Genomic DNA, 144,179 nt, shown 5'->3' on the forward strand with positions numbered 1-144,179 from the left:
CCTACTTAGCCAAGGATAACTAATTAATATTATATATATATATATATAACTAATTAAAATAGATAGCTAGAATATGGAAATGTGTATTACATGAAAGTACAGGTATAACCTATATGGGACTAAATTCTTTGCCTTGGGGAGCAAGGGAGGGAGGGAAAAATCTGAATTTGAAAATGTCAAAAAACAATTGTCAAAAAATGTTTCTATATGTAACTGAAAAAAATTTTAAATTGAAGGGGCAACTGGGTAGCTCAGTGGATTGAGATCCAGTCCCAGAGATGGGAGATCCTGGGTTCAAATCTGGCCTCAGACACTTCCCAGCTGTGTGACCCTGGGCAAGTCACTTAACCTCCATTGCCTACCCTTACCACTCTTCTGCCGTGGAACCAATACATAGTATTGATTCCAAGATGGAAGGTAAGGGGTTTAAATTTTTTGTAATTTAAAATTGAGGAAAAAAGGAAAAAATAGATATGTAGAAGATGGTGGCTTCTGTGATGATTAATAATAACTGAGAAAACAGTTCTAAAACAAACCAAGTCCATTTTGTAACCGATTTTCTTTTTATCTCATCACTTCTTCCCCCACCTCTACCCTTATACTTCTACCACATACCCTATTCAGGTTATCTCCTCACCCTTCTAGTCCATCCTGCCCCCATCCCCTCCATAGCTACTTCCTCAGCATCATTCTCATGAAATCCCAGTGTCTCTAGACAAGGGACTGGCATCCTGGGATTTCTGTCTCCCTCCAGTGAGGTGGTGTTTCTCTTCCCCTTGCCTCTCTCTCATTTTCTCCCCTCAATTGAATTTGCCCCTGGAATGTTTGGGATGCTTGCCCTAGATGTCAGAGCTGCTAGTCCCATCTCTCCATATCTACTAAGTCATCAGTAATCTGAAATCTGGATCAATGGAAGACTCCCTGTGCTAATGAAGTCACAGGTCCCTCATGTACCTTCTTGTACACATGCTTGTGTGACTATACTATATTATCTCTGGATATGCATGTGTGTACACATGTGTGGAGAGGGCATTGGGTATATGTACATATGCACACATACACAAACACATGCACACTCACATATATATATACAAATTTATATTTAATTTTTTTCACTTTTGAGCAAATCTGCTTTACTGTGTTGAAATGCAGCCATTCTGTAAAATGAGACACAACTATGATGATTGGGCAGCATGGTGGAGAGGGAGAGGTAGGGATTGAGCAGAGCTAGACAGCCTGGTCACTAGGTCCCTTGGCCTCCCCCTGCCCCAACTTCTGGATTTCCCTTCCAAAAGCACTTTCTCCTATTTGCTACCTCATTGTTTCTCTTTGAGGTAATTGATAGTAGACTCTAAAATGATGCTAGGATCATTCTCCTCATCCTCAGGCAATTCTTTCCAGAGAGAAGGCAGCATATCATGGCCTGTGAGTTGCAGAGAAGTAGCTTGGACTATTTGGAGGCACAGAGGTAGGGAGGGAAGGAGAGAGGAAGAAGAAACAGGAAGTAGAGACTTGCCACCTGTCCCAACAGCCTGGGGGTGAGAAAATTAGGGACAGAGGGCTAGTGATGAGGTTCTTGGCCCTACTCAGACCCCAAAGAGGACTTTGACCAGCCTCTCCTGGACAGGAAGGTGGAATCAGAAGTCAAATAGTAGGTAGATAACTCAGTGGAGTCAAAAGTTGAGAACTTGTCGGGTCAGAAATGAGAAGGTAAATGTCCTCTCATCCCCAGAGTCAAAGGTTAGGTGTCCTCAGGCATTGGGGGTTCAGGAAACAGGTGCTCTTTGGACTTAGAGGCAGTGCCATCCTAAGGTTCAGGAGTCCAAAGCAGTAGGTCCCCTCGGCTCCTCTCCCAACCCAACCTCCCAAACCATCTGAATATAATTCCTGGTTTTTCTTTCTACTTCTGGAACTTTTCAGAAGACAATATGCAGAAGCAGCAACACAGTGTTGGGAAAAGCTGATAAGGTTCAGGGTGGGGAAAGTCCATGTCTGTAGGTGCTGCGTGGGACCCACCCTGGCTGTGTAGCATACATGTGTTCCAGCAGATGGAGGCTGAATGTAGAGAGCTGAGCTTGAGTTCCAGCCTTTCTGCTTGCAACTTGGGTATCCTTGGGTGTGCCTCAGTTTCTTCATCTATAAAATGAGACATTCTAACCTAATAACCTCTGAAGCTTCCTTCCAGCTTTCAATCAATGAAAGGTCCCAACTGGATAAGCCAATGTATACCCTCCCTTCTAGAGGATTCTCTGAGATTGTAGCAGTTGTTGATTCGCTTGGTATAGACAGTTTCCTCATTGAAGTTCCTCATCCCAGTATGCACATGCACAAATGCACACACACACACACACACACACACACACACACACACACACACACACAGATGTGTATCTATAACAAGGTCCTCTCAAAAGTCTTGGTGCAAGTTTAAGTTTTAATAGCTTTGAGCTGCTGGAAGACTTTGGGGCCAACCTGTAGGGCCACAGCTAACCTTTCTACATGGCACTACACTTGGTATTCATAGTACTTAGCAGTTGGCATATGACAGTATACCAAGCATTTTCCTGACAATGTTGTGGAGTGCTCTCAGTATTATCTCTATTTAAAGAGAAAACAGTCACTCAGAAAGCTTTAAGTTATTTGCTCATTCACTTCCGACTAAAATGCACTTCCTCTGTGTGTGTGCATGTGTGTGTGTGTGTGTGTGTGTGTGTGGAGGATTGCCCTGAATCAGGGATGATGCTGTATTTATTTGGCTCATCCTTTCCCCCACTGTAGGAGGCCGGATAAGGGTATATTTTAATCTGGAAGCAGGACATCAGCCGGACATATATGTGACGTTTGTGATATCCTCTCCCTGATTCTGGCTCTGTTAAGTCAGGGTCCAGAAAGTCATTCGGTTGCCACTTTTGAATCCAGGTCATAGAAGAGAGGAGGGAGGCAGAGCTGATTTGACTGTGGGAATTAGAGCCCCAGAGGGGGGATTCTTCTTGAAAAACCAAATCCTCCTAGCATTACTACTATCATAAACCCTGGACTTAAGGCAAATTCTGAGCCACCTGGCCTAAAAACAAACAAACGAGGACTGTACGTCCACCTCCAGAGAAAGAACTGATATAAAACATATAAGACATACCTATATTATAATATATACTTATAACATATATTGTACCTTCTTGTTGAATGATGCTTTCTCTAGTCCAGGGAGGGGAGGAAGGGTGGGAGATACCTGGGAATTTTCATGTAACAAACAAACAAATTGATTCATTATTTTTTAAAACAGACAATGGTACAGGAGAGCAGGAGAGTTTCCCAGCCTCACAGCTTCCCAGTTCCCCTGCCCACCTCCATCTGCCCCTACTCTGTTTGCTGTTAGTTTGCCACTACCGTTCCCTGCCCCCCCCAGGCAGCTGAAGCTCAGAGGCTACTTCCTGCTGCAATCTGTCTGGCCCTAATTTGGATCAGTGCACAGAGGGCCAGGAGCTGCTATTGCTGCTGCGGCTGCTGCTGCCGCCTTGGGGCCAGGGTTCCATCTGGCCAGTGTGGTTCAGGGTGCTTCACAGGAAGGTTCTGCAATGACCAGATTGTATCTGGTGGGCACTGAATTGCAAGCGAAGGAGAAACGAGATGCTGGGGAAAGTCAAGCACTGGGTCCTTGGGTAAGAGCCAGAAGCTTTGTAAAGGAAAGCCTGTATAGAATATCGGAGATCACTGGATTTTCAGTCCTAGGATGGAAGGAGTTAAATCAAAAGGGATGCTGATGGTCACTGAGTCCAGTCTCCAATTTTCATAAGTGAAGAAAATGAGGTCCACAGCAGGGAAGTGACTTGGCCAGTGTCATACAGGTAGTAAGTAGCAGATCTAAGATTCAAACCCAGGTTCTTTGATTACATACAAGTCCAACCCTAGACTTAGTTTCTCATGTGTAAAATGACGTCTTTTCCAGCTCAAAGTGTTATGCTTCCACATTCTTAAGAGCAGATGGATAAGTGCCCGCCCTTCAATTCTGCTGGGGTTTGCTCCAAATCTACCCAGGAAAAGAGGCCAGAATGACCTGTTATCAATTCATGAGGTATAGCATTACAACAACTCTGGAGAATTAAAGACACAGCCACGAAGGGAAAAAAAAATGAAGGGAGTTTCCAAGGTCATTTTATTCATCCTCCTGCTTCCTGATCCATTTTAAGCAGATAAAACTCTTTTAAATTTAAACATGTAATTAAAGCATTTTTAAAAAATACACAGAAGAAAACAGAAGATGCCCAATGGGCCACAAAACTATGCATACCCTTTGATCCAGCAATACCACTGTATCCCAAAGAGATTAGAGATAGGGGAAAAAAAGACCTACTTGTACAAAAATATGTTAAGAAGCTTTTTTTGTAGCAGCAAAGAATTGGAAACTGAGGGGAGGGCCATCAATTGGAGAATGGCTGGACAAGTGGTAGTATATGTCTGCAATAGAATATTACTGAACCATAAGAAATGACAAATAGGAGGAGTTCAGAAAAACCTGGAAAGTCTTATATAAACTGATGCAAAGTGAAGTCAGCAAAACCAGGAGAACAGCGTATATGGTAATCAAAATAGCATATAATGATCAACTGTGAAAAACTAAATTATTGTCAGCAAAACAAGGTCCCAAGATAACCTCCAGGGTCTCGTGATTAAAAAAAAAATGCTATCCACAGTCAAATACAGAACTTTTGAAATCTGATTGCAGATAAAAGGACAAAATCTTTCACTTTATTTCCTTTGTGAGTTTTTTACTATATGTGTAATATGTGTCTTCTGTTATGGCATAAGCAATGTAGAAGTATGTATTCCATGAAAGCACTGGTATAACCAATATCAAACTATTTGGCATTTCAGAAAGGGATTGGGGAGGGGGGAAAAGAGAAAATATGAATCACAAAATCGCAGGAAACAATTGTCAAAAATTGTTTCTACATGTAATTGAAAAAAGAAAAGGAAAAGAAAGAAAACAGAAGGAAGATAAAAAGGAAACAGACAAGCAGGACAGCTTTGAAATTTATGCATTGAATTTAAACATATTTGCAGAGAAAAGCAAAATTTCATAATAGAGATTCACACAGTTTCATATACAATCTTTTTTCTCTTCTTTTTGTGCATCTATAAATGCCCATTATATTTGGTGCTTATTAAGTTCAGAAGAAAAATTTTTAAATAAAAATAAACACATAATTAAAATAGGAAAAATTCTAAATCATTAGATGGCATCAAGCTAATACCAAAATCTATTGGGAGACAAAATATAATTATCTTATACTTCTTTTTTATGTTAATAAATTCATTCACATTGAAAAAAAAACCCTTAAATATATGGACAGGGATGGAAAGAGAGTCTATAATCTTTCTCAGTAACCTATGGTAGAGCTAGACATTCCTCACTATCCATGTTCTTTGTATTTCTGTCCCTAATCCTTCCTGCTAGAGCAGATTCTATTTTCTTCTGTTCAGGCCTCATTGGGTGAAGATGAGTAATAAATGCCCTACCTCACTCCTTTTTCTCTCACCAATCCATTAACTCTGATCACTCACTCTTTGGATCAGAAGATTTAGAATTGGATCTTAGTAAACCAACTTCTTCATTTTGTAAGTAAGGAAACTGAGGCCCAAAGTAATTTGCTGTTTTATATGAATGCACATGCAAAATCTATATCAATTTGCTTAACATCTCAGGGATGGGGAAAGAGAGGAAGAATGGCAGGAGGGGGAGAATATGGAACTTAAAAACATTTTAAATGTTAAAAATTGCTTTTATGTATAATTGTGGGGAAAAATAAATTTTTAAAAAGTGATTTGTTGATGGTTACACAGCTAATAAACTGCAGCTTATATTCCAATCCATAGTCTCAAACCCTATACTTAGCACTCTTTACTATACCATAGATGTCAACAAAGGCTTGTGGAACACCTACTATGTGTATAGGACCAGAATGGATACTGTAAGAATATATAATGATATATGACTAAGCCTCTGCCCTTCAGGGACTTTCAAATGAGTTTAAAAATTAACAATATGAAGCAGTCTATGCTAAGGGCCAAGACAATCTATGTAATTTTGCATAATATATATAATACATTACACAGAAGAGAGATGGACAGAGCCAAGGGGAGATGGGGGAAGAGAGACAGAGAAAGAGAGAGAGAGAGAGAGAGAGAGAGAGAGAGAGAGAGAGAGAGAGAGAGAGAGAGAGAGGCAGACAGAGAGATAAAGAGAGAGGAGACAGAGAGACAGGCAGACAGGCAGAGAGAGATCACTGTTGCCTAATTTTTCCTGGAAAGTCCTCAGACATTTGAATCTTTGTGTGAGAAAGATTATTCTATTTGGTTTTTCTTTTCCCCCTATTTACACATTATGTTTTCCCCACATGTGAATATACATAGATTGATATAAATGTAGTCCTTATAGAAGAGGGTTTGAGTAAAAGAAAAAGATAAAAATTTTTCTCCTTTTCCCTTTCCTTCATATTTACCTTTTCAGGTATTCCATGCTCTTTGTTTTTTGATATCGAACTTTCCGCAGAGCTCTGGCCTTTTCTTTGCAAAAACTTGGAAATCTTCTATTTTGTTGAATGCCCATACTTTTCCTTGGAAGTATATAGTCAGTTTTGATGGGTAGCTGATTCTTGGTTGAAGGCCCAGCTCTCTTGCCTTTCTGAAAATCATGTTCCATGCCTTACGATCATTCAGAGTGGCACTTGAAAGGTCTTGTGTGACCCTGATTGGCATTCCTTTATATCTAAATTGTCTTTTTCTGGCTTCTTGTAAGATTTTTTTCTTTTGCTTGAAAGCTTTGGAATTTGGCAATTACATTCCTGGGAGTTGTCTTTTGGGGATTTAGTGTAGAGGGTGTTCTGTGAACTCTTTCAGTGCCTGTATTGCCCCCTTGTTCTAGGATCTCTGGGCAATTTTCTTTGATTATATCTTGTATTATGATGTAGAGTTTGCTGTTTATTTCTGGCTTTTCTGGTAGTCCATTTATTCTTAAATTGTCTCTTCTCCCTCTATTTTCCAAGTCTATGACCTTGTCAGTGAGATATTTTATGTTCTCTTCTAATTTCTTGGTCTTTTGGCTTTGCTTTATTAATTCTTGCTCTTTTACCTGTGCGTTGTCTTCCAGTTGCCTAATTCTGACCTTTAAAGCCTGGTTTTCCTTTTCAGTTTGGTCAAACCGGTTTTGTAGATGCATGAATTTCTTTTGCATTATTTCTCATTTTTCCTCCCAGAAGGCTTCCATCTTTTTGATCATTACCGATTCAAATTTTACATGGGTTTGTGGAGTGTTTCCATTTCCTTTGGAAGGTTTAGGAATATTTGCTTGTGTTTCCTCTTCCATCTCTTCTGTATTTTGTATTTTTGCTCCATAAAATGTGTCCAAAGTCGCCCCCTTCTTCTTGTTTTTCTTGGTGTTTTAAGGCTTTTCTGTGCTGTTTTCCATCTCTATCTGAGTGGGGAGGACTAGCTTTTCTTATCTCTGTCTGGTGTTCAGAGGCTTTAGCTAGCCCTAGGCAAATTGTCTGTTCTATGCAGTTGTTGTTCTGTCTTCCCGGGGAAGCCAGGAATTGCTGGTGTTTCAGTTGCTGCCCTCCTCAGTTCCCTCCCAATGCTTCTCTGTTGCCTTACTTCCACACTCTGAGCCTGGCTTGGCACTCTCCGCAAGGTATCTCAGTGCCTCTGTGGGCCAGAAGCGGGCCAGAAGAGCCTACACTCTGAGGGGGGAGGGGCCGCGGTTTCCCTGAGCTCCGAGGGCTCCTGATAGGATTAACTTCAGCTGGGTTGGACTGAGTATGCCATGAAGCAGGGACCTTCCGTGAGACTCGGATGGAAGGATCCAGCCAGGGGGTTACAGGTCCCCCCCCCCCAGTCTCTCTCTGTTTCCCTGCTGTCTGTGTTGGGTGCCCCCGCAACTGAGTCAGGTTGTTTTCAGGAAGCAGCCTTCAGAATAGCCGGCCCTGAGGTCCTTTTGCAGGCTCTGAGGTTCCCGCTGCTACCTCGGACTCAGCGCTCTGGGTTGGGGGGGATGGGTCAGGGGACCTTCCTTCTGCCTACCTCTTAGGTCGGAATGATCTTGGGTTCTGGCTTCTGGGGGGCCATACCTTTTGATCCAGGTCCAGGAGGAGGGTTCCCGGGGTCTATTCTGTTGTTCGTTTTGAATTTCGGTGCCCTAGGAGCATATAGTTTGAGATCGGTAAGGAAGGGTTTCCGGAGATCTGAACTTCAGCTTTCTCTAAGCCACCATCTTGACCGGAAGTCCTCCTCAGACATTTGAACTGACATCTGGGGTCACAATAATTCCAGGACATCAGACTGAGTGGGGGGCATAACTAAATTGTTAAGAAGTATACACACACACACATACATAAATACATACATATTTACCTAAGGAGATTATCTTGCCTCTGAGGTCTCCACTCCTTCTGTGACCCAGTGTATCTATGGGCAAAGATCAATCAACCAAGTCTTGGAGAATGAATAGGTTTTGGAAAAGTGGAAAAGAAAAGAAGGAAATTTTAGGAGAGGAAATGTATGGAAAGGTAGGAATGAGCAAAATGTGTTAGGGAGACACCGAATTAGCCAGCTTGGCTGAGTGGAAGAATATTTTTTTCTTTCATTCCTATTGTAGAGGTATCCCTTTCACATTGTAGGACTTAGGGGCATGACTCCTCATGATCTAGAAAATCTGCATAAAATTTTTTGACCTCCCTTTATACCAGAGGAAGAATCTGATTTTTTTTCTTTCATGGGGTGATTACAATACCTTATATGCATTTACAAGGTACTAAACTTTTTAAGATATCTCTACAGTTTTAGACTTTGTGTGTCATCTGCCAGCTTTCATGTGCTTTTCCAAATTTTAACGTTTTACTTATTTTAACTTTAAAAAAGGAATTGAGTATATTTTTGGTATTAAAAGATAGAATACATGTACATTACATAATACTATACACATATCTTATGCATTTCTCAATTTCTAAACTTTTTCTGTGTCACCTTCTGGTCTTCGTGTATTGTCAGTGACTTCTGCAAAAACCCCAAAAGTCCCTATTTAATTTCTTATGCCAAACTGCAATATATCAAGACCCCAATAGGGAATGTCATGATATAGAAGAGAATACCTGTAGTTATTTATGTTTTTAATTTATGCTTTTTGTTTTTAAGAATACATTGATTTCCTATTATATTATCTTCTCTATTACCTAAGCAAGACTTCTTTTTATAATGGGTATTTTAAAAGAAGTGTGAAAAGAAGCTGTTTTGAAAAGCCAACTATCATGAATCCTATCTGACAGTAGGTGCAATATTCTCCATCCATAGTCCTTTGCCTTAGCTGTGAAGGAAGAGAGATGCATTTCTCTACTCTTCTCAGGGACTAAGTATGTTTATTACAATGACACAGAGTCAAGATTTGTTTTTATTTTCTCTCCTTTTACATTGTTGCAGCTGGTTCTGCTTTCCTGTCTCTAGATCAGTTCATATGTCATCCCACGTTTCCCTGGACTCTTCACATTCATCATGTCTTATGGGGCTATATTAGTCCATTACATTCGTGTACCACAATCATCAGGCAACATCTTTGGCTACAGTTCTTTGCCATTGAAGGAGTAACGTGAATATTTCTCTCCCTCTTTCCCTCCTTTTCTCCTTCCCTCCTTCCATCTCTCCCTCCCTCCCTCTCTCTGTCTCTGTCTCTCCCCTCCTCCCTCCCTCTATCCTTCCAATCCCCCTTCTTTCACACACACACACACACACACACACACACACACACACACACACACACACACACACGAGTCAGGTTTTCTTGACAAAGATACTTGAATAGTTTGTCATTTCCTTCTCTAGCTCATTTTCCAGACTAGGAAACTGAGGCCAACAGGGTTAAGTGATTTGTCCCAGGTTACATAGATAGTATCTGAGCCTGGAATTGAACTCAGTTCTTCCTGATTCCAGGCTCAGCACTCTATCCACTGTGCCACCTAACTGCCCATAATTACATATATACATAAATATATTGATTACATATCAATATATTTATGTGTGCATGCTTACATATTCATATGCATAAAAATATACACATACACATATATAGGGCACCCCAAAATCTTTGTGAATCTTTAAGATTTAGTAGTTAACTAAGAGCATGGGGTTACCTTGTATCCACATATTTGAAAACTCTAAGTGTATTCGAGTCAGCTGGAAGAGACTCTCAAAAGCCAATTGTTAAGTTTTTAATAGAAGCATTTACATGTTAGAAATAGGTGAATTCTACAGATCAGGGATCTACAGATCATTTTTGATGGCCTAGACTTACCTGATAGAGAAAATATTAATAATGCAGATTAAAGTTAAAGGGGTGCATACTGTTAAACATTTACTGGTAAGCCCCTGTTTGTCTTCTTGGCCTGCCTAGAAGTGGAATATATGGGCCAAAGATTATGGACATTTGAATCACGTTTTTAGCTTAACTGAAAAGTGTTTTCTAAAATAGTTGAACCCAATGCATAGTTCCCCTCACTGTGTGGCAGGGAAGGAGGGAAGGGATAGGCATTTGCCTCCCCACAGTCATAGTAGAGCACCAGTGATGTCAGGGAGTAACAACGAGGTTGGTACCACATTGGGGAAAACATTGAATGCCAGGGCTAAGAAGCTCAGGTTTTATCTCTTAGGGAATATGGAGCCATTGAAACTTTTCTGAGCAAAGAATGGAAGTATTCTGGGAAGATTCCTTTGGCAGTTGTGTGCATAATAGACTGGAGGTGGGGAGATGCCTGAGGCAGAGAAAGCAGTGATGAGGCTCCTGCAATAGTATGGTGATGAAATGATGATTATCAAAAAGAAAATCATTAGAAATATATGCTGAAACCAGATTCTTTCCAAAGTGAGGACCAAAGTGACCCTGAATCTAGGGACCATGAGAACAAAATAGTCAAACATGCAACTGTCAGCTGGTAGGCAATCTCTTCTTTTCCCTAGGAACATGATTTAGTGCAAAGCCTGAATTTATCTCCAGAAGGCCTGGATTCAGATCTTGTTTCTGCTACTTATTAACTGTTGTTTTTGTTCATCCTTCATTTTCTAAGAGGACCAATGCTATCACAAAACAGAATGATGATGTGTGTGAGTTGGATTTAGGTTAGAAATGCAGTCATCAGCCTCATTCTCTTTTCCAGTCACCCATTTCCGATGGTAAGACAAAAGTCAGGATAACTGGTGATGGTCTGGGATATAGTCGATGACCGTGGTGTCTTCAGTGTCTGACCAAACTCGAAGTAATTCCACAGTGCCTGCTTCATTTGTGGCTGTTAGAACAAATTGTTTTCATCTACCCATTCTGCCAGGGGTAGATATGCCTGAAGTAGACATCCCCCCAACTTACTGATGGGTTTGAGGTCTCTTGGTTACCCTCAATCTAGTTTAACCTATCTACTACGATGGTCTTATCAGAATGTAACCTCCATGCAAGTCACAGTTTATGGAGCCACTGGGAAAGCTGGGAAAGAATTGGACACCAAAGGGGGATGAGGATGAAATCAAAACTATCAATAAGCACATGAAAAAGTGTTCTAAATCTCTTGTAATCAAATCAAAACAACTCTGAGGTATCACCTCACACCTAGCAAACTGGCTAACATGAATGGAAAGGAAATGGAAAGTAATGAATGCTGGAGGGGATGTGGCATAGTCAGGACATTAATTCATTGCTGGGGGAATTGTGAATTGATCCAACCATTCTGGAGGGCAATTTGGAACTATGCCCAAAGGACACTAAAAGACTGTCTGCCTTTTGATCCAGCCATAGCACTGCTGGGTTTGTACCCCAAAGAGATAATAAGGAAAAAGACCTGTACAAGAATATTCATAGCTGCGCTCTTTGTGGTGGCCAAAAATTGGAAAATGAGGGGATGCCCTTCAATTGGGGAATGGCTGAACAAATTGTGGTATATGTTGGTGATGGAATATTATTGTGCTAAAAGGAATAATAAAGTGGAGGAATTCCATGGAGACTGGAACAACCTCCAGGAAGTGATGCAGAGTGAAAGGAGCAGAACCAGGAGAACATTGTACACAGAGACTCATACACTGTGGTACCATTGAATGTAATGAACTTCTCTACTAGCATCAATGCAATGATCCAGGACAATTCTGAGGGATCTATGAGAAAGAACACTATCTGCATCCAGAGAAAGAACTGTGGGAGTAGAAACACAGAAGAAAAATAACTGCTTGATCACATGTGTCAATGGGGATATGACTGGGGATGTAGACTCTAAATGATCATCCTAGTGCAAATATCAATAATATGGAAATAGGTCTTGACCAAAGACACATGTAAAACCCAGTGGAATTGTGCACTGGATATGGGAGGGCAGAGAAAGAACATGAATTTTGTAATCCTGGAAAAATTCTCTAAATTAATCAATTAAATAAAATTTTCAAAAATTTTCAAAAAAAAAACAAAAAACAAAGAGGGATGAGGAGCCCTGAAATGGGCTCAGGAAGCACTCACACCAGAGCTACTAGTTCTCCCTGCATACTCCATACATAATAACTCTATGACCCTAGGAAAGTCATCTCTGATCCCCAGACTAAAGTTTCCTCATCTGAAACATGAGTTATTATATATAAATGTTATATGCATATATATAATTTTATTATAATATATAACTATATTATAATAATAATTATAGCACATATAACTATATTATAATTATTATAACATAACTATATCATAACATAATTATTATAACAGATAGTACTATATTACAATTATTATAACCTAAAACTATATTATAACATGAATAACTATATTAGAAATATTATAACATGGAACTATATTGTAATTATAACATATAATTATATTATAGCATAAATAACTGTATTATAATTATTATAATGTAACTATATCATGACATAAGTATTATAACATTTAGAACTATATTACAATTATTATAATCTAAAATGATATTATAACCTAAATAACTATATTATAACTATTATAACATATAGAACTATATTGTAATTATAACATATAATTATATAATAACAAATAACTATAATTATTATAGCATATAACTATAACAATTATTCTAACATATATGTTACATATGTAAATAATTGCTAACACCTTTTCCAGTTCTATGCCTTATGATTTTTAGAGCAGATGAGCAATGCCTCGTTGAAACAACTCATAAGGAAAGCCCTTCTTCCCAAGAGAAAGAATGATGGTGACCAGAATAGGAGCCATGAGAAAAACCCCAAGCAAAAGATGAGATGTAGCAGCTGAGCTAGACCTAGAAATTATACAGTTTGGGTTCCAGAGTTCTGGTTAAAACCTAGAACTATTCTAGAGTAGGGTCAAGAAGGGAAACTGAGAGTCTTGTAGAGAAGAAATTGGTGGGGGAGAGCGGTGGGATTTGTCCAGCTAGATGGCTCAGACCTGGAGACAGAAGGTCCTAGATTCATATCTGGTCTCAGATACTTCCTAGTTGTGGTAAAAATTAAAATTAATCTGCATTAATTTCAAATATTATATTTTATAAAATTATTAATAATCACTAGAAGTAACAAAATAAAAAGGTAACAAAATAAAAGCACGTGCCCATGGCTAATCTACCTGTTCAAACAGCCCACTCCACCAGTGTCCTGACCCAGGAAGGAAAAAGAGGGCTAGCCACAAAGGATCACCATATTTATCCCATCTACATCAGCATGTAATGACAGGAAGTCAGTGGGCTCCTGGGAAATGTAGTTCAAAGAAATAAGATTTCTAATTACATACTGTGTGACCCTGGGAAAGTCACTTAACTCCAGTTGCCTAGCCCTTATTACTCTTCTGCCTTGGAATTAATACTTAGTATCATTTCTAAGGCAGAAGGTAAGGATTTTTAAAATGAAGAAATGGGGAGTCTCCCTACTTTGCCTGAGGTTTCTCTACTGTAGACCTTAACACTCGCACACTAACTCATCATCTCAGCTATGCCTCGATATTCCTACTCACTGCTCTCAGGTTGAGTGAAGCACAGGACCCACCAGCTTATCCTTGGTGGGATATGAATTCCAGGGTCTGAGAGAGAGAGAAGGAAGGAAATGCAGAACAGGGCCAGAGAGCCACTGCAAAGAACTGCAGGTCCATTCATCTCTGACAAGAGTAAACATAGAGAGCACTAGGGAGTTTGCTGTGAGGTGTGTGTCCCTCCCTTCCCCCCATGCCTGCCATGATTGATAGCATTTCCAGAGGGTTATTAGCTGTCCTGGACTGAGTCTCTTTGGGGCTGATCTATGATCCAGGGACTGTTTTAAAGTAACTGGCTCTCCAGCTCTGGATTAAAGGGAAAAAAAAAATGGAAGCCGTCACTCAGAGTATTGCCATGTGTCAGGTCCAGTTGTTGGTCAGTGTTTGTTGTGGTGAGGCGGAGGTGGGAGCTGAGCCAGAGTCACATCTGATTTCAAGCTGCAGGAGACATGCTTTCTTTGGTCCTTCTCATGCACCAGGACACAGAAAACTTATTAAGAGGGATGAGAACCAGGGGGTGGATGATGCCCAAGGGGCTGCAAAACTCTTCAGGTCTCCAAGACAAGGACACTCACCTGCAACCATATACTTCTAGATTTTTAAACAATAGTAAGTCCGTGGGAAGGAATGTAATATAGTGGGTAGAGCATTAACCTAGAGTCACCAAGAGTTGGATTTGAATCCTACCTCTGATCCTGTGTAATGCTGGGCATATCACTTAATCTATCTTTCCCTCAGTGCTCCACATACTGAATTATCTGACCAAACTGGCTTTCTTAACTGTTCCTCCTACATGACCTTCCATCTCCCATTGTCCAGTTACCCTCTGGCCCTGGAAGAAAACTCATAAGTATACCACTATTTCTCATTTCTCTTTCCTTGTAGTCAAGCTAATCTGGTTCCTACTTAGTCAGTGACTTGCCCATTTCCACCTCTGCCTGTGACTCTGACCATCTAATTCCTATATTCATTGAACTAGAAGGGATGGTGTAGATGGTCTAGTCCAACTCCTTACATAAGGAAATTGGCACTCGGAGAAGAGAACTCACTTGCCTAGGTTCTACATAGCCAGTGGCAACACTGAGACTAAGATCCAGGCCTTTTTACTATTGCCTTTTTTCTCTGCCTCCTTCTCCCTTGCTTGAAATATCTTCCTTGCCTCAATGCCAGGCCATATCTATTTCTTCCAAACCTGGAGTAATTTATCTGCTCCATGAAATCTTTCCTAATTAACCACATTCCACTGTGACCACTCCTTCACTCAGTATTCTCCTAGAGTATATGAATCTAATCTCTGCCCTAACATTACATTTGTTGCTAAAATGCTTTCTGAAACTTCATGCCCTCTCAGCTCCACTCCTGACTTTGCAGACTTTAAGACCATACCTCAAGCTGCTTCCTCTTCCTGGAAGTTCTCTAAGAGCCTGGAGAGATCTCTTCCTTTAATATCTTGCTACTATCTCACCCTTGAGTATCACCTTGCAAAGACAGCTTCCTTTCTCTCATTGGTGAATTCCTCACGGTGCCAACATTTTTTGGAAGGGCTCAAGCTGGTAAACCTTCATTCCCTTCCTGACTCTATTCCTGACTTAAAAAACATGCCTCATTCTGAATCCTCTCTTCTCCATCATCACCTCCAGTTCTCTGCTTTTCAACTCCCTTTTGTGTATTATTTTCCTCCACTAGAATTGTAAGCTCCTTGAGGGCAAGAACTATCTTTTTTCTTGCTTTTACATTCCTAGCATTTAGCATAGTGCCTAGCACTGTAATGCTAAGTAAGCACTTAATCAACATGTATTTCCTTCTGTTCTTTCTTACTACCCAGATCCAGTATCCTTTTGAATTCCTTCCCCCCACAACAGCTCATGAATATTCAACTTTCTACTCCTGATAAGGTAGGAGGAGGAGCAAGGGCTATTTATTTGATAATGATATTGTTCTATCAAAGTTTTCTCCATCAAGTCAAGTATATTTGAAGAGGACTGAAATTCAGTTGTATTTGCATAAAAGAACTCATCCATGAATTGTCATCCTGTGTAAATTTTGTCCATGACTTTCCATCAATCTGGAGGTCCACACAACCTACTGAGGGTATTGCTTTATATAGCTGGCATTTATATAAAATGCTATGGTTTGTAAGAACTTTACATAGATTTTCTCATTTGATCTTTACACCAACCCTATGAAGGAAGTGCTACCGTTATTTCCACTGTACTTATGAGGAAGTTTGAACTGAGGCTGAGGGAGGTTAAGCTACTGACCTAGGATCATGATAAATGTCTAAATCAGGATTTGAACTCAGATCTTCTTTGAAATTACATGGCCACTAATGGAGCACAGAGGCTCTCCGGTGGTTATCCTTCACTATCCTATAAAACCACCTCATCTTTTCTGATCATACATGTTTCTGATGACATCCTTTACACCATGTGTAGTTCTGTCTGATTGTTCATTGATAATACAATGCAGCCTATTTACATTCACTATGCTCTGCTCCACCCTATTGTCCTTTGGGTCACTTTCAACTTTAATTCTTTAGAGACTGATATTTCATGGCTCATAGCCATATAGCATCACTGTTAGAATATTGGCATAGTCTAGTTAGCACTATTCCTCTTCCCCAAGAGATAGTGTTATAGAAATGATGGAGGACCTAGATGGTTCTAGGACTAGATATATAAGAGAGCCCTGAGATTTCCAGTGGTCTTGAAGAAGCTTCCATCCAGGAATTGGGGGTGAGGTGGAAGAAAGTAGGAGTCAAGCTCTGGAAGTAATGATGTGAGCTGCCTTTTCCAGTGACTAAAAACAGCAAAGAATGTGTACAAATTTAAGGCATTGATCAGATTGGAAGAAGTGAATAGTAAAGCCAAGGAACAAATCTGATCCTGGGGTAAGTCACTGAGAGATTGGGATTCTAGACATAGTTCCTTTCCCCCCTTCATCCTCAGAGCACAAAGATGAGAAAATTTCCACCTTAAATCTCAATCCCCTTTTCTTCAAGAACTCTCTCAGACTTATATAGGGAAGAGTTGAAAAGGGAAGAGTCAACTCTGGCTGAAATCTTGTTATATAATATTTAATGTCTCTCTATTTCTATGCTATTTGATAATGCATGACCATTAACAATGTTTTTTTTCCCATAAATGTTTTACAAGATTGCACATATAAAATCTGTATCAGATTGCTTGGTCTCAGGGAAGGAGAAGGGCAAGGAAAGAAGAAAGGAGGTCAGAAGGCAGGAGAGAATTTGAAATTAAAAACTTTTTTAAATGAACTTTAAAAATTATTTTGACATGTAAAAGGGAAAATAAAATTTTTGTTGGCCTTTTGTAAATAAAAAAAAGCAAACAATGCTTTTTCCTGATCTTATTAGTGTAGGGGTTTGGGATGGAAGAAACTAGTCCATGGAGGATTGAATCAATATTTATGTGTGTGTGTGTGTGTGTGTGTGTGTGTGTGTGTGAGAGAGAGAGAGAGAGAGAGAGAGAGAGAGAGAGAGAGAGAGAGAGAAAATATTTTTCATTTTGATAATTCCTGAGTATATTTCAGAGCATACCCTCTCTAGACTGCCTTGAACCCAGAGAGAAAGGTAACAAGGAATCAAGGCAATGAAGAGTGGTGTGATTATCCCTGAATATATCTTGTGGCACTTCTTCTAGCCTAAGATCCCTGATCATCATTTTAAACATCATCTGAAGTTTTAAAAAATGTACCTTTGTTTCTGGGAGAAGTATGGGATCCATTAAAAGTAACAAGCAATTTTCCAAATGCAATCAGCTGGTCCTTCTATTCATCTCTGGGCCCATATCATTGCCCATCGGTGGTATCAATCTCAGATTCCCAGCTCAACATTAATCTGCTCATCATAATCTGTCCAACACTTATTCTCTATCATCTTGGATTTGCACTTAAAGCCAAAATACTAAGGGTTGAAATACTGTCTCTGAAACTCATTTGCCATGTGACAAGCAGGTTCAGTTTCCTCCTCTATAAAATGTATATATAATGACCAACAATACCTACCATCCAGGATTTATTCAAAGCTCCAGTGGAAAAATGTATGTAAAGCAAGTTGCAGACATTAAAGCCCTGTATAAATATCAGCTATTATGGGATTATTATATTATTTTTATCCTGTATGGATAGTTAGGCCAAACTTTTTGAGAGATTATGGATCTCATTTCCAAGGTTCCATAATGTTCCTGGGCTTGATGAAATCAGCATAATGTACTCCATTTTCCAACCTGTTTTTCACCATCCTTTCCTATGCACACCTTTGCAATGAAATCACTGGATAAAATTGAGCCTACAGGGTCTTATCAAGTCTTTTCCATTATTTCTCTGCCTCCTCATCCTCTGCAACAGACGTTGAAGCATAAGCTGCAATGATCTTCATGATAGTCTTTCAGCAAAGGCTCATCATAAGCACTGCCATACAGAATGATCCAGCCCCATGAAGAGATATCTCTTGATGCCATTGGATTCACAACAAAATCAGCACCACCATTTGCTTTATTTTTCTTTCCAAGGAGAATCTATAAGCCAATTTCCCACTTAGTTGGAATTTCCTACTCCCCTTTGTCTTCTAGATTCATTTATGGTGAAAATGTCAAAAATTGATGTGATTCCATCTTTCAAGTAATAAGATGTTAGTGACTGGCCAAGGATCTCACATTTAGAGGACCAGTAGATAAGTTTCTGTTTAGAGAGGCTGTCAGAACTATGTGATTCTGTTCTTCTTTCCTCCTCTCTGCCATCTCTGCAAAATTGAAATCGTAGAGCTTCACAGAATAAAGGACCATTTGATTGTTTTTCTTAGTAGCAATTTTCTTTATCTTGTAGATTCCTTTGACTAAATAATTCCTCACTAAGTGGCCAATCTGGGCAGCTAAATGGTACAGTGGATAGAGCACTGAGCTTGGAAACAGGAAGACTCATTTTCCTGAGTTCAAATCTGGTCTCAGACACTTGCTATGTGACTCTGAGCAAGTCACTTAAATCTTCTTTGCTTTAGTTTTCTTATCGATAAGATGAGCTAGAGATGGAAATGGTAAACCACTTCAGTATCTTTGCCAAGAAAACCCCAAATGGGGTATTGAAGAGTTGGATACAACTGAAACTATTAAAAGTGGCCATGAAGTGATGAACCTCTCTGTACTGGGATAGGCTGTTTCTCTCAAAACAGACATGTCTGTTTCTAAAAGCATACATGAAACCATTTCAGCATAGTGAAGTCTGGCAGAGCTCACATAGCCTTTAAAAGAGATGTCAAGGTTGACTGAGCCATGAAGAAGCACTAGAGAAGGATTTCTGGAAGTCTTGTGCAATACTATATTGTCTTGTATGGCATGGTATGGCATGGCATGGGATGGGATGGGATGGGATGGGATGGGATGGGATGGTACCGTATGGTACCATACTATGTTGTATGGTATTATATTGCACTATATTATATTATAGTGGGTTAGGTTGTATTACATTGTATTACATTGCATTATTTTATATTGTATTGTGCTGTGTCACATTGTGGTCATATGTTTAGAAGGCAGAAGTGGTACATTTAAATCCTTTCTAGATCTTTCAGTCTGAGACTATAATCTCCCTAGCTTTTCCCCTCCCATAGGCATACAGAGAGAACAAATGGCATGAGCACTGGACTGAGAGTTAAGAGATCCAATTTTCAGTTTTGTCACTATCATTTATTCAATGACTATGCAAGGACAGCTAGGTGGCTCAGTGGATAGACAGGAGGTCCTGGGTTCAAATCCAGTCTCGGACACTTGCTAGCTCTGTGGTCTTGGGCAAATCACTTACCCCAATTGCCTAGCACTTGCTACTCTTCTACCTTGGAAACAACTCTTAGTATTGATTCTAAAACAGAAGGTAAGGGTTTTGTTTTATTTTGTTTTTTTAAAATGAATGTGCAACATGGGAGGAATCTGCTAACCTCAATTGGCCTTGATTAGCCACAGTTTCCTCATCTGCAGAAAGGCTGCAGGGAGTTAGGTTCCCTCTAGGGCCTCTTCCAGCTGTCTTATTCTAGGATCCAGGAACAATCATGGAAAGTTAATTGAGAGATGTCTGTAAGTCTATAGATTATCATGATCACTGGAATTCATACACTATGCTATAGCTTACAAAGCACTTTACAAGCATTATTATCACACTTGATCATCAAAGCAATGATGGGAGGCAGTAGGGCTGGTATTAGTGTCCTCATTTTACAGATGAGGAAGTTGAGGTTCAGAGGAATGAGCTGATTTGCTTGATACATGTGTAATAAACAATCAAGCAAGGACTCAAAGTCAGGCTTCTGACGTCCAACCCATCCAGTCCACGTTCCCCTGCAGTACAGCTGACTGGGACTCTAGACGTCCAGCTGGTTAGAGCCTACGGCTAATGAGATCAAGGTCCCAGATTCAATCACTCCAGAATGAAGCCAGTTAGCTTTATTCTGCTCCCTGAACAGAGGGCACACGCCAACCCCTAAGCAGCTGTCTCATGTGTGTGCTGTTGGTCACAAGAAGGACCCAGAGAGACAGTGTTCTGGCACTCTCCTGAGACGGAGTGGATAGGATAGAGTGGAGAGTGCAGTAGAACACAAAGATCTGAGCTCGGGACCTGGCTCAGATCTATACTGACTGTGGGGTAAGGGCTAAGTAATGGCCTCTCCAAGCCTCAGTTTCCATCTGCAAAACAAAGAAGAAAATACTTGCACTGCCTTCCAGGGTTATTGTGAGGAATATACTTCACAGTCCTTAAGATGCTGCATACATTTTTTTATTATCATTATTATTCTTACAGCTCATCCTTCACCGCTCCTGGGAAAACATCTCAAAGTCCAAACCCTACAGTATAATGTTGTTTGTATTACTTGAAAGGATCCTACTGGCTCTGTTTACTGCCTATGTGCACATGTAGGTATGGCTAAAAAGAACCATATACAGCTAAAGAAAAGTCCCTCCAACCACAGAGAGAGAGAGAGAGAGAGAGAGAGAGAGAGAGAGAGAGAGAGAGAGAGAGAGAGAATCTATCAACTATGTCTATATATCTATGTCTATACCTATATCTATCTTTTTGTCTATAACTATATAGATCTATTTACACACTGTGTGTATGTGTGTGTGTGTGAGCTGTGGCTCAGTGGTTAACAGCACTGAGTCTGGAGTTGGGGGGACCTGAGTTCAAATTTGGACTCAGACACTTCCTAGGCTGTGTGACCCTGACAAAGGATCCAGTGGATCCACTGGAAAAGAAAATGGCAAATCACTCTAGTATCCTTGTTGAGAAAACCTCATTGTTAGCTATGGTCTGTAGGATCATGAAGAGTTGGACAAGACTAAATGGCCAAACAACAATCAACAACAAATAGCTATATCTAACTATTATTTTAGCAGTTTTTTTAATCATGTCTGGACTCTTTGTGACCTCATTTGAGGTTTTCTTAGCAAAAATTCTGGATTAGTTTGCCATTTGCTTCTCCACTCACTTGACAAGAGAGGAAATTGAGGCCAACAGTGTTAAATGACTTGGTCAGAGTCACACAGCTAAGAAGTGACTGAGGCTGAATTTGAACTCAGGTCTTCCTGATTCCAGGCTCAGTGTCCTATCTACTTCACTACCTGGCTATCCATATCTAACTATACCTATGTTAACATAGATATAGATAGATAGATAGATAGATAGATAGATAGATAGATAGATAGATAGATAGATAGATAGATGTATATATATACAAACTATAATAATATATTATCATAGATAATATATTATAATGTGTGTTTATATGGTATATCTATCTACATATATACTATGTATTTAGTATGTGTATATGTCTATATCTATATAGTGTATGATATATGTGTGTAGAGAGATCTGTATGTTTCTAAGTATAGTTAGATATAAAGAGAGGCATATAGACAGACATAGATAAGTTGCAAAAACTTACCTGCACTGATGCAAAGTGAAGTGAGTAGAACCAGAAGAACATTGGACACAGCGTTATTCTCAGCAGTGCAGTGATCCAAAACAAGCCTACAGACTCATGATCAAAAATGGCATCTTCCCTCGGAGAAAGAACTGATAGAGTCTGAATGGAGACTGAAACATGCTATATTTCATTTTCTTTCTTATTTTTTTCATTTGAGATCTCTTCCACAAAAAGATTAATATGGGAAAATGTTTTGCATGATTGCACAAGTAAAATCTATATCAGATTGCTTACTATCTCAGGGAGAGGGGATAGAAAGGGGGAAGGTCAAAAGGAAAGAAAGAATTTGGAACTCAAAACTTTTTTAAAAATGAATGTTAAAATTGTTTTTACAAGTAATAGGGGAAAGAATGTTATTTTTAAAAAGATAAGTTGTCTTGAGTGTGTGTTTATGGTGGGAGAAAATCCTTAGTATTTTGCATTTCCTCTAGGGTGAAATAAAGGATGCATTGAATAAATATTTTTAGCCTAAGGGTTTGCATAGGAGGTTGAGGGTCCTTTTATCGCTTTAGAGCGCTAGTACCATAATTTACAAGCTCCCTTTTATTTAAGACTTCCTCTTCTCATGGTCCTTCTAACTATTGGGACTTATTGAGCCTTAACTACTCCCCCATTCCTACTCCAAACAGCCCACACTGCCTTCTCAATGGCTCTGTATCCCTGGACAGCCTCTCCAGTATGAGATGTACCTTCACTATGTTCCTGCCATAGGGAGCCAGGAGGAAAAGTATGCATGCTTCTTACTCCTCAATGACACTTCCAGATTCCCCTTTCTGCCATTACTCAGCAATCTATCTTCCTTTGAAATGCATTCTGTCTAAAAATTTCACCCAATCCAGAGCCTAATAACAATTCTTCACCAGTCCTCAGGTTGTTCTTCTTCCTTTCTCATGAGTTCAGTACCTGAATCGCAGTTTTTCTCTCCACCTCAACTATAACTCTCATGATGTGCGGCACCTTCAAATGCCCTAAATTCCCAGTTCTTCAGCCATGTTCTACTCTTGACTTCAACTCAGTCTCACACAAGAATGCTTAAACCCATGTGAGTTTCACTTCTATGATTAAAAATTCTGAAATCTTTCACCCGATCATAGCCATTCGGTCTCTTCCTATATCTCTATACCATACTCTTCTCAAGTCTATTCTTCATCCCCACCATAAGTAAGTAGGTATGCACTAGGTGTGGTCAGGGTATGTCTTTCCTCTCTCTAATTCCCATTAGAATGTGAGCTCCTTAGGAGAAGTGACCCTTCTCTATTTATATCTCTAGCATTTAGCCCAACATTTTGCCCATAGTAAGCACTTAAAAATGCTTCATTAATTCATTCATTCTAACCTTCCATCTTTCCCTATCTAGCTCCTCCTTCCCTCTTGCCTACAAATATTCCCATCTCCTGGATGTTGTAAAAAAATCTTCACTAAACCACAGCCTTCATCCTCTCAACCTATCATCCTGTATCCCTTCTCCCATTCACAGTCAAACTCCTAAGGGAAAAAAAATGTCTATATTTGATCCTTCCACTTCCTCTTCTCTCACTTGATTCTAAACTGTGCAACTTGGCTTCCCACCTCATCACTCAACTAAAATTGCTCTCTCCAAAGTTACCAGCGATCTCTTAACTGCCATATAGAATAGACTTTTTCTCTGTCCTCACCTTTCTTGACCTCTCCGCAATATTTGACACTTCTGATCATCTTCTCCTCCTGGATACTAGTTGCCCCTCTAGGTTTTCTATGAAACCATTCTCTCTTAATTCTTTTCCTCCACCACCCCACCACCCCTTCCCTGTCTTCTACTGCCTCCTTCTCAGGCTTTTTTGCTAGATCTTTATCCATGGCATACCCACTAATTATGATAACCCCCACCCCCAGAGCTCTGATATGAGTCCTCTTCTTTTTTCTTTCTCTGTTATCTCACTTGGTTAGCTAATCAATTCCTATGAATTCAATTATCATCTCTAGGCAGATGATTCCAAGATCTACATATTCAATCCTAGTCAGTCTTCCAATCTCTAATCCTGCATTATCAGAGAGGAGTTGAGGACAGTATTGATGTTATGAACTTGGGTGATTAGAAGGAAGATGGTGGCTTAAAATTAAAATGGGGATGTTAAAGAGGGATGGTGTGGGGTAAAATTAATCAGTATGGTTTTGCACATGTAGAATCTAAAATACTTTCAGGACCTTTACTTTGAACTGTTCACTAGGCACTTGATAATCTTCATTTTTTATAGCATGATAATATTCCATTATAGTCTTAGACCACAACTTGTTCAGCCATTTCCCCCTAAGATTGGCAATTAATTGGATAAGTGGAGGTGAGGGATAAACCTATTTGTACAAAAATATTTATTGCAGCTCTTTTTGGGATGTCAAAGAATTGGAAACTGAGGAAATGCCCATCAGTTGGGAAATGGCTGAACAAGTTGTGGTCTAAGACTATAATGGAATATTATCATGCTATAAAAATGAAGATAAGGACAATTTCAGAAAAAACCTGGAAAGACTTCTATGAACTGAAGCAAAATGAAGTGAGCAGAACCAAGAGAATATTGTATACAGTAATGGCAATAATGCATAATGATCAACTGTGAATGGCTTAACTATTATCAACAATGGAAATATCCAAGACAGCTCCAAGGGATTCATGATAAAAAGTGTTGTCTACCTCCATAGAAGGAACTGATGGAGTCTAAATGTATACCATTTTTCACTTTATTTTCTTCATAATTTTTTTCTTTTATACATGATATGTGTCTTCTTTCACAACATGACAAATATGGAAATATGTAGTGTGTGATTATACATGTATAACCTATAACAGATTACCTGTCATTTCTAGAGAAGGAGGGAAAGAATTTGGATAGCAAAATGTCAGAAAACAAATGTTAAAATTGGTTCTACATGTAATTTTGGGAAAATGCAATAAAATATTACTGGAAAAATTTCCAGTCTTGTCATTTCTACCTATACAGTGTCTCTCATGACCATCTGTCCTTCTTTCTACTCACAGGGCCACTACCCTAATTCAGGCCTTCATTACCTCTCACCTGGATTATTTTAATAGCCTCCTAACTGATTTCTTGCCTCAAGTCTGTATCTTCAGTCTATCCTCCAGATGACTGCCAAAGAGTTTTTCCTGAAGCTTGGGTCTGACTATGTCATTTCTTTAGTCAATAAACTCCCAGCAGCCACCTATTGCTTCTAGGATCATATATAAACTCCTTTGTTTGGCACTAAAATCCTTAAAAATCTAAACCCAAACTATTTTCTGGCTTTATTACATATTACTGCACACACCCTAGGGTCCAGTCACACTGGCCTGTTGCTCATATGATACTTTATCTGCCGTCTCCCTTGGCAATGAATGCCCCCCCTTATGTGGAATGCTCACTCTGCTGACTTCAAGCCTCTTAGAATCCTATTTTTCTCCTTTAAGACTCAGCTCAAGTGCTACGTTCTTCATAAAGCCTTCCTTGATTGCCTGCCTTCTTCCTCCTACCTCCTGCCCTGCCCCAGCTATTAATGCCCTCCCTCCAATCACTTGGTATCTAGGTGTACTTCTTTTACATATGTTTAGATGTGTATATGTTGCTTCTCCCCAATAGAATGTGTGGGTTTTAAGGGAAGGGGCTGTTTCAATGTTATCTTTGAGCCTCTATTTCCTATCCCAGGACCTGACATAGTAAGAACTTCATAAATGCTGAATGATTCTGTAAAGACCTAGACATGAGTTAAATTCTGAAGCAGTGAGTGGCAGCTAAAATCTAATCCAGTTTGTACAAAACCAGAGCAGAGAATTTAGGGTCAGGGGTTTCAGTGAGAGCTCTTTCTCCATATGCTGTTAGCCTGGAGGGTTAGTAAGGACAGTCAGCTCAGAATAGTGGAAAGAACTGGAATCCAAGGGAGTTGGTTTCAACTTCAGAACTATCTATTAATCAACACACGTTTATTAAGCACCTACTATGTGCCAGCCACTCATCCAGGTGCTGGGGACACAAAAACGAATAATATAGTAGGAGACAGGGAAGTGGGGAGGAGAAGAATTAAGAGAATGAAACAATTTCTCCTTAAAAGAAGCTTACATTCTAATGAAAGAAACAAGTACATAATTAAATATATGTATAATAAATATAAATAAATTCAAAATAGTTAAATGAAAGATTGTTTAGGAGAGAGATATTGGAATGTTACAAATGTTTGGCAATCAGCTTTCTGGGACAAAAAAAAATAGGCAAGATTTTTTCCATCCCCCTTGAATCTAGAAAATCAACAAAACCACAAATCAAACCCTGATGTTTTGCATTTCTGAGATGTGAATGCTCACACTGAAAATTCAACAAATGGCTCTCCAGATCTGGTTCAAGCTGGCTCCAGCATTTCCATTGAGCCAGAGAGCTCACAGTTGGAAAGATTCAGGAAAGGGAGGTTTGAATTACATCTTGAAGGAAGAAAGAGGGACATCAGGGGCATGGATAGAGAGGGGGGCCTGGAGATGGGAGATCCTAGGTTCAAATCTGGAACCAGACATTTTCTAGTCCTGTGACCCTGGGCAAGTCACTCCACCCTAATTTCCTGACCCTTACCACTCTTCTGCCTTGAAACCAAAACTCGGTATCAATTCAAAGAGAGAAGGTAAGGGTTTAAAAAGAAGAAGGAAGAGAGGGCTAGTATAAGACAGAGGTGAGAAGGATGCAGCATAGTTGATTCCAAGCATGCAGAATAAATGATTCAAAGGCACAGTGGTGAGAAAAGGAACATCATATCCAAGAAACAGAAAGATAAGCCAGTTTGTCTGAACTATAAGTTGGAGAGTTTGGGTATGGAAGTAATATCCAAAGGATGGATTGAGAATAGATTGGGAAGGGATTTAAATGCCCTCCCCTCCAAAAAAAAAGTTTATGTTTAATCCTAGAGGTGAAAGGGAGTCCCTGGAGTTGATTGAGAAGTGTAACTTGGTCAGATCTCTGCTTATGTAAAATTATTTTGGCAGCATAGGGAAGACAGACTGGATTGGCTTTGAGGCTAGGACACCAGTACACTAATCTATGCAAAATGTGGACTAAACTGAATTAAGGTGGTAGCTGTGTGAGTGGAGAGAATGGGTCCAATGCAAGGGATGCTGTGGAGCCAGAAATAGCAAGATTAGGAAACTCTGACTATGTGGAATAAGGAAGAGTGAAGAGTTGAGGACAACCCAAAGTTATGAACTGTAGAGCTTTAAAAGATTGTGGTACCTTTGACAAAAATAGGGAACTTTGGAAGAAGGGAGGGTTTGAGGGGAAAATATGGGGGATTTAGGTACCAGCTATGTGATAACAATATTTGCTGCTGACCTCAAAGGGTTATTCGTGAAGAACAAATGAGATAATGACTGTGAAAGCATTTTGTCAATTGAGGTCTGTAAATGTAAGAGACCCTCCTCTTGCCGCTAATATCAACAGCAGCACAGGGAGCTGGGTGCCATTCCCCAGATTTCTAATGGCTGTTTCACTGGCAGTTGCTTCTTTGGTCCTCAGTCTATCCACGACCACCCAGGTTCATCTTTGGCATCTTTGACCTTAAAGACTTTCTTAAATCTCTCCCCTTCACTCACATCTCCTCCTGCTTCCCCACTTCATTTCTGCATACTTCCCAAGCTCTTTGGACATCTCTGCACATGGCGGCTGCTGGTGGTTTGGTTTTGGTTTTGTTTGGGGTTGGGGGCTATTTGGAAAGGGAGTTGTTTATGGTTTTTTTAACCCTTACCTTCTGTCTTGGAATCAGTACTGTGTATTGGTTCCAAGGCAGAAGAATGGCCAGGGCTAGGCAATGGGGGTCAAGTGACTTGCCCAGGGTCACACAGCTGGGAAGTGTCTGAGGCCAGATTTGAACCCAGGACCTCCCATCTCTAGGCCTGACTCTCTATCCACTGAGCCACCCAGCTGCCCTCTGGAGTTATTTTCTGAGACTGGGTCTCCCTAGTTTTTCCCAGATTGAAAGTGTGACAGTCACTTAGGGGCCCAGTCCCACTGCGAATTCATGTGGAAGGAAGCTTTGGCCTGTTTGCTTCAAACTTGGATTGCCTTTCCTTAGGCGCACCCCCCACAACCTTCTCCTTTCCACCTCTCCCACCTCAGTGCCCACTATATTGGCACAAGACAGTATGAATAGGAGACAGCTAGATGGCTCAGTGGGTAGAGTCAGGCCTGGAAATGAGAGGTCCTGGGTTCAAATTTGACCTCAGACACTTCCTGACTGTGAAACCCTGGGCAAGTTGCTTAACCCCAATTTCATAATCCTTATGACTCTTCTGCCTTGGAATCCATACTCAGTATCAGTTCTAAGAAGGTAAGAGTTTAAAAAAAAAAACAGTTATTGTTCAGTGATGTCTGACTCTTTGTGATCCATTTGGGGTTTTCTTGGCAAAGATACTAGAGTGGTTTGACATTTCCTTTCCAATTCATGTTGTAGAAAAGGAAATGGGGACAAACAGGGTTAAGTGACTTGCCTGGGGTCACATAGTAAGTATCTGAGGCTGAATTTGAATTCAGATCTTCCTGACTCCAGGACTGCTCTATAAGAAGACAGGAAAGGATAGTAAAGGTCCAGATTGTGAAGGGCTTTGAATGCCAATGAGAAGATTTTTATATTTGATCCTAGAGGTAATGGGGAGCCACTGGAGCTTACAGGAGAATGACATGGTCAAACAAGCTGTTGGAAGGTCATTTTGGCAGCTGAGTAGGGGATGTAATGAAGAGATACTTAAAGCAGAGAGCCCGGATCCAGGCTGTTGCCATAGTAGATGCTCTTCTATACTCTCCCCACATAGCTCTTCCCTCACACATAATCATTCTCCGTGCAACCATTTCCCCTCTAATGCCTATTCTCTGTACATGTCTCCTCCCCACCACATGGTCATTGTCTACACCGAAGCTGTGACAGATGCCTCATCTGCTGTTTCTCTCTCTCTGCAAACCGCTGGGAAGAAAAGCATCCTCTTCGTTAGAGGAATGTGCAAATGATGTCAGAGGTCTCCCTCCCCCAAGTCACAGACGCGACTCCATCTGAAGTGAGGGTGAATTACCGAGAAGTACTGAACTTGTTACAGCCCTCCAATCAGGTCTCTCTCTGGTTCTGTGCAGCCGGCAGAGAAAAATCCTGCTGCGCCACATGAAGCCGCTGGGCTCGGTCATTGCGATTGTCTCCGGGGTCCAGGATCAGCCCCTGGAGGAGGCGACGGAATCATCTTCACCATCATCATCATCATCAAGTATTCAGTGAGCTTCCCCTGTGGGCGGGGCCCTCTAATGGTCCCCCCTCTGCCTTCTCGCCGATAACCTCTTGACTTAGCCATCTCTCGCCGGTATTCTTGTCCTGTGCCACCTGGCACCCTCCCTTGACATTTAATCAGAACCATGAAATGCTTAATCAAGGATTAGCCACTGAGGTTGCTTCAGGCTCCTCATCCTCTGAAAAGGAAGGAATGCTCAGAAAGTGTAATTAGGGCATTGGGGAATGGGGGGCTGAGAGGAGAGTCTATGAAAAGAAAGGCTAGTCAGAACCTCGCGAAATTGTCAAATCATGCAAATGAAAGGAGGTCCTTTCACCCAGGCCCCAGATGGAGGGGAGAGCGCACCTGAGCCAAGCCGGGCAGAGGGACGCCCACGTCTCAATGCTAGAGCTCCAAGGGAACTGAGAGTTCACCCAATCCAAACCCCTTATTTTATGGGATGAAACTGAGGCGCGTCAAAGATGAAGGAACTTGCCCAAGGACCACATACAGCTAGCTAGTAGTGGAGTTGAGACTCCAGCCCACGTCTTCTGGCTCCAAATACCGGGTTCTGAGAGACAGACAGACAGAGACGAAGAGAGACAGAATGACAGAGACAGAGTAATATAGAGATGGAAACAGACAGACACAAACACAGAGATACAGAGGCAGAGAGAAACAGACACGGACTTGCAGAGAAAGAGAATGAGAGAGAATGAGAAAAACAGAGAAAGGCAGAAACAGAGAGAGGCACGGGGCAGACACAGAGATACAGAGGCAGAGACCCAGAGACAGCGGAAGAGAGAAACAGAGAGACAGATATGGAAGGAGAGAGGATGATAGAACTAGAAAAGGAGATAAATACAGAGATACAGAGGCAGCTACACAGAGACTGAGGCAGAGAAAAGCAGAGACAGAAAATGGTAGAAGAGGATGACAGAGACACAGAGGCAGAGACATAGACAGAGGCAGAGAGATAGACATGTAGAGAAAGAGAGACCAAATGATAGAGACAGAACAGTAGAGATAGAAACAGACTCAGACACAGATACAGAGGCAGACACACACAGAGTGCATTGATTAAGTGCTTACTATTAGTCAAACACTGCATTAAGCATTTGGGATACAAATTCAGGTAAGACAATCCATGTTCTCAGGAAGATTACAGACTAAAGAGGGAAAAGAACGTGTGCTGGAAAGTGGAGAGGGGGTTACACCTAGAGTCAAGGTCTGAATATAGATGGGAAACGTGGTTAAACGTTCAGCTACTAGAGCCTGGAGTTCTAGAAGTGAAGTCCAAGTTTCTGCAAGCAAGAATGAAGGCTAAATCAGAGACAGCATGGTCTGCAGATGGCTGGAAAGTGCCATTATTTGTACATAATGAGAAGAGTCCTGATCACAAACTATAAACTCTTCTTACCACAAGACAAGGAATCCTCTTTCCATTGCTTTCTTTAGTATATGTGTTATTGTTGTGCAGTCATTTAAATTGTGTTTGACTCTTCATGACCCCATGTAGGGGTTTTCTTGGCAAAGATACTAGAGTTGTTTGCCATTTCCTTCTCCAGCTCATTTAACAGAAGAAGAAACTGAGACTAATAAGGTTAACTGACTTTCCGAGGGTAAGTGTCTGAGATTAGATTTGAACTCATAAAGATGAATTTTCCTGATTCCAAATCCAACACTCCATCTGTTGTGCTATCTATGTAAACCATGATAAATGAGATACATGTACTCTATCTCTTCTTTCTATCTCTATTTTGTCCCATCTGTTGCTCTGAATCTCAGTTTCCTAATACACCAAATATGAAATATTAAGGTTGGACCAGATGATCTCCAAGGTCCCTTTCAGCTCTAACATTCTGTGACTCTCCATCTTCTTGTTTCTCTCTACCTCTGATTTAATTTTCTCTAACTCTTTCTTTATCTCATTCTGTTGCTGCCTCTAATTCTCTATCTGCCGTGGATATATGAACCTTTCTCCCTCTATCTTTCTCCCCCTTTCTGCAATTTTCTCTTCCTCTGTGTCTCTTTATGTTTCTATCTCTCTGTGTGTGTCTGTTTGTCTTGTCTTTATTCCATACTCAGGTCCAGGGACCAAAAAAATTATTTCTGTCCTGGCTATATGTGAAATAAACCCCTGACACATCAATTCCTAAGACAACTCTTCTGATGATTTCTGAGCTGCTAATCCTTCTCTTTGTCCACGAAGACCTTGCTTGGACCTGGACCAGGAGAGAGGAAAAAACTGTCATTAGACAGTGGGCTGGTAAATAGAGCTTGGGAGCTCAAAGGGACATTCTGAGAGGTTTGTATACTATAAAACTCTTCCTCATTGTCAGGAAGAAAATTCCTCATCATCTGAAATGTCTACAGAGACTGTGTCTAATAACCCAGAGAGGCACATAAAGAAAGGGACAGATGCATAAAGATAGGAAGAGAATAAAAGAAAGGGACACAGAAAAAGAGAGACAATGAGATCAAAGGACAGAGGCAAACAGACAAAGGAAAAGGAAAGACAGAGACATGGAAGCGGAGACATAAAAAGAGAGAGAATGCAGAAACAAGGAAGCAGAGACACATGAACCCAGAGAAACACAAACAGAAAAGAAAAAAGAAAGAGCTCCAAATCAAAGGACTCATTCATCTCATGTCCAGAAAATCCCCAATTCTCCAATGAAATATTCAGCATAATAATTATGTGCCAGGTAATCTGGGATATAACAAAGAAGAAAGAATCTCAAGGGGAATCTAAGGTTAGATGGATTCATAATTTTTAAGCCAGATGACCTGAATTCAAATCCTACTTCTGACACTTAATATATATGATATTTTTGCAATTCATTTAATCATCCTGGATCTTAGTTTTCTCATCTCCAAAATGAAAGTACTAGACTAGAGGGCCTCAAAGATCCTTTCTAGCTCTAAATCTATGACAGTAAATGTGCATTTGTTATTTTTCAGTCACATATAACTTTGTTTGACCTCTCTTAGGGTTTTCATGGCAAAAATACTGGGTTTGCCATTTCCTTGTCCAGTTCAGTTAACAGATGAGGAAACTGAGGCAAATGAGACTGTGACTTGCCAGGGGTCACACAGCTAAGAAGTATCTAAGCCCAATTTGAACTCAAGAAGATGAGTCTTCTCCGATTCCCAGTCCATTGCTCTATTCTCTGTGCCACCCAGCTGCCCTTCTAAATGTGTTCCTATGGGTTTGTCTCAAAGTCCAGTATTCCTTTCACTAGAATATGCTCCATCCATGCCACATAGAGATGTGCTGTTCCCATCTTCACTAAAAGCAAGAGGTTTACAAAGGAGCAAGGAGTCAAGTTAGACATGGAGAAGAAAGTCAGGCTTCTGAGACTGGATGAACACGCTTAGCTGCAGTCCTCTTGTCAAGGCAGAAGAGAAATGAAGTTCTCCTGGGAGGTAGTACTTGATGCTGAAACTGGACATTTCTTAGCCTTGAGAACTCTCTTCTTCCTTAAAGCAGAAAGGATGGGATCAGAGCATTAAGAAGACTGCAGATTAATTTTCCTAGTCATGGCGGCGCCTCACACACCATATTGGTCAGGATGGGCATGTGGTTTATATACCCACCATAAGTGCTGCTCTCTGAACCCTCCAGGCCAGTTTTGCTGAGGCAATGGCCTCTTGGGGCCTTTCCACTTTTGTCCCTTGTGTCTGAGAGACTTTGGGTTCATTCCTTCCATGGCTTTTTCTAGTCCAACTATACCCTAATAGAATGTAAACTCCTTGAAAGCAGGGACTGTCGAATTTTGTCTTTGTCTCTAACATCTAATATAGAGTGCCTTCCTTACAGTAAGTGGTTAACAAATGTGGATTGGTGATTGTTGACTGACTGATGATACTTTGAACTTATAGCACTTGCAGCTTATGTTAGAGGATCCCCAAGCACGTAACTAGTCCTCCAGCCAATAATGTGAACTATGATGAAGGTCTTAGAGAAAAAGCACTGAACTGAAAATCAGGGCCATAAGAACACCATTTACTATCCAATATATTTAGAGTTAAAAAGGTTCTTTAAGGCCATTTAGTTTAAATCTTATTTTATAGATGAGAATAATGGATCCCTGGACAGATAGATGGCACAGTAGATAGAGTGCCAGACCTGGAGTCAGGAAGGTTCATTTTCCTGGGTTCAAATTCAGTCTCAGACACCTCCTAGCTGTGTGACCCTTCACAAATCATTTAACCTGTTGGCCTCAGTTTCCTTATCTGGAAAGTGAGCTGGAGAGGGAAAAGGCAAACCACTCCAGTATTTTTGCCAAGAAAATTCTAAATGATGTCACAAAAAGTTGGATATAACTTAAAAAATGATTGAATGATCATGTTAACAAGGCCCCAGAAAAATCAAACAACTTCCCCTAAAATCACACAGGGAGTTAGCAAGAGTCATGATTTGAATCCAAGACTTGTGACTCTGAAACCAATCCTCTTTCTTCTTCCCCATGAGCTGTACTCATATTTCTAGCACTGAATCACTGAGTCTCCTATAACCAAATCACTTAACATTGGCGGGCCCCAGTTTCTCTGTCAAATGGAAAGAATTATCTCTACCCTTCCTATCTCCCACAGATAGATGAGGCAGAAAATAAAGGAAGCTCCCAGAGGGAAAATGTGAACTTGTTGCCCCTATTATATGTTTGCAGGAATCCAATCTCTTATCTATGTACTGGGTAAATTGGCCTCAACATTAGGTCTCCACTAGCCAAGATCATTGGTGTGGAATATATTTGCCTCAGCAGCTCAAGGCCTCTCCACCAAGACACAGCTTCTTTTCCAAAGGCTCTCTCTGACGAGTTGGACTTTGCTGTGTTGTCAAGTATTTCCATTGTCAGCACTTGCCAGAGTTGAAAGTTTCTCCACTTCTGCGGCAAGCAGCTTGGGCAGGCTGGGGAATGTCTGTTTTACCCTCCCTCTAATGAATCCCATCTTCTTCACCGAGCCACTGATGGTTATTGATTCCGTCTTGACACCTTGGTTTGTTTTCTGCTGGCTTCTGCCTTCCCTTCATCTTGCCGGAGCTGTTTCTCCTCTCTTATCTGTAATTTCCTCTCTTGTTACTGCTGCCTCCTTCTCTCGGCCCCGTGCCGTCGTGATGTGAGGTTTTGTATTAACTCAGCAGGGCCATTTCATCAGCCCTTCCCTGATGGGGTTAGTTTGGGTAGTGGCCGTGTCCAGGCAGGCAATGATGGAATGAGGAGGAGGAGAGGGGAGAGGAGAGGAGGGAAACAGGCTCTCTTCCAGGCTGACAAACCTGGCTCTTTGCAGCCCCTGGGGTCCTCTGCACAGCCTTTCAGTGAACTCGTATGATGGAGAGCAGGAGGACTATAGAGGATGCGGAGCCAGCAAAGCGTCATAGCCTGGGTTCTAAAATACACCAGCTCTGTTATAGTCTAGGCAGTTGACTAGTGGGCACGTGAGGACTTCTGCATTTCTACAACACAAGACTGTTCATCTAAATGTGCATATATTAAACACCTATTAAGTGTCAGGTAGAGCAGCTAGGTGGTACAGTGAATAGGTACCGGACCTGGACTTAGGAAGGTCCAAGTCCAAATCAGGCCTCAGACACTTACTAGCTAAGTGACCCTGGGCAAGTCACTTAATCCCTAGTTGCCTCAGTTCTTCATCTGTAAAATGGGGATGCACTGGAGAAAGAAATGGCAAACCACTCTAGTATCTTTGCCAAGACAATCCCATGGACAAAAGTCCGTGGGGTTACATAGAATTATACACAACTGAACAACTTAACCACAACAATAAAGTCCCTCCCAGATCTAAAGTGATGTCCCTTGAAAGAGTGCTAGGTTTGGAATCAAAACATCTGAATTCAGATTTCAGATCTATTGTTTACCAATATGGTCCCTTCCAGCTTCCCATGTATGACATTTTCAATGGAGTCATGGTCTCATTGGTAGATGGTTCAGATCATAACCCATCCACAATTTACTTATAGGCATCATGGTGCCTATTCACATTAGACTCAGGCTCAAGAAAACTTGGTTTCAAATCCTGTCTCAGACTTTTACATTCAATGTGGCCCTGGGTGAGGCCTTAACTTTTCTGGGATTCAGTTTCCCCATTTATAAAATGAACAAGATAGATTTGATCTCTAAGGTCCCTTCATACTCCAAACCCATGATCCTATGGTCATGCCTTCCCATACTATGTTACTCTCATCCTTGTCTTCTTTTAAATCCTCCATACAGTTGTTTTTTGGTTATTCTTACCTTCCATCAATACCACGTATTGATTCCAAGACAGAAGAGTGGTAAAGACTAGGCAATGGGAATCAAGTGGTTTGCCAAGGGTCATACAGCTGGAAAGTATGTGGGGTCAAATTTGAACCCAGGATCTCCCATCTCTAGACTTACATTCTGTTTTTTATTATATTCTCTTGTTTCTTTAGTATCTACAAGTTCAGGTTGCCCTTTAAAAAAATGACAGGTTTGGTAACAAAGGACCTGGATTTATGTGCTAATTCTATCATTTTTTTAACCTTTAGGAAAGTCACTTAACTTCTTGAAAAACAAAGTATCTGAGCAAAGTGATTTCCGTCCCTTCTTGTTTTAATTCTATGATCCTAAGACCTTCTGTTATTATCCACCTCTGATACCCCCAGCCCTACATGTGAGAACTACAACGACTGAAAGGTAAGGTAAGTGAAGGATATAGCAAGACCAACCATATGAGCCTTCCTCATGGAGGAAGTAAGACAAGTCAAGAAGAGAAGACAGTATAGGACAAGGTCAAGGAAAAGTTTCCTTCCAAGATTCCTTTCCTTGAGGAGATGCTAAAAGCTAGATCTTGCCTTTCTCACTCACTGAATTTCTATCTGGAAACAATAGAACATCAGGAAGATGAGCAGAGAGAATCTAAGGCTAAGAGGACCTAAGGTAGGGTTGGCAAACCTTTTCCCAGGCCAAGTGCCCAGAGGGCCAATTCAAGCTCTCTGTGAGGCCCTGGATTACCCAAGAGAGTTGAGGGAGGAAGTGCTTGCTTTGGACAGCTGGACAAAGGGATGGGGCATGCAAGAAATGTGCTCCAATGCTGAGAAGAGGGGGGACAGAGCAGCTCCCTGAGTGCTGGCTGTGCTCAAGGGTCACAGCTTCACCGATGAGGACCTAAGGGATCCTAAGACTCCACTCTTCACCCCACCGCATCCCTAGCCCTATGCCCCCATCCCAATCACAATTCTCTGACACTAATATGCTTCCCCTAGTGTCCAGGTAGCAACCACCTAGTTTCAGTGCTCCTCACAACCAGATCCATGATACAAATATGGTTGGAGTGGCCATGGTGGTGTAGTGGTGGGATAGGTATTGAGAAGCAGAAAGGTAGATCTTTCTGTCTGTCTGTCTGTCTGCCTGTCTGTCTCTCTCTGTCTCCACCTCTCTGTCTTTCTCTCTAACTCTTGTCTTTATCTCTCTGTCTTTGTCTCTTTCTGTCTCTCTGTGTCTCTCTCTCTCTCTGTGTCTCTCTCTCTGACTCTGTCTTTGTCTCTGTCTCTGTTTATCTGTCTCTCTGTCTCTCTGTCTCTGTCTCTCTCTCTCTGTCTCTGTCTCTGTCTCTGTCTGTCTGTCTGTCTCTCTCTCTCTCTCTCTCTCCCCCCCCCCATCTCTCTGTCTCTCTCTTTCTCTCTGACTGGGCATTAGATTGTTTGCAACTTCTCTGCTAAAAGTGATTTTAAAGGCCTAATGGTTCTCTGGGATTAAGGCTAAGTACCCAGGATGGGTGGAAAGGATTGGCAGGGGATAAGTACTAGGAGTAAGGCTAGTAGCATAGTCCTACTGTGTTCTCAGGAACCCGTTGCTCAGCCCTGCCTATTCCCCTGCACTGCCTTCACCCCTTAAATTCTCCCACCTGGCTTTGAGCCTAGCTGCTCACTAGTCAGTTGACTGGCATAACCAGTGTCAGGAGAGGAAGCGATTCAGCAGTTCGTTCCCATTCCTATTTAAGTTTGTATTCCTGCCGGAGCATTAATATTCCATACATTAACGAATGCAGCATCACAGAGACCAAGGCCCTGTGTGATCCCCACAGCAATCTGAGAGATCAAGCCAAGCCAGGAGCTTGGAGGAGACAAAGGAAACCACTCCCTGTGACCAGAATAAGGGACTAGATCAGCATCATTTGACTTCAAAAGCAAGGCCAAGAGTGGGAGGACCGAGTCTCTCCCCCCATCCCAGCCTTATACCTTAGAGGACAAGAAGGGAGGAAATAAGCAGTAATTCAGTACCTACTATGTGCCAGACACTGTGCTAAGCACTTTACAAATATGATCTCATCTGAGATAATATTTGCATCATACCTAATAGGTACTTTTATTACCCCCATTTTACAGTTGAGGAAACTGAGGCAGAAATAAGTTAAATGATTTGTCCAAAGTCACATAGCTAATAAGTACCTGAGACTGGATTTGAACTCATATCTTCTTGACTCCAAGCCAAGTGCCCTATCCACTGCACCACAAAGCTGCTTGGAAGGAGGGAGAGCAAAATCACATAGTACTCTACATCAACAAGTCAAAGGAATCTCTTAGTTCCTCTCTTTTCATTCCTACTCACAACAGCTAATTTACCCCTTTTCTGATCAGTTAAGAAGTGAGGACAGGGACTTCCGGTTAAGATGGCGGCTTAGAGAAAGCTGAAGTTCAGATCTCCGGAAAACCCTTCCCGACCGATCTCAAACTAGAAGCTCCTAAGGCGCCGAAATTCAAAACGATCAACAGCACAGACCCTGGGAACCCTCCTCCTGGACCTGGACCCGGTTCAAAAGGTACGGCTCCCCTTAAAAGCCAGAACCCGAGATCCCTCGGACCTGAGGGGTAGGAGCGCAGAGTCCAAGGCTCCCGGAAGCGGCAGCCGCGCCGGGCTCAGAGAGCAGGGTCTGAGGAACAACAACCCTCAGGGTCTTCTACCCAAGTCCCAGTCCGGGTGAAAGTTACTGCCTGGGGCTTCCGCTGCAGAGAGCCGGTAGGTCCGGGTGAAAGTTACTGCCTGGGGCCTCCGCTGCAAAGAGCTGGTCGGTCCGGGGGAAAGTTACTGCCTGGGGCCTCCGCTGCAGAGAGCTGGTCAAAACAACAGCAACCCTCAGGGCGGGCAAGACAGCCTCACGGGCTGGATCCTGCTATCCAAGTCTCAGTGAAAGTCTGTGCTCTCGGAGCTTGGGGAAGCGGCAGCCCATCCCCCCGCAGGCCGATGAAACAGCCTCACGGCCAGGGATTCTGAAGGCAACTTCCGGAAATCGAGCCAGGGGGAGAGTGTGGCCTCGTGGTCCGACCCTTCCATTCCAGTTCCAGTGAGGCATATTCAGTTTAACCCAGGGAACGCTCATAGAACCAACATCTGCCCAGGACTAAAGCCTCTGATCACCAGACAAAGACAAGAAAAGCCAATCCTCCACGTTCAGAGATGACAAATTCCACAGAAGCACAGAAGCCCCAAAATACCAAGAAAAATAAGAAGAAAGGGGCGACTCTGGACACATTCTATGGAGCCAAAATACAAAATACAGAGCAGATAGAAGAAGATATACAAGAAAATTCTCCAAAATCTTCCAAAGGAAATAGAAACTCTCCACAAACCCATGAAGAATTTGAATCAGAAAGGACCAAAAAGATGGAAGCCCTCTGGGAGGAAAAGTGGGAAATGATGCAAAAGAAATTCATGCATCTACAAAACCAGTTTGACCAAACTGTAAAAGAAAACCAGGCTTTAAAGCAAGAACTAATAAAGCAAAGCCAAAACACCAAGAAATTAGAAGAGAACATAAAATATCTCACCGACAAGGTGATAGATCTGGAAAACAGGGGGAGAAGAGAAAATTTAAGAATAATTGGACTCCCAGAAAAGCCAGAAATAAACACCAAACTGGACATGGTGATACAAGATATAATCAAAGAAAATTGCCCAGAGATTCTAGAACAAGGGGGCAATACATCCACTGACAGAGCTCACAGAACACCTTCTACACTAAACCCCCAAAAGACAACTCCCAGGAATGTAATTGCCAAATTCCAAAGCTATCAAACAAAAGAAAAAATCCTACAGGAAGCCAGAAAAAGACAATTTATATATAAAGGAATGCCAATCAGGATCACACAAGACCTTGCAAGTTCTACGCTGAATGATCGTAAGGCATGGAACATGATCTTCAGAAAGGCAAGAGAGCTGGGTCTCCAACCAAGAATCAGCTACCCAGCAAAACTGACTATATACTTCCAAGGGAGAGTATGGGCATTCAACAAAATAGAAGACTTCCAACTTTTTGCAAAGAAAAGACCAGAGCTCTGTGGAAAGTTTGATACCGAAAATCAAAGAGCAAGGAATACCTGAAAAGGTAAATATTAAGGAAAGGGGAAAAATGTTATCTTCTTTTACTCAAACTCTCTTCTATAAGGACTACATTTATATCAACCTATGTATACTAATATGTGGGGAAAATGTAATGTATAAATAGGGGGTAAAGAAAGACCAAATAGAATAATGGTTCTCACACAAAGATTCACAGGGGAAGGGGAGGGGAAGAAAACTCCTATAAGAAGGAGAGGAAGAGGGGGGGGGGTTACTTAAACCTCAATCTCAGGGAAATCAACTCTGAGAGGGAAAAACATCCAGATCCATTGGGATCTTGAATTCTATCTTACCCAACAAGGGTAAGGAGAAGGGAAAACCAAGGGGGGGAGGGGGAGAGGGAGAACAAAAAGGGAGGGAAAGAGAGGGGGGAGGGGGAGGGAACAAAAAGGGAGGGACTAAAAAGGGAAACATCAAGGGAGGGGACAAGGGGGACTGATTCAAAGTAAATCACTGGACTAAAAGGTAGAGCCGAAGAAGAAAAGGTTAGAATTAGGGAAGGCAATCAAAATGCCAGGGAGTCCACAAATGACAATCATAACTTTGAACGTGAATGGGATGAACTCACCCATAAAACGTAGACGAATAGCTGAATGGATTAGAATCCAAAACCCTACCATATGTTGTCTTCAAGAAACACACATGAGGCGGGTTGACACCCACAAGGTCAGAATTAAAGGATGGGGTAAGACCTTCTGGGCCTCAACTGATAGAAAGAAGGCAGGAGTGGTAATCATGATATCTGATAAAGCCAATGCAAAAATAGACCTGATCAAAAGGGATAGGGAAGGTAATTATATTTTGTTAAAAGGGACTCTAGACAATGAGGAAATATCATTAATCAACATGTATGCACCAAATAATATAGCACCCAAATTTCTAATGGAGAAACTAGGAGAATTGAAGGAAGAAATAGACAATAAAACCATACTAGTGGGAGACTTAAACCAACCATTATCAAATTTAGATAAATCAAATCAAAAAATAAATAAGAAAGAGGTAAAAGAAGTGAATGAAATCTTAGAAAAATTAGAATTAATAGACATATGGAGAAAAATAAATAGGGATAAAAAGGAATACACCTTCTTCTCAGCACCACATGGCACATTCACAAAAATTGACCATACATTAGGTCACAGAAACATAGCACACAAATGCAAAAAAGCAGAAATAATTAATGCAGCCTTCTCAGATCACAAGGCAATAAAAATAATGATTAGTAATGGTACATGGAAAACCAAATCTAAAACCAATTGGAAATTAAACAATATGATACTCCAAAACCGTTTAGCTAAAGAAGAAATCATAGAAACAATTAATAATTTCATCAAGGAAAATGACAATGGCGAAACATCCTTTCAAACCTTTTGGGATGCAGCCAAAGCGGTAATCAGAGGCAAATTCATATCCCTGAAAGCTCATATTAACAAACAAGGGAGAGCAGAGATCAATCAATTGGAAATGCAATTGAAAAAACTCGAAAGCGATCAAATTAAAAACCCCCAGCAGAAAACCAAATTAGAAATCCTAAAAATTAAGGGAGAAATTAATAAAATCGAAAGTGATAGAACTATTGATTTAATAAATAAGACAAGAAGCTGGTACTTTGAAAAAACAAACAAAATAGACAAAGTACTAGTCAATCTAATTAAAAAAAGGAAGGAAGAAAAGCAAATTCACAGCATTAAAGATGAAAAGGGGGACAGCACCTCCAATGAGGAGGAAATTAAGGCAATCATTAGAAATTACTTTGCCCAATTATATGGCAATAAATACACCAATTTAGGAGAAATGGATGAATATATACAAAAATACAAACTGCCTAGACTAACAGAAGAGGAAATAGAATTCTTAAATAATCCCATATCAGAAATTGAAATCCATCAAGCCATCAAAGAACTTCCTAAGAAAAAATCCCCAGGGCCTGATGGATTCACCTGTGAATTCTATCAAACATTCAGAGAACAATTAACCCCAATACTATACAAACTATTTGACATAATAAGCAAAGAGGGAGTTCTACCAAACTCCTTTTACGACACAAACATGGTACTGATTCCAAAACCAGGCAGGTCAAAAACAGAGAAAGAAAACTATAGACCAATCTCCCTAATGAATATAGATGCAAAAATTTTAAATAGGATACTAGCAAAAAGACTCCAGCAAGTGATCAGAAGGATCATTCACCATGATCAAGTAGGATTCATACCAGGGATGCAGGGCTGGTTCAACATTAGGAAAACCATCCACATAATTGACCACATCAACAAGCAAACTAGCAAGAACCACATGATTATCTCAATAGATGCAGAAAAAGCCTTTGATAAAATACAACACCCATTCCTATTAAAAACACTAGAAAGCATAGGAATAGAAGGGTCATTCCTAAATATAATAAACAGTATATATCTAAAACCAACAGCTAATATCATCTGCAATGGGGATAAACTAGATGCATTCCCAATAAGATCAGGAGTGAAACAAGGATGCCCATTATCACCTCTACTATTTGATATTGTACTAGAAACACTAGCAGTAGCAATTAGAGAAGATAAAGAAATTGAAGGCATCAGAATAGGCAAGGAGGAGACCAAGTTATCACTCTTTGCGGATGACATGATGGTCTACTTAAAGAATCCTAGAGATTCAACCAAAAAGCTAATTGAAATAATCAACAACTTTAGCAAAGTTGCAGGATACAAAATAAACCCACATAAATCATCAGCTTTTCTATATATCTCCAACACAGCTCAGCAGCAAGAACTAGAAAGAGAAATCCCATTCAAAATCACCTTAGACAAAATAAAATACCTAGGAATCTATCTCCCAAGACAAACACAGGAACTATATGAACACAACTACAAAACACTCGCCACACAACTAAAACTAGACTTGAACAATTGGAAAAACATTAACTGCTCATGGATAGGACGAGCCAATATAATAAAAATGACCATCCTACCCAAACTTATTTATCTATTTAGTGCCATACCCATTGAACTACCAAAATACTTCTTCACTGATTTAGAAAAAACCATAACAAAGTTCATTTGGAAGAACAAAAGATCAAGGATATCCAGGGAAATAATGAAAAAAAACACATATGATGGGGGCCTTGCAGTCCCAGACCTCAAACTATATTACAAAGCAGCAGTCATCAAAACAATTTGGTACTGGCTAAGAAACAGAAAGGAAGATCAGTGGAATAGACTGGGGGAAAACGACCTCAGCAAGACAGTATACGATAAACCCAAAGATCCCAGCTTTTGGGACAAAAATCCACTATTCGATAAAAACTGCTGGGAAAATTGGAAGACAGTGTGGGAGAGACTAGGAATAGATCAACACCTCACACCCTACACCAAGATAAATTCAAAATGGGTGAGTGACTTAAACATAAAGAAGGAAACCATAAGTAAATTGGGTAAACACAGAATAGTATACATGTCAGACCTTTGGGAGGGGAAAGGCTTTAAAACCAAGCAAGATATAGAAAGAATCACAAAATGTAAAATAAATAATTTTGACTACATCAAACTAAAAAGCTTTTGTACAAACAAAACCAATATAACTAAAATCAGAAGGGAAACAACAAATTGGGAAAAAATCTTCATAGAAACCTCTGACAAAGGTTTAATTACTCATATTTATAATGAGCTAAATCAATTGTACAAAAAATCAAGCCATTCTCCAATTGATAAATGGGCAAGGGAAATGGATAGGCAGTTCTCAGATAAAGAAATCAAAACTATTAACAAGCACATGAAGAAGTGCTCTACATCTCTTATAATCAGAGAGATGCAAATCAAAACAACTCTGAGGTATCACCTCACACCTAGCAGATTGGCTAACATAACAGCAGAGGAAAGTAATGAATGCTGGAGGGGATGTGGCAAAGTAGGGACATTAATTCATTGCTGGTGGAGTTGTGAACTGATCCAACCATTCTGGAGGGCAATTTGGAACTATGCCCAAAGGGCGACAAAAGAATATCTACCCTTTGACCCAGCCATAGCACTGCTGGGTCTGTATCCCAAAGAGATAATGGACACAAAGACTTGTACAAAAATATTCATAGCTGCGCTCTTTGTGGTGGCCCAAAACTGGAAAACGAGGGGATGCCCTTCAATTGGGGAATGGCTGAACAAACTGTGGTATATGTTGGTGATGGAATACTATTGTGCTCAAAGGAATAATAGAGTGGAGAAGTTCTATGGAGACTGGAACAACCTCCAGGAAGTGATGCAGAGCGAGAGGAGCAGAACCAGGAGAACATTGTACACAGAGACTAATACACTGTGGTATAATCGAACGTAATGGACTTCTCCATTAGGGGCGGTGTAATGTCCCTGAACAACTTTCAGGGATCCAGGAGAAAAAAAAAAACACCATTCATAAGCAAAGGATAAACTATGGGAGTGGAAACACCGAGAAAAAGCAACTGCCTGAATACAGAGGTTGAGGGGACATGACAGAGGATAGACTTTAAATGAACACTCTAATGCAAATACTATCAACAAAGCAATGGGTTCAAATCAAGAAAACATCTAATGCCCAGTGGACTTACGCGTCGGCTATGGGGGGTGGGGGGGAGGAAAAGAAAATGATCTATGTCTTTAACGAATAATGCTTGGAAATGATCAAATAAAATATATTTAAAAAAAAAAAAAAAAGAAGTGAGGACAGATGACTAGTTCATTTAGAGAACTCTCTCTGTCAAGGGATTGTATCCATGAGGCAGATGAAGCCTCTGCAAGCCAGTGAGGAAAGCATTGACTTTAGAGAGAAGAATATGAGCATTTTGAGGGCAAGAACTATTTCACTTAAATAAATGTTTCTTAATAGATGGATTGAAGACAGAGAACCTCAGTTCAAAATATGAAATCTGCTATTTACTAGGTAGATAATCTCAGACAAATCTCTTCATCTCTCTGAGCCTCAGCTTTCTTATCTGTCAAATGAAGGGTCAGAGCAGGTGATCTCTAAGGTATCCTTGAGCTCTGGCTCCTATGATTCCTCCCCAGGATTAAGGGCTTTCAAGAATGTTTTCACCCAAGCAACTGAGGACTCATGTGAAACACTTTACGGCATGTGCAAAATCACCATGTACAAAATGCCCTAAAACAGATAAAACAGACCTATAATAATGGGGGCTTCAGCTAAAGTGAGAGGGCAAGAGGGCAGAGCTAGCCTTCTGCCTCCACTGTCATTAGTCGCACTCCTTCACACATAACTACTCAAGACTGTCCTTCCAAGGGGTTCTCTTAGCTTTTTTCTATATAATCTCTTTTCAATTCTCTTCTTTGGAACTATGGCTCCCAAGACTTTGCAACAGCATCTGTGATGAAAAATAATTCTTTCATCACTTCACACACACACACACACACACACTATCTATAGCCTTGGATGCCCACCCATTACTTTGCCTCTCATACCTTGGTGCTAGAAAATAGTGAGCATGGAATGACAAAAGATAGAATGAAGGTGAAGTTGTTCTGCAACCTGGAACACAAAATGTCTCTTTTCTTCCCTAATGAAGATAAAATCCAGCTTCCAAAGAGGACATTGAATGGATACAAATGAGCCAGCCAAGCTATCCGATGGATGTTTCTTTCCAGGATCTCAAGGCAATGGGGCATGGATCACTGCCACTGGTGATATCAAATCAACAGTCCTTAGGAAGGGCACAGAGAGCCTTCCTTAAGATCTTTTGGGAGGCTGACAATCTCATAAGTATCCATGTTCCCATAATAATTGCATAAGCACATAAAATCATATTGGGTGATCCTACAGTGCTGTGTTGGTGAAGATGTGGCATGTGTGCCTTGGCATGCCAGAGGGGGCTACTCCATTTCCTCTCTCCACCACACCTGAGGACTTTTTTCACATGCCCTACCCCTCCACCCAGCAGCCCAATGCAAGCACTTCCTCCTTTCACTGTCTGGGGGTAATGTGAAAGGGGTTCACAGGCAACCTGAAGGTGTAGTTTGGGCACATGATCTCTAAAAGGTTCACCAACACTGCTATAGTACATCCAGCCTAGGGTTATGTATCAGACAGGGGCATGTTGCAAAAGAGTGGGTTTGGGCAATAAGCCTAAATTTCAGATTTCTTGAAGTAATTTTAATTTCTCATAAGAAAGAGGAAAGTTTGGGGGCAGCTAGATGACTTAGTGGATTAAGAGTCAGATCTAGCGTCGGGAGGCCCTGGGTTCAAATTTGGCTTCAGACTTGTCCTAACTGTGTGACCCTGGGCAAGTCACTTAACCCCAAATGCCTAACCCCTACTGCTTTTCTACCTTAAAATACATAGGAAATAAATATACAATACTGATTCTAAGACTGAAGGTCTTTTAAAAATGAGGAAAGTGGTTGTCTCTACTGAACACTTTGATTATCAGACCATACTCAGGTATTCTGTTCAGTTCTGGGTACCATATTTAAAAAAACTATTGACAATAAGTCAAATGATGATATGGAGGTAGGAGCACATTTTGGGCCTTGGTACCATACCATGTGAAGGAATTGGAGATACTTAATCCAGAGGGAAAAAAAGCTTAGGGTAAGGGAACTAGCATTTATCAAGCACCTACTACATACCAAGAACTATGCTAAGCACTTTACAAATATCTCATTTGATCTTCATAATAATCTGTAGAGGTAGTCACTATTATTAACACCATCCTCCAAAGGAGTGAACTGAGCTAGGCAGAGACTTAACTAGTCTCTGTCTAGAAAAACTAGAAAGTGTTTGGGACCAGATTTGAATTGAGCTCTATACTGTCTCCTGACCCAGTGTTCTGTCCATTGAACCATCTATCTGCCTTAGTATCAAGGAATAGAATCTGGATTGAAATCTCTGTCCTTCAACCCTGAATTCAATGTTTTTTCTCATTCACAAAATTCTATTACTATGGTCCATCCACCCTCCCTTTCCCCCACAGCAGAATGAGATCTCTAACTTGTTTCACTATTTTTGATCAACTTCACATTTTCCTACTAGAATGTAAGCTCCATGTGTGTAGGGATTATTTCTCTTTTATCTGTTTTCCCCCAGTGCTGAGCAATACAACAGTAGCCATTTAATGAGTGTTTGCTGCGTATTGAATAAATTTCATTAATTGCCATTCTGATGTATAGCCAAATTTCCTTTCACTGGCTCCCTTATGGGTGCATTCATTCCCTGAAGACCCCTTGCTCAGCATCTCTCCTCTTATTTACTTTCTCCAGTTTCATTTCTTTTACTGATGTTTACTCCAGCATTTTATTTACCATGTCTCAATCTGGTTCATTATTGCTGTTTTCAGGCCACATTTGTTTTGCTAGCTCTGTGCCCTTCTCAAGGAATTTACTCCTGGTAGCACTGGGGTTTTTTTTAAGTTTTTATTTACCTTTTTTGGACAACCTTTGTGCTTATACCACCTGCACAGAATAAGCCCAGTTATCTAGAAGAGATCCCTAAGGAATCTCTACTCTGAAAAGACTTTCAGATATTGGTGATTGTGCCTTGGAAGGATTGTTGAGATGGATTGCCCAAGGGCAAGGGTACCAGTATACTACAATGTCAGGGGTACCAGTAAATGGTTCTTGCAGTAAATGGACAAGGAGATGTTCTATAGCTGTGAATCAAGCCTAAGTTGAGGGAATAGGGAACAAAAAGGGGGGAAAGCCACAAGTTCAATCTAAAAGCAAAATATGGCATCAGGCTTCTCAAAGGACAATGGGTAGATCTAGGAAGGGGAACAGATAAAAGGAAAACTAACATTCAAATTCCCAAGTGAAAGCAAGATCAAAAACGACCCAGAGCTTCCAAAAGAGGACTGAGATATCATAATAGAGGCTCTCTGGGAAGCAGCACTATTATATGGGATAGCTAGACACTTGCTAGCCAGACTCACCTCTACCCTGACCTTAAAAGGATTCTGTGTTATGCATGTGACAGTTTCTTTCTCATTAAACTTTCTCCACTCATGTATGAGGAAAGACCTTCTAAACACTATGTCTAAGACAGAAATCTAAAGAAAGATTAATCTGAGAACCTTTGTTCATCAGAAACCACCAATGGCTCAAACTAACCCAAGATTGAGTATAATTTCCTTCTAGCTCATCACACATACTATCCAAACCCCTCAAGGGAATTTCATCCCCTGGGAACAAAGGGGGACAAGGCCTGGCTACCAGAAGCCCTAGCAAAGAGCTGACTTTTACAAGGAAAACAAAGGTTTGTCACTTTTGATGATAATGTCTCTCAACAGGACTAGCCCTACAAAGCTCTACTCACTGTCAAGTTTCCACTTTAAGGAGAAACCTTTAACCCTCATCCATCTAATAGACATTTATTAAGAACTATTCTATACCAGGAACTCCACTAGGCAGAGGGATACAGAAGAAAACAAGATATTCCTGCCCTTGAGGAGTTTTACTACAGGAAAATTGTACACAGGGAAGTAAAAACAAAATAATTACAATAAGAAAATAATGTGGGATGAAGAAGATATTAATAAATGGGAGCACCAAGAAAGGCCTCAGATGAAAGATAGTACTTGAGTTAAGGCTTGGGGGAAGGAGGGCATAGAAAAAATGAAAACTTTTGTGTTGCTTTGCTACATCTTATTGTTAGATAGGCTCAATGAAGGGTGGCCAATGCCTCTACTAGTATCACTACATTCTGTTCTAGGGATAAGATATGGAAGCTAGCAGAGTGATGTGATTCAGATTGGCAACTCTAGTTCATGCGTTAGGGGTGGGGAGAAGGGCTCTCTTGGAACAGGAAGTATGAATTAGACTGACTTTTTCACCTATGGACATCCACACATATCACAACAGTACCTATACCACCATTGTTGAATTCTTTCTGATTCCAAATCTGGTGTTCTATCCATCCATTGTGCCACCACCTGCCTAAATAAATAAATAAATAAATAGTTAAGTGTGTGTATATTTATACACATATACACATACACACAAACACATATATATGTATAGTATATAGAAATATATAAGTATAAATGATCTAAATGTTGATATAATGGTATCTTTATAAATATATATATACACATATATATGTATCCTGATATGGATGTGGATGTGGATTTCTATGTAGATAAATGTTGTCCATGGAATTACCCCAAACCTTCTGATCTCTCATTTCTTCTTTAGAATTCACTATTGATACAACTTTAAACAAATAATCTATTCTCTTCTCATGAAAATTAACATACTCTATGCTCATCCATTCTGTACTCCCAGAAACAGCCAGGCGCCAGTCTGCACAATCTAGGTACTAGCTTCTTGCTCTCTTTACATCTCTAAATAACACAGTGGGAAGACCACTCATCTCATATGCTTCCTGCATTGATGGGGAAATTCAAAGGGAGTCTCTTCCCTGTTGTGTACGGCAAAAGTTGTACTCCATTTTCATCTCCCAAGCCTACAGCATCCTAATTTCCTGATGCTGCAGTATTGAGATAATTATAATTAATTACAGTGTCAATTAAAGTTATAATTATAGTGACCACTAGCCTGTATTGCTGCCTAGATGTGTGAAGCTTCTACCTTGCCTGAGTAGCAATAGTAGTGATAGCTGATTTGCTTATAGTCTTCAGATAGCAATATGCATAATGATATAGCCATTGCTATAGTGGTGTTTGTATCCACATCCTTATCTATAGAAATCCATACCTGTATCTATATCCACATCTATATCTATACCTAAGTCTATATTAGATCATACAAACTTATAACTATCTATAGATAGATTCTATGTATGTATATATAAATATATATGTAAATATATGCACATGTACTTATCTATAATGTGCATATATAGACAGGTAATGGAACGATGGATAGAACAACAGACTTGGAGTCAGGAAAAACTAAGTTCAAAATAAACCTCAGTCACTTTCTAGCTGTGTGACCCTGGGCAAGTCACTTATCTTCTCAGTTTCTTCAACTATAAAGTAAGGGTAATAAAAGCATCTTCCTCTCAGGTTTATCATGAAGAACAAATGAGTTAATATTTTCTAAGTACTTAGAACATTGTCTGGTTCATAGTAGGTGCATTTTTGTTTCCTTCAAACATCTCTTTCTGTCTATTCCTCTGTCTCTCTCTGTGTCTGTCTCTCCATTCATCTATCCATCCACACACATATATACATACGTATATACACACAAATATGAGCACATATACATATATGGATTATATATGAACACATCTGTAATATTTGTTATTTCCTTTTCTAAAGATATGTATTCCTTTAACTGAGTGTAATGCTCCTTGAGAGCAGGGCATGTTTCATTTTTAATATGAATTTTCAGCACCAAGGACAGTGACTGAGTGATGTATAGTAGATACTTAATAAATGCTTGATTGATCAATTAGTTGACATTGAAAACAGTGGGATATTTGAATGGTAGCATGATTTGATAACCAAATATTAGAGATTTCATTCCTCTAAGATTGTTTCAGGATACACAGATGGAATTGATCCCATTTTTAAAAAGTTTTTAGAGAAGGCAGAGTTCCCCTCCTGACCTCTAGCCACCTGTTCCAACTTTGGGTGACTTCCTAATTCAGTGGTATAATTCATATTGGAAATACTAGATTAGTTTTCATATTAGGGATTCATTATCACTTGCTCACCATACTGATACATGCTCTTTGAGGATTCACACAACATTACACCTTCTGCTTCCCATTCCTTTGTGTAGGTTATACTCCCATGCCTAGAATACACTCTTCTCACTTTTGCCTTTTGGCAGAAGTCTTGCCCTACACCAGAAGGAGAGATAAAATGACCTCATCAGGGGGCTTTGACTGCACAAGGAGATTAAGCACTCTTAATGCAGCAGTATGCAAATCATGGTTCCATTTTACACATATATAAATAAAGACCTCCAAAGTAAAAATTGTATCTCCTTCCCATTTTCAGCAGTAGAAATAGGCTCACTATGCAGGAATCCTGGCTCCCCACACCTGACTTGCCCCCCTCTCCAGTTTTCTCCTGATTTCCTCCTGAAGCACTTGAATAAAGATAGATCCATTTAAGAAGAAATAATTAAGTCTGGATATTCCCTCCTGACATAAAACCCTTTCTGACCTTTTCGCCTTTGTGTTACCAGAGATGTTGAGCTTCTGCAGTTTCATCACTCAAGTCCTATCTATGCAATTTGAAATCCATTCGCTCTTGTAAATAGGAGAAGGAAGGCTAAAGAGAGTAGTTGTGGGTGAGGAAGGAGAGATTTGAGAGGTGGTTAAGGGATGAAGAGGAAAAACACTTCAATACAGCTAGCTGAGAAGCATTTTTTTAATCTTTATTCAGAGTGCCTAAAAGAACTTCCAATTAATGCTGAAAGAAAGGACCATTCTCCCAAACCTTTCCCAGCTTTCTTCAGCAAGGATATGACACCTCTTCACATGGTTGGGGGACTGGGGACAGACAAGATAAGAGATTCTTGGACTTTTCTATATTGGTATCTGTTGTTTTGGATTCAGGATTCACTGATCACCCCCTGGATCAGCTTCATTTAATATCAAATGTTTTGAAGAAATCACCTTGATCTTGGAAATGAAACAGGGGATAGTATATGGAGGAAGAAGAGTGGCCCAGGCCCCAGAAAACCAATACAGGGGAAATAGTTTGATTTATCTTGTTCCCTTACTCTGCTTATGGTTAAAATAAAAATAAAGGGGTGAAACAAATGAGGGAACAACAGTTAATGTTCCCCAAAGAATATGTTCTAGACTTGGAATTGACAACTACTTTATCTATCCCCTTTTGCCTCTCTCCCTATGCCACTCCAGACAAATGCCTCTGAAGGGAGGCAGCCAAGTCCAATGGAAAAAGCATTGGAATAAAAGAACCTGGGTTTAAATCCCACTGGGTTTAAATACCTGTGTGAAATTAGGCAAGTCAGGTTGAGCTAGATGGCCTCTGAGGTACATTCTAGTTCTAAATCTATGAATCCATGTTCTGATTATCTAAGAATCTCCTGATTATTAGTACATAATTAATGGATCTTCTTTTTCACCCAAACTCTGACATGCTAACCCCAGAGGCCTACATCTCTATAGTTAGTGGAAAATGTGAAGCAGTGTCTCAGAATATCAATCCAGATCATAGATTTAGACATGGAAGGCCCCAGGATGTAGCAGAGTTTTATGTCTAGGTGTTTAGACTCCAAGTATTGTCAATTTTCTCTTCACTATGGACAATTCCCTCTAGTTGGGGTAGGGATATTCTCATAAAATAAGATCAAACAAAGAAAGTAGAAGGAAGAGGGGAGGAAAGATATTCAGATATCAGTATACTATTCTGTTAAAGTCATATTCCAAAAGAAAAAAAATTTTAGGGATTATTATTATAGCTTTTTCAGTACAGGAGAAAGGATGAGACAGATGAGTCTTGGCTCTGTTTGTGTATTTGTCTTCTGACTCCACTGAAATAAGAGCTATCTTAGAGTAGGGACCATGATTTTTCCTGTAGGTCTCTATTGGTGCCCTACCCCAAGTCTCTTTAAAATGAATTTTGGAGAAGTTAAGTGACTGAGTGGATTGAGAGCCAGACCTAGAGAGGGGAGGTCCTAGGTTCAAATCTGGACTCAGACACTTCCTAGTTGTGTGACCTTGAGCAAGAGAGTCACTTAACTCCCATTACCTACTCCTTACCACTTCTGCCTAGGAAGCAATATACAATATTGATTCTAAAAAGAAAGGTAAGAATTTTTAAAATAAATTGTAGTTAGTAAATGAATATATGAGTGAGATAGTGAAAGAAGAGGATGACTGAAAACCTAAATAAAACTAGAGTAAGAAATTGGGGCATTAATTCATTCCTGGTAGAGTTGTGAATTGATCCAATGGTTCTTGAAGGCAATTTGTAACTATGCCCAAAGGATGCTAAAAGACTGCCTGCCCTTTGAACCAGCCATAGCACTGCTGGGTTTATACCCCAAGGAGATAATAAGGAAAAAAAACTTGTACAAGAATATTTATAGCCATACTCTTTGTGGTGGTAAAAAATTGTAAAATGAGGGGATGCCCTTCAATTGGGGAATGGCTGAATAAATTGTGGTTTATGTTGGTGATGGAATACTATTGTGCCAAAAGGAATAATAAACTGGAGAAATTTCATGTGAACTGGAACGTCCTCCAGGAATTTATGCAAAGTGAAAGGAGCAGAACTAGGAGAACATTATACAAAGAGACTGATGCACTGTGGCACAATCCAATGTAATAGACTTCTCTACTAGCAGCAATGCAATGATCCAGGGCAATTCTGAGAGACTTATGAGAAAGAACACCATCCACATTCAGAGGAAGAACTGTGGGAATAGAAACACAGAAGAAAAACAACTGCTTGATCACATGGGTCAATGGGGATATGATTGGGTATATAGACTCTAAATGATTATGCTAGTACAAATATCAATAATATGGAAATAGGCCTTGATCAATGACATGTAAAACCCAGTGGAATTTTGCATTGGCTACAGGAGGGGGTGGGGGAAGAGGCAGAGAAGAACAGGAATATTGTAACCATGGAAAAATATTCTAAATTAATTAAATGAAAATTTCAAAACAAAACAATAAAACTAGAGTAAGAAACCTAGAAACTCAGCTCCCAGACCTTTAGGTATGAAGCCAAATTACTGAGTCATTGTCCAGCAGGACTTGAAACATCCTACTACCACCACATCTGCTCTATAACCCAGGCCAGTCCACAGCTCCCCAGTGAGCAACAGGTGCCTTGAGACACTAAGCCAGAAAGATAGGATATGAGTGCTAATTAATCCTCAACTTCTGTAAAAACTTTAGCAAATTAGCTCCTTTTCTGTTCCCATTTCATGTGTGGATATGGCATTATGCTTAAAATTATTTTATCAGGCAGGAGTAAATGCCATAGGTTTAAGATTATGAAAGAATTTTCTAATAATAATAACTGACATAATGCTTTAAAATTTACAAAGGTTGTTGCATATATTATCTCATTTGAACCTCACAATTACTCTGTGAAATAGGTAGAAAAGATATCATTTCCCTCCATTTTATAAGTGAGAAAACTGAGACAGAGAGATTAAGTAATTTGCTTGTGGTGTCACAAATTATGTCAGAGGCAAAATCTGAACATCTGAACCACTTCTTCTTTGAGCACTTTATCCACAAGAATACACTAGGATTAGAACTGTCCAAAAATGGAATAAGTTTTCTTTAAGGTTGTGAGTATCTATTGCTAGAAATGTTCAATCAGAGACTAAATGGCCATTTTTTGAGATATTTCAGAGAGGATTATTGTATAGGGTGAGGAGAGAAATAGCCTAGATAACCCCAGAGGTATCTTACAAACTCTAAATTTATTTGATTCTGTGATTCTGTAGCTCTAGACCAGACCCCCAAAGGATCAGAGAGAGAAATGTTTTTTTTTGCTTTTTCTTGAAAACTCACATCATGAACCCTCCTGGGAGAATCAGAACATGTAAAGATCAGGAGTTCAATGAACCACACTGAAAGAAAAGCCAACCCATTCCAAGGTACCAGGCTTCAGGATCAACCTTGGGAACAAATTCCAAGCTTTCCTCCTCTCCTTTCTGCAGTTAATGGAGACAATTCCCTCCTTTCTGGAGCTGCAACCAGATTCCTGTCTCAACTGCACTGCCTTGGTAATGAAAATTAACAGTGATGGTCAGAAGCAAGGCAGAGAAGAGAAGTTGACTTCCTCTGAGAACATGGATGCCTCCTGGTTCTCCAGCTCTTCCTTTAAGATCATCCAGTGACTACATTTTAATCATACTGGTAATATACTTCCCCATAATATCCCCTCTGAGCCAACACAATAACCATCTAAACACAAGGTCAGTCTGATCGTGACAATGCAATAGGAACTGCTGCTCCAGGTTTCTTATCTCTGCAGTATGTTGTGTTGCAAACACCCAAGACTCTCCTCCCTTTCCTTTCTTCCTTATTTCTCCTTTCTCATCCCCCACCCCCACAGCCTGCTTCCCCACAGAGCTCCCAGGAGCACCACGGCAGAAACCAAATCAGCCACTCTTTCCAGGGGATAATCAAAGAAAAGCCTCTCCAGAGAAAGCTGGGCTCTGCCGAGCAAGTCTTTAATTTCAAGCCGACAAGGTTGGGAGCCTGTGATACTGGCTCTCAGTTAGGCAAGATGGATGGATGGCTAGAGAGTCTCCAACCTGGAGAACCTCGGGAGAAGGACTGTAAGAGAGAATGTTGGGGGAAGGGGATGGTGATGAGAATAGATGCTCAAAGAATTTCTCTAGCTGGCAATGGTTTCTCTGTACCTGCACAGTGTCCCCCTTCCCAGACTATGTTAGCATCTGCTCTCATTTCTCTACCAATGTGATGGGTAGTTACATCATCTCCTCACCCTGAGCTGAGGAACTATAGAAATGGAAAGGTGAAGGGAGTGAGCTGACTCAAATCTCAGAGGTAGAAAGAGTCAAACATATTGTGCACTGTAATAGAAAGAGCCTTCATTTTAGAGTCAACCTCCAAATCTCCAATGATGATGGTGAATTTTCTCTTCACCATGGACAGCTCCCTGTGGATGGGGAAGGGATACTCTTGTAGAACCTGAAGGTAAACAAAGCAAGTGGCCAGAGGGGAGAGAGTCATTTAAGGACCACTATACATTTCTGCTAAAACCAGAAGCCTTTGCATACATTAGTTCTTATAATGCTTATGAGTTGAGTGACTAGAGCAAATCTCATTCTCCCTCAGCCTCAGTATCCTCGTCTGTAAAAGGATGATAGTGATAATAACATTCGCACTGCCTACTGCATGAGTGTGTTGTGAGGAAAGTGCCTTGTAAATCTCAAAGCCCTGTAGAAATGTGAGTTATTATAATCCAGAGCTGGGCAGCAACTTAGCTATTACTCAGTCTTCAGAGAACTGATGGCATGATTAACATAAGAATAATGCCTTACTTTTATACTGTATTTTATACTTTTCCAAGTGCTTTCTCATACTGTAAGGAAGATTGGGCAGGTGTTTTCATCCATATTTTACAGATAGAGAAAACTGAGTCTCAGAGTGTGAAGCATTTTGCTTTAAAATCCTATAGCTGATAAATGACAATGCTGGGACTAGAATCTAGAACACCTAAGGCTTACTATATTGTTCTTTCCATGAATGCTAATCATTTTGCCTTTAATTGGGACCAGGAAGTGAGCATATTCATAAGCAGAAGTAGGGGTCCACAGTGTAAAGTTGCACCTTAAAACCTATGGTATTTGCCATTACCACTGCTTTACTCTCACATCATCTCTCTTCCACATATATATTTTTTAAAACTTGACTTCTGTCTTAGAAGGAATACGGTGAATTGATTCCAAGGCAGAAGAGTGGTAAGGGCGAGGTAATAGGGTTAAATGACTTGTCCAGGGTCACACCGCTAGGAGGTATATGAGACCACCTTTGAACCCAGGACCTCCCATCTCTAGGCCTGGCTCTCAATCCACTGAGATATCCAGCTGTGACTCCCTTTCTCCACATATAATTCACTGGAATACATGTATATAACAGACAAGAGTCCCTACATGAAATCATAGAATCTTAAAGAAGGGAGGGGGCAGCTGGGTAGCTCAGTGGATTGAGAGCCAGGCCTAGAGATGGGAGGTCCTAGGTTCAAATCTGGCCTCAGACACTTCCCAGCTGTGTGACCCTGGGCAAGTCACTTAACCCCCATTGCCTAGCCCTTACCACTCTTCTGCCTTGGAGCCAATACACAATATTGACTCCAAGACAGAAGGTAAGGGTTTAAAAAAAAAGAATCTTAAAGAAGGAAGGTACCCCAAAGGCTAATTAGTCTAAGCTAAACAGGAATCCCATCTACAACTTACCCAATGAACATACATCAGGACTCTATTTGAGGGATCCTATTGATGAGGTTCTCACTACTTCACAAGGCAGACCCTTTCACTTCTAGATAGTTCTAATTATGAGGGAGTTTTTATTTTTTACTTGAGCTAAAATCTGCTATTCTTACCATAAGTACTAGCTCTGTCCTCTTGGCCCCTCTGGGGCCAAAACAAGTCTAATAGCTCTTCCAAAAGATGTCCTTTCAAACACTTAAAGGTTGCTATCAGCTCAAAAGCCACCCCCAGTGTGATGGCTTTTCTGAGCTGTTAAAGCCTCCCTTCCCAAATTACCTTGGATTTAGTTTTTTAGATACTCTCTACCCCAACAGAATATGTTTCTTGAGGCAAGGATTGCCTCATTTTAATCTCTGTATGCCCAGCATCTAGCATGGTACCTAGCAAATAGAAAATCATTAATAAATGTGTTGACTGGTTGATCTCCCCCATCATCAGCCCCCTCAACCCCACTCTTCTTCAGCTGCCTCAAGTCTTCTCTTCTCTAGGCTAACTTTAAGCTAATCACCCCCAGTTTCTTCAAATCAATTTTATATAGATTGTTTTCAAGTCCTCTCATCATCCTGGCCACCCTCTTCTGGATATGCTCCAGTGTTTTCTAAAATGTGCTACCCAAGATTGACAATATCCCAGATGTAATCTGATCATGTAATGTAAAAGTACTCTTTTTCCCCTCATTCATAATACCACATAGATAATATATCCTAAAATGTAATAATATGCAGCCTAAATAATTTAGCCTAAAACAGCATTTACTTTTTGAGTCACCATATCACATCATTGACTCATTTTAAACTTATAGTCCAAAAAAATACACAATTGTTCTTCCTTGCTAGTTAGAATCAGGTTCCAAATAATAATTTCCCTTGTTGCTTCCTCTATCTTTTGAAAGATAAGATTATCATTTTAAAAAAGCAAGCCACAAATTTATCAGTTGCTCTGCTTGAGATACAGAGAGCTCCAGATGATGTCTAGAGAGTTAAAATCCCTTATTGCTATAATGTAATACCATCATGCCAGATTGGCAGTCAATTTCCCAGGTTTTTCATCCGATTTCCTCTTCCATCTAGGTACTCTATAGTATAATCCTATAATAATGTGATTTTTCTTTCTCTCTCTTTTAATATTTGCCTAAATAAGTGCTCTGCATTGTTTCCCCCACTTGGATCCCCAGGTTTCCTTGCATAAATATATATTCACAAGGTGATAGCCTCATAGTTTTAGAACTGGAATGAATCTCAAGACTCATTTTTATTGACCCTTTATTTCACAGATGAGGAAACAGAGGTCCACAATAGTTAAATGGCTTGCCCTAATTCACATAAGTACCAAGTGTCAAGCTTGGAATTTGAACCTGTCCCTAATTCCAAAGCAAACACTCTTTCCACTGTAACACATTATACCCAATTATACCACCTCCTTTGAAAAATTAGTTTGATCCTTTTTTGAATAGTTATTCACTTATAGAATCATATTCTGTTCAATCCCATCTTGCCACATTTAAGTGATATCTTCAGTACTTTGATGGATTGATTATCTGATCCTCCAGTATGAATATTTCAGATCATTCAAATATTCCCATTCTGTGTGATTCTTTTTTTTAAACTCTTACATTCTGTCTTAGAATGAATACTGTGTATTCATTCTAAGACAGAAGAGCAATAAGGGCTGAGCAATGGAGATTAAATGACTTGCTCAGGGTCACACAGCTAGGACATATCTTAGGCTAAATTTGAACCCAGGACCTTCCATCTCCAGGCCTAACTTTCTATCCACCTGGCTACCCCCCTCTTTGTGATTCTTGTCCAAGTTCTTCCATTAGCCCTGCAAAGGGGTAAGCCCAATATTCTGAGAGCCTCCCTCTAAATCTTTCAACATTTTGGGATGACCAAATGTGTACACTGTCTATTTTCCAGTGAATGACCTACCTGTTTTCTAGTCACATCTCTCTGGTGATGGTCTTTATGCCACTTCTTTATAAATTCCATTCGTAATATGTTGCAACATACTCATACATGGGCCTGCCTATTGCTTTGGGGGCTATGAGGTCAAATGTGCCCACGATCCAAACAACACTCCAAGTCTGTTACTAGCTAGGTAACTTTTAGTGGTTTGCTCAACTTCTAGGCATCCATCATCTCCTCAGTAAAATGTGAACTGTCATGCTTGCTAAACCTACCTCACTGGGTCACCAGGAGTTAAGAATTTCATAAAGGTTAAAGTTTTATGTAAATGCCAAATCTTGCTGTTTCTGTTTTCACAACATTTCTCATATACACCCCCTTCACTCCACATCCATAGATACAACCCTAATTCAAGTCTTAACTATTCCAAATGGTCTCCATGACTTTCTTCTCATTATAATCCATCCTCTATTCAGCTGCCAAGGTGCTTTTTCTAAAGCCTGAGCCTGGCCATGCCATCCCCCTCCTCGAGGAGTTCAAGGAGCTCTCTATCATTCCTAAGATCAAATAAGCTCTTGGAGGCAGGGATTGTTTCATTTTTGCCTTCATACACCTAGCACTTCTTTCTGACATTTAAAGCTCTTCTTAACCCGACCTCTTCCTATCTTTCCATTCTGGCACTTTATTCTCTTCCATACATTCTACAATTCAACCCAAACTGGCCTCTTTGTAGTTCCTGGAATACCACACTCCATTTCCCATTTCCTTGCCTTCTCTCTTGCTGAGAAGGCTCCCTCATTAGGCTTCCTTACCCCTACCTCTAGTTCCTCTAGCTTCTTTCAGTATTTAGCTCAAAACCCATCTTTATTTTTGCCTCAGTCCCCCATAGAGCTTCACATTATCTTCATATATAATGTTTATAGTTTGTAGGTATCCAGATATTTACACATTATTTTTCCTGTTAGAATATGTGCTCCTTGAGAGCAAGGACTGTGAAGATGAATTTTGTTTGTTTGTTTTATTTTATCTTATTTTATCTTTCTTTCTATCCCCAGTGCTTAATCCAGTGCCTGATACTTAGTAAGCACTTCATAAATGCTTATTCTATGATTGACGATGAACCACCATTCTTTTAAAAAATTTATTTTCCATATTACATTCAGATTGCAATTTTCAAGTTTTATGACATTTTGCAATTCATATTTTCTCCCTTCCTCCCCAAACAGCAGGTAATGTAGGTTATATATGTTATTATATAATACATATGTCCATGTTCCTCATGTTATAAAAGTAAATACATATTGTTTACACTAGAAAAAATTCATGGGGGATATAAAGTGAAGAATGGCATGCTTCAATCTGCATTCAGATTCTGTCAGTTCTGTCTATAACCTTTTTCATCATGAGTCCCTAGGAGTTGTCCTAAATCCTTGCATTTTTGTTAATAGTTGTCATTCCCATTCCCAGTTGATCATCATACATTATTGCTGCTACTGTGTATAACATCTTCCTGGTTCTGCTCACATCACTTTGTATCACTTCAGATAAGTCTTTCCAGGTTTTTAAAAATAATGATCATCCTTTTTGCCATCTCTTATGGCATAATTTTATTAAGTTGCTATCATATACACAATTTGGTCAGCCATTCCCCAGCTAATGGACCCTCCATCAGTTTCCAGTTCTTTGCCACCACAAAAAGAGCAATGATAAATATTTTTGTACAAGTATGTCCTTTTCTCCTATTTTTTATTTCTTTGGGATACAGACCTAGTATAATCTAGTAGTATGTGAGATAATGTTCTTGTTTCATTATTAAATGAGGTGTAATGGATTTAAACATTCACTGAAAAGCAGAAAGAATATTTTATTTTTACAGAGCACATGTTAGAGGGGCTACAAAGATAGTCCCTTCCCTTGACAAACTTATAGTCCAGTAGGGGACATAACACATATATAGATGAATAAAACAGAAATATATCAGTGTAATATATAATTTCTATAAATGTTTACTCTAAGAAAAGAATGGAAGAAGGACTAGTCTGGAAGACTCTGGATTGACAGAACAATGCTGACAATCCAAATTTCATGGCTTCTTCCAAGTGTCACTTTCTTTGTGAGGTCTTCCCTAAACCCCCTAGTCCAGTGTGGTCATTTCATCCTCAGGTACTATTTTGAGTCAATATCATTCATTTAGCATGTAATCCTACACTCTACTTCCAGTGTCATCTTGATAAAGTTTAGGACTAAGAAGATACACGGAGAAAGTGAAAAACTTGAGTCTTACCCTCAGCAAGTTGCCCATATCTCTAATCAAAGCCCTTTCATGTATCAGGCACTATATTTTAAGAAAGATGTAGGTAACCAGATAGTGGCCAGAACAAGGTGATCATGAGGTCCAAGGGTCTCTAGAACATGCCATATGAAGATTAATTTAAGGTACCAGCTAGGTGGTTCCATGGATAGAGAGAGCCAGATCTAGAAAGGCCTGAGTTCAAATCTAACCTCAGATACTTCCTAGCTAGGTGACCCTGGGCAAGTCACAAACCCCCATTGCCTATCCCTTTCTATTCTAACTTGGAACCAATAAATAGTTTTGATTATAAGACAGAAAGTATGAGTTTTTTAAAGGAGACTAATTGAAAGAATTGTAGCTTTCAGCTTGGGAAAGAGAAGACTGGGGATTGGGAGTGTAATCGTAAAAATTCTTGAAGAATTGGAAGAGCTGTCACATCCAACTTGCCTTTTATCACCAAACAAGCTAGCATCCAAGCAGAACCAGGGATATGCATCTAACCTACCACTCCTTCTATATTAATCACTGGACCAAGACCAGAGACCATCTAGAGTCCTTGTTCCCAAGGACCAGGATGAATTAAACAATTCAGGAATCTGATCCAAATCTACTCTTTTCTCCTCAAGCTGCCCATAGGCATTCCCTCTCACTGGTTAACTTCATCTCATTCTTAACTTAAAAAAAATCAAGATCTTTCCCCTCATTTTGCCCTATTCTACCATATTCTATATTTCAAATGACCTCAACATCATCCTACATCCTTTTCTCCATTATTCCAGTTTAAAAGGATAAAGGGTCTCTATTTGCCATCAAAATTCTCTTCATTTTTGCTCCCAATTCTGTCCTCCCATCCCATCTCCTCCCATCATATCTCCTCCATCCTGAAATAATTATTTCAATAATTATCCCATCTGAGGGAAAGAAAATGAATCGTGTAAACATAGGAAAATATTTTAAAAGAAAAATTAAAAAAAGAAAAATAATAATTATTCCCTCTTCCAATTTTCAACATATCCTTATCTATTGGGTTATTTCCTGCCACTATAGATATAGCTGGATTGCTTAGCCCTTTAAAGATACAATCTTTCTTAATACCCCCTAACATGGGGGCAAGGGATTCAAGAGAAGAGGATACTGTAGTATTGAACTGATTCAACAAGATTGGGAATAGAGTGAAAGCCTGGGAAAGTATGGTTGAAGGAGCAAAGGATCCAGAAAGGATTAAGAACAGAGTTAGTAGTCACAGACAAAGATGGAATGATAAAAGAATATAGGTAGATAAGGGAAGTTTAGAATTCGTGGACATAGACACAGAACATTTATGGATCAGGGCAAGATCAAGAGTATGACCTTCTCTGTGTGTAACTTGCCTGCTTGCTTTCCTTCCTTTCTTTCCTTTTTTTTCCCTTTCTTGTTTCTTTTTTCTTTTCTACATGTCTTAACTATGCTATACTCTAGAATTTCTTTTATTTTATCATTTTTCCCTCCAGTGCTAGTAAAGTTTTTTGAAAGACTTATCTTCCATTTCTATGGAAACAAGTAGAAGAAAGGCAAACTGAGGCAAGGAGAATGTGGGGAGCAGGGAAAGAAAGTCCTCTGGAAACCTGGAAAATACTGATACAGAGATACAAAAGAAGCAATGCTGCTTACAGCCTTAGGGGCACCAGCTAGTAAAGATAGAATAAGACAGGGAGTGCCAAAGGGAAAAAAATTCTCCCTGGGACTCAACTAACCCTGGTCCCCATTTCTGGCTGAAATCTGTCTCTATATAGCCCCACCACTGTTATGGCAGAAATGAGATATGTGGCGAGGTAGCAGGACTGCCTACAATGCTCACTGAAGCCCAGCTCCTCCAGCCTGGAGGAAAGGATGCCAAGAAGATGAATCGATCCCTCCACACTGACTGTTGGGGGAGCCGAAGAAAGAAGCTTATGACAAGGTTGCCTGGTGCCCTTTTCCATGGTGGGAGTGCATCAGTCTCCCTACCTCATCCCTCCCCAGGAGCCCCCAGTGAGCCTATACAGAAGCCCCAAACAGTAGTCTGCTTCTTGTCAGGGGCAACAGAAATGTTAGCTAATGGGGACCCTGGAGCGTTTCTCCCATGCCCAGTTACCCTCCTATGCAGGCATAGGCCACACAACACCCAGAGATGGAAGGCAAGGGGGTGAGCTCTGGGCCCTGGCTCCCGCTTCTTGCCTTTCTTTCTGGTTTTTAATATTCATAAGCACTCCTAGCAGGGGAGCTAAAAATGTTCCGCTCCTAAATCTAACTGCTTTATGGAAGCCTAATTAAATTCTTTGGTGGAAAGGGGAAAAACGTGACCTTCAAAACTGCCAATGCTGTTTGGAGTGGCGTGTCCCAGAAACCTTTCCCCCTCACTTCCAGCTGCCCTGTTCAGGGCCCTTTTGGGCTGCTTTTCCTCGTTGGGTAGCTTCTCATTGTTACCTCCTCCAAATGCCCTTGGGAATGAAGCTAACTGCAGGCAAGCCAGGGGGTTAGGGGGAATTGGGGAAGGCTGTTCCAATGGGAGTAGCTGTCTCCTATTGGAAAAACATGGAATGACAAGATTGCCGTTTCCTCCTGTGGTCACACCACCTTGGGCTTCATTGGAATCCCTAGCTAGAACCAGAACAAAACTATGCATGCTGGAAAGGCCTGGAGGATGGGTTGGAGAGAAGGAAAAGCAAATCTCCATGTGCAATAGTTGTTTGGCATCATTAGCTTAGCATTGGGAATTTCAAGCTTTTCCTGTGGGCGACTATCAGAAATGACTCATGAACCAGAGCACACAGCACCAGAGCCTCTTCAGTCTAGGACCTAATTTTAAAAACCAAGAATTGTTCTAGCAATAGAATTTAATTGTAACTGCTCTACCCTTTCCCCTTCAGTTACTAGGGCTCTCTTGCTCCTCAAATTACTCTGTATTTACTCATTGGTATACATGTTGCATCCCCAACTCCTGTTATCCCCCCCCCAAGAATATAGCCTTTTTGTGGGCAGAGATTCCTTCGCGCATGGTAAATGCTTAATAATTGGTTATTAAACTGAAGAAAAGTTTGACTTGAATCATTAGGCATGAAGAAAGGAAAGCCACCTCCTTCCTACCCTCAAGTGCTTGTGGGCACGTAGGCACTAGGGCTCAAGCACACACACACACACACACACACACACACACACACACACACACACACACACAATTTTGGGATGAAAGGCAGAAAATTGGGGCATGACAGACACAAGGACAAGGACCAACTAAACAGGACCCCCTTGGTGCACCATGAGGGTGTTTCTAGGAGAGAGGACCCCTTTGCAAAGTTCTGCATGGGGCTCTAGATTTAAATCTTCTCTTATGGTGGTAAGTCTGTCCCTCAAAGTTGACTCTCAAAAGTGTGATCAGAGTGTCCTCCAAGAACACAGTTTGTCCCAACTGAGGAAGAACCATTTCCCTAGTAGACTGAGGAAAAACTTGCTTACTCTTGTACTCTTCTGGAAGGGCACCCAGAATTGGGGGTAGAGAAGAAGGCATACATAGGATCACTAGATTTAATAATAATTAACATTTATATATGTTGCTTTAAGATCTGCAAAGTATTTTATATATTATTTGATTCTCACGTCAGCTCTGTGGAGTAGATATTAATGTTCCCATTTTTATAGATGAGAAAATTAAAGATCAAGTAACTTGTCCAAAGACTTTTAGAGATCATTTAACCAGTCCCCTGATATTACCTTTAAAAAACCTAAAAGGAAACTGAGGTCCAGAAAAATTTAAGTAACTTGCCCAAGGTTACACAACTAGTAAGTAAAGGATTGGGGTTCAAATCCTCTGACTCCAAATCCTTTTTTCCCAATATATTACACTGCCTCTCTGCTGTGATTTAAGTATCTAGTCACTTTGCCTGGTGACTTAGCATCTTGGGAACATTTCTGGTCTACTCTGATAGACATATCTCACACTGGAAAGTCAGAATACAAAACAAGACAGGAAAATGGAGTCAAAGGCATAATTCTCTTCAAGCATCCAGAATGCAGATCTACTGCAGGGTAGAACAGGGGTGGGAGGAGAGAATTAGATTTGCAGTTCAGTTCCCAGCTCTACCACTTACTACTCATGTCACCTTGAGCAGCTCCCACTGACACCTTCTGGCTCTTGAATTTTCTCATCTGTAAAATGATTGGGTTGTACTAGATGATTTCCAAAGTTCCTTCTAGCTGAGAATCTAAGATGCCCTGCTCCAACCCCACAAAGATAACCTTTTCCATGTGCAAAGTCAAGATTGACTTTGGAAGTCAGAAAGGAAAGTAGAGAAAACACCTTCCCAGGGATTCTGTAAGGTACAGGCTGACCTCAGAGACAACCTGATAATTGATGAGTTTTAGCAATTGTTGGCCAAAGCTTCCTTCACAGCTTGGCAGGATGAGGCCAACTGACTCCCGAGAATGGGCTTTTGTGTTTTGGCTCTGGGAAGTTCTTCTGGGCAAGATGCCTCCATCCAGGACCATCTGACAACAGGACTATTATTGAAGGAGTAAGTATGCCTCCAGGTGTGGGCAGAGGCATGGCTGATCCCATGGACCAGGCTCAGACGTGACTTCCAGCTTTTTTGAGGGCAGTTTTCCAGCCCAAAGCCATCTCCTGACTGGCTGCCAATGAGTCAGGTTCACACCCTGCCTTATCTCACTACCTCCAGCTTAGTTTAAAGAGAGGACCAGGCACTCTTCAGCACCATCCTAGCCTTGGAGAGCCAGCTAATGCCCGCTGCTATTATGCAAAGATCCTGTTCATATCCAGACCTACTCTGTGTTCCCAACCCAAATAACTTTAACTTAATGTCCAGAATAGTGACCCCCTCAAAGCAGGCTGAGAAAAGGAAATAGGACCCTTGGAGAGGTAGTGAATGAACCATCAGTGGGGGCCTTCATGCAAAAATGGGTTAATTAGTTGTCAGAAATGCGGACTCTTTCTCAGACCCCAGTTAGAATAGGTGACCTCAGATATCCTCACCAATCTTGAGGGGCTTCGTTTCTATGAAAATTCCCAGGGTGCAAGACAGTTCAGTCTCCCAGGCTTCAGAAGATTATACAGCTACTGCATCTTCCCATATTCCAGAAAGGAAAAGAAGTGCAGACTGGCCTTTGAGAGTCTCCAGCTGGAATGAATGGACTAATTAATAATGAATGAAGGAAGGAGGGAAGGAAGGAAGGAAGGAAGGAAGGAAGGAAGGAAGGAAGGAAGGAAGGAAGGAAGGAAGGAAGGAAGGAAGGAAGGAAGGAAGGAAGGAAGGAAGGAAGGAAGGAAGGAAGGAAGGAAGGAAGGAAGGAAGGAAGGAAGGAAGGAAGGAAGGAAGGAAGGAAGGAAGGAAGGAAGGAAGGAGCATTTAACTACTCACTATGTGCTACATATTGGGAATTGTTGTTATTCAGTCTTGTCCAACTCTTCATGACCCCATTTAGGGTTTTCTTGGCAAAGATACTGGAGTGGATTTGTCATTTCCTTCTCCAGCTTATTTTACAGATGAGGAAACTGAGGCAAATAAGGTTAAGTAATTTTACCAGGGTCATAGAGCTAGCCAGATTTGAACTCATGAAAATGAGTCTTCCTGATTTCAGACCTGGCACTCTATCCACTGTGCTACCTAGTTCTTCATAAGTACTTGGGGACACAAATACAAAAGCGGAGTCAATTCTTGACCTTAAGGAGTATATTCTGAAGGGAAAAACAATACCTATTGGGGAATGTTGAAGGAGGGGTATTTTGGATTGGAAAACTATCAGGGTATGAAGAGAGGGAACATATTGATACACCCCTTCCAGAAGCAATATCAATATCAATTATATTTCTAGAACTGGAAAGTTGTAGGGAAGAAGGAAGTAAAGTGAAGCATCCAATGGGTCCCTGAGACATTCCACCAAAGGCACAGGCCACTGACGGCTGAATTTCATCCATATCCTCAAATCTAAACCTTTGTTCAGGGCCCACATCAAACCTCACCTTCTTCATGAAGTGTACCCTGATTATGCCAGTCCACACTGATATTTTCTGAGCTTCTATAAACACATCTGTCAATTTTGAATTTAATCATATCCTGCAATATAGACTTCTTATCTCTCTCAGAGACATCAGTTTCCTTTTGTAACTAGACAGAATCACAGACTGCCCAAGACAGAAGTAACCTGATAAATCATCGACCCCAAGCCACTCATTTGATAGAGGAACCTAAATGCCCAGTGACCAACTCATAGTAGGCACTCAGAAAATCTAGGTTAAATTGAATTATGATAAATGCATTAAAGTTAGCTGAATCTAAAACCAAATTAAGCAAAATAACCCCACATAATTTGTATTCTCACAGACTCTTAGAAATGGAAGATCAACACATTCTAAACTCTGGACTCACATATTCTTTAGAGAGCCTCTCTTTCCTCTCCCAATCTATACATCTCTATGTTATGATTAAGATGTTGTTTTGTCCTTCATTTTTGAAGAAGACCAATTGACATTACGTGTACTTGTACATTAATTGGATTTAAGAGTTAAACAAAGTCATCAGCCTCACTCTCTCTTCCAGTCATCAAAGTCCACTGCAGTGGCAAGACCAAAGTCAGGATCACTGATGGGGGCCCAGGATATTGGAGGATGACCTTGGTGTCTTTGATGGCTGACCAAGCTCTAAGAGCTCCACAGCACCTGCTTCAGCCACTTTTGTGGAATTGGAACAAATTACTCTCATCCACCCATTCCACCAGGGCAAATCTTCATATGTGTGGGATAGACATTTCCCTAAGTTGTATTAGACGTTTAAGATGTAAGTTGTATTAGATGTATGACTGTAGAGCCTCCCAGAAATGATTTATAACCATTCAAAAGGGTCAAACATAACCATCCACATGAGAAACACTAAATGGACAAAGAATATCTTTATCCATATTATAGTTTACAATTACATTGATAACCTCTCAATCTTATACACATGAAAGATTATCTATATATGTATGTATATGTATATATTGTGTAAATTTCTAAGTGTGTGAATATATGTAATGTGTTATATTGCATACATTAAATGCATATATTGTATACATATATATCATATGTTATGTTGGGTGTTATAGTAAGGAAATTAGGAGATATGTTGATTAGGTATTAATAAAATATTCCTTACTACAGTATAGACTGAATTGCATTCAAAAAATAATTTTAATGACTCCAGACTTCCAGGGCAGCTAAGTCACTCAATGATAGAGTACCAGGTGTGGAGATGGGAGGTCCTTAATTCAGATCTGGCCTTAGACATACCCTAGCTTTATGATCCTGCCACTTAACTGCAACTGTCTAGTCCTTACTGCTCTTCTGTCTTGGAACCAATACTTAGTATTAATTCTAAGACAAAGGGTAAGGGCTTTTTTAATGACTAGACTTCCCCCAGAGAAATAGATCATTTAAAGCTATATGGGACTCAAAAGGCCATTAAAGGTAACTCTTATTTTTCATTTGAGGAGGTGGAAAAACAGAGAAGTTAATTGACTGTCCCAGAGTCATCCAGCTAATAAGTGTCTGAGGGAGAAATTGAAACCAATTGCTGACTCCACATTCGGGGTACACAATTCTACCTTGTATTGTTACTAACAATATTTTCCTTGTGTTGTATAGGTGTGAATAATGGAACACTGGAGTCTATGAAGAATTTTAGAAGAGTAAAAGGGCATAGAAGAGTCAGTCACATGGTGAATGGCAGCAAACTGTCATACATAAAATAAGGAACTCCAAATTGGAAACAAAATGAAGGATGTCATAAAGGGAATAGATGATGAAACAAGAAGATAGATGCTTGGTCAAGTAGTGAACACAAGGGAAAACAGATGGATTTCCTGTGTGCATTACTAGCATCCTTGAGACATCAGGAGCGATCAAGGAAAGTCCCTCTCCCCTATATGTTGAGTAAACTCTCTACAGCAAATGTATGGGGAATTGTAGAGGAGACTCATTTAGGGGGCAGGCCTGAATTGGATGCAATCTGCATCACTGAAGGGAACATCTCCATTCAGAAGATCAAAAATATATTTGAGTTTATAATTAAGTGCCAGGCTGTGTGGCTATAGGTTCTACAGGAAGAAAGCACAAGGTCAAATCTGGGATCCTCAAATATTTTCTGGTCCAGAAGTTCTCAACCTGAAGTCCAATTAGCTTTTGTTTAGTATTTTGATAATATATTTTAATATTATTGATTTTCTTTGTAATCCTATGTATTATATTATATACATTGCAAAACATTTTTTTTTATCCTGGATCTAGAAATTTCTCTAGACCACTAAAGGAGTCTGTGATACTAAAAAGATTAAGAACCTCTGATCTAGTCTAATCCCCTTACTTTATAGATACTGAAAATGAGTAGAAAAGAAATCTGACCGCCCAACTACTTAGTGGCCCAGCCAGGCCTAGAACTCCATTTTTTTGTTCTTCTTTTAACCCTTCTATTCATCTGATTTCTAAAGCTTCTCCTCTCTACTCCAGCCACCAACTCTTGGCCTCAATCTTAGCACACAGCTGTATTCTTGGCTAAAAAGACTAAGACCGTCCAATGTGAATTTTCTCATCTCCTTTTCTTCATTCAGCTAATCCATCATTTGAATCTCGGTATTCCCTCCTGGCCTCTCCTTCTACCCTCCTTTTTCAGGGTGATGCCTTGACAAAGCTTTTAATATAGTGAGAGGGACAGGGAGTTTTGGGGGGGAAGGTTACTGGTTGGCAGAGCTGGGCAATCAGAAACTCAGGGTAGGGAATGAGTGTGGTGGGGAAAGGTTATACAGCGATGAGGTCTGACTCCTTGGTTATGTGGTATAGAATAGATAATGAGCTGGTTAGAGAAGAAGGGTGAATCCAGATGGTGGCAAGTTTGGAAAACCTAGAGGAATTTAAATGCCACCTTCAACATTTTTATTTGGGGATAAGGAGAAGGCAGCTAGATGGTACAATGGGTAGAACTCAAGTCTGGAGTCAGGAAGACCTGAGTTCAGATTCAGCCATTTACTAGCTGTGTGACCCTGGACAAGTCACTTTACCATGTTGGCTTCAGTTTCCACATCTGTAAATTGATCAGGAGAAAGAAATGACAAACCACTCCAGTGACTGCCAAGAAAACCCCAAATGGGATCACTAAGAGTAAAAAACCAACTGAATGGCAACAGCTCAACCTTTATTTTTTTTTTATACATAATACAATATAATGGAAAGAACCTTAGAAGTTGATTCAAAATCCCTCATTTTAAAACCTGGTTCTTTTATTTCTAATTGTGTGACCTTTGGCAAGACACATCCCTTTTTCTATATCTCAGTTTCTTAGAATATAAAATGAGGAGTTGGCTTAGATGCTCTCTTCTACCCCCTCTAACTCTAACATTCTATGATTCTTTGATTGTAACTTTACAGGTTACAATCTTTCCCCTGTGACTTTCTGCAGTAATCAGTCTAGGACAAACCTACCCAGAAGTGATCCCTGGATTATGGGACCATGAACCAAGAGCTTGGAGGCATTTCATCAGCAAGTCAACAAGCATTTATTAAGTCTCTAATATGTGCCGAGCACTGTGCTAACCATCTCATCCAACCCTACACTTCAGAGATTGGGAAATGGGTCAAGGGAAGTTTGATGGCTTGTTCAACAACACGTGGCAGTAATTAAGAGAAGTAGGATTTGAATCAGGTTTCTGACTCCCAGGTCAGTCCTTTGATGCTCTGGGACCTAGGAAGAAAACTTTGGTCACACTCACACACACACAGACACACACATATGCATAGACATAAGGACATACATACTCATACATGTACACACAGACACACAGAGACACATACATGCACGTGCATGCTCACGCATAGAGAGATACACAGACACACACTCAAACACACAGACACACACATAGACACTCACCTACATGTACACAAGGACACACAGATACACAGACATAGTCAGAGACACACAGACACACACAGATACTCACGTGCACATACAGAGTTCCATAACACACAAACACTCATACACAGTCACTCACACTCACACAGACACACACACACAGACACACACACACACACACACACACACACACACACAGTGTTCCATGCAGTGGTTCACATCCCACCACCACCACTAAACTCCAGCTTGCCTCCCCCCAACTCTGCTAGTCACTCGCTCCGGGAGGGGCCTTGAATAGCCAGATCTCCTAAGACAGGTCACGTCCACTGGCCACCCCTTCCGGGTGAGTCCAACTAATCAATGGCAGAGAGGCAGATTAAGGGGCTCGGCCCGAAGTCATCCATCACTGTCGTTTACCCGGGCTTGTCAGCCTGCAAATGGAAAAGGAGATGATGTGAAACAACCCATCTGCAGGTTTTTAAAGCTCTTTACAAATTGCCGTGGTGAATAACTTGTTGCCTGTATTTATCCCTTTTCAAATTGTCTCTTAGCTACAGTCATCCGTCTTCATTCTACACCCGACGGCTGGCATACAGGCTGGCAGTTGGGTTAGCCTATTACTTCGGAAACTCAGAAGACTGCAAAGAGGAGGAGGGGGAGGAGGGAGAAAGAAGAAGAGAAAAGGAGGGAGAGGAAGGAGGAAGATGGGGAGGGCAGGAGAAAGGGAAGAAGGGAAAGAGGAGAAAGGTGAGGAAGGAGAAGGAGGAAGAGAGGAAGAGGAGGGAGGAGGAGAAGGAGAGAAGGAAAGGGAGAAAAGGAGGAGGGGCAGGGACAGAGGAAGAAAGGGGAGAAAGGGAAGAGGAAAGGAGAAGAGAAAAGGAGGGCAAAGGATGGGGAAGAGAGGAAGAAGAAAGGATGGGACAGAGAAGGAGGGGGAAGAGCCCTGGGGTTGGAGGGAAGGCTGGAGGAAAGTGTACTCTGGAGAAAGGATGAGGATCACTGAAGTCTTGTAGAAGAGAGAGGAGAAGACCTGAGAGTCCAGATGGTCACTTATAGGGACGGCCTCCAGAAGAGGCAGCAATGTACAATGGAAAGGGCTGTAGAGACAGAAGGATAGGACTGGAATCCTAGTACCACTACATATTCAGTATATGACTGGGCAAATTCCTTCCATGCACTGGGACTTCTGTTTAATCTGTGAAATTAGGAGGTTAAATGCTAAAGTCCTTTGCACTCCTAAAATTATGTAATATACCAATTGTGATGCTTTTGCCTTATCTTCTGGGGAAAGGGGGCCTTCACACTTCCTGCTAGCTCTTCAGGATACCTACCCTTATGTGTAGCTGATATGAATAATAGAGGTATGAGTGTAAACAAAGGGAAAGTCAGTGGTTCTGTCTGTTTACCAAGCTAGTTTATTCTTGGTCTTAGATTTATTGGGGCAGTTTAGTTCCAATCCTGCTTTAGATAGTTTCTAGCTGTGTGACCTGAGGCAAGTCATTTAACCCTGTTTGCCTCAGTTTCCTCATCTGAGTTGGAGAAGGAAATGGCAAACCGTTCTATCATCTTTGTCAAGAATACCGCAGATGGGATCATGAAGAGTCAGTTGAGATTAATCGCCTAAACTACAGCAACAGACTATATACATTTGCATGCCAATAAAAGAATGTCTTGGGAGCTAAGATTACTTGCCTCACTTTAATTCCACACAGCACTGATCAACTTCAAAATAAGTTTTGGTAATTGACCAAAAGTCAAGAATTTGAGAAGAATTCAGAGGAACTCCTTAACTCTAAGTGAGCTATTTAGTAAGGACCAGGGATCAAGTATGCACCAGGAGAAGAGTAGCTACAAAAAGAGAGTTAATTTTAGACTAGGGCTTCTGCTGGCTTTTGCTAATTGGCTGCTTTAGGCTATCCACTAAAAGAGTTTTAATGCCCTCTCTTGCTACGAAGAGGCTTACTACCTTCTATGTCCCAACAGATGGTAGCAGAAAACAGCAGGTAGCCCTGAGAAGGCTGGATAACTGGAAACCAGCATATAGTTTTAGAGAGAAGCCCAGCAACCATGAATTTGGCAAAGATACCAGACAGAGAGTAGACATGGATACCCAGCAGAGATGATGCCACGATGGAGATCAGAGATGTAAGACCAAACAGAGACAATATGAGAGTAGCAGAAAGAGTCATGATATCAGCACAGGAGGACATCAGAGAATTAGGCTTCACAGCTCTTACACATGTCCTCTCTGTATGTATGCCATTCAGATGTATTCCATGGTCACAAATATTCCCTCTGTGTATATTGGTGATGTTGTTCAGTCATTTTTCTGTTATGTCTGACTCTTCATGATCCCATTTAAGTTTCTTGGCAGATATAGTGGAGTGGTTTGCCATTTCCTTCTCCAGTTCATTTTTCAGATGATAAAACTGAGGCAAACAAGGTTAAGTGACTTACCCAGCATCACATAGCTAGTAATTGTCTGAGGTTGGATTTGAACTCTTTAATATGAATCCTCCTGACTCCAGGCCTAGCACCCTATCCACTATACTACACATATCTTTGGAATGTATGTTGATTCCCACATGTTTCTTGGCCATACACACTCTATTCTTATGTGTTTTACATTCACATTTTAACATAGTTATTGCCTCAGGTTGTATGATAAGCAATGTGAAGGTTGTATGATAAGCAATGTGACAATATACCCCAGTTGTACATGGGGGAAATTTTCTTGGTCCATTAATGTGCTCTGCTTCTTAATTAAATTATTTTTTTTTTACTAATATATTCTCTTATAAAAAATAAGTGTCATGGTTAGGGTTTTCTGAGATGTTTTTGAGTAAATCTGGACCCTTGCAGTGCTTCAAACTTAGGATAGTTCCCTGGGGATCCCTGTGAAGAGGGCCATATAATCTACATATATATGAATTATTTTTCTTTATACTAAGATCATCTCTAAAATCCCTCCCAATTCTTAACATTCTCTGATCCTATCTACAGACTCAGTAAAAGTCCATAATTCAAGTTCCTAAAGGACCAAATGCAATATCAGCTTTCTAGGAGGTAACACTATGCAGTTGGAGAAGAAGAATCTCTAAGATGGGAACTAGAAGCTTACAGATTCTAGTAAAAGGATAATTGTGGCAGCCATCTCTTCTCCTTTCCTTTCCATTCCCTTCCCTCCCTGGTCATTCTCCACTCCCTTATTCCAGAATAAAGAGTTTTTCAAAGCCTCTTCTTATAGTGTAAATTATTGAGAGAATTACACAGAGGAAGAAGAATATTCCTGGAATCAGAGTAATTCATAATATAGCAGTGACAATAAGACATGAATATATACAACTTAAAAACAATTCCATTGAACAAACTATTAAACACAAGGCACTCTCCTAGGTGCTATGGATACAAAGACAAAATCAGGAAAACAGTATGTCCTCAAAGAGCTTATTGGGGGTGGGTAGGACATATAATATATAAAAAGAGTAATTGTTCATCTTTCTTTTCCTTTTTTAAATTTATTTAGAATATTTTTCCATGGTTACATGATTCATGATTTTTCCCACTCCTTTTCTCTCCCTCCCCTCCCAGAACTGACAAGCAGTTGCACTCGGTTATATATGTATCATTGTTCAAAACCTATTTCCATATTATTCATATTTGCAGTAGAGTGATCCTTTAACATCAAACCCCAATCAGATCCCCATCAAACCATGTGATCAATCATATGTTTTTCTTCTGCCTTTCTCCTCCCACAGTTCTTTCTCTGGATGTAGATAGTGTTCTTTCTCATAAGTGCCTCAGAATTGTCCTGGATCATTGCATTGCTGCTAGTAAAAAAGTCCATTACATTCGATTGTGCCACAGTGTATCAGTCTCTGTGTACAATGTTCTTCTGGTTCTGCTCTTTTCACTCTGTATCAATTCCTGGAGGTCAATCCAGTTCCCATGGAATTCCTCCAGTTCATTATTCCTTTTAGCACAATAATATTCCATCATCATCAGATACTACAATTTGTTCAGTAATTCCCCAATCAAAGGGCATCCCTAATTTTTCAATTTTTTGCTACCATGAAGAGTGTGACTATAAATATTTTTGTACAAGCATTTTTCTTTATTATATCTTTGGGATACAGACCCAGCAGTGGTATGGCTGGATCAAAGGACAAGCATTCTTTTAAAGCCCTTTGGACATAATTGCAAATTACCCTCCAGAATGGTTGGATTAACTCACAACTCCACCAGCAGTCCACCCTAATCCAGTTTTGCCACATACCCTCAACATGTATCACTTTGCTTTGTTGACATATTGTCCAGTATGCTAGGTGTGAGGTGGTACCTCAATGTTGTTTTACTTTTCATTTCCTTGATCAGAAGGGATTTAGAAAACTTTAAAAATTTTTTTATTTTTTTAATTTTGAGAAAATTTTATTTAATTAATTTAGAATATTTTCCATGGTTACAAGATTCATGTTCTTTCCCTCGCCTCCTACCATCCCCTCCTATAGCCAACAAGCAATTCCACTGGGTTTTATGTGCCATTGATCCAGACCTATTTCCATATTATTGATATTTGCACTAGGGTGATCATTTAGAGTCTACATCCCCAATCGTATCCCCATTGACCCTTGTGATCAAGCAGTTGTTTTTCTTCTGTGTTTCTACTCCCACAGTTCTTTCTCTGGATCTGGATAGTGTTCTTTCTCACCAGTCCCTTTGAATTGTTCTGGATCAATTTTTTTTATAATCATAGGAAAAAATGTTTTGTTTATTTTTGTACCTTTAAATAACAATAGAGAAAGTTACTGTGAATATTTGACAAATGCCAATCATGAGGGTATTAACCAATTTTTTTTTACAAAATGTCAAATAATGGACACATTAAACAATCAATAGACAATAAATACAAAATACCAAACCATTTCAAAATCATGGTAAACTTCAATTAAGAAAAACTATATCAATATTATAATGAAAATGTTCTTTTTCATAATAGGAGCTTTGGAGAGAATCTGTTCCACATTTTCTAAGTCCATAGTTTTGAAGTTCATTTAAAAAAATAAGCTGCTGACCTCAAGACAAGTTTTCTCTCATTGCTACTAGTAGAGAAGTCCATTACATTAGATTGTACCACAGTGTATCAGTCTCTGTGTACAATGTTCTCCTGGTTCTGCTCCTTTCACTCTGTATCAGTTCCTGGAGGTCGTTCCAGTTCACATTATTCCTTTGAGCACAATAGTATTTCATCATCATCAGGTACCACAATTTGTTCAACCATTCCCTAATTGATGGACACCCCCTCATTTTCCAATTTGTTGTCACAGGGGGCAATGGGGGAAATGGGTTTAATTTTAAAAGGGTTGGACTTGATCTTGATTATTTAAGAGTGTGGTCACCAGGAATTTAATTAATTCCAAAGAGATTTTATTTACAATTTATTTACAAAATGTAGAAAGAGTGAAGTAAGAAATCAGAGAGAGGATAAGGTAAAATATCTAGCCTAAATACTAACTAATTTACTCCCAGCCCCCCCCCCTCCCCAGCAGGAAGAGTTAGTTCTTACCCAGAGGGGCCTCAGCCCTTGTAGCCAAGGCCCTGGGGATGCAGGGAATCTCTCTCAAGAGGATAGGTCTCTCCTGAGGTCAGTCTCTTCTGAATAGTCAGCTTTTCAATCACTATGTGTCAGTCTAAAGGAACAGGGTCTCAGGTCCAATCAGCAGACCCTTCTGCCCCCTCTTCACCAGCCTCAACTCAAAAGCATGAAGAATTGAACTCCTTCAGGAAGTTGTCACTCCCTTTTAAAGACATTTTCTCTTGTGTCACTTCCAATGTCTTCCCCTAATTTTACATCTACCAATCACAGTTTACGCTCTGCTCTAAGACTGCCCAGAAGGCAGTCAGTCTATTCTGATTCATCACCCATTATGGCACAGGTAGGTCACAGACCTAGGTTTGCACCTTTGGTGATTAAATCTAAAATGGGCAGATCTTCATACTCAACTATTAAGTAGGGTATTTACACTTTGGGGGATTACAATCTAAAAATAGACCTGGGTTACAATTTAAATCTTCACAATCAGGGAAGAGTTAATTGATTTCATTTTCACAATCAGGAGAGAGTTAAATTTAAACTTCACACACCACAAAAAGTGCAACTATAAATATTTTTGTACAAGCATTTTTCTTTATTATATGTTTGGGATACAGGCCCAGCAATGGTATGGATGGATCAAAGGACAAGCATTCTTTTAAAGCCCTTTGGGCATAATTCCAAATTTCCCTCCAGAATGGTTGGATTAATTCACAACTCCACCAGCAGTCCACCCTAATCCAATTTTGCCACATCTCCTCCAACATTTATTACTTTGCTTTGCTGCCATATTGTCCAGTATGCTAGGTATGAGGTGGTACCTCAATGTTGTTTTACTTTTCATTTCTCTGATCAGGAGGTATTTAGAAAACTTTTTCATGTGCTTATTGATAGTTTTGATTTCATCCTGTGAAAAGTGCCTATTCATGTCCCTTGACCATTTGTTGTTTGGGGAATGGCTCGATTTTTTGTAGATTTGACTTAGCTCCTTATACATTTGGGAAATTAAACTTTTGTCAGAGAGTTTTGTTATAATTTTTTTCCAGTTTGTTGCTTTCCTTCTAATTTTGGTTTAATTAGTTTTGTTTATAAAAAACCTCGTTAATTTGTTATAATCAAAGTCATCCATTCTACATTTTGTAATGTTCTCTGTCTCTTGTTTGTTCTTAAATTTCTTCCTTTCCCACAGATCTGACAAGTATACTATTCTTCGTTCACCTAATTTATTAATGATTCCCCTCTTTATATTTAAGCCATTTACCCATTCTGATCTAAACCTAATCTCACCCACACTGGTTTCCAATTTTCCCAGCAGTTTTTGTCAAATAGTGAGTTCTTGTCCCAAAAGCTGGGGTCTTTGGGTTTATTGAACACTAGCTTACTGAGGTAATTTACCCCTCATCTATTGCATTGGGCCACCCTCATCTTTCATTTTCAAAGAGGACCAATGACATCACAAGGTGATGGCTTGACTTGCACATGAATTGGATTTAAATGAAGCAGAATTGCACAAAGTCACCATCAGCTTCCCTCTTTCTTCCAGAATCATCAAAGTCCAGAGGCAAGACAAAAGCCTGGATGGTTGGCAATGTCCCTGGACACGGGAGATGAACTTCATATCTTCGATACCCGACCAAGCTCTAAGAGCTCCACAGTACCTGCTTCAGCCACCTTTGTGGCCATTGGAGCAAATCTCCTCCACCCATTCCACCAGGGGAAGTCTTCACATGCTTGGGTAGACACCCCCCCCCCAACTCACCAATTGGTTTGAGGATAAACAGAGTAGTAAATAGAAAATAACTAGAGGATGGAGAGAACACTAACAGCTGGTGGGGGAGAAAGGGGAAAAGGCAATCAGGAAACAATTTGCCTCAGATGTGGAGCCTGAGCTGTGCTTTGAAAGAAGCCAGGGATTCTAAACGGCAGAGGTGAGGTAGGCAGGTATTCCAAGCATGGGAGAAAGTCTTGGAAAAGGCACTGGAGTAAATGGAATGCCAAATTCAGAGAATAGCTATTAGATGACTTTGTCTGAATATAGAATGTATGAAGGGGAATAACGTGAAATGTCAGGAAATGTACATTGCAGCAAAATTGTGTAAGACTTTTAATGGCAAGCTGAGGAATTTCTAGTTTATCCTAAAGGGAATGTGGAGGCACTGAAGAATTTTGCATAAGGGAGTGACATAGTCAGACCTGAGCCTTAGGATATCAATTTGGTGGCTGTGTTGAAGGTGGAACAGATTGGACAAAAGAGAGTCGGGTGGCAAGGGGACAAAATATATTGTAGTAGTCCAGGCTGAAGAGCATAATTCATATTCCTGAGTTCAAATCTGACCTCAGATACTCACTAGCTATATGACCCTGGGCAAGTTGTTTCATTTCATTTGCCTCAGTTTCCTCATTTGTCAAATGATCTTGGGTAAGCCACTTAACCTCTGTCTGCCTCAGTTTTCTCATTTGTAAAATGGGAATAATAATAGCATCCTTCTCCCAAGGTTGTTATAAGGACCAAGTGCTTGCTTAGCACAATATCTGTTACATATTAGGTTCTTAATTAATTTACATATTTTAATTGCTTAATAAATACTTATTTCCTTTCTTCTTAAACCATTGGGCTAAATCCAATAAGGTGACATTTAATAAGGATTAATGTAAAGTCTTATACTTGGAATTTTTTAAGTCACCTTTCTAAGAACAAGACAGGGTTGCAGAATGGGGAATGCTTCAGTTATCCTGAAAAAAATGGTGTAAAGATTTTAGTGAATTGAAAGTTCAAAATGATCCAATTCTGTAATTGTGTTTTAGTTCTTTTCAGTCATGTCTGACTCTTTGTGATACCATTTGGGATTTTCTTGGCAGAGATACCAGAGGGTTTGCCAATTCCTTCTCTAGCTCCTTATAGATAAGGAAACTGAGGTCAACAAGGTTAAGTGACTTGCCCAAGGCCACACAGCTAATAAGTGTCTCTGAGGCCAGACTTGAACTCAGATCTTCCTAAATCCAGGCCTGGCTTTCTAGCCATGATACTAGCTAAATGCCCTAACTCTATAATATGGCTACTAAAAAATGTGCATGTCAATTTAAACCACATCAGACCCGAGAGCTGGTACTCTTGGATTCTAGCCTGCTCCTTGGGAGGTGCTGCTCTGCCCCTTTGCTACCCCCTCCTTCCTCTATATTCTTTAAGCACCTTTTTCCCTCCCTCTCTTATTTTTTACTTCTTTTCCTGTCTTCCCCACTTTCTAATACATTGCCATGAATATGGCCAGTGCTTCATCAATGTCTGCATAATGAGTGTATGAATGGGCATTATACACATCAAATGAATATTGAGGAATGGGAATCACAGAGTAACTGGAGTCGGGAAGGTTTCCTGGGGATAATGACCTTTGAGCTCAGGCAGTAACATACCTAGATTATCATAAGAACTTCCTCAGTTGAACTTCAACTCCCCAGTTTGCTCCGTTGTTTCTTGGGCTGAAGCTGCCCTCCATACCTCCAGGCCAGGCTCTTAACTTCACATCATGGACCCCTTTGGAAGCAAGTCAGACAAAGTCCATGGACTCCTCAGAATAATGGTCTTAAGTATATAACATAAAATACATGGAATGATAGAGGAAGCCAGTTCTTCTGAAATACAGTTATCAAAACAAATTTTAATGAGTTCATAATCCATTGATTGTGAACCCCTGTGAGTATATTCTCATATAGTTACTCTGGGTATAGAGACAAAAGGAAGGGCCATTCTAGGCAATGGGAATGACCAACACAATTCCAAGTTTCTATCCTGGGATGTAGCCAAGGTGAGTACAAAAACTGGTACTGAGATGAGTAGACAGTTTGAACACCTGGGACATGTCATTTAATCAGAAAGTATGCATTGGGCATCTGTTTTGTTCAGGGCACTTTTCTTGGCACCACAGTGGATACAGAAGTCTAATACACAACCCCTGACTTTCAAGAGCTTACCATCTATTTGAGAAAAGACATAAACTCAGGAAAAACTAATGATCAAGGGAGGGTAGTCTGTGCTAATCATCCCAACAGTCCTCTCCCATCTATCACAGCAGGCTGGCTCTGAGTCTGACTCTTGAGCTTAAGGCCAAGGACTCCACAGCAGTACCAGGAGTATGGAAAAGAAACACCAGGGCTTCACATGTAAACCAGCACATTGCTTTTAGTAGCATTCACCAAAAAGGATTGGCAGCCCCATGAAAGAAGTATGCATTAACAGGTTCTGGGTTCAATTTGGCCTCAGACACTTCCTAGTTGTATGACCCTGGGCAAGTCATTTAACCCCATTTGCCTAGCCCGTCCTCTTCTGTCTTAGAGTTGATACTAGGACAGAAGATAAGGTTTCAAAAAAATTTAAGAGATATGTATTATGATGATACAATATGATATTCCTTTAAATCTGGCCTGCTCATATGGTTAGTTTAGATGGGTAATGGGCTAGGTTTAGGGGAGAAGGGATCTAAGATTCAATACCAGGAAGAACTTTCTACTGACGTCAGTAGGTGGAATTGCTGTTCCTTGAAGAGACTGAACAGAATAAGGTCAGTTCTGGCTTGAGGCACAGTAGAAATACAATATAATGATAATGAGATTCAATGTGCTATAGAGTAAACAGAACTTCGGGTCAGGAAGTCCTGGGTCTTAAGACCTAGGACTCTAAAATCAGGAAGCTCACCTCTAAAACTTCTTAGTCTGACCCTGGGGCAACTGAGGTAATTACACAGAAGACAAACTTTAAAGCACTAGGAAGGGGCAGCTAAGTAGCACAGTGGATAGAGTGCCAGGCCTGAAATCAGGGAACTTGGGTTCAAATGTGGTCTGAAGACACTATATAAATGTGATTGTGGAGGAAGAAGATGGATGGTGGTAGTAGTAGTATTCAATGATGGTGATGGTGATGGTAATTATGATGGTGGTGGTGGTGATGATGGTGATGATGGTGGCAATGATGATGGTGGTCATGGTGGTCATGGGGATAATGGTGGTAGTGATGATGTGGTGATGATGATGGTGGTCATGGTGGTCATGGGGATAATGGTGATAGTGATGATGTGGTGATGATGATGGTGGTCATGGAGATAATGGTGGTGGTGATGATGATGGTGATGATGTGGCGATGATGATGGTGGTGATGGTCATGGGGTTAATGGTGACAGTGATGATGATGGTGATTGTGATGGTGATGATGGTGGTCATAGGGATAATTGTGGTGGTGATGATAGTAATGGTCAAATAATGAAAACAGCTTAATGTTTATACCACACTTTAAGATCTACAATGAGAACTATTATTTTTCACATTATACAAATTTAAAAACTCCATTTAGAGAGGTTAAGTGCCTGGCCTAGGATCACACAGCTAGTTGGTATCTAGACTCCAAGTCCAATGCACTTTCCATTCTACTCTTCTACATACACAATATGACTGGCACCAAGAAAGGATAAAATGGGGAGAATAAAAGCCCTTCTGAGAGATCTAGAAGTCTTCAGAATATGAGTGATACTCTGGTCCCCTTGCCTTGGAGGCATCTGAGCTGAATCAGCTAGCCAGACATTAGGATTTGAGTGAACAGCTAGTGGCTCTCTCATCTCTCTTCTGCCTCCAGGCAGATCTGCTCCTGTTCTGTTCCCTCTCTTCTAGGAACAGCAATCCTCCCTACCCAGAAAGTTTCCCTAGGATGATACCTCAGACCCTTTTCCCCTCTAAATCTAGTCTACTTTTGCCCATCAAAGCTGAACGTCAGCTGGCCAGATTGAAAGGAATACCTAATTTATTCTAGAGAATAGTGGAAAATATAGAAACCATCTTGCAGAGGAGAATCAATATCTTATTCCACACAAATCACCAGGCCAGCAAGGGCCACCATTCTGTGAAGGAAAGAGCTAAATTGGTGACATTTATTCCCATTGCTTAGAATGCCCCCTCCTTTCTTCTCTGGCAGAATGTGTCCATCTTTCAAAGGGAATAGAAAACTCACTTGCAGGAAGCCTTCCATAAGAGGTAGCATTAACATAGTACTTTCTGATTTGCTGGCTTCCCTCATGATATTTAATTATTGTTGTTCAGTTATTTCAGTTGTGTTCAACTCATTATGACCCCATTTGGGGTTTTCTTAGCAAAGATACTGAAGTGATTTGCCATTTCCTTCTCCAGCTCATTTTACAGTTGAGGAAACTGAGTCAAACAAAGTTAAATTACTTGCCCAGGGTCATACAGCTAGTAAGTGTGAGGTCATATTTGAACTGAGATCTTCCTGACTCCAGGTCCAATTGATGCTATTTTTAAACAGCCTTCATTTTGAGAATGCCCATGGCCAGCCATGATGTGCCACTGAGTGAACATCCAATAGAAGCCTGTCCTAGGATGGCACTAGATCCTTCCAAGAGCCCTCTGAGGTATTGCTATTACTATCTTCATTTTTTATACAAGGAACTTTAGGGTGAGATATTATGAGACTTGTCCAAGGTCAATCACCTAGTAAGTATCTGAGGCAGAATTTTAACTCAGGACTCCAAGTTCAGCACTCTATCTGCAGCACCACCAATTATGATCCAGTTGTGCCCCTTTGCCAGCTAATTAAGTCACTGCCTTATTGAATCTTCACCCCTTAGCATTTAAAGATTCAGTTTACACAACATTTATATATAACAGCTTTTTGATGTTACATGGGGATGTGTGATGATACAAACTCCCCAAGTGGACTGTAAGCTTCCTGAAAGAAGGAAATGAGATTCCTCCATCCTCTAAAATCATTCACCTCATTGAAAGATTTGAGTCTGGACTCAGATACCAGCTGAGCTGTGTGACCCTGGGTAAGTCACTTAACCCCATTTGCTTCAGTTTTCTCATATTCCAGAATCTTGGAATCTCTTAGGAAGTAGCTTGGTGGTTGTTTAGCCCACCGTCCACTCAGAAAAAGAAGGGAAGGAAGGAAATGAGCACTTATTAAGGGCCTACTAAATACAATACAGGGCAAGTAGGTGGCTCCATGGATAAAGGACCAAGCCTGACATACATTTCTGAGTTCAAATCTGGCTTCAGGCACTTACTAGCTGTGTGACCCTGAACAAGTCACTTAATCTTGTTTGCCTTAGTTTCTCATTTGTAAAATGAACTGGAAAAGGAAGACCCCAAATAGGGTCACAAAGAGTTGGACATTTCTAAAATGATTGAATGACACATACCAAGCACTATGTAAGTACTTTATAGTTATTATCTCATTTAATACTTAAAAACAACCTTGGGTGGTGGGTGCTATAATTATCCCCATTTCTGGTTGAGAAAACTGAGGCAGATAAGAATTAAGTGTCTTGTCTGGGATCACATAGCTATTAAGTATGAGGTCATATTTGAACTGGGGTCTTCCTGACTCTAGGCCCAGTGGATTCCTTTTTTGAGCATCCTTAATTTTAAGAATTAATGCCTTTTGTCTAGACCATAATGTGCAACTGACTGGACAGCTAATAAAAACCTATCTTAGGATGATATTGCAAATGGTCAATGGGCTGGCCCAGAACTGAGCAGGAGGAGAATAGTCTGAATTGATTTTGGAAAGTTTCACAGTTCTCTTAATGATGCCAGGTTTCTCTTTGAAACAAAGGCTCATCTTTATTACCACCAATATTCTTCTGGCATTGGATGGCTGTGAGTCATGGAACAGCACAGTCTCTGAAGAAGTGAACTTGAAAATCAGCCATAGGACCGCAGAGGAGCACTAGGTGGGTGTGAGCAACTTGGACCAGTACTTAGCAGGGTCCCGAACACAGAGCAAGGACTAAATAAAATGCCCGCTGACTGGCTGACTGAACCCCATTACGAATAAGGGATTACTCAAGAGAAGTCATTTGAAGCAGAAGGGTCAGACCACTGCTTGTGCCCAGGACACTCCCAAGTATAGGCTGAAACCACATTAAAATGTAATTGGGAAGTATTTAACAAAATAAGTAAAAGTACAACAAAATATAGATAATGTTAACGTGCTTTTCTAAGTTAATATCTCCCCAAAAGAAGTCTTATGTATCATTTAGTGACCCCCATTTCCATTTGGCAAGTAGGTGGCGTAAAAATGAATAGAGCACTAAGCTTGGAATCAGGAAGACTCATCTTCCTGAGTTCACATTTGGCTTGAGACACTTAACAGCTGTAGGACCCTGGGCAGGACACTTAACCCTGTTTGCCTCAGTTTACTAATATGTAAAATAAGCTGGAAGAGGAAAAGAAAAACCATTCTAGTGTCTCTGCCAAGAAAACTCCAAATGGGATCACAAAAAGTCAGCTAGGATTGAACAAGCACAGTTTCTATTTGAACTTGACATCACTGGCTTAAAGTATGTCATCAGGAACTGCTTGATTTCCATATGAACTGGAACAACCTCCAGGAAGTGATGCAGAGTGAGAGGATCAGAACCAGGAGGACATTGTACACAGAGACTGATACACTGTGGTACAATCGAATGTAATGGACTTCTCTACTAGCAGCAATGCAATGATCTAGGACAATCCAGAGGAACTTATGAGAAAGCATGCTATCCACATCCAGAGGAAGAACTGTGGGAGCAGAAACACAGAAGAAAGCATATGATTTATCACTTGGTTATCTGGGTATATGACTTGGGGTTTTGGTTTCTAAAAGATTAAGCTATTACAAAAATGAATAATATTGAAATAGGTTTTGAGTAATAACATATGAACAAACCAGTGGAATTGCTTGTCAGCTCTGGGAGGGAGGAGGAAGGAGAGGAGGGAGAGAACATGGAAAATATCCTAAAGCATGTCATCAGGAAATGTATCATCAAAAAAATATAGGCAAAGGGGGCAGCTGAATATCTCAGTGGATTGAGAGCCAGGCCTAGAGACAGGAGGTCCTGGGCTCAAATCTGGCCTCAGACACTTTCTAGCTGTGTGACCCTGGACAAGTCACTTGACCCCCATTGCCTAGCCCTTACCACTCTTCTGCCTTGGAACCAATACACAGGATTGACTCTAAGATGGAAGGTAAGGGTTTTAAATATATTTATATAAATAAATGAATGAATAAATAAATAAATGAACAAATAAACAAATACATGAATGAATGAATAAATAAATGAACAAACAAATAAATAAATGGTGGATATACATGTGTGTGTATATATATATATATATATATATATAGGCCAGGGGAAGCTAGGTAGTTCAGTGGAAAGAGAGCCAGGCCTAAAGACAGGGGGTTCTGGTTTGAAATCTGGTCTCAGGTACTTATTAACTGTGTGATCCTGAGTAAGTCACTTAACCCCAATTGCCTAGCCCTTACTGCCCTTGGAACCAATATGTAGTGTTGATTCTAAGACACAAAGTGAGAGTAAGGAAAAACTAATCCATAGCCTGTGTGTTCCACTAGTATCCACAAACTATCAAGAGAAGGCAAGGAAGCCCTGTTCCATGTCGGCTAGAGCCCCTGGGTAGGCTTTATAGACATAGGACATAGATAATAATCAGATATGGTATGCGGCATGGATGGGTCACTATCTGTGGCACTGAAGAATATTCTCACATTGGGTAGCTCGCCAGTCCACTGGGGATTTGGAGGGGATTAGAAAGTAATTGTTACAAAGTTCTTCTTTATATTGAATTAAAATCTGTCTCCCTACACATTTTACCCATTAGACCCAGTTCTACCCTCTGAAGCCTTCAAATATTTGGCAGCCCTTCAGATATTTAAAAATAGCAATTATGCCACCACCTCCCAAGTTTTTCTCTCTCTGGGCTAATCTATGGTACATTCAACTATTCCTCATATGACTAATTTTCCAGACCTGTCAGCATCCTGGTTGCCCTCCTCAGGATGTGCTCCAATTTTCCAAAGTTTCTCTTAAAATGTGATCCCAAGAAGCAAATGAGCAAGCCCTTCATTCCAGTTACCATCAGGCTAGAACAGAGAACAATGATACTATTATCAGCTCTTGCTCTGGACACTATAGTTCTATTAACATGGTCCAAAGCTGGTTTTTTGGCAGTCGTGTTCACATTATTTGATTTATCTTGAACTTACAGTTATCCAAAACCCCAAGGCCTTTTTCACATGAACTGCTGTTAAGTTGGGATTCTCCCATCCTGTAATTGGTGGTAGTTGTTTTAACCTAAAGTCAAGAATTTATTTTTATCATTATTCAATTTCAACTTCTTAGTTTTAACCCATCGTTCCAGCCTATCAAGATGCATTCAGTCCTGACTATTATACTAACTAGCCTTTCCACCTCTGTATCATCAGCAGATCTTACAAGCAGATAGTCCATGGCCTTACATAGGTGAGTGGCAGAATGTTGAATAGGGTCAATAACCTGTAGGACGACACTAGAGACCTTAGAGGCAGCTAGGTGGTATATTTGATAGAGCACTGGACCTGAAGTCAGGAAAGCCTGAGTTCAAACCTGACGTAGATATGTTTTAGCCATGTGACCGTGGACATCCATTTTAACCTCCCTCTGCCTCAATTTCCCCAACTGTAAAATGGGGATAATAAAACACCTACTTCCCAATATTATTGCAAGGATCAAATGAGATAATATTTGTAAAGTATTTAGCATGGTGCTTGGTGCACATTTGGTACTTAATAAATGCTAATTCTGTGCATGTCCTTTGATCCAGCAATACCACTACTGAATTTATATCCCAAAGAGATTTTTAAAAAACTGGGCAAAGATCTATTTGTACAAAAATATTCACAGCTGCTCTCTTTGTGGTAGCAAAAAAAAAAAAGGAAAATGAGGGGGAGTCCCTCTATTGGGGAATGGCTGAACAAATTGTGGTATCTGTTGGTGATGGAATACTATTGTGCTGTAAGGAATGATGAATTGATGGATTTCTATAAGAACTGGAAAGACCTACATGAACTGATGCAAAGTGAAATAAGCAGAACCAGGAGAATATGATACACAGTAACTGAAATATCGTGGAACGATCAAATGTGATTGGCTTTGCTACTAGCAGTAATGCAATGATCCAGGACAATCCTGAGGGACTTATGGGAAAGAAGGCTATCCACCTCCGGAGAAAGAACTGCGGGAATAGAAATCCAGGAGAAAACATATGATTTATCACTTGTTTATGTGGGTATATGATTTGGGGTTTGGGCTTTAAAGGATTGCTCTTTTACAAAAATGAATTATATGGAAATGGGTTCAAGTGATTATATATACATATATACATACATATATATATGTATGTATGTATGTAAACCCAGCGGAATCACTGTCAACTCTAGGAGTGGGGAGAAATGAGGTGAGGGAGAAAGCATGAATCATGTAACCATGTAAAAATGTTAAAAATTAAAAAAAATTTAAATGCTAATTCTGCTAATTTCAGACTGAAAGCCACTCATTAATCTTCCTTTGGATATTATTGTTTAACCAGTTGTGAATCTAACTATTCATACTGACATGGAGTCCAGATTTTTTTCATCTTAGCCATAAGGATATCATGAGATCCTTTGTCAAATACCCTTCTGAAATTAACTTGATCTATGGTAGATCATGGTCTACCAATCTAGTAACCCAACTGAAAATGGAAAGTTGGTTGACATTTTTAATGAAACCACACTGGCTCTTAGTGTTCTCCCCTTTCTTTTACAAAGGTTCACAAGCTTTTCATAAGCAATCAGTTTAATAATTTCCATTCAAGGTTTTTATGCACAGGGAAAACAGCTGATATTGAAAACCTGACTTATTACCACTGGTACAAAGTTTACCATGGTGAATACAAGCTAGAAAGGAAAAAGCCAAAAGGGAAAACAATCCATATGCTGCAAACCAAAAATGCCTACAGAGGATGTAAGCAGCCTGATAGAGGAACAAAAATCTCCCCTGATTAGAGAATTTTCTGATGATGCCTAATAGAGTACATCCTCCCTGAATGATGTATGACTCAAACAAAATATGAAAACATTGCTGGAATCCCAAATCTGCCAAGCCTCTTCTTTTCTCCTATAATTAGGTGCTCTGGGTTTTCAGTATTATTATTTTTTCTTCTGATTTTCATGGGTTATTTTTATACTAATCATGACTCATTTTTTTCAAAAGGAGGAAAGAAAAAGCCTTTTTTTCCTCCAGCACTCAAATGTTCTTGTCCCCTAATGTGACACGTGTTAAAGGAAATGATGACAGGGTGACGGACAAGCTCTGGCAGATGGGAAGCAGGTTCTATGGCTACAGTCGTGGGGTCTACTTTTGGTGCTCAGCAGCCCCCTGGCCATTCCCGTGACTTGATCCCTTCCGTCTCAGAGACAGGACATAGATCAATGATCTGGATGGTTCAGGCCACATAAGGTTCAGCTACAAGAACTAGGGATATTAGCCAAGAAAGGATACTCAGTTAAAAGACATAACTGCCATCCTCAAATATCTGAAAAGCTCTTATGCGGAAGAGAGATTAGGCTTATTCTATGTGGCTCTAAAGGCCAAAACTAAGATCAATGGGTGGCAGGCACAAAGAAGTATATTTCAGCTCTATCTACAGAGGAACTTTCTAACAAATAAAGCTATTCAGCAATAGAATGAGCTGCCTTGGGTGGAAGCAAGTTCCCATTACTGGAAATATTTAAACAGAGGCTATGTAACCACCTTTCAGGGATGTTGTAGAGGGCATTTATATACTGGGTGAGAGGTTGGACAGGATGATTTTTTTTATCTTTATCTTCTGACTTAGGATCAGTGCTGTGTATTGGTTCCAAAGCAGAAAAGCCATAAGGGTAGGCAATGAAGGATAAGTGATTTGCCCAGGATCATACAATTAGGAAGTATCTGAGGCCAAGTTTGAACCCAGAACTTCCCATCTCTAGGGCTGGCTCTCAGTCTACTGAGCCACCCAGATGCCTCCTGAAAGACTTTTTAAAGTCCCTTCCAACTTCTGTGATTCCATACTCCCAGAGCAGACTGAGGTTTAAGCTTCACTAGTTCATTAATAATAATAATAATAGCTAATATTTAAATCATCCTTATTATGTCCCAGGTACCATGCTAAATACTTTACAATTATTGTGTCCTTTGATCCTGACAACCACCCTACGAGATAGGTGCTATTATTATCCCCATTTTACAGATGGGGAAACTGGGGCAAACAGAAGTTAGGCAACTTGCCTGGGATTACATGGCTAGTATAAAGTGTTTGAGGACAGATTGGAACTCAGGTTTTCCTGACTCCCACCCCAGTGCTCTAGCCACAGTTCTACCTAGCTGCCTCTAAAAGAAATGAGACAATTATTCAGATCTTTTGATGGATAAACCCCACTTCCTCCATGAAACCTTCCTGGATTGACCCACTCTATCTATGACTGACCTACTTAAGCTTTGACATAATAAGTTGCTCAAAGCCCCCCCCCCCATTGGTACTATGAGCTATGTGGACTATACATGTCCAGAAGATGGGATGGTGATGGTGGTACTGACTCACTGTTTATCAGCCTCTATTTTTATTAGGGAAAGGGGGGAGATGGAGAGGATATACACTGCAGAAATTTCTCCTTTCTATTATTCTCTTCCAATCTCTATTACCAGTTATGCAAGTACTCTTCTGACCTCTTATTCTCTATATCTCATCCCCTAAAATATAATCTACCCATGCCTGAGGATAGAACTACCCCACTTCCTACTCATGGATTACTTCCACATTTTTATTATGTGCCTATACACTATACAGAGAGAACTAATTACAAAGACCAAGTCACTGACATCTGGGAGCACACAATTGCTAAAAATAATAATTGTTGTTGCTCCATCTTTTTCAGACACATCTGACTCTTCATGACCCTTTGGGGGTTTTCTTGCAAGGATTCTGGAGTAGTTTACTATTTCCTTCTCCAGTTCATTTTACAAATGAGGAAACTGAGATAAATTGGGTTAAATGACTTGCCCAGGATCATGCAGCTAGGAAGCATCTGAGGCTAGATTTGAACTCAGGAAGATGAGTCTTCCTGACCACTCTATCCACTATGTCCCCTAACTGTCCAAAAATAACAATAACAATTTTTATATAGTGCTTGAGGTTAACAAAGTGATGAACATTTGTTATCTCATTTGATTCTCACAGCAACACTGGGAGGCGAGAGCTATTATTATCACCCCCATTTTACAGATGAAGAAACTGAGGCTGAGAGGGTAAATGACTCTCTTGGAGTCACATAGCTAGCAAGTATCTGAGGTCAGAAGTGAATTCAGGTCTTTTAGGACCTGAGTCCACTATACCTACAACTGCCTACCTAGGTACACATGCCTAAGATATAACAGACTAAAATACAATAAATAATGCAATAATTTACAGCAAGGTATTTAAATCCTATGGAGGTTAGTATAATTTACATTTATACAGAGACAATATGGTATCGTGGATAGAAAGTCAGCCTTGGAAGGCTAGAAGTTCAAATCCTGCCTCTGATACATTGATAGTGTGACCCTGGGCTAATCACATTACCTCTAAAACTATGAGTTGCAGAAAAGGTGCATCAGTGAACAGTTTCTCCATCAGAGAGTTCCCCAGACTCAAAAAATCACAAGTCTATTCCCTCTGTCCTATAGTTAATGCCAAGTTAACTTGAATGATAGTACAAGTGCTGTGTTTCCTTTTTTTAAAAAAAGTAGACATGATCCAATTCCTAATGTTCTAGGAGAATTTCTAGATTTAGACATGAGATGAAATTAAGGCACTTCCAAGGTTCTATTCATCCTTTGTGCAACTAGAATTTTGGTTGTATGACACAGACTACATGTATACAACATTTTATTGTTCTTTGCTTTATTGTGCTTTGCAGAGATTATATTTTGGAGATTTTTCCTTTCTTTTTTTAAATCAAATGTTTGTGGCAGCCCTGCACTGAACATGTCTATCAGCCCCATTTTTCTATTTTTAATTTTTAATATTTTTTATATTTACTTGATATATTTTCTTTCCCTCCCCTCTTCTCTAACCCCTCCCAGAGCCAACAATCAATTCCAATGGGTTATACAAATGTTATCAATTGATACCTATTTCCATATTATTCATTTTTGTAATAGACCAATCTTTTAAACCTAAAGCTAAAATTGTGAACCCATATAAACATGTGATAAGTTATATGTTTTTCTTTTGCATTTCTTCTCCCACAATTCTTTCTCTAGCTGTGGATAACATTCTTTCTCATAAGGCCCTCAGGATTGTCCTGGATCACTGCATTGCTACTAGTAGCAAAGTCCATTACATTCAATCATTCCACAGTGTTTCACTTTCTGTGTACAATGTTCCCTTGGTTCTGCTCATTTCACTTTGCATCAGTTCATGGAGGCTTTTCCAGTTCAGATAGAAATCCTCCATTTTGTCATTCTTAACAGCACAATAATATTCCATCACCATCAAATACCACAATTTGTTCAGCCATTCCCCAACCAAGGGACACCCCCTAATTTTCCAATTTTTTGCCACCACAGAATGTGGTTATGAATATTTTTGTACAACACTTTTTTATTATCTCTTTCTGGTACAAACCCAGCAGTGCTAAGGCTGGATCAAAGGGCAGACAGTCTTTTAGTGCCCTTTGGGCATAATTCCAAATTGCCTTCCAGAATAATTGGATCAATTCATAATTCTACCAGCAGTGTATTAGTGTCCCAATTTTGCCACATCCCCTCCAACATTAATTATTTTCCTTTATTGTCATATCTGATAGGTGTGAAGTGGTATCTCAGAGTTGTTTTGACTAGTATTTTGCTAATCAGGAGGGATTTAGAAGACTTTTTCATGTGATTATTGATAGTTTTGATTTCTTCATCTGAAAACAAGCACCATTTTTCTAACAGCTTGAGTTTACATTGTGTCTCTATAACATTTTGGTAATTCTCACACTACTTCATACTTTTTCATTATTATATATCTGTTGTAGTGATATGTGATCAGCAATCTTCAATGTTACTACTGTAATTATTTTGGGGTGCCAAGAACTGTTCCCATATAAAACAGAAAACTTAATCAATAAATGTTATACATGCTCTTACTGCTCCACCATTCCTGGTCTTTCTCCCTCTCCTCTAGCCTCCTTATTCCCTGACATCCAACAATATTGAAATTAAGCCAGTTAATAACCCTGCAATGACCTGTAAGTGTTCAAGTGAAAGGAAGAGTCAATTAATATGGCAAACTTCAATTTAAGACATTGCCCCAGCCACCCCAGCAAATACCTCCCTGAGCAGTCAGCAGCCATCAACATCAAGGCCAGACCCTCTACCAGCAAAAAGATTACAACTTGCTCAGATGATAGCATTTTTTAGCAATTAAATATTTTAATTAAGATATGTACATTGTTTTTTAAGACATAATACTACTGTACACTTAATAAACAGTCGAATGTAAACAGAACTTTTATATGCACTGGGAAACCAAAAAGTTCATGAGACTTGCTTTATTGTGATATTTGCTTTATTGTGATGGAACCAAACCTGCAATATCTCTAAGGTAAACCTGTATATGCTCTTCCTGGAGAATAAACTTCAGAAAAATAATAAAAGAATTCAAATTATCTCTAGGTAGGACTAGATCAGCTCTGAGGTTCCTTCCAGCTGTGAGATTGTATGATATGGGTCCAGCTTTCAGAGGCTGAAGAATTACATTCTAATTGGGGAAGGAGGAAGAAAGATAAGACAAATATACAAATAATTCTAATGTCAAGTGAGTGACAGATGCAAACAAGATGTAGTGAAAAGTCAAAGAAGAGAAACATCGCCTCTTTCTACAAGGAGGGGAATCAGGGAAGACTTGACAGAAGAGGTGGCAATGGAGCTGTGCTTTGAAGGATGGACAGGCATCAATGGTTGGAGATAAGGTGAGGAAGGGAAAGGAGTCCTGCTTCCTGACCTTGTAGAATGTCCAGAGCCACTCACCAATTGGAAATTCATGACTATTCCAATAATTCCAAGGGAAAACAGAATAACTGAGAGGACTCATTCAGATGCAGTCATATTTAGAAGAAGACAAGGTTAGTCAATGAAGGCCTCCTGCAAGAAATGAATGTTCAGCTGCGTTTCAAGGAAGATGGTGCGTGGGAGCTAATATCAGAGAGTAAATGCAAAATTGGACTGGAAGGAAGAGAGAAGGCCATTAGGTAGCCATTAAAGGCAGGGGAATTGGGAAGGGAGGGTGGAATTTCTGTTGAATATCAGAAGCTGGCTTGTCCTGCTGAGGGCGATTTGCCTGGGGAATCTTCTCTTAAGGGATGGAGTTGAAGTCCTATCGTTTTGCTCATTTAAAACCAGATGGACCAAAGCCCTGGAGCACGAACTGTGGGGAACAAGGCTGGGGAGAGAAATATATTTAAATGCATCTGGGGTGGGACTGCGGGACTCTGACATGATGTGTAATGAACTCTGCAGGTTTGTAATTTCCTGGAGCCGCCAGACCTCTCATTAGGACCTCTTCCATCAGCTTAATGAGGAGTTGTCCCTTTCAAACATTGTCTCCCCTGCTCTTTGGCCTATTTTCATGCATTCTAGCTACTCACAGACTCACCCAGAGCTCTGGCTCGGTGGGGTAGGGCTGGGGAAAAGCAAAGCTCCTCATTTCAAATGCCTAAAAAAATATAAATACAGATCCCCCCAGATGGACCATTCGGCATCGTTTGGTTCCCCAATTTAAATATGTCCATGACTCGGCACGGAGATATTGATGGAGTTTTTTATCCCGTCTCTTAGAGCCATTTTCCAAGCTTTGGGGAAGTAAGAGTTAGATGCTGGGAGGGTGAAAGTCCCTGTGCCAGAGAGATAGACACTGGAGCTTAGAGGAAAACGGAGATAGATAGATGCCCGAGCTTGCTCTGCTCATCAGAGTAAAAGAGAATCTGATTGGGAATAATGCCTGCCCTGCACGTCTCTCCTGGGGCATAGTGAGGATGGATGAGCTAATGGAGGAGAATACTCTTCAGAGCCTTTGCTGTGTGGAAATGTGGCAGTCAAATCAGCTCTCACTTCTAGACCAGAGAACAGGCATGCTCCCAGTGCATCCACGTTGTCCAACCACATATTCTCCTCTGCCCCAATCCAACCTATGCCATTGAAGAGAGAGCCCCATCCCCCTCCACCCAAGGCAGATAGTGTGACTAGCTATCACCATTTTGTCTAGCAAAAGGCCCTGCATCTAAACAAAGGACAACCCTTTATACGCACAGACTTTTAGAGATGGTTAGGACTTCAGAAGGCAGCTATTCTAACATCCTCATTTCATTGTTGAAAAAAAAAATTGAAGCCCAAGAGGGTGAAGGGACTTGCCAAATGTCATATAACTAGTTGGGAATCACAGCTGACTTCTGACCACTAGTTTAGTGTTTTTTTCATTCATTCAATCACTCATTCATTTACTCATTCATTCATTATTTCCACTAAGCAGCTCAGCAATCCCAGAGCAGTTTTGGATCAGAGAGATGAGTGTATAGGAACATTTCTATTGATCCACCCCACTTTCCTATGAAAACTACAGAAAGTCCAGTTCCCCCTGCAGGACACTGCAGAACTTCTCAAGGGTGGTCTTCATATTCCTAGGAGAACAGGAAGTCTCCTGCACTCACAGCCCTCCCCCCCCCCAACTCATCAGTGAGACATCTGCCCACAAAACTCCCTAGAAATGTATAGGAGCCTTATCTTTAAATCCCCTGGTCTGCTCACAAGACTTAACATCTTCCTCCCTCAACTGGGCTCCCTGTGCCTTCCCAAAGTCCCAATCCAGGAATTTTCAAAAAAAGTGACCTCCCCTAGTTGTCCAGACTGAAGCGTCTCTCTATAGATTAGGTCCTTTCTGAGGACAGATGCCATTGCTCCTCCATCCTTGCATATTCCCTCACCTTACGCAGACAGGGCCCTAAATGACTACCATACCATATGAAATTACTCATTGGAATCATCACCAAAGAAATGCCTCATCCTTCCACTCCTTCCTCAGCTGCTGAGGTCTGTTGTTTGCCTCCATCCTACCACTGGTGAATGCTTAAAACCTCCCCAATTAGCTTCTAAGATCCTTTCCCCTTAAATACCAAGAGAATCAGTGTGTCAGCAGTAAAGTCACCACCTGCTGTCCTTCCTGATTGAAAATCAACTTGTCCCTTCTGGCCATCGCACAGGAGGGGGCAAGTAGAGGGGACACCTCCCACCACCATCACTCCCAAATTACTACTCTATCTCCCTCCCTAACTTACTTGCTTTCCCAGCTGCTTCCAGCTCCTTGGTCCTCCTAATGATCCTTCTCCCAGGACACAAAATGGATAACCAAAGTAGCTCTCTTCCAGCCGGCTGGTGATTTTATTACCCACACTGCCCTTTGCTCCCGCTTAGGCTAATTGAGGCTGGCACACCATTTGGGGTTGTTAATATGCTCCTTCCACACACGCTCTCTGCCGGCAGATGGAAGTTACATGACTGTTTCCTTTCCTGGCCATGCATTGCCTCCCTGTTTAATTGGGTGGCATATGGAAGGGCAGGGGAATGCTGGGGCTGGCATCCCCCAACCTGGTTCCAGCATGCATGAGGATAGGCTTCTGGGCAGCTGTGACCCTACCCAAGGCAGCTGGGGGGGAGGAACTTGGCTGGAGGCCAGGTTGGGCAACCACCCCAAAGTAGGCTAGATAATACTCTCAAGATAGCAAGCCACTGGGCAGTGTCCAGTGCTCAGAACACTATAACTCTCTCCCTCCATTCTCCCAACCCCCAATCGAGAAAAGTACACCATGGCCAGTCTCTCCTCTGACAAAAAAAATAATGTTTCCTCTGGGGAAGTCAAGTCTTGCCCACGAAGATAAAGCAAATCAACTCATCAGAACATGAGTAGGACCCAATTCTGAATGGGGGAGGGCTGCCAACTATCAAACCCTCCCCCTCCTGATATCCCACTAGAAAACTCTAGTCCCCATAAAGTCTGAACCACCAGCCTCATGGGAAAGAATTGGAGAGCCTTCCGAGGCAGGAGCCTAGCCAAGCTTAATGATATATATTTAATAATCACCCATTGTCAGCAGAGTACTGTTTGTTGAACAGAAATGAATTGGCTAAGATACCGGGATTCTGTCTTCATATATTCTGTATGTAGACTATTAGCTTCCCTAGGAGTTCCTAGGGAGGTGGAAGGGAACATGTTTCTTTCTCCTATCCCCCCTTTTTTATGGCAGGCAGGAACAGCAGTGGCAAGAAAGGGGTAAGATGGAGATTGTAGTTCAAAGCCCCAAACCAAAGCTATTTTCTTGTTTCCTCATTAATGTCACCATCACACATATGCCCCTCACCCACTCCACTTCCTACAAATGGAGAGACTTCAGGATCAGGAAGAGCCACAATTCTCTCTAAAGTATATAAGAAAGGAAACGCTTTTTCTTCTCTCAAAGCCAGGGCAGGGGAATGTGGAAGAATCTTCTGTCCATGACTGACAGATCTCAGTAAGGCTATTTCTTTAAGTCAATAATGGGGCTCTCCCCATGAGACCAGACATGGCAGCACTGGGATGTGCTTCAGATATGTGGAGAAACCCAAATGAGGAACCCCCTCCCAGCTCGGCAATGTTAGAGCAGGGTTAGTGTTGGGAGGGAGTTAGGGAAAAGATGAGGAATAAAAGAGAGAAAGCTTGACTCCATGGAGAAGACGAGGCTTAATGAGCCATACTCATATTTCCCAGGCCCTTTACTTCATCTGGTTTCCCTCCTGAGAGAGGGTAGCCACGGTGAGGGCAAGGGCTCTCTCTCTGTCATCTGGAACTTAACTGCCCTACAGCCCTGAAGAGTCATTCATTTATTTATTCATTCAACAGACATTTATTAAATGTTGGATGTCAGAAGACCACTATTAAGTAGGAGAAGTTCAGACATGTAGAAAAATTGCATGTTTGTTCTAGGCAGGGGTAAACAAAAGAGAAGCTTTTTTTTTTCCTGACATAATAAAGCAATATGGACCTGGTGCTTCTCCTAGACTAGTTTTATCCTAATCTCTCTCTCTCTCTCTCTCTCTCTCTCTCTCTCTCTCTCTCTCTCTCTCTCTCTCTCTCTCTCTCTCTCTCTCTCTCTCTCTCTCTCTCTTTCTCTCTCTCTCTCTCTCTTTCTCTCTCTCTTAAATCCTTACATTTGGTTCAAAGGCAGAAGAGTGATAAATGCAGGTTAAGTGCCTTGCCCAAGACCACTCAGCTAGAAATATTTGAAATTAGATTTGAACCCAGAACCTACCATCTATGGGTCTGGTTCTCAATCCACCAAGCCACCTAGGTGCTCTTCATTTATCTTTGATAAAATTGTTTTTGTTACCTTTCTATGGCTCAGTTCTACAATGTTTCCCATGATCCCTGAAATTGGGCACTCTGTGGTCAATAGAGGGGAATGGGAAAAGATAGGAAAGGAAATATTTATACGCCTAGGACATATTAGGTACTGGGCTAAGCACTTTACAAATATTCTCTCACTACCAACCAGGGGCCAAAAGCAACATCTCTCCCTCTAATGAATACTCTTCTAACACTAACCCTTTAAGGACATTTTAAGTTTTTTCTCAAGGGGGGACCACCAGAGAGGAAGAAAAGGTATGTAAATCTGGGGGTTTCATTGCTAGCCATGTGCCAGAGGAAGAGTCTTGCAAATATCCTAAACCATGGCTCACTTGGCCAAAGACTCCAACTGATGCTGGAAAGCCAGGAAAGGGAAAGGGGATGAAATAGAAATAGGTCAGTGGCGTTCTTTGGTGAGAGGCTAGGTAGGAAGAAGAAATTAGAGTTTTAACTTTAAAAAAAAGTCTCTGAGTTATCTATGGATTTCCTCTTCTTAAGGGGTCTCCTCCAATTCCTTCCTTTATTGTAGAGGGGACCCTGAGTCCTCTAAGGCTACATCAAAAAAGCTTAAGTTCTGGCAGGCATAAAAGCTGGAAAGTAAGTGTATGCAAGCAATATATCCATTGTCAGAAAAATAATTTAGCGATGTTCAGAGAAGCTCATTGACCAGGGGTCTCCAAACTACAGCCCACAGACCATATGCGGCCTCCTGAGGCCATGTATCCAGCCCCCACTGCACTTATGGAAGGGTCACCTCTTTCATTGATGGTCAGTGAGAAGAGCACACTATATGTGGTGGTGCCACAAAGCACAGCATCGCTCACGTACAGTACTACTTCCGGTGACAATCCTTTGCATGGCGCCTTGTTCTGAGAGTAACTGAATGAGAACAAGGCGCCACACAGAGGATCATGTGGCTGAACAATGGAAGACGTCAGCATGGTGAGTGGCAATCTGGGGGAGGGAATTCCACACTGTGTCTACTGCTGCCCAGTATAGTGGTGGCGGTGATGGGTCTGTGCCAGGGGTGACAAGGCCCATCACAGCCAGCACTGTAGCCTCCACTATCCCCGACAGTGGTATACAGATTTGTTCATAGTTTTTTTTTTTTACAGTCATTGACTGTTGGGGCCAAAGTAACCCTTGTTTTTTAAAAAAAAAACCTTTCCCTTAGAATCTTTTTAAATCTTCTACTTTGGAATTGATCAATTCTACCTTACCTTAGAATCTATTTAAACCCTCTACTTTAGGATAGATAAATTCTAAGACAGAAGAGCAGTTAAGAGCTAAGCAATTAAGGATAAGTGACTTTACCCAGAGTCACACAGCAAGGAAGTGTCCAAGGTCAGGTTTGAACCCAGGTCCTCCCAACTGCAGGCCTGACTCTCTATCCACTGAGCTACCTAACTGCCCCCAAAGCAACTCCCAAAGCCGCTAAACCAAACAGTAAGGGGATCTCCATCTGCATCATAGTGGAGAGAATATCCACTCTGATAGTGACATCACCAGTCAGTCTTTGAAGTATGGAGGAATGATGTATTTCACTCTATCTTCTTTTAAGAAAGAAAATGGAGTTATCTCCCATTCATTCTTTCATCTTTAGCTCTACTCTACCATTCTCCCTTCCCGTCTCCTCTCTCTTCCTTATATCCTCCATGCTCCCCAGCTCCATTTGTTCCCCTTCTTTTCTTTCCATCCCTCCTCTCCATCCCTCAGCTCTTCTCTGCCTTTCCCTCATTCTTTCCCCTCTCCTTTCTCTCCATCCTCTCTCCTTTCCCCCTTTCTTTCCTCCTTCTCCACCTGCTCACATCTCCAGCCACTCTCTTCCCAGAATTTCCAAGTTCAATTTCATTCCATCCAAATTGCTTTATGGGCTCCACAGAAAGACAGGGCTTGCTGGAGCCATTATGGACGCAACACAGTGTGCATTAGACACAGAAAATATTTAAGGAAAATACTCCAGCAAATGGAATCAATAAAGTCCAAATCAAACATTCGCCAGGAAGGGGAAGAAGTCCAACTTCAGTTAAGTGCACAGGGAAACTGCTAAACATTCAGAAGTAATAACATGAAGCCCGATAATCGGCAGCCAGTCAGCCATTCCGCTCACTGCTGGGCATCCCAGGCGACGGAGATGCTGAGCCACCCACTGCCAGCCTCCTTCACCCTCTAGCTGGAGCAGATCAGGGTTGAGGCCTCCCCTCCTTTCCCAGCTCATCACAGAGGAGACAGCCCCGCCCAGCAAAGGACCTGGCTCTCCTCCCCGGGTTCCCTGCCTTTTGTTGGAACTGCGGAGATACCAGTGGCTCTCCACCAAGGGAGCACCCAGGCTCCTCTGTGCAATTATTCCAGGCGCTGATTAAAATAGGGAGAGATAATAGAAAGAAAGGAGGGTAGAGGAGTTTGGGGGAGGGGGAGTAGAGGCATTTACATTCTGGTATTTTTAGACCTAAAGATTAAATCTTTAATAATCTTTTTTTTTTCTTGAAAGAAAACGAGAATTTGGCACCAGGCACTGCTTTTCTATGCTTCTCTGTGTTCTCTCTGCAGAGAAGCCATGGAAGCCGGAGAAGGAGAAATGCAGGGTTGCGCAGAACAGAAAGGAGAGATCTCTCTATTTCTTAGGATCACTGAATTCAGAGCTACAAGGGACCTTCGAAATCATCTAGCTGGACCATCTGGTTTTACTAATGAGGAAACTGAGACCCAGAGACCTCAGAGCATAAAAAGTGGAGATAGGATTTGAATTCCAATTTCCATGCCTCCAAATTCAGCTTTCTTTCTATTATACTATATAACCTTGGGTCCATCCCAAGCTCTCTTGGCCCTCATTAGCCCCAGATGGAAGGACTCAGGAGAACTGAGGACTGTTGGAGGCCAAAAGAAGGTTAGGAGGAGAGACAGATGAGATCACTACAGGATCTCAAAGTCCCCCAAGATCTACTCTAACGCAGACTCAGCTGAGAGAATTAGATCCTCCCAATATCATTTTGGGGGCAGCTAGGGATAGAGCACCAGGCCTGGAGTCTGGAAGACCTGAATTCAAATCTAGCCTCAGATATTTACAAGCTGGGTGACCAGGTAATGGAGGTACTGAGCCACCCACCACCAGCCGTGAGTGAAGACTCATAGATAGGAAGATTTGTTGGCAGATTTCTGGGACAAAGAGTTTGCCTGGAACACACATTGTCAGGACAGTGGTCAAATCACTTAACCCTGTTGTCCTCAGTTTCCTCATCTGTAGAATGAGCTAGAGAAGGAAATGACAAACCACTCCAGTGTCTTTGCCAAAAAAACCCTCCAAAATGAGGTCATAAAGAGTTGGACATGTTGAACAACACTATGATTTTCACTAGGTCACTCCCATGCTCAAAGACCTGTGCAATTATCCATGTTCCCAGGGTGCTGCCCATGCTCAATGGGCTCCCATTTCCTCAGACAGGAAATAAAGTTAGTTTACCATGGCCTTCCAGGCCCTTGTCCCCCTCCCACCCCTGCCCCTTTCTTCTGCGCATCAAGGATTCCTCTCTGTGAGTCTTCACACAGGGCGTTCTCCTGCACCAAAGGCAGACTGACTATATGCCATCCTAAGTCACTGAAGAGATCGTTGTTCTTGTGCTCTGGGATTAAGGGGAGGCCGAGACCACAGGTAGAAGTTAAGGATTCCAGGCCAGGTGTGATTTCCAGACTAGCCCCACCTGAAGCAGCTGATGATGAGTTGGGGGCTGCTCATCCCCAAGATATCACTGGAGGGGGCACTTTCACAGAAGGGGAGGACACACACAGGGCATTCTCAAACAGCCGTATTCCCTGATTCCAGTCCCTCAAGAGTCTTAGACTCTCTAGCCATCCATCTCCCTAGACTTTCCCAGAACTGTCAGAGAGTAAACAAATATGTCATTCCGGGAGCTGGCACTTCAAATGGATCGCTATCAAGAAGCAGGAACCAGAGCTCAGTTTGGAGCCGCTTAACACAAGGAGGTTTCAAATTGGGGATGCAAGCAGGTCAATTTCTGGTCAGCCCTGGAACATTTTGAAATGAATTTCCAGAAGAGGAAGAAAAAAGACTCCCAGAAAACTTTCCATTCTCCTTGCCTTCCATCCTTCATTTCAGTGTCAGCCCTAGCCCCAGCCCAGGTTTGTCATAGTCAAGGACACGAGTCTTGTGGCCATCTAGTCTGTTTATACCATATATTTTACCAAGTAGAGAACCCTCCACTGAATGCTGGTTTCAGGAGGAGCAGAAGGGGGAGGGAAGGGAAGGAAAGATCTAGAAGACGTAGAAGATCTGGTCTCAGACCTCCAGTAATTTCCAGTAATGGGTGAGATAGAATACAAGATAATGAATGACTTCAGAACATCCACAAAGCAACCAATCTTTATTAATCTGTAAATTTCACAATGGTATGAAAGGCAGGACTAGGATTATATTCTGCAAGAGCTAGGGAAGTGAGAAATAATGGAAAGCCTTGATTTTTGCCACTTACTACTAGATGGCTTAGTGGATAGAGTACTGGGCTTGAATCAGAAAGACTTATATTCATGAGTTCAAATCCAGCTTCAGATACTTGCTGATTGTGTGACTCTGGGTAAGTCACTTAACCTTATTTGCTTCCTTTTTCTCATCTGTAAAATAAGCTGGAGAATGAAATGGGAAACTACTCCAGTAGCTTTGCCAAGAAAAACCCCAAATGGGGTCATGCTGAGTCAGACATGACTGAACAGTCATTGAATCATAGGAGAGTCATGATTTAGGAATCATCTAAGTCCATCCTCATTTTGTAGATGGAAAAATTGATGACTAAACAATCACCCAAATAGACTAAATACACAAAGAATAAGTAATAAAGCCAGATCTTGAGCCTAGAACTTTAGACTCTAAATCTAGTCCTTTCATCTCATACTTTATGCCCAAGAGTATTGTAAGGCTCAAATGAGGTAACAGATATAAATCACTTTGCAAAGCTTAAAAAATGATGTAAATGCCAGTTATTATTTTTGTCATTATTATTAGTCTAGAGGCACTAGGTCTCCATTTTTGTTACTAATTCATTCCCTGAGCTTTGTATTGTACCCCTATTAAGCTCAAACAATGTTTATGGAACAATAAAAGTATGATGAGATATATCAGCAAATGTTTAACAACTTGGCTGTGTGGAAGAGGCTGTGAGGAGGAGGATCATGTACACAAACATACTTATAAGTATAATCTGCATCATAAACACTTTTAAAAAAATAAAAACCTTATTTTCTGTCTTCGTATTAAATCTAAGATGGATGAACAAGAGCTAGACAAATGAAGTTAAGTGATTTGCCCAGGGTCACACATCTAGGAAGTATCCAGGGCCAGATCTGAACCCAGGTCCTCTTGACCATGCCTAGTACTCTATCCCCTGAGCCACCTACCTGCACACTAATAACACTTTTCTTATGACAACCCAATCAATAAAACAATAAATCAAGCCCTACAACTGATTTCTGAGGTATAAATGCTCACAATGAAAATATTACAGCAGGATCTTGTAAGGCAGTTAGAGCTGGTTCCAGCACACCCCTGCTTGTGCCTCCTCATATTACCTCATGAGTCTTAGTATCCTCATTTATAAAACAGGGTTAATACCAAACTCACAATGTTGCTATTAGATTATAAGCTCCTTGAAGGCAGGGGTTGATTTCCTTTTTATTGATTGCATCCCCAGTGCTTAACATAGTGTCTGAGATGTGGTGGGCTCCTTAATAAATGTTGATTGGATTATGAGAACTGTGGGATTGATTGACTAATTACTGCCAATGACTTTCATATAAAAAATTGAACTATAGAGGAATATCTTGCAAACTATATATTCAAGATAAAAGAAGATGCTTTGCCAAGATATACCTAGCCTTAGACCTCACATCCTGACCTGACCCTCTGTGCCAGAGCAGATATGATTAGTTTGAGACCCGATCTATATGCCCTACTTCCTGAAACAATGATAGAATTATTGAATCACAGACTTTTTAAAGTATGTAGACATAAACACTGACATGGATATAGATGTAGATTTCTTTTGCTTTCATATCACAGTCATTTCCCTTTTATAAATAATATTTTATTTTCCCTCAATTATAATGTAAAAATAATTTTTGACTTTCAATTTTTAATTTTTGAGTTCCAAATTTTCTCCCTCTTTCCAACTCTCCCTCCTTCATTCCCTCCTCTATCCCATTCCCCCCCTCCTTGAGATGGTAAGCAATTTGATATAGATTTACCTGTGTAATCATTCCCATAAGGAGTCATCCCTTATAACAAAGGATTTTTTTTTAAAAAGGAAAAAAACACTATACAACAAAATTAACCTACATATACAATGTTCCCCACTCCTAGACCCTGACACTGGCAAAGAAGGGAAAAAATTACATTTTCTTATTTCCTTTGGAGAAAACCTGAACATTATAATTTCGAATCATTCATTTTCTTTCTTTTGTGTGTGTGTGGAGAGAGATCTTTCCATTTACATTGTTGTAGTCATTTTATCTATTCCCTAGTTCAATTTATTTCACTTTGTATCAGTTTATACAAATCTTCCCATACATCTCCAAATTCTTTACATTCATCATTTCTTACTTCACAGTAACATTCCATTAATTCATTTAACACTGTTTAACCATTTCCACAATCAGTGAACAAATACTTTGTTCTCATTTCTTTGAAGACTTTTAAGAATTGGAAAAAATCTAGTCAAACCCTTTCATTTTACAGATGAGGAAGGAAGCATTTATTAAGTACCGACCACATGCCAGGCATTGTGCTAAGCACTTTACAAATAGCATCACAGGTAATCTCCACAACAACCTTGGGAAGAAGGCATTATTATCCACATTTTACAGTTAAGGAAACTGAGGCATAAAATGGCTAAGTGATTTGCCTAGTGTCTGAGACTGTATTTGAAATTAGGTCCGTCTGACTCCAGGATTGCTCTCCAATCCCCAGTCTGCAAATGAGAGAACTGAGGCTCAGCTTGGGGAATTTCCAGAAGCAACTAAAGCAAGAAGGGTATCTTCATACTTGTTTCAAGTAAAGAAATACACAGGAATCTGGGTCAAGCGCCTGACTCGTTCTCACCTATGGAGTATAGAAAGGATGATGGGAAGCAGTAGGGTAATGTCATTATTTCACCTCTGAGAAAAATAAGGGATGAAATAACTTGAATGATATCATGAAGCAATTCAGTGGCAGGGCTAACCCTAGAAGTCAGATCATCTGATTCCTAGCCCACCAATTGGTTCTGTTCCACCTGGGGCATAGACTGGTAGAAAAGAATAGGGAAGCCCTCTGAGATTGTGGCAGGGACAATTCCCCTCTCTGGTCTCTTTGGATCACCTTTCTATGTCTCATAAACTAGTTATATTTATACTTTAAAAAAAAATTTTAGGCCTGTCAAATTGCAGCCTGAGGAGCTTTACCCCTCCAAAAAGAAGCGTGGACTCCTACAGGAATCAAAGGCAAAAAAGTTGGACCCACTCTACCCGCCCAAGGCAAGAATTCAGAACACCAAAGAAGATACAGGGGCTTTCTTGTTCCCTTCCCTGTAGGGACAGTTATATTATCAGCTCATTTTTCCTGACAAGAATCCCCAAATAGATAAATAATCAGACCTACCTTATCGAAATTAAGTTTCCTCTAAGGAAGTGATCAGTCAAAATGAGTCCCCCTTACCAGGGAGATTAAGAAGGCCCTGGCAGGAGTTTGCCATCTAGAACCAAGCTCATCAAAGCTCAGACTTTTTTAAATGAGTTTCAAGCTGAGCCCCCTCCCCCTGAGGAATCATCTGCAATTGGCACAACCATCAAGTAGTGGAAAGAATGATGAGGCAAGAGACCTGGCTGCCCATCTCAGCTTGGCCACTTATTAGTTATAGGACCTTGGGCAATTTGCTTAGCCTCTCTCAGACTCAGTTTCCCCATTCAAAAATGGACATGATAATACCTGTCACACTCCTAGATTGTTGAGAGGATCAGATGAGAAGGACTCTGTGAAACTTACAATGTTATATAAATTTCAGCTATTACTGTTTTCACCTTATAAACTCACCTTGCCCATGCCTGTCTCTCTGCCTACCTTCACAAAGGCTTTTCTCCACTCCTGAAATTCTTTTCTCCTTCCCCCTGACTCTGCCTCTCCAAAACATCTCAGACTTTCAAATCCAAAGTCAGGGTCAAGTCCTGCCCCTCTATGACGGTGTTTTATTTTTTCTAAACCCTTACCTTCTGTCTTTTTTTCTTTTTAATCCTTACCTTCCACCACAGAATCAATACTGGGTACTGGTTCCAAGGCAGAAGAGTGGTAACAGCCAGGCAAAGGGGGTTAAGTGACTTGCCAGGGTCACACAGCTAAGAAGTGTCTGAGGCCAGATTTGAACCTAGGACCTTCTGTCTCTAGGCTTGGCTGTCAATCCACTGAGTTACCCAGCTGCTCCTTTATCTTCTGTCTTGAAACCATTAAGTATTAGTTTCAAGGCAAAAGAATGGTAGACAAAAGCTAGATATTTTGGGGCTGAGTGACTTGCTCAAGGTCACACAGTTAGGAAGTGATCTGAAGCCATATTTGATCCCTGGGCTTCCAGGTCTTGGATCTCTATCCAGTAGGCCACCTAGCTGTCCTTCTCTCTGAAGTAGGGACCCTTCTCTGATTAGGGGCAAGAACTGCCTTTTATTTCTCTTTGTAATCCCAGCATTTAATACAATGCCTGGCATAGCATAGGTGCTTAATAAATATTTTACCAACTAACCCATTGATCTCTTCTTTTTTATAGGTGCTGTGATAGATTGGATATAATTAAATCTGACCCTTTTTGTGAATGTAGATTTAGAATGAGGGTTAGAGTTCGAGTTCAGGCCCTACAACTTTTCATTTCACTTCTTTAAAAATATAGATAATAATATTTGTCCTACCTACTTGACAAGGAGATAATGGTAGATAGCATATTACCATAGAAGGGGAAAGCTAGGTGACCCAATGAATAGAGTACTGGATCTGGAGTCAGAAAGACTCATCTTCATAAGTTCAAATCTGGCCTCAGGCACTTACTAACCAAGTGACTCTGGGCAAGTCACTTAACCCTGTTTCCCTCAGTTTCCTCATCTGTCAAATGAGCTAGAGAAGAAAATGGCAAACTACTTCAGTAGCTTGGTCAAGAAAACCTCAAATGGGGTCATGAAGAGTCCAGCACAACTGAAAGATAACAAAATAATACAATGGAAAAGTCACTAACTCTGGAATCAGAGAGAACAAGAAAAAAAAAAAACTAACTTCAGATACATACTATCTGTGTGAGTTTAGATGTTACTTCATTTCCTTGTGCCTCAGTTTCCTTACCTATAAAATTAGGAGGGTTAGACCAGATGTGTAGTCTAGCACAGGCTCTAGATCAAGCTTCTTTCAGCTCCTAATGTAAGGGAGATGCTCCACACCTCTCATTCCCAATTAATATAATTAACAAGTTGTTCTATTCCCTGGTGCCCCCATCAAGGGAGAATGCCTCTTTGAAAGAGATACAGAATCAGTCAATAGATCAAAGGTATAAATTAGGTGTGAATAATTCCTAGACACTTCTATTGAATCAATCAAAGAAAGAAAGAAACTAGTCCTTAATAAATTTGGTTAAGGTGCAATAATTTGCCATTGCATGAAAGTGGATGACAGTGACACAAGAAATGACTTGTAGTTGGCTGAAGAGAAGTGGTCACAATCTGGGGGAGAGGGGACTTATAGTAAGCTAGTATGGAATCCATCATTCCAAAAATGTCAATCTACTGGTGGAAAAGCTTTAGTAGCTTTTTGAGAGGTAGGCATTTAACAGAAAGGAAGGGATGAAAGAATCTCTGTGTCCCTCTCTACCTCCTCCATTAACCAAAGGATGACATGGATTTCAAAAGGTCAGAGGAATGGATTTCTCATTTGGTATCAGTAGAAGTATTCCTAGAATAGTGGTGGCTGATAGCAGTATCTGCACTGAGTGCCAAGGATAAACTAAGCCAACTAAGGAAAGGCAGACAAGAGCTCTCTAGAAGTAGAAAGTAGTATTGTTTCAGGACTCTACAAGGGTCAAAAACAGGGTCTACATAGTATCAAAAGGGAACTTCATGAGGACTCCACAAAGGGAGATAGCACTTCCAGAAACCAGGAACTGTGAGTTACCTATTTGTCTCATATGTTCTCTAAGCCTGAGCCTGCTCCCCCTGCCCCAGGACTATTTTTATGTGGAAGAGGAGATTGTGACCTAGGGGCAAGGAGAGGGATGGTTTCTATAACTGTCCAGGCTCTACCACATTAGTAAATATCACTTTTTAAAAGCGATTTAAGTCTAACTGGATGATAATCAATCAAGAGCATCCTGGATGGGAGCTTGTGAGCAATATTAGAAAGTACTAGAAAGTTTGTCCTCTCAACCCCTGAAATCTTGAAGGTGAGCTAATCATTGTCTTCTGATGTCCCAGCATATGGAGAGCTAGGTGGTACAGTCTTAAAGTCACTACGACTCATCTTCCTAAGTTTAAATCTGACCTCAGATACTTACTAGCTGTGTGACCCTGGGCAAGTCACTTACCACCCATTAGCCAAAATTTCTTCATCTATAAAATGAGCTGAAGGAAATGGCAAACCACTCCAGTGGTTTCTTTGCCAAGAAAATCCCAAAGGGGTCTTGAAGAGTTGGCCACTACTGAAAAAATGTCTGATTGAATCTCAAAATACATGTGGGGGTGGAAGTTTGGAGAGTAGAAGCTATAACATGGAAAAATAATTCCTCCTAAAGCTTTCTTATAGAGGACTCAGAAGTCCAGCCAATTCTTCATTTCTTCTAGCTGTATTCCTAGTATGTTAGGGTGTTCCCAGAGGATTTGTGCCTCTAGTATGAAGGCTTGTCAAGCCCTTTTCAGAGCTATCCATTCACCTTTGGTGTCTACTTGTCACCCAACTCTCATCTATGGCTCCAAGAAACTGCAGCATGTTATACACCCCTATAAAATTGTCTTGGCAGATGGGCTAGACCAAATTGAGAGTAACCAACAGTCCTAAAACCTATTGAGGAGTTAGGGGGATGTCTACCCTAAGCATGTGAAGACTTTCCTTGAAAATACTCAGATCAGAGAAATTTGCTCCAACAAGCTATGAAGATGGCATTGTGTAGCTCTCAGAACTTGGTCAGACATGGAAGACGCCAAGGTCTTCCACTACACCCCAAAGCTTTTGTCATTCCACTGGACTTTGATGACTCTGGAAGAGAGAATGTGACTGATGACTTCATGAAGTTCTTTCTCACTTAAATCCACTTCATGAACAAGTCAGGACATCACCTCATGTCACTGGTCATCTTCAAAAATGAAGGACAAACAATTCCTTAGATTCACTCATCATGCTTTGAACTGAGTGCTTTCCCCTCCACCCATCTTTTAACTTCCTTATATAGAGTTCCCATTAGATCATAAGATTTGATTGTTTGTTTTTTTTAAACCCTTGCCTCCCATCTTAGAATCAATACTGTATATTTGTTCTGTAATAATTAAAAATAATCTTTCTGTAATAATTAAAGAATATTATTTTTGCCCAGATGTAATATTTTTATAAAGTTTATTGGAAGGGTAGATAATATTCCCATAGTAACCTGACTGTGTGGTGCCTAGCCTGCCAATCTCTTCCTCATTCCCCCTCACCTGCCTGCATTTTCTCTTCTCCTGGTGGTTCTCCTCTCGTTCTCTAGTTGGTCTACCCAGTTCTGCCCCAAACCTTAACTTTTATTGATGTACAGAATGTACATCGACGCAACCCTGGCACAACTGTGGTATGTCAGGAATGTTTGATAGACAGGTAAAGTTACTCTGGAAAGGGAGGGGATGAGCTTCCTTGACACAGTTCTAAGGCAGAAGAACGGTAAGGTCTAGGCAATGGGGGTTAAATGACTTGCCCAGGGTCACACAGCTAGGAAGTGTCTGAGGCCAGATTTGAACCTAGGACCTCCCATGTCTAGGCCTGGCTCTCAATCCACTGAGCCACCATGGAGAATCTTTTAGAGATGGAGTGCCAGGTCCTGCCCCCACACTATCCCCCAGACCAAGTGCTGTGCCCATGCCCCACCCCAGACCACATTCTGTTCCCCTTCCCCCTCTGAGGGCTGGGTGAACCCTGCCAGACCTCTACTGCACCCAGGGGAGGTAGGAGGTACTCCCATGGACTGCTGGGCAGGGGGGGTGGGTGATGAAGTCAGGTTTGATGATAGGGAGAAGCATGGGGCTCAAACACTGCTCCCCTCTAGTTATATGAGCTATGATCCCTCAAACCCAGAAAAAAGCCCCAGATTACAGGAAACCCCTTATTTATAGGAAAATATTACCCTCAGAATAAATGACATTCACCCCATCATATTCCAGCCTTCCTGAATTGGGTATCCTCCAAATTAACCTCTTTAGCAAATGGACAAGGGTTGAAGTCAGGTTTTAATCTGGATGCAGGGCTGATTGTTACCTCTGATAAGTCACTATTGTGTTCTCCAGAGGTTCTAGCTCTCATGTTTTCCCTCTGGCAGGCACCCCTTTGAATGAAAATTGAACAAGCTAATAAGAAGTGAGGGGAAGAAGAATGCAAATTAAGCCCAAGTTTTCTTGTGAAAGAAACTGGGGAAGAATTAGCCTTGCCTCGGGTTCATAAAACATTCCTAAATCACTAGACTACACTTTTGAACATTTTAAAAGTACAAACTCAAAAGACACGCCCACAAATCCCCAAAATACTTGTACAGTACTTTGTATTGGAAAGATACTGGCTGCTTCTGACAGTAAAGACCTAAGTTGTTTCTGTCTCACTCAGGCCAAAGATAATTAAGAGGCCATTGTATTCTGAATGGGGTGGGGCAATCTTGTCCTATAAGGGATGCTGTCTAGAAGAGTCCTGCTTACTAACTCCTAATGGGGAGAGGGGGAGGGGAGCAGCCCAGCTGTGTCTTCCTCCAGTTTTCTAATTGGGCACACGCTGGGTCCTTGAAGCACTATGTCCTTGGCATGCATGCCCACAGAGGGGTCTGGGTATGCCATCTCTGGCACCGGGCCAAAGGTTTGCCATTGTGATCATAGATCACAAGTTTTTTGAGGGTAAAGACTGTCTTTTTTTAATTTTTATCCCTAGAACTTAACACAGTGCCTGGCAGATAGTAAATGCTTAATAAATTGTTTCTCATATTGAATTACATTGTGTTGTATTGCTTGTTGTATTATATGGTATGTAGTGGTTAGCTTTATCTCTTTTTTTTTTTTAACTTTTACTTTCTGTCATAGAATCAATAAAGCATACTGTTTCCAAGGCAGAAGAATGGTAAGGACTAGGCAATGGGGGTTAAGTGACTTGCCCAGGGTCACACAGCTGGGAAGTGTCTGAGGTCAGACTTGAACCCAGGACCTCCCATCTCTAGACCTGGTTTTCAATCCACTGAGCCCCTTTATCTCTTTAACTTCATCATAAACTCCTTGAGGGGCAGGCAACCCATTTGGTACTACTGTTGCCTTCTCCATTCTCTCCCTCCCCACACAGAACACAGCCCAGGCCCCAAATGAACACTTTACAGACGTTGCCTGCTATAGAGCCAACTCCTACAAACATCCTGGTTTGGATGGCTTGTCATCTGAAGCAAACTGATGGACAAGAAAGCTGGGAGTCAAGTCCTCTCCCTAACACATGTTGGCTCTGTGATCCTGGGAAGTCCCTTGGTCATTCAAAGCTCCAGGATGATACTGGCAGAGACAATGGCAACCTGCTTTAGTAGAAATGGTTTTCTCACCTGTGAGTTCCCCAAACTAATAAAATACCAAGCCCAGTCCCTATTCTTAATTTCTGAATCTATTTTGACCGCAGATACTAACCAGGTCAATGTTTTAAACTGCTGTGGGAAATCTATAGGCCAGAGTTTGAATTTTAGATATGCTTCTGTGTGATTTGTGGTAAGTGGCTTAACCTCTCTGGGTATCAGATTAGATGACCATTAAGGTCCCTTCAGTTCTAAATTTATGGCCAGCAAAGTAACCCAGTGGATAGAGAGCCAGGCCTGGTGTCTGGAGGATCAGGGTTCAAATATGGCCTCACTTCCTAACTATATGACCCTGGGCAAGTCTCTTAAGCCTCATTGCCTAGCTCTTACTGCTCTTCCATATTAGAATGGCTACTAAAACAGAAGATATATATATATCTTCTGTTTTATATTTATATATTTTATAAATATATAAATTTATATTTATATTTATACATATTTATAAATTATAACATTTTTATATTTTTATTTATATTTAAATATTAATTTATAATTTATTTTTATATTTATATATAATTATAAGAATAAATAGAAAATATTTATAAATTATAAAATTTTATAAAAATAAAATAAATATATATTTATATATATATAAATATAACTAAATGAATGAATGAACAAATAAATAAAAAGATGAGCATCAAGATACCTTACTTTGAGTCCTGGTTTCAATATTAAACTTACTGAAAAAGCAGTGTGACGGAGTAGAAAAAGGCATGGAATTTGGAGTTAGAGGATCTGGGTTCAAATCCCATCTCTACTACTCATTGCCTTTGTAACAAATCTCATAACCTCTCTGGGCTTATTTCCTTATCTGTAAAATAAGGAAGTTAAACCCAATAACCTCTAAGGTCCTTCCCAGCTCTAAATCTACGTGCCTAATAAAAGTTGGACAAATTGTTGGATCTTTCTCAACCCCTCTTGGCTTTCCCTTTTTAAACAATTTCCTATTTATCCTGTATATAGCTTGATTTGTAAATATTGGTTGCATGTTATCTCCCCCATTAGATTATAAACTCCTTGAGTTCTCGGGCTGTCATTTACCTCTCCCTGTATCCCCAGCACTTAGCAAGTGCCTGGCACATACTAGGTGATTAATAAATGTTTATTGATGGTGACCAAATTAAGGAGATCAGACTAGATGAGCTCCAGGATCCTCTCCAACTCAAAATTTCTATAAGTCTATGACCTTCTATATAATATATTTAATATGATATATAATAACACAAACTATACATAATAAAGATATAATGATATATATATAATATAAACTATACCTAATATAGATATAATTATATATCATATACTATGTAATAACATATAATCCATACATAATACAGCTACAATTCTATATGTAATATATAAAATATATGTAATATCTAGAAAATTATATATATCATATAATATATAATAATCTATAAGCTATACATAATATAGATGCAATTCTATATGTTATATGACATAATATATAACCAATACATAATATAGGTACAATTCTATCTATATTATAGATCATATAATATATAAACTATGTAATATAGATATAATTCAATATATAATATATAACAAATTATATATAATATAGAAACAATTCTATTTATAATATATAAACCATATATTATATACTTCCTAAGCCATATATTGTATATAAACTATATATTATATAGATACAATTCTACATAAATATAATATTTATAATTCTATAGTTCAGTGGGTTTTCATACAGAAACAGGAAGCAGCTACTTCTATTTTCTCGGTGATCATGGCCTTAAAAAAGGAACAGGCTACTTCAGGTTGCTTAGCTCATTACCCAGCCACCAAGCAGAGCTGGGCTTCCCCTACTCAAGGCAGACTCCTTATTTCATTCTTAAAGCTCTCTGGGGGGTTGGACAGTTGCCAAACCTCATGCTTCCTCTGGCCTCAAACAGCAAACAGTTCTTCTTGAAGTCTAAACTCATTCCCCCTTGCTTTTCTTCTTTGGGGGTGATGGGAAACAATTGTTTGCCAGCTGGCAATCCTTGAAGACCCGAAAGAGGGCATTCAAGTACCAGCCACCCCCTCCTTTCCTCTAAGTTGTCTCGTCTGAGCTCTCTCTCCTCTTCATCTGCCCAAAGTACCATCGTCCGTGCCTCCCTCCCCACAACCTCCGAGCAGCAGATTAAACGATTCGCAAAAGAAGGCTGCTCTGGTGAGATGCAATCATCTCTGACTAAAATCTCTTTTTCAGATATATAATGGTCTAATCAATATTAATAGAGAGGCTTATCTGTTTTCCTCATCTCCCGTGTCCTTAAGAGTAGATAAAATGCTTGTAAAATGGAATCCTATTCAGCATATACTGATTGCTTCCAAAACGCGTTTTCTCGAGATCTGTCATCAAGTGAAGTCATTACTGAGCAGCCAGGCCCAGCACGCCAGCGTTGACAAATTTTGGAAGATTCTTTGATTATTTTGCCCAACATGTGATTTAAGGGCTGCCGCTCTACCTTGCCTCTAAATTTGCTTTTGCCTGCCCCACTAGGGGAACTTAGAAGATGAAGGATTTTTAGAAAAATGGGAGATTAAAAGAATGGAGGAAGGAAAGAAAGCATCAGAGCAGGTTCTGGGCCAGAGGCCTAGGCCTGAGACCTCCTTAGTAGGAAGTAGTAAGAACTTTGCCTATTTGTACTTTTTATGGAAGAGGAGTGACCTGAGCCCTTGACCAAGGGGACAAGGATGTGTCCTGGCTATACTCATTAAATGCCAACTGCATGAACAGCATTGAGAGAAATGCAACAATTTAATTCACAGGATCAAACATTTTGTGCTTAAAGGTACCTCAGAGGTCATTGAGTCCAACTCCCTTTATACAGATAAGGAAACTAAGGTACAAGGAGCTTAAGGGACCTGCCCAGGCTCACATAGCTAGAGCTAGTGGGTATCTGAGGTGGGACCTGAATACAAATACTCCTTCATTTAAATCCAGCACTCTATCCAATATTCCACACTACCCCCAACAAAGCTTTATTAAGCAATCACTAGACATGACCCAGGGCCCCCAAATCCTTGGGGCTTCCAAAATTCCAAATCCTTCCACAGAAAAGGTAGCAAACGACTCACAAGAGCCCATAAGGATATGTAGAAAACACATAAGGCACCCAAATAGTGTATCAACTGTATTCCAAAATGACTGGCAGGCCAATCCTTCGATATTATGGTTGCTCCATTTTTCTCCTAGAGTTATATACAGTACCTACAAGAGTCATAGTGCCATTCTGTGATTCAGACTCTATCTAGAAGGTAAACGTACTTTATTGGCACCTGAGGAGACCATCCATTTCTCATTGATCTTGAACTCTCCAAGTAACTAAACTCTTTAAGTAGAATTCCTCTTCAGAGCTCTGTAAACTCTTCTCTTCTTTCTCCAAGGAGCACTCGATGACCCAACCCCTTTCTCTCTAGAAGGTCCAATTCTAAAACCATCAAACCTGTGATGCCTCAAACTTAGAGCTCCCCACAAGACAACTCTGAAGACTGGCAACACCTAGGAAATCTCTGGCTAGATTCTGAGATTGCATTGTAAAGGAAATCAGATCCCATCATTGGCCTCCACATAGGAAGGAGCCGTGGCTCACAAGCTTCTCTCTCATGCTGGATGGGCATACAGATATTTGCTTCTGCAGGAACAATGTCACCAACCAGGTGGCTGCTACCTCCTGGGCTGGGCAAAGTCCGCTCTTGGAGCAATCACCTCTCCAGCCCAGTGTAAACACAGAGACCTCTGTCATGTCATGCTGATCCGGGTCACAAGTTACTCTCTATTGCTCTTAGGAGGAGGAAAGGAAGGGCTCTCACCCCCAACCCATAGCACCCTGAAAGCAAAATACCAGTGAATAGAGGAAAAGGGAAGGCAAAAAGTCACCTGGCTTTTTTAGAACATGGATTGAGGCAACTCCTTGGACAGAGAGTCTGTTCTCTCGAGTCTCAGCCAAACAATCGGGCAGATATAGGCTCTGAAAGCCAATTAGTAATTGCTCTCAGCAAGGAATCGTGGCCATGCCCACACTCTATGGGGAGGTGGCCCTCAGATCCCTCCAAATAAAGGCTCATGCCCTGTAACTTCATCAAGTCAATTCAGGAGTTCATCAAATTGATCTAAGATTCCCCTGATGAATGTACAAATAAATGAAAAACAATTTATTAAATACTTATACCAAGAAGTGTACTTAATGCTAGGAATTGCAAAAAAAAGAAAAAGAAGAGATCCCTACTCTCAAGGAGTTCACAATCTAATTGGGGAAAAAACACAAAGAGAGGCAGTATGGTGCAATGAAAGGAGTACTGTGTTCAAATTTGCCCTTGCTATGCAATCCTGGATAAATCGTCTAACCTTCCCGAGCCTCCCTATCTGTGAAATGGGGAGTTTAGGTTAGATATCCCTTAAGGTCACTTCCTGCTCTAAATTATGATACTATGATATAGCAGAGACCTGGAGGCCCTAAAGTTTCAGTTATAGGACAAATCACAAGTTCCAGGAGTTCTTAGGATGCTATGGGGTTTCTGCCCTATAGAAGTGACCCACCACCATGGAAAAGCAGTAAATAGACAAAGCAACAAAGTGGAGATTCTGATTTTCCTGTCACAGGGGTTAGAATGAAAGGGTGCATATATCTCACCAATGTGGGGAAAGAAAGAAAGGGTGCAAAGAGGTTAGGGTAAGGGAATGGAGGTCCTACTTGAAATCAGCTTGGGCTAGTGCCCTGATAGGATCAAGGTCTGCCTGTAGAAGGGAAAATGAGATAGGGAAGAGTCCATGTTCTTACCTAAGTAAGATCCTATCCTAGCTAGACACAAAGAGAAGAAGCAAGAAAAGTCTCTGGCACTCTCTTGTCTGTGAGGACCCAACAATCTAATAGTATATACAGCTAGGTCCTGGTGAGTGAGAATAATGAATCCCATAAAATAGTCTCTCATGTATTCAAATTCACACTATTTGAAGTTGTAATTATATAAAATATGGTCATTAGTTTCAGTCCAGTGGAAATATGCAGCTTGAATCCGAATAATTCAACCATTTCATGGAATTCATTATTCACACTAATCAGGACCTAGCTGTAGTGATAACAGAGGATAGAATTGGGGTCCGAAAGGCATAGGTATTAATTTTTTCTCAGATATTTACTAGCTGTGTGACCCTGGGCAAATCACTTAGTCTCTGTCTGCCTCAGTTTTCTCAACTGTAAAATGAGGATAATAATAGCACGAACCGCCTAGGGTTATTGTGAAGATCAAATGAAATAGTCATCAAATTCTTAGCATAGTGTCTGGCATGTAGTAGGTGATTAATAAATGTTTGTTCTCTTCTTTCCTAGACAATAAATGAGATGTACCAAATGTTATGAGTTGTCTGAAAAACAAAAGATCACTTCTAACTGAACTGATGGGTTGGGATTGGGGAAAGCTTGGTGAAGGAAATGGTTTGCTTTGGCTGGGCCAAAGAGGGAAGATTATATTTCATTGAGGAGGAATGGGCTGGGAGAGGAAAGAAAAATGGGCATTTCAGATAAAGGCAAGAAAGTATACTAGTAAGTAGTCTAGTTTGACTGAAGAAAGAATAGTCTGTGAAAGGCAAGAATTGGAGGTAAACATGACAATCCAGATTTTTAAATTCTTTGTATGTCAGGCTAAATGTTGGGACTTTGCTGGGCAGGTTGTTATTGTTCAATCAGTTATTTATGTCTAACTCTATAAGACTCCATGGACTTTCTCCAAGGTATTTTCTTGGCAAAGAAACTGGAATGGTTTGCCATTTCTTTCTTCAGTGTGTTCCCATTTTACAGATGAGGAACTGAGGTAAACAGTATCTGAGGTCTAATTTGAACTCAGATTTTCCTGACTCCAGATCTATCTACTACACCTATCTACAGCAACACTTAGCTGCCCTTCTGGGTAGGTAGTAGAGACCTCTTGAAGAGCTGGAAGCAAGGCAGTGATAAGATCAGAGGATTGGGACTTTGAGTAGGGACTTGGGTTGTCATGGCTCTGAAAAGGATATCAAGATATCTGAACCATAAGACATGGACATACAGAAGACAGATCCTGAGATAATCTAATTGATCATCCATTCAACACATATTTATTTAATGTAAGCTTTTATCTTGGCTATTCAGGTGTAGCATGACAAACCATTAGGAAGGCTTTGGTATATCCTTTCATGGGCACTCTGGAAGATAGGTAGCCAGTGGGTAGCTTATGTCAATATCATTAAGCCCAGTTTACAAATAAGGACAGTGAAGCTCCTAGAATTGAGTAAACTTATCATGGTCCCAGAGGGAGTCATTGACAGAGCTCTGACTGCCCAGCTCAAAATCAAGTCCTCAGATTCCAAGTCTGGCATCTTGCCACTATATTAGTTCTCTAAAAGATGCTCTTAGAAGTATAAGGAGCAATATCTGACTCAGTCTCAGGGTCCACAGCAAGCATGGTAGATGGTTGGAGAGTAGGGTCATTGTAGGCTCTAGTGACTGAGAAAGACTTTGCAGAGGAGGTGAGACTTAATGAAGGCTTTAAAAGATGGGTATGATTTGAATGAGATGTGTGGGATGTTCTAAGAGAATTAGCACCTCTGGTAGGAGGGCTTGCTGAGCTCTTTTCAAGGCTTCTCATCCACCTTTGGTGTCCACCTACCACCAAACTCTCACCTGTGGCTCCAAGAAACTGTAGTATGTGCAGTAGCCACATTCTATTAAGCTACCTCAGAAGATGGGCTAAACTATGTTGAGAATAACTGACAGGTCCCAAACCCATCAGTGAGTTAGAGGGATGTTTACTTCAAGCATGGGAAGACTTCCACCAGCAGAATGGACGAATGAGAGCAATTTGTTCCAACAGCCACGGAGGCAACTGAAGCAAGTGCTATGGAGTGCTATTTTGTGGTCAGAAATTGAAGATGCCATGGCCATCCACTGCATTCCAGGCCATGGCCAGTCATCCTGACCTTTTATATTGCCACTAGATGTTGATGACTCTGGGAGAGAATGGGACTGAATACTTTGTACAACTCCACTACATTTAAATCCAATTCACTCAAGTCCAGATATCACCTCATGATGTCATTGTTCCTCTTTGAAAATGAAAGACAAACAACAAATGACTTGGATATAAGAATATTAAGGTGACAGATATTCCAAAGGTAGGGGGGATAATGGAAACAGGCAAGGAGGCAGGAATACTTTGTCATGTTTAGGGAGTGTGGAGCTACCTAATTTGGCTAAAGGGTAGAATTCTATTCTAATCCAGGCAGCTCGATGACATAAGAGATAGTGCCGAACCTCTAGTCCAGAAGAACTGAGTTTAAATCTTGCCTCATAAACTTACTAATTATGTGATTCTGGGCAAGTCATTTTACTTCCACCTTACTTTCCTAACCTAAAAAGAAGATGATAATAAGACATTTACTTCCTGGGATTATTGTGAGAATAAATTAAGGTAGTATTTGTCAAGTCCTTTGTAAACCTTTAAATATCATATAAACATGAGCTCTTATAATTTTAAAGTTTTGTTGATGCCTTTGTTCTTATATCACAATCACTTGCTGAAAGGCACCTATAAAACCCTAGTTTAAAAAAAAAAAAAGAAACATTTAAGTGAAACAAACTGGAAAATTGGCCAAGTAACAAATGCAATATTCTGTATCTATAGTGCCATACCTGGCTGTCAAGAGGAAGAAAGTGTGTTTTATCACCAGTTCTCCATGACTAAGATTGGTCATTGAAATTTCTCCTAATATGACTTTCTTTTCATGATACTTTCATTTGCATTATTATCTTCACTGCATCTTGTTCTCCTGGTTCTGCTTTCTTCCCTTTGCATTATTAGTTCATAAAAATCTTCTCACATTTCTTAGAGCTCCAGTTTTTTCAGTACAGACTTTATTTCATCAGCAGCACATCTTCTTTTTACCTGGAGATGAGACTTGTGTGAAGATCATCCTGAAAAGCTGCCTAATCTATCCTTTCATAGTCAAATTATAGTTGATGGAATTTTAGCAATCATCTAGTCTATGCCTTCTCTTTGCGTCTTTGTCTCTATCTCTCTATTTATCTCTGACTCTCTTGTCTTTTCTTGCCTATTTGTCTGTCTGTCTGTCTGTCTGTCTGTCTCTCTCTCTCTCTCTCTCTCTCTCTCTCTCTCTCTCTCTCACACACACACACACACACACACACACACACACACACACACACACACAAATACAGCACATACAAGGGACTAGGAAACTAGGCACTTCTGCAACAAGCGTTATCAACTCATCTACTCCTTTCATACACCAGGATAACAGGAGACTAGGGAGGAGAATTAAATTGTCTCTTCTCTCTCAGCCATAGCTAGACTAAATATCAACATAATTTTTCATGTTATCCATAGGGGACAACCATCTTGACAATCAGGAAGTCCCTTTCTATGCCTATTTAATTTGTCCCCTTCTCAGACAGAAACAGTGTAAACAACCAAGACCTTCTCTGGTGAAGAGAACCAGACTCTGCTCTCTTAGTCTCTGTAGGTCAAAACAAATATATAGTTTTATAATTTATTAGATGGTAAGTTCCTTGAAGATAGGAACTGTGTTATTTTCCATCTTTGGCTCTTCAGGGTCTAGAATAATAGCTCACATATTGTAAGACATGTATGATAAATATTTGTTTATTTTAAGAGCTCAGTCTCTTGCCTATCACAGCACTAAAGAGAGCATTTTTTCTTTACAATCCAGAAAAAGAATTGCTGACTTCAGGGGAGATAGAACAGTCAAGGGCATCTAAGGTCTCTTTCAGTCTCACTAGAGTCATTAGACTTTGGGTGCTCCCTAAGGTTTTATTCTCACGCTCTGCTCTCTGCTCTCACAGACCCAGTAAGGTCATTTGGTGTCTGCCTCCAGAATCACCTCTTGGCTGAGATCTTTATCTCCAGCTTTGACTTCTCCATATATATGCCCCCTATCATTTAATTTTCAATATGTCCAGGCCAAATAGTTTATCCTCAAAAAAACCAACTTTTGGAACTATGCCCAAAGGGCTTTCAAAGACTGCCTGCCCTTTGACCCAGCCAAGCACTGCTGGGTTTGAACCCCAAAGAGATAATAAGGAAAAAGACATGTACATGTATTCATAGTTGCTCTCTTTGTAGTGGCAAAAAATTGGAAAACAAGGAGATGTCCATCAATTGGGGAATGGCTGAACAAACTGTGTTATATGTTGGTGATGAAATACTATTGTGCTGAAAGGAATGATGAACTGGAGAATTTCTATGTGAACTGGAGAATTTCTATGTGAACTGGAAACACCTCCAGGAATTGATGCAGAGTGAAAGGAGCAGAACAAGGAGAATGTTGTACAAAAAGACTGAAACACTGTGACACAATCAAATGTAATGGACTTCTCTACTAGCTGCAGTGCAACGATCCAGGACAATTCTGAGGGACTTATGAGTAAGAATGCTATCCGCATCCAGAGAAAGAACTGTGGGAGTAGAAATGCAGAAGAAAAACATGATCAATCATGTGGTTTGATGAGGATATGATTAGGGTTTTGATGTTAAAAGATCACTCTATTGCAAATATAAATAATATGGAAATGGGTTTTGAACAATGATATATATATAACCCAGCAAAACTACTTGTAAGCATTGAGGGGGGGGGGAAGGAAGAGGAAGGGAAATCATGAATCATGTAACCATGGAAAAATATTCTAAATAATTTTTAAACTGACTCCCCCTGCCCAACTCTTGCATTTCTTTTTTTAATTTTTAAAATTTATTTATTTAATTAATTTAGAATATTTTTCCATGGTTACATGATTCATGTTCTTTCCCTCCTCTCCTACCAACCCCCTCCCATAGCAAACAAGCAATTCCACTGAGTTTTAAATATGCCATTAATCAAGATCTATTTCTATATTATTGATATTTGCACTAGGATGTTCATGTAGAGTCTACATCCACAATCATATCCCCATCAAACCATGTGATCAAACAGTTTCTTTTCTTGTGTTTCTACTCCCACAATTCTTTCTCTGATTGTGGATAGTGTTCTTTCTCATGAGCCCCTCAGAATTGTCCTGGATCATTTCATTGCTGCTAGTAGAAAAGTCCATTACATTCGATTGTGCCACAGTGTATCAGTCTCTGTGTACAATGTTCTCCTGGTTCTGCTCCTTTCACTCTGCATCAATTCTTGGAGGTCGTTCCGGTTCACATGGAATTCCTCCAGTTCATTATCCCTTTCAGAACAATAGTGTTCAATCACCAGCATATACCACAATTTGTTCAGCCATTCCCCAATTGAAGACATCCCCTCATTTTCCAATTTTTGGCCACCACAAAGAGCACAGCTATGAATATTTTTGTACAAGTCTTTTTCCTTATTATCTCTTTGGGGTATAAACCCAGCAGTGCTATGGCTGGATCAAAGGGCAGACAGTCTTTTAGTGCCCTTTGGGCATAGTTCCAACTTGCCTTCCAGAATGGTTGGATCAATTCACAACTCCACCAGCAATGAATTAATGTCCCTACTTTGCCACATCCCCTCCAGCATTCATTACTTTGCTGTCATTTTAGCCAATCTGCTAGGTGTGAGGTGATACCTCAGACCAACTCTTACATTTCTGTCAATGATGCTCTGTGTGCTTCCAATCAGCCAGACTTATAGCCTCAAAGTCAATTATGTTATCCTCCTTCATCCAAATGTGTTGGTACAACCTTTCAATTCTTCCTAAAGTGGTTCTCCTACCTATCCTGTCTCCTCAAATAAAACTCACATGTGGATAGTGTTTTAAGGTTTACTGTGTGCTTTCCCCAAAACTGTATAAGGTCGATATTTCAAGTATAATTACCCTCATGTTATAGATGAAGAAACTGAGGCTTAGCAAGGCTAACTCCATACTGTTTGTAAATGACAGTAAACTCAAACAGGAGCAGCTGAGAGTCTCAGTGTATCAAGAGTCAGGCCTAGAGACAGGAGGTCCTTGGTTCAAATCTGGCCTCAGATACTTCCCAGCTGTGTGACCCTGGGCAAGTCACTTGACCCCCATTGCCTAGCCCTTACCACTCTTCTGCCTTGGAACCAACACACAGTATTGATTCCAAGATGGAAGGTAAGAATTTTTAAAAAAGAAAGAAAGAAAACTCATAAATTTTTAATGATCATATGAAAGGTTGTTCCAAAATACTAATCATAGGAGGAAGGTAAATCTTAACAACTTCAAGGTTTCAGCTTATTCATAGGAAATTGATAAAGATGACAAATAAAAATTGATAAAGATAAAGAAAAAGAAAAGAGTCAATATCAGAGGGGTTACAGAAAGACAAGAAAACGCTAATATAGTGTTGGTGGAGTTGTGAATTGAGCCAACCGCTCTGGGAAGAAATTTGAAATTATGCTAAGAACATGAAAAACTGTCCATATTCTTTGTTGCAGACTTCACACTAGCAGATATATACTCTGAGGAAGTCAAAGATGAAGGAAAAACATCATTTCCTTTCAATAGAAAGTAAGGCTCCTAGTCTGTCACTCAAAACCCTGCGGAACTAGGAAATAAATGAGGTGAGATATACAGGTTGGTAGCAGGGAGTTCTGGCCTAGTACTCTGAGATCTAGTATGCCAGAGATCCCAAGCCGAAGAACTCCCCAGACACCAGGAGGCTAGGATTCAGGTTGATAGCATTCTTTGAGCACTTTTAGGCTACCTTCTGAATATGCCTCATCCTCCACTGCCCTTGAGTGAAGTTTAGGATATGGTGCTGAGATGAGGTCAAGCTCCCCAGGGACCTTATCTTGAGGAAAGTCACCTGTACCCTGATAGTCTCTGAAACAGATGATTCTGAATTGCAGGGAGTCAGAGGACCTGTGCAGAAAGTCATTCAACTTATCCAAGTTCCTAAGTAGTTTCATCCTGGATTCAGAGTTCAGAATGCCCTCATTTTCAAAAGCCTTCTTTTCCCGGGATACTTGTGCATCAAAAGGCTGGCTCAACTTTGGGGATCTCTTATAATTTAATCTATCTAAAGAGCAGTACAGTCCCAGAGGGCAGATATTTACTGGCTCAGATATACTAGAGATGGAAGGTCCTGGGTTCAAATCTGGCCTCAGGCACTTCCTAGATGTGTGACCCTGGGGAAGTCATCCCCAATTGCCTAGCCCTTTCTGCTCAATTTAATTAGTATTGATTCTAAGACAGAAGGTAATGATTTTTTTAATCACATCATTAGTTTGTCCTTGCAAAGATTTTAACCAAATTCCTCTACCTCCCAAACCAGCATTCTTTCCCCTGGATGATGCCAGGATCTCTGATGGACATAAGTCTTGTCCTTTTTTTTAAGGGATATGTTTCCTCTTCTTCATGTAGCAGTCAATTAATGGGTCAATAAACATTTATTATTTATTATTACATGTTACTATATTTTTATAAAATATGTTTTGCAAAGTTTAATTGATTAATTTTATATCTTTAATTGAACAATTTTATCAAATATGTTACATTTTAACATTGATTATTATTAACTGATATTAGTCTCCTACCATGTATCAGGCACTGTGCCAAACACAAGGTCTGAATCCATTTCTTGTTCTGCCTTCATTAGACATGGGTACCAATTCTCACAAAAAGGGTGTGATTTGACAGCTTCAATCTCACTTTACTAGGCCTGACCTTGTTAGCAGGTGAAATAGGCAGGGGCCTTCTCAGTCTAAGCTGGGAGATGTCCTTCCCCAACTCTGCTCCAAAATATCCCCTTCCCTCCCTCTCTCCCAGCAGCGTAATGTGCTGAGTGAAGTTCTATCATTCCTTTCAGTCTTGAAAGATTTTCACTCTTCATGATTGGAGATTCAAGTATAAATAGCCCTGAGGTGTAACACCCTATAAGCTCTTATCAGCTAATATTTTAACAAAGTCTGATGGCTAGCTGAGAGTTGAATGGGGGAGGAGATGGGGAGATAGTTAAAAGATAGTTAAAAGAGGTCAAAGCTGAGGATTGCAGTGTTCAGGAATGGAGAAAGTCTGAAAGGGTAGGGCACCAAAGACGAACCCTGCCACCATTTTGTCTGTGAGCCAACCCTCTCACCTCTCTTCCCTCCCAATTATATGATCCCCAGCCTACAATATTCTTAGAGGTGTCGTCTCCTGTTCAGGGGGCCAATACCACATCTTTCCTAGACTTCGCATCCTGTGGTTCACCACATCTGAGATGGGGAGTGGGGCAGGGGGAGGGCTGTTCAAGAGAGATAATTTTAGATCTCATTATCATCTATTACATTATCAACTACTCCCTGGAACTCCCAGCTCTGCCAATTAAGCATCTGAGCCCTCCAAGCCCCCATCCCTCATCCTTTGACACTAGACTGAAAGGAAGAGAAACCATTCAATTAACCCTAGAACCACCAATGAATGAACCCACCTACACATTTCCTTCTCTATGGTCCTTGCCAAATTGGTGGGGGGTAAATGGGAGGGAGAAGGGAGGAGAGGAAATACACCTACTATAAGGACTGAATCTATGATTTCATTGATATATGGAACATACGGGTGAGGAAACTCCCACTGGCTATGCAAATCCACACCTTTTCTTAAAATTATAGTCTTAGACAGTGTTTTAGATCACTGAAAGGCTAAGCAGTTTCTCCAGAATCACAGAGCCAGTATTTTTGTCAAAGGAGGGATTTGAATCCAGATTATTGGCTTCATGACCAATCCTCTTTCCATTATGCCATACCGCCCCTTGGTGAAAGGAATAAAAATAATAATCATAACTTCATTTGTCTATAATTCTTTACATTTTCAAAGCACTTTCCACACAATGGCTCTATTGGATGGGTGTTATAATTTTGATGTAGCTAGTTGGCACAGTCAATAGAGCACTGAGTCTCCAGGCAGAAAGGCCTGAGATCAAATCATACCTCAGATATTTACTAGTATACAACCATGGCAAGCCACTTCACCTCTGAGTGCCTCAATATCTTCACCTATAAAATGGGTATAATAATAAGTCCTATCTCCCAGAATTGTTATGAGGATCAATGAGATCACATTTGTTTTTTTATTTTTATTTTTAAAATATTTTTACATGTTTACATAATTCTTTTTCTTTCCCTCCCCTCTTCATTCCCCCCTCTCAGAGTCAACAAGCAATTCCATTGGGTTATACAAACATTCAAACATTATCACTTGATATGCATTTCTGTATTATTCATTTTTGGAATAGGGCAATGAAATCATATTTGTAAAGTACTTAGCATAGTGAGTGACAGATAGAAGGTATTTTAAAAATGCTTGCTTTTCTTCTTTTTTTTCCTTTCCCATTTTATGGATAAGTAATTTCTTAATAAAGTCTTCTAATGTTTTATCATGACAGGGAAGAGTTCTAGAAAGTGAACTCTGAAAGGTCCCACCAAGAAAGGAGGAATATGAGTTTTAAGATGGAATGTAAGTCTGTTGCCCAAGGACCAGCCTTGCTAAATTCCTGTTGTTAACAGTTAATAATAATAGCTAATATATATATATGTGTGTGTGTGTGTGTATATATATGTATATATATATATATATATATATATATATATATATATATATAGAAAGAGAGAGAGAGAGAGAGAGAGAGAGAGAGAGAGACTGAAAGTTTCCAAAGTGCTTTACAAATACCATCTCATTTGATGACATGAAGTTGGCCACAGGGAGATGAATTTTTCTTCCAGAGTTATTCTTAACTGAAGTAAAAGGATCAACTTCACAAGTTGGGGATGTGTGGCTAGATAGCAGTTCCTCTGAAAGAAGAACTAATGGTTTTAGTGGTTTACAGAATCTGGGAGTCTTTGGGGGTCTGTAAACTCAATGTGAATCAACAGAGTGGCATGTCAGCCACAAAATCGAATTCAATCTTAGGCCACTTTAAGATGGTTTCTGAAACAAAGCACAGAGGATAGTATCCCTGCACTCTACCCTGCTTGGGTCTAACCAGGGACCCAACTACTGGTTGGGTCAAATCTAAGGTAATATGTGGGGCCATATTCCAGGAGAAATATTGATTAGATGGAGAGCAGACAGAGAAAGACAACAGGGATTATGAAAGACCTCAAGATTATGCCATCGAAGGATGTGTTGAAGAAAATGGAAATGCTGAACCCATTAACAGATGACATTTGTCCTTAAGAATTAGAAAGGATATTATGAAGAGAGGCATACTTGTCTCTCTTGGCCCCAGAGGGCAGAACTAAAACCAAGAAGTCTAAGTTTCTTAGGCTCAAGGAAAGAAGGAGGGGAAGATAGGGAAACAGTTCCTAATGAATGGTTGAAGTTATCCAAAACAGCATCTTCTCCCTCATTTGAGGTCTTTGGTCAGACAGGATGACCATTTGTTCAGAATATTCTAGTCAGAATTCTTGCTCATCTGGACAAACTGGTCTCTGAGGTCCCTTCAAAAAGCAGCTGGTTGCCCTGTAGATAGAGCTCTGGAGTCAGGAATTCCTAAGTTCCAATGTGACTTCAGACACTTAGTGGTATGACTCTGGGCAAGTCATTTAACCTCTCTTTGCCTCCCTTTCCTCAACTGCAAAACTTGGGATAATAATAGCACCTACCTCCCAGGGTTGTTATGGGGATCAAACTAGATATGTGTAAAGTGTTTAGCACACTGCCTGGTACATAGTAGGTGCTTAATAAATACTTATATCCTTTCTTCATCACTTCCTTCCTTTCTCTCCACTCTCTTCTTCCCTTCCTTTCTTTCTTACTTTTTTCATTCCTTTGTTCCTTTCCTTCTTTCCTTCCTTCTTCCTCCCTTCCTCTCATCTTTCCTTCTTTACTTATTTCTTTCCCTCTTTCCTTTCTTAATTCCTCTTTCTTCTCTTCCTCCCTCCCTTCCTTTTCTTTCATTCTTTCTTTCCTTCATTCCTTCCTTCTCTCCCCTCCTCCTTCCCTTCCTTCCTTCCTTCTTTCCTTCCTTCTTTCTTTCTTCTTCCTCCCTCACTCTCTTCCTTCCTTCTTCACTTCATTCTTTCCTTTCTTCCTCCTTCCCTTCCTTCCTTCTTCCTTTCCTTCCTTATTTCTTTTTTCATTCTTTTTCTCCCTTCTTTTTGTCCTCCACCCCCTTCTTTCCTCATTTCTTTCCTTCTTTCATTCTGTGGAAGAGGCATGAAGGAAGAGAGAATTTTCATGCATGCAAGACAGAAAACCAGCATCCTATTCTATTACAATTCCTTCCTTCACTCCCTTTTTCTTTCCTCCTTTCTTTCCTTCCCACTAACTCTGAGATTGCATGATTCCATAATACAAGTTTGTGAAGTCCTAAAAGCACTGCACAGTTTATCAGGGCCAATCTCATCTTTTTTTTTTAACTCCTGTTCAATTCTGGGCCCAGCTTGTTGTCCATGCACATCACTGACTAAAGATATTTGTGTCTTTGATGAAGCAAGTCCGTCTATTGTTTATCTTAGTAGTTGATAAACATTTTTCATCCTTTTGTTTCTTTGTTTCCTATATGGAGAGTAAGACCAAACTCTCATAGATTACAGATTTCATTGAGCATTCTGAAGCATTCTAGTGCTCAATGCAATGAGCAAAGCATAATGCCATGGGAAGAACATTGGACTTCAGGTGGCCTGACTTCAGGACTTGAGTTTGAAATTACTACCTATGTGACCTTAGCCAAATCACTGAGTCTTAGCTTTTTGATCTGAAAAACAAAAAATAGAACTAGATTTAATCCAGGGTCCTTCTGTTCTAGATTTCTGGTACTGTAATTATTAACCCCATTTTACCGTTGAGCAAATAGAATCTCAGAAAAGTTGTCACTTAGCCACAACCAAAGAGCTACCAAGAAGCAAAGTCCAGTATCAAGCTTGACTCACCATCCAGTGATGATTCCAAATGAAGGTTCCAAAACTATCAGTGAGTGGGACAGCAAGAACAAAAATGCAAGCATGTGACTAGTAGTTAACATAGGTTCATAATTATATATAGTCTATATTAGATTGCATTCTGGAACTGCCTTCAAGGAAGGGACTATTTTAATTTTGCATGATAAAAATAAAATTTAAAAACAAAAAAGAATATAAAAGGTATTTAACAAACACCTAAACTAAATTCCTAAAGAAATAATATGCATAAAATAAACATAATAAATTTAATAATGTTTCTTGAATTAAACTGAAATGGGTTGATGTTAAATATAAGCATGAATGGAACTCTTGATAATTTGCTCTTCCTAACCTGGGTCCAGCCTTCCTTTCTGAACGTGTTACACACTATGGAAGTAGAGCCAACTGCATTTCTTGCAGCTCCTCACAAATAATCTTTATTTCCCACTTCCCACCTTCATGTTTTTACCCTGACAGACCCTATGCCTGGAATATATTCCCTCATTACCTGTGTCTTTCAGATTCCCATTCGAAGTTACCTCTTCATGAGGCCTTTTCTGATCTCACCAGCTGCTAGTGCCTCTCCCTTCTATCCCAATCACCTTTTATCTTTTTAGTCCATTAATATATGAGGTGGTACATATATTATATGTGTGTTATAGTATGTAGTCAACTAGCAGCAAAGCCAAGAAGATCCAGGTTTAAATCCTGCTTTTGACTCACACGGACTACATGACCCTGAACAAGTCATTTAAGTCCTTTAAGCAATTCTGTAAGATTAAAAGTAGAAGTGTAGTCCTGTGATAATAGGAGGACTTTCTTCCAATGAGAGTTACTTTGGTCAGTGAACTCACAAGTCTAAACCCTGTCCCTTATCCTAATACCTCTCTATATGCCATTTCTCCTAGATAACATAGAAACTCCTTGATGTCAAGGTTTGTCTTTGTGTCCTCAAAATCTAGGATAGTGCATGGCACATAATAGTGGTCTAATAAGTGCTTGTTGAGGGACAGCCAGGTAGCCCAGGTAGTGGAGAGAGGGCCACAGCTGTACTCAGGAGATCCTGGGTTCAAATCTGATATCTCAGACACTCCCTAGCTATGTGACCTTGGGCAATGTACTTCACCCCAGTTTCCTAGCCCTTGTCTCTCTTCTGTCTTAGAATTGATACTAAGACAGAAGGAAAGAGCTTGGACGAATGAACAAAAAATAAATAAATACTTGTGATTGATCAGTTATATGAAAGTGATTACCCTGGGCCTCACCATCTGAAGGAGAGGTATGTGTAATAATTAAAATGGGTTTGACAAATATAAGAATAAAAAATATTGTTGTGGTCACCATTTATAATAATTAACTCTTAAGTCAAAAGGCTGTTAGTAGCTTTATTATAGCAAGGTAGAGATAATAAAGGGGGAAATGTAGGAAGGAGGTAGATAATATTGCCTAGCTAAATTCCCTAAGTCCAAATCCTAGTGCCTCATTGAAGAGAGTATCCCACTGAAGACAGGAGGAGAGCCAAAAGGCCAGTGTCTCCAGTCAGGGTCTTCTCAAGCCAAACAAGAAACTCACCAAACACCAAGACCAAACTCCTCAAGCCACCACACAGAAGAATCCCTCTTTCAGCAAGAGTCACCAATGCAGTAGAAAACCAATGCAGAGACACCAACATAGAAGTCCTCCCTCAGCAAGAGCCACCAAGGCAGCAGAATGAATCAGAATCCCCTCTGCTGGCTTTTATAAGTAGTTTTCTCCATGTCACTTCCTGTCTTTCTGGTTTCTAGTTCCTTTCACTGTAGGCTTGTCTATCATCTCAGGAACCAATCATAGTCTCCCAATTTGCCTAGCACAGTGCTTATGGTCTTTTAGGACTAACTAAATGTTAATGACTAAGTAAGTGTGAAAGGCAGGGGACTCTGAGTTCTTGATTGATTAAGTTAAAATAAACAAAAAGTTTAAATTCTCTTTCATTTGTTACATTTCATTCCAGCCATAGGGTCCTCTAAGACCTTTCAAAGAGTTTGAGAAGCATCTAGTCTATGCTATTGACTCTAGCCTCCATCAGCCATGTTCCTCTATTTTAGTCAGTCCCCTACACTCAAGTTCCATTTAACCACTTAATCAGATTGGCTTTTACAAAAGAATATTTACTTCAAAGCTTTAACAAGAACAAATGTATAGAATTGATTCAACCATTCTGGATGGCAATTTGGAACTATGCCCAAAGAGCTTTAAAAAACTATCTGCCTTTTGATCCAGTCATAGCACTGCTGGGTTTGTACCCCAAAGAGATAATAAGGAAAACGACTTGCACAAGAATATTCATAGCTGCACTCCTTGTGGTGGCAAAAAATTGGAAAATGAGGGGGGTGTCCGTCGATTGGGGAATGGATAAACAAATTGTGGTATATGTTGGTGATGGAAAACTATTGTTCTCAGAGGAATAATGAACTGAAGAAATTCCATGTGAACTGGAATGACCTCCAGGAATTGATGCAGAGCAAAAGGAGCAGAACCAGGAGAACCTTATACGCAGAGACTGATACACTGTGGTATAATTGAATGTAATGGACTTCTCTACTAGCAGCAATGCAATAATCCAAACCATTTCTGAGGGACTTATGAAAAAGAACACTATCCACATTTAGAGAAAGAACTGTGGGAGCAGAAACACGGAAGAAAAACAACTACTTGATCACATGGGTCAATGGGGATATGACTGGGGAAGTAGACTCTAAACAATCACTCTATTGCAAATATCAATAATATGGAAATGGTCTTGATCAATGACACATGTAAAACCCAGTGGAATTTCGAGTTGGCTATGGGAGGGGGGTTGGAGAAGGGGAGGGAAAGAGCATGTAACTATGGGAAATTTTTCTTAATTAATTATTAAAATAAAATTTAAAATAAAAAAGAACAAATGTATAACCCCCATTCCCCCAGGACCTAGGTAGAAAATAATCTTCTTCCACACCATCTCAGACTATGGGAAGGGGAGGGGGCTTAGGTCCACAGTTTAAAGATATTACTCGGTCTCCCCAAGTTCCAAGTCCAAACCTCCCCAGGCACTCAGGTTTCTCAAGGCTTCCCTGCTAGATCAGCAGCAGCATCCTGCCTGGAATCCTGTCTCCAAGGTTGCCATGACTTGAGTCTGAATCCACCACCTGCCCCTAGAACTAAAAAAGACAAGACCCCTGGGAAACCCTGTTTCTCAAGATCACAAAGCTTTAAAAAAAGGTGGTGGTGTAAATAATCTTCTCCATCATCCAGATCAATGTATAGTACACAGAACCAGACTATCCCAAACTGACACATTTGCTTTGTTTTGTTGTTTTTAAACCCTTACCTTCTATCTTAGAATCAATACTAAATTTTGGTTCCAAGGCAGAAGAGCAGTAAGGGATAGACACTTGGGCTCAGATGATTTAACCAGGGCCAAACAGCTAGGAAGGGTCTGAGATAAGATGAACCCAGGACCTCCCATCTCTAGGCATGGCTCTCAATCCACAGAACCACCTAGCTGGCCTCTCAGTCTGGAAGTTTTTAAGATGCAGCCTTTGTTCTAGCTGAGCAGTCAGTAGAAAGAGTCTGCTCCTGCTTGTATTGAAGGGAAACAGTAAAGTCTTCTCCCAGAAGCTAATCCCTGACATCTCCCACATGGGTACCTCTATGTTAGGTGATCTGGGCATGTATAAAGCCAAGTTCCATTATAATCATAAACTGAAAGGAAAGGGATCATTCAAATTTATCTGCTGGGAGATGGGGAAAGAGGAATAAGATAAATGGATATGGTTAAGAAAGACTCCCTGAAAGAGATGGCATTTCTCCATCAGAACCAGGAAAAGGACTGGAGAAGGCATGACAGAGGTCTTGAAACATAGGGTGGAAACATCTCCTAAGAAACTAGCTAGGGTAACTTTCTGTCAAGATGGCAGCTTAGAGAAAGCTAAAGTTCAGAGCTCCAGAAACCCTTACCAATCTCAAACTGAATACTCCTAGGGGACCGGAATTCAAAGCAAACAACAGAATAGACCCCCCAGAACACTCCTCCTGGACCTGGATCAAAAGGTATGGCCCCCCAAAAGTCAAAACCCGAGATCACTTGGATCTAAGGGGTAGGCAAAAGGAAGGTCCCAGGATCCATCCCCCCCCCCAACCCAGAGCCCTGAATCCGAGGCAGCAGTAGGAACCTCAGGGCAGGCAAAAGGGCCTCTGGAGCCGGCTATTCTGAAGGCCGAACCCTGAAAACAACCTGAGCCAGTCGAGGGGGCACCCAGACAGCAGGGAAACAGAGAGAGATAGGGGGAGCCTGTAGCCTCCTGACCAGATCCTTCCATCTGAGTCTCAACGAAGGTCCCTGCCTCAGGGCATACTCAGTCTGAGGTTAATCCTATCACCAGCCCTTGGAGCTCTGGGAAGCCATGGCCCCTCCCCCTCAGAGTGCAGGCTCCTCTGGCCAGCAAAGACATTGAAATACATCTTAGAGTGTCAAGCCAGGCACAGAGCATAGAAGTAAGGCAACAGAGAAGCATCGGGAGGGAACTGATGAGGATAGTAACACCAAAACACCGAAACACCAGCAATTCCGGGCTTCCTGGGGAAGACAGACAATTTGCCTGGGGCTAAAGCCACTGAACACCAGACAGATAACATAAGAGCCAGCCCCCCTCACTCAGATAGAGATGGCAAACAGCACAGAAGCAAAAAAGCCTCAAAACAATAGGAGAAACAAGAACGGGGCAACTTTGGACACATTTTATGGAGCAAAAATACAAAATACAGAGGAGATAGAAGAGGAAATACAAGCAAATGTGCCGAAACCTTCCAAAGGAAATGGAAACTCTCCACAAACTTTTGAAGAATTTGAATCGAAAATGACCAAAAAGATGGAAGCCTTCTGGCAGGAAAAGTGGGAAATAATGCAAAAGAATTTCATGCAACTACAAAACCAGTTTGACCAAACTGAAAAGGAAAACCAGGCTTTAAAGGTCAGAATTAGGCAACTGGAAGACAACAAGCAGGTAAAAGAGCAAGAATCAATAAAGCAAAGCCAAAATATCAAGAAATTAGAAGAGAACATAAAATATCTCACTGACAAGGTGACAGACTTGGAAAATAGAGGGAGAAAAGACAATTTAAGAATAATTGGACTACCAGAAAATCCAGAAATAAACAGCAAACTCTACATCGTAATACAAGATATAATCAAAGAAAATTGCCCAGAGATTCTAGATCTCTGGGGGCAATACAGCCACTGAAAGAGCTCACAGAACACCCTCTACACTAAATGCCCAAAAGACAACTCCCAGTAATGTAATTGCCAAATTCCAAAGCTTTCAAGCAAAAGAAAAAATCCTACAAGATGCCAGAAAAAGACAATTTAGATATAAAGGAATGCTAATCAGGGTCACACAAGATCTTGCAAGTTCTACTCTGAATGATCGTAAGGCATAGAACATGATTTTCAGAAAGGCAAGAGAGCTGGGTCTTCAACCAAGAATCAGCTATCCAGCAAAACTGACTATATACTTCCAAGGGAAAGTATGGGCATTCAACAAAATAGAAGATTTCCAACTTTTTGCAAAGAAAAGACCAGAGCTCTGTGGAAAGTTCGATATCGAAAAACAAAGAGCATGGAATACCTGAAAAGGTAAATATGATGGAAAGGGAAAAGGAGAAAATTGTTATCTTTTCATTTATTCAAACTCTCTTCTATAAGGACTATATTTATATCAATCTATGTATATTCACATGTGCGGAAAATGTAATGTGTAAATAGGGGGAAAAGAAAAATCAAATAGAATAATCTTTCTCATGCAAAGATTCACACAGGAAGGGGAGAGGAAGAAAACTCCTATAGGAAGGAGAGGAAGAGAGTTTTTCTTAAACCTTACTCTCAGGGAAATCAACTCTGAGAGGGAAAAACATCCAGATCCATTGGGATCTTGAATTCTATCTTACCCAACAAGGGTAGGGAGAAGGGAAAACCAAGTGGGAGAGGGGGAGAGGGAAAACAAAAGGGGAGGGAAGGAGAGGGGGGAGAGGGAGGGAACAAAAAGGGAAGGGCTAGAAAGGAAAAAATATCAAGGGAGGGGACAAGGGAAACTGATTTAAAGTAAATCACTGGATTAAAAGGTTAGAGCTAAAGAAGAAAGGTTAGAATTAGGGAAGGATATCAAAATGCCAGAGAATTCACAAGTCACAATCATAACTTTGAACGTGAATGGGATGAACTCACCCATAAAACGTAGACAAATAGCAGAATGGATTAGAATCCAAAACTCTACCATATGTTGTCTTCCAGAAACACACATGAGGCGGGTAGACACCCACAAGGTCAGGATTAAAGGATGGAGTAAGACCTTCTGGGCCTCAACTGACAGAAAGAAGGAAAGAGTAGCAATCAGGATATCTGATAAAGCCAAAGCAAAAATAAACCTGATTAAAAGGGATAGGGAAGGTAATTATATTTTGTTAAAAGGGACTTTAGATAATGAGGAAATATCACTAATCAACATGTATGCACCAAATAATATAGCACCCAAATTTCTAATGGAGAACGTAGGAGAATTGAAGGAAGAAATAGATAGTGAAACAATATTAGTGAGAGATTTGAACCAACCATTATCAAATTTAGATAAATCAAATAAAAAAATAAATAAGAAAGAGGTAAAAGAAGTGAATGAAACCTTAGAAAAATTAGAGTTAATAGACATATGGAGAAAAATAAATAGGGACAAAAAGGAATACACCTTCTTCTCAGCACCACATGGCACATTCACAAAGATTGACCATACACTAGGTCACAGAAACATGGCATACAAATGCAGAAAAGCAGAAATAATAAATGCAGCCTTTTCATATCACAAGGCAATAAAAATAATGATCAGCAATGGTACGTGGAAAACCAAATAAAAAATTAATTGGAAATTAAACAATATGATACTCCAAAATCATTTAGTTAGAGAAGAAATCACAGAAACAATTAATAATTTCATCGAGGAAAATGACAATGGTGAGACATCCTTTCAAACCTTTTGGGATTCAGCCAAAGCAGTAATCAGTGGTAAATTCATATCCCTGAGTGCATATATTAACAACTAGGGAGAGCAGAAATCAATCAATTGGAAATGCAAATAAAAAAACTCAAAAGAGATCAAATTAAAACCCCCCAGCAGAAAACCAAACTAGAAATCCCAAAAATTAAGGGAGAAATGAATAAAATAGAAAGTGATAGAACTATTGATTTAATAAATATGACTAGAAGCTGGTACTTTGAAAAAAAAACAAAATAGACAAAGTACTGGTCAATCTAATTTAAAAAAGGAAAGAAGAAAAGCAAATTAACAGCATCAAAGATGAAAAGGGGGACATCACCTCCAATGAAGAGGAAATCAAGGCAATCATTAAAAATTAATTTGCCCAACTATATGGGAATAAATACAGCAATCTAGGTGATATGGATGAATATATGCAAAAATACAAACTGCCTAGACTAACAGAAGAAGAAATAGAATTCTTAAATAATCCCATATCAGAAAATGAAATCCAACAGGCCATCAAAGAACTCCCTAAGAAAAAATCCCCAGGGCCCAACGGATTCACAAGTGAATTCTATCAAACATTCAAAGAACAACTAATCCCAATACTATACAAACTATTTGACATAATAAGCAAAGAGGGAATTCTACCAAACTCCTTTTATGACACAAACATCGTACTGATTCCAAAACCAGGCAGATCAAAAACAGAGAAAGAAAATTACAGACCAATCTCCCTAATGAATATAGATGCAAAAATCTTAAATAGGATACTAGCAAAAAGACTCCAGCAAGTGATCAGAAGGGTCACCCACCATGATCAAGTAGGATTTGTACCAGGGATGCAGGGCTGGTTCAATATTAGGAAAACTATCCACATAATTGACCATATCAACAAGCAAACCAACAAAAATCACATGATTATTTCAATAGACGCAGAAAAAGCCTTTGATAAAATACAACATCCATTCCTATTGAAAACACTAGAAAGCATAGGAATAGAAGGGTCATTCCTAAAAATAATAAACAGTATATATCTAAAACCATCAGCCAATATCATCTGCAATGGGGATAAACTAAATGCATTCCCAATAAGATCAGGAGTGAAACAAGGATGCCCATTATCACCTCTATTACTTGACATTGTACTAGAAACACTAGCAGTAGCAATTAGAGAAGAAAAAGAAATTGAAGGCATCAAAATAGGCAAGGAGGAGACTAAGCTATCGCTCTTTGCAGATGACATGATGGTCTACTTAAAGAATCCTAGAGATTCAACCAAAAAGCTAATTGAAATAATCAACAACTTTAGCAAAGTTGCAGGATACAAAATAAACCCGCATAAGTCATCAGCATTTCTATACATCTCCAACATAGTTCAGCAGCAAAAACTAGAAAGAGAAATCCCATTCAAAATCACCTTAGACAAAATAAAATACCTAGGAATCTATCTCCCAAGACAAAGACAGGAACTATATGAACACAACTACAAAACACTCTCCACACAACTAAAACTAGACTTGAGCAACTGGAAAAACATTAACTGCTCATGGGTAGGACAAGCCAATATAGTAAAAATGACCATCCTACCCAAACTTATCTATCTATTTAGTGCCATACCCATAGAACTTCCAAAAAATTTCTTTACTGATTTAGAAAGAACCATAACAAAGTTCATTTGGAATAACAAAGGATCAAGGATATCCAGGGAAATAATGAAAAAAAAAATACAAAGGAAGGGGGCCTTGCAGTCCCAGATCTCAAACTATATTACAAAGCAGCAGTCATCAAAACAATTTGGTACTGGCTAAGAAACAGAAAGGAGGATCAGTGGAATAGACTTGGGGCAAGTGACCTCAGCAAGACAATATATGATAAGCCCAAAGATCCCAGTTTGGGGTCAAAAATCCACTATTCGATAAAAACTTCTGGGAAAACTGGAAGACCATGTGGGAGAGATTAGGATTAGATCAACACCTCACACCCTACACCAAGATAAATTCAAAATGGGTGACTGACATGAAGATAAAGAAGGAAACTATAAGTAAATTAGGTAAACACAGAATAGTATACATGTCAGACCTTTGGGAAGGGAAAGACTTTAAAACCAAGCAAGACATAGAAAGAGTCACAAAATGTAAAATAAATAATTTCTCTACTTCAAATTAAAAAGCTTTTGTACAAACAAAACCAATATAACTAAAATCAGAAGGAAAGCAACAAATTGGGAAGCAATCTTCATAAAAATCTCTGACAAAGGTTTAATTTCTCAAATTTACAAAGAGCTAAATCAATTGTACAAAAAATCAAGCCATTCTCCCATTGATAAATGGGCAAGGGACATGAACAGGCAGTTCTCAGCCAAAGAAATCAAAACTATTAATAAGCACATGAAAAAGGGCTCTACATCTCTTATAATCAGAGAGATGCAAATCAAAACAACTCTGAGGTATCACCTGACACCTAGCAGATTAGCTAACATGACAGCTATGGAAAGTAATGAATGCTGGAGGGGGGTATGGCAAAGTTGGGACATTAATGCATTGCTGGTGGAGTTGTGAATTGATCCAACCATTCTGGAGGGCAATTTGGAACTATGCCCAAAGGGCGATAAAAGACTGTCTGCCCTTTGATCCAGCCATAGCACTGCTGGGTTTGTACCCCAAAGAGATAATAAGGAAAAAGACTTGTACAAGAATATTCATAGTTGTGCTCTTTGTGGTCACCAAAAATTGGAAAATGAGGGGATGCCCTCCAATTGGGGAATGGCTGAACAAATTGTGGTATATGTTGATGATGGAATACTATTGTGCTAAAAGGAATAATAAAGTGGAGGAATTCCACGGAGACTGGAACAACCTCCAGGAAGTGATGCAGAACGAAAGGAGCAGAACCAGGAAAACATCGTACACAGAGACTGATACACTGTGGTACAATCAAAGGTAATGGACTCCTCCACTAGGGACAATGCAATGTCTGTGAACAATATGAAGGGATCTAAAAAACACTATCCATAAGCAGAGGATAAACTGTGGGAGTAAAAACACCAATGAAAAGCAACTGCTTGAGTACAGGGGCTGAGAGGAAATGACTGAGGAGAGACTCTAAATGAACACTCTAGTGCAAATACCAACAACATGGAAATGGGTTTGAACCAAGAAATGACTGAGGAGAGACTCTAAATGAACACTCTAGTGCAAATACCAACAACATGGAAATGGGTTTGAACCAAGAACACAGGTGAAACCCAGTGGAATTGTGCACCGGCTCTGGGAGAAGTGGTGGGAGGGGGGCAGGGGGAGGAAAAGATAATGATCATTGTTTCCAATGAATAATGTTTGTAAATAGCCAAATAAAATAATGTTTAAAAAGTCAAAAAATGAAAAAATGAAAAAAAAAGAAACTAGCTAGGTAGGATAAAGAAAGTAGTCAGAAAAAAAGGAACCACAATATCATATTGTGGGGGAGGGAACCAATCTTTTCCTCTGGCATCTTGTCCAGCAGTCCTCGAATATACCTTGCAAAGTATACTAGCCTTATACTCTCACCCCCTCTGCATTCAGGGGATGGCTACCTACTCTTTCCCCAGACTGACATCTATATTCTCTCCATCATACTATAGACATGTTCTTGTCTCAGCCCAGAGATGTGGAAAATGACTACTCTACCTTCCCCACTTTCTGCTCTTTCATGGATTGTTTTGAAGATGCATGCTCAAGTCCCTGGGGAATGGTCCTCCCACTTCTCCTGCATGACTTTATCCTTCTGTGTTTAGTTCCCCTGAAATCCACCTACAGAACTTATGAGTGAAATCCAGCTTGCACCAAGAGAGGATACTGAGCCCTTCCTTCATCCCTGATCTGACTCCACCTTAATCCCTCCCCATATGGCAGCCTACCCAGGCAAAGTGTCACAGGGTTTCTGTCTCTATCATCATAACGATTTGTATCTAAGACCAAGGTCACTTCCAAGATCACCTCTTTCCTTGTCCCAATCCTATACTTGCTCCAGGTGCCAAAATTGCTAGTGACACCTCTGAGGTACAATGCAGAATGACAATGGAGGATTTCCTGGGCAATTGTATATAAGGAGGTGGGGAGGGCATGGTTGTGGCAGAAGGGGAAGGACATACACTTTGATATATTTTGGAAGGCAGGGAAGCAAGGATGGCTGAAGCCCCTAGATATTCTGCCCTGAGCAAGGACCTACAAGGAATATTGCTTGTCCTAAGTAAGTAGGGTTTAGGCCCTGGACATGAATGATCACAATTCCTAGGTTTCCCTAGACCCAGCTCTCTATGTCTTTGGGTCCTCTCCCTTATTCTCTCTCTCTCTCTCTCTCTCTCTCTCTCTCTCTCTCTCTCTCTCTCTCTCTCTCTCTCTCTCTCTCTCCCTAGCATCTGGGGCTGCAATCCTCACCCTCACCCCCCCCCCACCAGTAACTGCCCTCTGAAAGCAGAGCCCGATTCCAGATAAGCTGCAGTGTCAGCTGTTTTGACAGGAACACCTCGGTTCCTTATCTCCCCTCCTCTGCCTCTCTCCAGCGGGCAGAGTCAGAGCGTCTCAAACTGCTCCCGGTTCTTGGGGAAATTGGATGTTAATGGTGTTCACATCGCCTTTCTTTCCCTCCTTCTTCTCCTCCCTTTTGAGCCTGTCCCTGGAGCTATTAATATCCAACTCGAACTAAACTGAAACTGTATTTCAACTTTCTCATTTTATTAGCCACAACCTGAAGTTGTTTATTCACAGGACCTGATAGGAACAGGGTTTTTTTTTTTTCATTCTGGCCCCAGCACTTTAATGGCTCATAATACAAAACATAACAGCCATTACTAGGTCCAGAAGGAAAGTGAATATTTCATTTTCTGCATGTTTTATGTTCCAATGGGCTTCAGCTCCCATCAGAAGTAATTCTTACATATTTTATAGGCAGGATTAATGGAGCAGAGACGTGTTCTACAGTGTGGTCCAAAGCCCAACCAAGGGAAACCCCAATGGAACCTTTCACACCCCATTTGTTGGGGGGCTATACTTTGTCACCTGTGACAGAAATTGCAAAACACTGCCATGGGAATACTGTAGCTCCCCCATTCTCTTCATCAAGATATTCTAGAACAATGATGGTAAACCTATGGAACAGGTGCCAAAGATGGCACACAGAGTGCTCTCTGTGGGCACATGGATGCCCTCCCCCTCTCCCAGTTCGTTACTAGAAAGGCAGAGGGATTCAGGCAGAGCTGCTCCCCTTCCCCCTCTATCATGCCTGATGACATTTTTTTTTACATCCCTTGCCACTCTGCCCAGCAGCCAATGGGAGTACACAGGGGGTAAGGTGGGTGGCCCCCAGGTGGCAGATCTGAAGGGTAGCAGAGTACTCAGGCCACTCCCCTCCCCCTCTCTACACTAGCTGAAGTCATTCCTCACATCACCCATCCCTCTGCCTGGCAGCCCAATGGGAGTGCTTTCTCCCACCCCTGTGTGGGGTAAAGCGGGGTCACAGTACACACAACACTTGGTGGGGAGGAGGGACACTCAGCTTGGGGGGAGGTGGGAGTGGGGGGGGATTTGGCACTCCATTTCTAAAAGGTTTGACATCACTGTTCTAGAAGGATGGGCAAATGGAGTGATAGGGAGGCAGTAGAGCAAAATTAATAATTATACAAACATTGAGGCAATATGGTTCAGGACTTGGAGTCAGAAAGACTTGGATTCAGATCTTGTCTATTGAATGCTTACTGTCTAACCACAGGAAAGTGACTTAATTTCTCTGACCCTCATTTGGTTCATCCATAAAATGGAGATAATAATATTGATAGCACTTACCTGGCAGGATAATTATGAGGCTCAAATTAAATAATGAATGAAAGATCTTTGAAAACATTAAAGCACAATGGATGTTATTCTTAGGTAGAAAATCTGCATGAATAATAATAAGAATTCCATATAATTTTTATTCAAATATTCCTATGCTAATTAGTGGGCATGTACCAAGAGGTGTCATATAATAATAATTATACCGAACATTTATGGTTTGGTAAATGTTTTATGAATATTATCTGATCTGATCCTTACAACAATCCTGAAAGATAGGTGCTATTATTATCCCCACCTTATAGATGAGGAAACTGAGGCAGTCAGGGATTAAGTGACATGCCCCAGGTCACACAGTTAGTAAGTATCTAAAACTAGATTTGAACTTAGTTCTTCCTTACTCCAGATCCATTCATCTCTATCCACTTTGTTACATTCTCTCTTCTCCACAAGATATAGTTTTTCTTTTCTTTCTCACTGCCACTTCCCCATACTGCTTGATTCTCTCATTTCTCATCACCTAGCTGCATTACTCTGAGCCTTCTCTTACTTCTTCACTATAATACCTTCATTGTGTGTTCCATTTGATTGTAAACTCCTTGAAGTCAGGGACTATCTTTCTTTTTAGTTCCCCAACACTCAACACAATACCTGGCACATACAAGGCCCTTAATTAATATTTATTGACCAACTATACTCTGGTCCATTGTTCTGATGCTGACTCATAGCTGCCTCAGAGTTGATTTCTCAGGAATGAAAGAGCCCCCAAATCTCAGCTGGACCTTAGCAGTAGACTTGAAAATGAGGAATGATGGCCACACTGTGCTGTGCCTAGTTCTGGAGAGGGATCTGTGTCTGCAGGTAGCCTCAGTACAAGTGCAAGGTCAGCTCCTGACAGGCACAGAAAAAGACAAATCCTTGAAGAGATGATGAATTTACAGGCAAAAGAGACAGAGCCTGGATAAAAAAGAGGCAAAAGGTTTGGGCAAAAGAAAGAGACGAAGTGTTTTCAAAACCTATACAAGAGAAGGCAGGGAGCCAAGAACCCCAGGCTCACTCAGACACAGAAACCTACTCACAGGCCACACCTTGGAAGTGACCCTAAAGGGGAAGAAGGGTCAGCCCAAAACAGAGAAACTTCCTTCCCTGAAAGTCATAAGGCATGTGTTGGTCAAAAGTGGAATTCATTAGTGTAGCAGTCCACACCTATCTAGGGACAAGAGAAACAGAATGTAAAGATTGTCTTAGAAGAGAGCATGCTCAGTCTTGAGCATGCTCAGTCTTGCGCATGGCTGGGAAAGCCTCTGACCCTTGACCTCAGCTTCCCCCAGGTTAGGTAGGAAAACAGGTTTCTTTGTGTTCACCTGGCTAAGAGAAACCACACCTATACCTTGTCATTAACCAATGATAATCATCCCTATGTATTGTGTATATTTGCATATCAAAGAGATTAAATACAGGGCCACAGCAAGCTCCGCCCTCTCTTCCTCTCTTGGATCTCAGCTCTCACTGATGTCTGTCCTTGCTGGAGCAATTCCTTTCCTTATCTACCTCTCCCAACTGGGACCTGGCTTTTGGCCAGGCACTCTCTTTTCTCTATCATGTCTGCAACCTATGTGGTAATAATTGTGGATCTCAGGATGGATCATGCCTCTGCAACATCCTAAAGATCGGGGTTATGCTGTGGCCCTATTATAATCAATAAGGCCTGGTTTCTGACTCATTTCTGCCACCTCATATCTATAACTTGGCTCCACCACGCCCCTTGGGGTATCCAAAAATTCTATCCTTCCTCTATCTTCCTACCTTGAGGCTTCTCTCGGGTTCGGGGAGCCTCAATTAGAAAGGAGGAAGACTTGACATCCCCTCTGGGAAGAAAAATTCCCTGATGATTGAGACATTAGGGTATGAACCTATTCTACTTGTTTTGTCAGCTTAAATAAAATCCCTCCTATATTTAAAGTCTTAATTTGAATACTTACAGGAAACTGTTGTTCAGTCATTTCAATCTTGCCCAACTTTTGGTAACCCCATTTGGGGTTTTCTTGGCAAAGAAGATTAGAGTGGCAAACAATGACTTAAATGCCCAGGATCACACATCTAGTAAATGTCTGTGGCCAAATTTGACTCCAGTCTCAGTATATTCCATCTTCTATGTCGATTAGCTGCCCACAGGGACAAAGGAACATCCTTTTAGGGAAGAAGTGAGGGAGCAACAAACAAATACAAAATTAATATCTCCAATGTTTCCCTAGATGGGGAAATAGAGATTTGAGAGAAACAAATCAGGTATAGACCATGCCAGTTTCTTCATAGAATAAACAAGAAAGTTTTGGGGGAGAAGAGCAATACCTCCCACTCAAAATAACTATTCCCAGCCATGGTCTCAGGAGTCAGGGTCCAAGTGGCACACAGATCGCACTTACTTCAACATTTGACAAAGATTTTATTTTCATGACTATTCCACATACATAATCCTGTCCCCCAGTGCAGATTATAATTCCTTCTCATCCTCTGATACCTTTATCCATGATCACTGGTAAATGCTCCAATGAGACCTCCTTTTAGCATGCTGCAATATTTTTTCTATGGCTTTGAACATTTTGGGGATCCACAGAGACCTGCTTTCCTAGAACCCTCATTTAATCTTTTTTTAACCCTTATCTTCTGTCTTAGAATCAATACTGAGTATTAGTTCCAAGGCAGAAGAGCAGTAAGGGCTAGACAATTGGGGTAAAGTTGCCCAGGGTCATGGTTAAGAAGTATCTGAGTCCAGATTTGAACCCAGGAGCCCCCATCTCCAAGCTGGCTGAGCCACCTAGTTGCACCCCTTTTATTTAATCTTTATAAAAGGCATCTGGACCTCAAGGCCTAGGCAAGTCACTTTTCTATGGAGATCACATAGGTAAGAGGTAGCAAAGCTGGAATTTGAACCCAGGTCTTCTTCCTCCAAGTTCAATGATTTTATGCACTATCAGATCCTTTCAAGGAAAGGAGGCAAGGAGGGATCATATGTTTATTAAGTGCCTGTTATGTAGGGTATATCGGGATAACTAGAACCTCTGCTGTGAA

This window comes from Monodelphis domestica, chromosome 4 (genome assembly GCF_027887165.1).
Source record: "Monodelphis domestica isolate mMonDom1 chromosome 4, mMonDom1.pri, whole genome shotgun sequence".
NCBI lineage: Eukaryota > Metazoa > Chordata > Mammalia > Didelphimorphia > Didelphidae > Monodelphis > Monodelphis domestica.